Source organism: Acomys minous (assembly GCF_964271855.1).
Source record: "Acomys minous genome assembly, chromosome: 2".
NCBI classification, from domain to species: Eukaryota; Metazoa; Chordata; class Mammalia; order Rodentia; family Muridae; genus Acomys; species Acomys minous.
The window spans coordinates 44,403,714-44,547,892 of record NC_140484.1 but is presented as its reverse complement, the minus strand read 5'-3'; the positions used below and the strand labels follow the sequence as shown (position 1 = coordinate 44,547,892).

Sequence of the window (144,179 nt, the reverse complement as noted above, 5' to 3'; positions counted from 1 at the left end):
TGGTGAGATGGAGGACACTGGTGAGATGGAGAACACTGGTGAGATGGAGAACACAGGTGAGATGGAGAACACAGGTGAGATGGAGAACACTGGTGAGATGGAGAACACAGGTGAGATGGAGAACACTGGTGGGATGGAGAACACTGGTGAGATGGAGAACACAGGTGGGATGGAGAACACTGGTGAGATGGAGAACACTGGTGAGATGGAGAACACAGGTGAGATGGAGAACACTGGTGGGATGGAGAACACTGGTGAGATGGAGAACACAGGTGGGATGGAGAACACTGGTGAGATGGAGAACACTGGTGAGATGGAGAACACTGGTGAGATGGAGAACACAGGTGAGATGGAGAACACTGGTGGGGTGGAGAACACTGGTGAGATGGAGAACACAGGTGAGATGGAGAACACTGGTGAGATGGAGAACACTGGTGAGATGGAGAACACTGGTGAGATGGAGAACACTGGTGGGATGGAGAACACTGGTGGGATGGAGAACACTGGTGAGATGGAGAACACTGGTGAGATGGAGAACACTGGTGAGATGGAGAACACTGGTGAGCTGGAGAACACTGGTGAGATGGAGAACACTGGTGAGGTGGAGAACACTGGTGGGATGGAGAACACTGGTGGGATGGAGAACACTGGTGGGATGGAGAACACTGGTGGGATGGAGAACACTGGTGAGATGGAGAACACTGGTGGGATGGAGAACACTGGTGAGATGGAGAACACTGGTGAGATGGAGAACACTGGTGAGATGGAGAACACTGGTGAGATGGAGAACACAGGTGAGATGGAGAACACTGGTGAGATGGAGAACATAGATGAACTATGAAGACACATGTGATGTATAACCAAGGGGAGATGGAGAACATGGTAGGTGGCTAGCACAGGTAAATTAGGGAGGCTCTCTTAGCACACAATGCATTCAAACTCTTTATAAGTATTCCCTACCTGGCCAAATTCTAGTGCCTGCTATACTTGGAAATGGTAATGACTACAGGGTGAATTAATTTTACTGTGTCCATCTACATTTAACTCAATTGTCATATTAAGACACCTGAGCTGCTTCATCCCCTCCTCAGCAGCAGAGGCTTCAGCAGCACTTGAATTTGATAGTGTGGCACTATCAAATATATGCGAGGAAAGTAGCATGAAATACTTAGGGCTGTTTAATACAGGTTGGATGCCTAATAGACTGATAGCCTAAGAAAGATAATATGGTGTGCATCCTTCAAATTCAATATCAGAAAGCTAGGGAGAGCATTGAATTTGAAGAAAATTGGGAACACATTTCTGATGATGATTCAATATAATACAATTTTTTGATGTTAAAAAGTACAAAAGTGTAGCATCTGCCAAAGGCAATATTAATAAGTGACATTCAAATTAATACTAACTGTTCATTTTTATAGTTCAAAGATAAAAGTATTTTTAAAAGATTTATCTTATTCTCTCTCTCTCTCTCTCTCTCTCTCTCTCTCTCTCTCTCTCTCTCTCTCTCTCTGTATGTGTGTGTGTGTGTGTGCATGTGTACATGTGTGCAGGTGCCTACAGAGAACAGAAGAGGGCATCAGATCTCCTGGAGGAGCTGCAATTACAGGAGGCTGTGAGTCATTGCACATGGGTGTTGGAAACCAAACTCCAGTCCTTTGAAATAGCAGTAAGCATGTATAACTGATGAGCACCTTTCTCTAGTCCCCAAAGTAATTCTTAATTAGCTGTTCAATATTTTAGCCAAGATTTATAATCCCAGTGAAGTTGGACTAAATGTACCATTATTGGCCATTGGTGACTAAACAGAATCAGCCATGTATGAAATGACTCTAAGAGGGTACTTCTGGAATTTAGAAATTCTTCATGTATAACAAGATATTGCCTTTTGAGCATAGTATGTATATAAAAATAATAATTATCAAATTTACATGCTAACTAGAAAAGCATTGTTCAGAAAGAGTTTCTCAGTACTTTCAATGGGTTACTGCCTCAGGAGCTCAGGTCGATCATAACAAATGCATCAGTTGGATTGTCACTGGGGGCAGCAGAAAATTTTGACAACTTTCCTTATAGGTTGTGCTGTTGTGCTCAGTAATTGCTATTTCAGCTGGTGTTGCATGTAGTTGTGCTGTTCTCTCTCTCACACATACACCACACTGTTTAGTCATTCTCACAAGCTAAACAGGCATAGATGTTCCAGTGTATCCTATCTATTCACCCTCTTAGAATATAGTGTAATATATTTTTATCCTCAACTGGAAAAATAATTTACATTTCTTATGTGAGTTCTGTATTAGTTAAATGATCACACATGCCATGTTAAAAGTAAGCCATGAATATAATGGAGAAAGGAGGGGTGTTGGGGAGAAGGATGGAAGGTAAGGCAGAGAAGAGGGTGGAGGGAGCAACAACTACCGCTTAGGTAGGTTAGAAAAGGCACAAAGAAATCTACTGTTTTATAAGCTAAGCACACAAAAAATTTTACTTAAGTTTCCTCACTTAGGGGATAATGCCTCTCCCAGAACCCACGTGTTGTGAAATCAAAAGTCCAGTGCCAGAAGTAGGGCCCTTCTCCTTACATCATTTATCAGAGGTATCCTGTATCATCCCTAAAACAATACAGGCTAGAGCCAGGCAAGGCAGCCCATGTTTGTAATCCCAGCACTCCTAGGGAGGCAGAGGCAAGCAGATCTCCATGAGTTCGAAGCCAGCCTGGTCTACAATGCGAGTCCAGGACAGCCAAGACTACACAGAGAAACCTCGTCTCAAGAAACCCAAAACCCAGACCAAAAAACCAATACAGGGTATTGCCACTGTTCTTGGTTGCCCACCAGAACTCAATGATAAGACCCTATTGCTGAAGACACCACAAACACTGACCACAGGACATGAGAAAACAAGTTGTTACTTACCAGAAAGTTTTCTCCCTGATGGATAGCTCTGATAGGTACTATTCAGGTTACTGGGTTCGGGAGATGGGGGTGGGGGTGCGGGGGTGAGGTAGGAAAGTCATCAAAAGTCTTAGTCACAAAGTAGCCTGTGAACCAGAATGACAGCAATGTCCAGTTACCTCATTGAGTATAATAGCATGAATGTTATGGGGAGGTGGATAATGAACTGCCTTCTGATTAGATTTAAGTCCCAGTGTGTGTAGCAGAAAACACAAGCATGGCATAGAAAATCTGGACAAGAAAACACATGCATGGTACAGAAAGTCAGGCTCTGAACCCATGATTGGAAGCTCACAGGTCCCACCGGTGAATCTACTGCTATTATTTTGCTAAATAAACATACTACCAAACTGCCTTCCGAATTCGTAGCCCATAGGTTAATACAGCTCTCAGACCAAACCAGAGAACGTTTTGTGAGCTGTGGGTAATGGCTGATGTAGAACCTGGCCGCAGTGCAGAGAATAATCTCAGTGGAGTGCTCAGCCACAAATGGTACACCTGTATCATCTCAAAGGGGCGGGGACCAATCAAAAAAGAAGGGACAGAAGATTGTATGAGCCAGAGGTCTGGAGCTCTGGAGCTCTGGAGCAAAACTGTCTTCTGGATGTGACGTCACTACTGTAGCCATGAACTCATAGTATGCCTGATTCCCTGAACAATTTCTGTATGTACTAGTACAAGCCAGTTAAAATACTAGCATGAAATGGGGAGGAGCCTATAAGTCTCAACCCCTCAGAAGATTTAGGGACAGGAATGGCTTTTTGGGTAGAGAGTGGGCATTATCTTTAAAGCGATGGGTCACCATATTTGAGTGAATAGCCCTACACACTGTAAGCAGCACAAATTACATTTAGTGAGTTCTGAAAAGTGCAGCTGGGAGTGATAGGATACAAAATCAGAGGACAGTTTGGTACTATGCTTATCTAGCGAAATAATGGTGGGGCATTCCCCAGTGGGACTTGTAAGCTTCCAATCATGGGTTCTTGGCCATGTGTTTTCTGCTGTAGATTGGGCCTAAAATCCAATCAGGAAATTTTTAAATGAAATGTTAAAAGAATTAATAAAATTATTTTACTTTTAAAAACATGAAAAAGAAAACATGAAACAGCATTTAAAATTTATGGGTGACTTTTGCGGGGGAGAATGTAGCAAAAACTCACAGAAGCCCAGGCTTCAAACTGTCGGGTCATGGAATTGTACACAGACGAGGAGGCCATGGTTTCAACCTCAAGGGTAGCCCTGTGCATTACCCTGGAGTACAACTGCATCCTTGGCTAGAAATCATAGTAAGCAACAAAGCTGTGATGCTGCCCAAAGATGAGGTTTCTGTTCTGTTGTGAAACTGATGTGGCCATTGGGAATAATCACATAACAGGAACCTAGGCCAGCTATGTGCTAGCTCAGTGATTCAATTTGCATATTCCTAATTCAGAATGGAAACCTAAAATGCTAGCCTAAGGCATGGTTCCTTACAGAGCACCCTAGGGACTAAATGCAGACATCTTGTATTAGGAGACGGTAGCAACTTGAAAAACGGAGAAAGGCCAGTTTCTTCAACAAATAGTACTAGGGAAATTGGGCCTCTACACAGTAAAAGAGCTAAGTAGAGCCATATGGTACACCGCAGATAAAAAATTAACCTAAAATGGATCAAGACCAAGATGTAGCACCTAAAAGAAAACATCAGCATGCTGACAGCATTAAACTCCATGATGTCTTATGCTTGATATCCAAGGCACGGTGGCAACAGAAACAAATGGTTCCACACTAAAGCTAAAGAGATCTGCAGGTCAAAAGAAATGAGCAGAAGAGTAAAAACTTTAAGTGGCTAAAATGGTAAATTTAATGTTATGTGCTTTTATCATAATAAAAAATTCCTAGTATCAATGAAAATAAAATATTTTCACTTATATAGAAATCAAGATTTAAAAAACACAACCATTTTCATGAAAAAATAAAGCACTAGAATTAGCAACAGACTTCAAATCAGAGGGAATTGATAGTTTGCTATGTAATCATGAAGATGCCATCAGAACAAACTTGAGAGACAGAATTGGATAAAAGTAATAAAGGGGATTTAGGATCCAGTATATCTTTAAAGTTTGTGAGAGTGTGTGTTCTCTCTACACTTTGTGTTTTGTTGTTGTTGTTGTTTGTTTGTTTGTTTGAGACTGGACCTCTCCTGAATCCAGAGCTTACTCATTCCCCACACTGACTGACTAGTGAGCTCTAGGGACTGATCTGTCTCGCTCTCTCTGTAGCTCTGGGGTCACAGGCACTAGTACCATAAGCAGCTTTTTAATTGACTGCCATGAATCCAAATTCATGCCATAATGTTTGCTTGGCAAGTATTTTTACTTGCTGAGAAATCCCTACAGCCCCTTCCCTCCAACAAATTTCTAATGGGAGTCTAGCAATAGAGAATAGGAGTGAGGTAATATGAAGAAATGGGTGAATTTCAAGTATTGAAGAAAAATAAGTTCTAAGAAAATTGATAATGAATGTGTCTATATCTAGGTATAATATAATGAAAGCATTAAGTGTCTATAGTTAACAATGTTGATAAAAGATTTCCTACCAATGGATAGTTTAATAAAAGATTTCATATGATCAATAGAAATTGGAATTCCAGATTTAAATATGTTGAATAGAAAGAAAATTCCACTAGAATTCTATACCCAGATAAACTATCTATAAGTTATAAGAGCTAAAGTACATTGTAATAGCCATTCTGTTAAATAGTCTTCACTATTTATACATAATAGAAACAGTACATTTCAGCACACAGAATCAAATAGTTTATTTTTAGCTCTTTTACAGTAGTATATAGAATAGATGTAGGAAAATTCAAATTGAATAGACTATATAACATCCATATGTTTAGACTACATATTTATACTATATACTATCCTATGTTCATTTACTTTGCCACTATTATTGCTCATGCAAAGATCAGTTTTATAAATGTCATTTTCCCCATTTATAACAAAAATTCCTTCAAGCAGTATTAAGAAATTACAGTGCATGGAGCATACAGAACTTCAATAGGCATTTGTGAACTTTGCTTTTTAGGAACTGAAGCAGCATGTACTTTCATCATTAGCAAATGCCATATTTCTATCACCATACTCTAATCACAAGCTGATATTAACTATTTCATTTTTATCAACCAAACTAGTACAAAATTAATGTGTGCGTAGTTGTTAAAATTGTTATCATTATTTAAAAATAATGAACAGTAATTTTAATTTGCAATTCCCTAATTCGATATATTTTTGTATTTTTATAAGCACTTGAACATTTTTAAATGAAATAGAAATGAATATTTTCATATTCTTGTTGATATTCTCACTTTTCTACCAGTTGATTATTAATTTGGATGATTTTTAAGTATACTTCTGATGTTATATTCTTTGTTGAGATGCTTTGCATTGCAAATTTTAATTATAACTTTAATTATTGTTCAGTTTGATTGCTCCAGAAGTTTCAGTACTTCAAATGTGAGGCTGTGAAAATAGAATATGAACATTTTCAAAAGCAAAATTTGTTTGCATCACTAATGCAGGGGAATATAGATGTGTTGAGATGCAAACACTACAAATAGATTATAAAATAATTGGTCTATATTAAAAATATTTAACATCTACCAGAGGATGCACGTTGTAATGGATTTCATTTTATTGTGCACGTCTGTGAAAGTGACTTACAAGCAATTATTCTGCTGTTTGTTTAACCAAAGGAGCAGAAGACAGTTTGTTGATTAGATATCATGCGCCCACTCTAGTTGTATCATTCTTCAAAATAGCCATGATATTGGCTCAACCTGTGTGTCCATTTTTTATATATACTATAAAATAATACTATTCAATCTTGAACAATAAGGAAATCCTGTAATCTGCAGCCACATAGATGGAGGGTATCAGGTAAAGCAACGGAAGTCAGAGACAGAAGAGCAAAACGCTTATATATCCTATACGTTCCTCTTCTCCACTTCTAGAACATTCTGTTCCCCTACCACACATACTCCTCTACAGCAACTCTAGTCCTGTAAGATATTAATTCTTCTATTGTGATATATACCACAGATTGCGTTCTTATCAACAACACTGGATTCAGTTGCTATTGTTCCCAGTCACCACCAAAACCTGTTATCAGTTTTCAAAGTTTTGGATAAGCTGGAATAACTGTAAAATAATATTTTTCTAATTTCCGTGACTGATTCTGAGTCTGGCATCTTTTTATACATCGGTGGCAATGCCTATAGCCTAGTCTTTGAATTATCTAATGTTGCTTTTAGTCATTTTGTTATTTTTTTACTATGGATTTTTTTTCATTTCATCTTCTGACACAATTTAGAATTTTTGTAATACATTGTAGAATTTAATTTTTATGGTATCTTTGTAAAGCATTTCCCCAGGTTATAGCCTTAAATTTTTTTTTGAAAAATAGAGTCTACTGATAAATGGAAGTCTTAAAATTTAACATAGATAAAAATATTATTTCTTCTTTCTTATGGTTTGTATTTTTATGTCTCGATTATGGAATTTTTTCTCCTACTGGATGGTGTAAAGTTCTTCCCAGGACAGCAAGATGGCTCAGAGTGTAAAGGCACTTGTCGCCAAACCTGATTACCTGAGGTCAACCCTTCAGATCCAACTGATAGAGAGAATTGACTCCCTCAAATTATCCTCTGATCTCCCTGAGTGAACTCTGGCATGGACACACTTGCTAGGAATGCAATCATGTACATGTGCACACATGCGCATCATATTTCCATAAACCTGTGTATGTGTGTTCATGTGTGGGTGGACATGCATGTGTGTGTGCATGCACACAAATATAATAAAATTCTTTTTCAAATATGCACTTCTTGCACTACCAGCTCGGTTTCTCCATATCCTATGACTCAAGTATGGGGTATCTTTCAGTAATAGGGTCTTATTTTCAAGTTCTGGAAGGTAACCAAGATCAATGGCAATGGTTTGCAATGCTTGAGATTCTATAGAACCGTATTGGCCAATAATTCCAAAAGACATGATCTATCCATTGCACCAGGCTTCTTGTTAGCCTGTGGTGCCTTGTAGGGACATTGACTCTATTATAGGGTAATTCTATCTTAAGTCATTTTTATGTGTGTGTATGCATTTATTTTAGGAAGCTTCGACAGTGGTAAATTTCCCTGGCTTTTAAAAAAGGTCATTATACGTCAGTTATATCTCCTCTCCTCTGCCCTTCCATTCCTTAATTTCAGCTTCCTATTCTGTTATTACTCTTTACCATTTTATACTACTGCTGTCTTCTAACTTTCCTTCAATGAAAGCCATGCTTGTGCCCCTTGCTAAGTTCCTGACATCTATCTATAACCCAAGTGAAAAATACATGTCTAAAGATTCAGAGCTAACATCCATAAATGAGAGAATACGTAATCATCAGTGTTACCCAGCTGTAAAGAGTTAGAGCAACAGTAATGAATGACTGGCCTGGCAAGGCATGTCCACTAGTGCAGCTGTGGCTCTAGTGTAATCAACTACTGCTTGTTTGGCTTTAGGGCCCGATACACAGGGAAAATTCATACTTGACATCATCATCGGAGGCAAGAACCTGTGGCTAGAAAGATCATAGGTCCCAGGGGAGAAACTGCTACTATTATTGTGCTAAGTGAACATAGCGTAGTGTTAAGTCAACTCCTAACAATTTATTGTTATGCCCATACGTAATCTCAAAATTCATCAGGAAGCTTTTTGTTTTAGCAGATTATGGTTAAACAGGAGGCCACGACTGGTCAAAGTACAGAGACTAAGAGACTATGAAATGCTCAGACCTAAATGGGACATCTCTACAATACACCCTCATTCCACGGCTCAGAGATCATTTTGGAAAGGGAGCAGGGAAATTGTCAGAGGTAGAGATAGTGGATCATTACAAGGAAACAGTGGTTTTCTGTACACAGTAGGGCAGTTTCGCATAGGAATTCACAGCGCTTGTGACAGAATGCATAAGACCTGCCCGAGATTAAGCCAGACAAAGTCCCAGCATGGAGAAAGAAGGTGAGCATGAGGTTCCACCACTAGCTAAGGAGATATTGCCAACTGATAGCTACTGGAGGGGGAAAGCCACGTGTGGTCTTGGTATGTGGAACATGCTCCAGTGGGCTTTTCACATACCCAAAAGCAGATAGGCAGCACACATTAGCTCAATGGGTTTTAAAATAATGAGGACACAAAGTTGGCTGGGTAGGGAAGGGATTGGTCTGGGAGGAGTCGAGGGAGGGTGAAAAATTTGATCAAAATACATTGCATGAAATTCTCAAAGAATTAATAAAGAACATTAAAGTTAGTCCATGAAGAGAACAGTAGAGAAAAAATGTTTTTTTTCTCAGATGTTACTCTGGATGGTAGAAGGTAGAATGCCTCCCGGGGAATTTCTTGTATCTCTCTCTCTCTCTCTCTCTCTCTCTCTCTCTCTCAAGTCAAGCTAATGGAAGCATAATATCTACAAACACGATTTAGTCTTTTGGGTATACATGCCTGTGAGTTTTGGCAAATCACTGCATTTAGATAAACACCATCCTGATCAAGCCATGGAACAATTCCGTAGGATGAAACATCCCTGGTGCCATTTTGGGGTCAGATCTTCTTACTTCATTCAACTTCTGTTTCCCCTGCTGTTGCTGTTCTATAGCTTTAGGATTCCAAAGCCACCGGGATGGACTCACACAGTGTCACAGTCTTTAAGCAGCCAGGCTTCTTTCACTTACCTCGCGTGCATTGGAGATTCAGTCCTCATAACTGCCAAGTGACATCTCAGGATATAAATGTAGAAAGATTTGATAATCCAATAATAAACAAAAAGTGCATTATTATCATAAAAATATTCTTCTATTTAACTTTTTCTAACATTTCAACATTTCTCTAATCATATTTTGCTCTTCTAACCTTTGTTAAGGAACGAGGTACAGATGTGTTGGGATATGGAATCATTTTTATAGTATATTATCAGACACCACCTCCCCAAAACCACAAAGATTCTGACTGCAACTGCTGTTTTTTTTTTCCTGCTTCAAAAATGTCCTGTCATTCTTCTGCATTTGTGTTTACATACACAGTCAATTCAATTCTTGTTGGAATTTTAGTGCAGATTTCGCTGAAGTCATGAATTAATTTGGGAAATGTTGATATCTCTCCAATAGGAAATCTTATTATGTATAATCAGGCTATGTTGCTATTTTCATTTAGGTCCTGCTTGATGCATTCATTGTATGTTTTACAATTTTTCTTTTTTAAAGCTTTAACTTATTATAACTTATTCAGGTTACATTCTGAATGTTATCCCCTTTTTTGTGTCCTCCCATCCCCTCCCTCCCTTCCTTCTTCTGTCACCCTAGTCTCCTCCCCTAGACCTCTGATAAAAGGGGACCTCCTCTCCCACCATATGACCACAGCTTATCAGGCCTCATCCGGAAAGCCTGCTTACTCTTCCTCTGTGTGCCACTGAGTTTCTCCACCAAGGAGAAGTAATCAAATCAGGGACACCAGAGTTCATGTCAGAGGCAGTTCCTGCTCTGCCCACAAGCGTGGAGAATGAGCTGTCCATTGGCTAGATCTGAACAGGAGGTCTAGGTTTACTGCATGCACTATCTTAGGTTGGTGCAACAGTTTGTGCAGGCCCCCGTGGGTCCAGATCTACTGACCTTGATGGTCTCCTTGGAGGGCTCCTGAACCTTCTGGGTCCTTGCATCCCCCTATTCTTCCACACCACTCTCAGTGTTCCACCTGGAGCCCAGCAGCTTGTATATATATTTCATATGATTAACTCCTCAGTATTTGATATCTGATATCTGTTACCTTCTTTTAAAAAGTAACATATATAGGGGCATTAGGATGATTCGGTGGTAAAGCCACTTGCTATACAAGCCTAGTGATCTGAGTTTAACTTTTTGAACCCACAGTAGAAACAGGAAACATATTGCTTTAAACTCCCCCAACATATGGTGTGACAATGTCTATTGATCTTCTGCCTCTCTCTCACACACACAAATAATAGTAAAAAAAATAAACATAATATAAATAATATAAATTATTATTATTAAAATTATTTTGTTATATTGCTTGAAAATGTTTGGTTTTGATTCATAAACAACAATTTTATTAAGTTTCTTATTAATTAAAAATGTGTCTTAAATTATTTTATGTTTTCTAGATAGGAAATCCAGTTTTGTTTTAAATAATAAAAGCATTTTCCTTTACTTAAGTTGTGAACAATTTGTTTTTCTTCCTGAATATTGTGTAATAATCTCCTTTAAAATCACCACCATTATCAAGTTTTCAAGGGTCCTAACAGCTCAGCTGTTTTGAAATGTTTAACATTTTTCAGATATTACTGAGTTATAGGATTAGAATTTAATTATCTTCCCATTGGGATGTTGATGCTATTGATTTCAATGCTTTACTACTAAGAATGTGGGGGGCTGTTGATATATTAATCACTGACCAAATTTCTCAACAAGTTCTTGGGGATAAACTTTAACAGTACAATTTGCAGTGGCAAAGAGGCTCTGCTGAAGGCTCTCAGCACATCGCCACGTTCCTTTCTAGGAAGGTGAGTCCAGTTTGCTGACAGTCGGCACTGTATGAAAACATCCCTGCCACCACATCCTTCTCTGGACAGGGGGCATCCTTTATGCTCTTTCACTAATTTGACAGACAAAAATAGCATTTCACTTTTAATTTGCATTGATTTGATTGCTAGTGAGGTAGATCTTTTTCATGTAATATTTGTGGAGCTTTTGGTGTTTTCTGTCTTTTGACTCTAGATGAAAGTGTATCTCATCTGAAAAAGTTAAAAATCTATCTGTACTATGCTGCATTTTGGTATCTTTTTTCATAGCTCAATAGTTTTTATTCATATATTATTAAATATGTCAGTTATTTCTTTGATCAATTTCTCCCTTTGCTTTTATATGTGGTTAGAAAGGTTTCCATCCTCCCCCTGGGTCTTTATAGGGTATAATGGGGCTTGGCTGTACCAGGCAGTCACCGTCTGAGCTGGGGCTAAGTCAAGTAATCAGCTTTTCCTTTGAAAATGAAAATTCCAGGTTGTGGATTAATGTTCGTTTTATTTTATATTCACAAGGCTAGGCATAGTTTGTGGTACATAATAGCTACACAGGAAATAGTTCTTGAATAAATTGAATGCTGTGTGTTTTGATTTGAAATTTTCCTACCACCATAGCTTTCAATAAGTATAGAATAGAATTTCCCCCAGTTTGATAACTTGACAACTCTCGGTTATTACAGAAAGATAATACTTCTGACCATTAGCTGCCTTTAGAAGGCTCTAAACTTTCCACTGCATCAGCCTATGCTTCTCAGCCCTCAAGCATCCCTGGTCATCATTATCACTGTGCATTAAGTAGAACTTTGGGGTAGAGTCTGGGTCTTAGGATAGTAATTTCCTCTTTTGTGAAATGGTATTTCTATATTCGATGTGAAAATTCCATTTTTTCCCTTTGATTTTGACTTCTGCTCTTCATGCTCTAGGCAAGGGATAGAACTACTTGACTGAATTAGTTAAGTTGAGCTGACATATCCCGGCCCTTAAGATCATTACATCTGGCGGGCAAGCCTTATATTTTAAAATAGCTCAACTCTCACACCTCTTTACTTCAGCTTTCCTTTCCCATGGACCTAGAGACCCTTTCACTTGTGCTCCAAGAAATCGTAAGCCACTATATTAACAGCCCACAAAAGTGAAGGTTGCAAGGTGCTGACCATACACTGCTCTTGTGTTGATGGCTGTGTGCCCTCCCTCCCTCAGACCCATGCTTACTCAGGAAAGGAGAAAGTGTGATCCAAGGCAGTTACTTAGAAGAAGATACCAGCTGAGTCTGGTGGCACTCCCGGATTCACACTGGCAGGGGTATACATAGCACAGATGGCAGGAATTTTGGACTTTAGGGACAAAGCTCTTAATGGGCTGTTTTAAATTTTTTTTTCTTTGAGGACAGAAATAAAATCATATTAAGCCATATATTTTTTTATATACCATGTGTCTGGTCCCTGGAATTTAGTAAATACTCAGCAGCAAATTTGCAATGCGGTAAATTCAATACTGGCTTGTGGTCCGCCGAGGAAAGTTCTGCCTGGCAAGGCTGTTGCTACACACCTGCTCATCATTTTAGGAATGAGTTGGACGCCTTAATTTTATAAACGCTAACCCACACTTAATCAAAGAGACCATTTCACTCAATGTAATCACGGATTAAGTTTAATTTTTAAAAGTTATTCTCCTGAAAAACAATGCTGAGGAAGGAGACTAATGGAATCACTCTAAGGCATTAAAATGCACCAGCAGTTAATGTGCCTGGCAGGGCGTCTTCCAGTTCAATTATCTTACATTTCTCATTCTCTGTTTCTACTGTGGTAGCCTGCACAGGAACCTCTGACAGGCAAATGGAATTTGTGTGCTATTTTCTCACTTAGGAATAGGTGTGACCCCAAAGTAGTGTTTCCTGCTTTTATTTCTCATTCAGAGGACAAGATTAACACCCATATGTAATAAAACTATTGGGCTGTTTTAATGCTTTTCCTGTCATGCCTTCAGAACCCGCTAAAGTTGTCATCAGCTACAGTTTCGTTCCTTCAGTGTCTGTCCTTCAGGGTAATGTAAGACAGCCACTACACCAGGAGCCACCTCCTTCCTGTCCCTGCATCTGTGTTGCTGTCTATGGGACACTGACCTTCCATCTCAGGGCCAGCACTTTCCAGGTTTCTGACTCTGGTGGGACAGCAGGATCACATGGTAAATGCTTCATAGCTTCTGGCAAGTTGCACCGTCTTCTCCACTGGACCCCAGCTTACAAAGCTCCCACGTCACACCATGCTGCTGCACCAGCGGCTGCCATGTAGACACAGTCTGATTTGAGGATACAGATTCCTTGATTAACTAGGCTACTCCCAAAGACAAACATGATGTGGGTAAGTAGCAAAATGACATAACGGAAGACCCCATTGAGAAATGTGCACTTTAGTTATATATATTTTTTCTTTATATATTTCCCATTTTATTCATCTGTTCCTTCAGTGAAAATTATTATGTTTAAAGGCAGAAGCAAGTCCACTGACAGAAGCCACAAAGGCCCTAGTAAATCCAATAACTCCAGCTGAAAGATTCACAGTTTATATTTTTTCTGTGTGTATATACATGGCAAAAAATGAATGAACATTTATATCTATCCAAGAAGAGAGGAGAAAAATAATTATGTAGACAGAACTGTTCTCTTTGATGCAAAAATGCATCATTTTGCAAAGTTGGTTCATCAGTTCATGTCACACTCTTAAGTGCTTCATTGTAAAGAAAATGTTTTAAATATTTGACAGTAGGTACAAGAAATAAATGATTTCATATTTTTGAATCTTTTATTATTATTTTTAATAAAAGCTGTGGTTCTCGAGATATGGAGATATGTGACTATTTTTTATGGGGTGATATCTGTTATGGAGATAGCAATACTTATAAAAGGGATTAATACTTAAATTTTCTCTGACACCATATGTCTTACCCTTTTACAGAATTATAGCCAGAGCCTTTCCTAAGGAATGAGCTGCTTGCTCTCTGTGCTTCTCTTATGCCCACAGACTACACTTGGGCTTCTCTGAGGTGTTCTCACAGTCCTTCATAAATCACCTGCTCTTGTGCCCTGTGTATAAGGACATACATTCTGTGACTGTGCACCGTCACCCAATATGGCTAGTGTAGGACCACCAGCTGACAAAGGAAATGAAACACCATGAATCTTCAGGGCAGGACATACCTTGCTCAGATGGCAAGTCCACCCACTTATCATTTCAAAACTAGCCTTGAGCATCTTATTTTTCTGTAATAAGTTAAGGAACTACCACTTTTTATACAGCACTGAAGATTCTGCCGTGTGTATTCGGCCTCCATTTCCATCTTACACGTTTGGTGCTTGCTCTCCCTTTTCCTCAGGAACTCTGTGCTTTAGCTACACAGGGGATGCACTCACTTGACCTGTGCCAATGGTGTCTCAGCTGCAAGCAGGCTATTCTACGCTGTGTATAGTAATGCTGTGGTTGTTCACAGCAGACAAGCTTTCCTAGGTTCACTTTTCAGCTGGCTTCCGGTTAGGGTTAGCGAATAGAATATACTAGAAGGAGAAAAATAAGAGGGAAGCAAGGGAAGTAACTGCTTTCCCATTTCTGATTTCTGCCAACCTCACTCCAGGAAGAGAGGACAGGAAGACTCCACTTTCTGTATCCTCACAGCCCTGCACCCTTTAAGAGGCCCAAATGGTACCACTATATGAAGACTCTTCCCAAGCTCAAATTTTCTGATAATCCATTTGTTTGTATTTCTTTTCAAGGAAAGCATGTGCTAGTTGAAGGTTTATTTTGTATGTAGACCTGCTCAGGTACAGGTAATTCAGAAATTCCTTTGAGTTCAAGACAAGAAACAATTGCTTTGGTCTTATATCAGAGGAGTCTTGAATGAAGGAGATGCAAATGCTAAATACATTATAGTTACAAGTAGAGTGGTGAGTAGAAAACGCTCAGTATTTATACTGTCTGAGGTACTCCAAGCCTCAAGCATCACATATCATAACTTCAGATATCTACTTTCTGTAGTTTTTCTCTTTGATGTTGGCTACAGTTTAGATATAAACCATGCCCCCCAAAGAGGCTTGTATTCCTGTGCAGCTCAGAGGTAGGGCTTTGGGAAAGTGATTGAATAAGAAGATGCTGACCCAATCAATGACTATAATCTGTGCATAGATTCATTATTGAATGGACTGTATAGGACGGGCTTCTTTGTGCAGCTGGCAAAATATGTGAGAACCAAGTCAATCTAACATTGCATACCACTTTGGGATTGTGTGATGCAAGGCCAGCAAGGGGCCTTCAGAGAATGAGTAAGCGAAGCTCAGGGTTAACATAGACATACATACACCTTTCAAACAAATAAAACTGCCCAACCAGAGTTAGGGAAGCATAGGTAACCAAGGGCAAGGGAGTAGACTGCTGAGAACAATCCAAGAAGGGCTTTAGACTCAGTGAAAAGGACCGGAGTTACGAGAGAGCACCTCTGCCCTGTCTGGTCCTAGAAAACTTCCCTTCAGCCTACCCAGGGTGCTAGATAAGAAGAATGTGGCATTAATTAAATGTGAGACTTAGCTTTTAAGAAGAAGACTGAATCCTGAAGAAACAGAATAAGACTCTTCTAATACCCAAAAGAGATAAAAGGCTTTGGAATGGCAGGGAGATTTCATTAATAGAAGTGATAAGCCCATCAGGAATGTGGGTTTGAAGGAACAAAATTGGATTCTAATTACTGGATAAAGTAAGACTATCTCTGTACACCTAGGACTAAATGTTCTGGGCAGTCCAGTTATACACACCCATACTAGAAGGTGATAGTGTGTGTGTATGGAGAGAGAGAGAGAGAGAGAGAGAGAGAGAGAGAGAGAGAGAGAGAGAGAGAGAGAGAGAGAGAGAGAGCTATCAGATCCCATTATGCCAGAGAAAGTTTCAGAATGAACTACAGGCATTGCTGACTAGAAAATTCTGAACACAGAGAACTTGGCAAGAGTTTCATTTCTTCTTTGTGACATTTAATCATCTTATAGCAATGTTCTTTCTCTTTTTCTTTCTTTCTTTCTTTCTTTTTTCTTCTCATTTGATCTTGCATCTTGATGGCAATTTTCAGTAGTTCTGCTATCTCCTCATATGTATATTACTTTATGATAATATTAAAACAGAGATATATTTATTAGTATTATAAGATGTCAGATTTTCTGAAAATTATTGCCAATCTTTTGCAAGGTGGAGCAGGTTATAAATACACACAATTCTACCTTTTTATTTCTATATAAATCATCTACATTGTCTCAGCCACCACTTTCCTCATGTTTCAAAAATAAGTGACAATCATATTGGAAATTTAAAAGTTCTTAGAGTTAAGGAAAGGAAGGTAAAAAGTTAAAACTGCCATTCAAAGATGACATGTTGTTATTGTCATTTTTGTTAAATCATATCGGACAGGGATCAAGGGATGGACACAGGGGGACAGATGAGCTTTACCACCATTTCCCAGGTCCAGTGAAAAGAATTAAATCTGAAGAAGCTCATCTTTCTTTAATGTTTCAATATGTAAATTACATCCAATTGTACCAACACGGGTTTGAGGTGACAGATAAAGCTTTGAACTGAATGGTCAACACTGGAAGAGCGAGGCCAAGAGCACAGGATTCAGTCTTCGCCTCTTCTACCAGAACAACTCTTATAAACATTGATGATTGAGCAGAAGCCCTGGGAGGCTGTTTTAATAGAAAACGGACCAGGTTCAGCTGAAAGGTAACTGATGTTGTCTTGCTGTGGTCTCTCTCTACATGAGAGGATTCTGGATATTGTTTAAGTCCATGAACTAAATCGGGGGGGGGGCGGGGAATAAAAAATGAACTGGCATGTCTCTTTTTGCTCTTCAATGCTTTCGAAAGGCTTTGACTTGGAGCTCTTGGCTGCTACCCAGCCTTTGGGCAGGAAAACTGGACCCCAGACTGTTCTTTAAGCATGTGGGTTAGAAGAAGGACATTTTAAAAAAACATTGTATTAATTTATTCATATTACATCTCAATTGTTATCCCATCCCTTGTATCCTCCCATTCCTCCCTCCCTCCTGCTTTCCCCCTACTCCCCTCCCCTATGACTGTGACTGAGGGGGACCTCCTCCCCCTGTATATGCTCATAGGGTATCAAGTCTCTTCTTGGTAGCCTGCTATCCTTCCTCTGAGTGCCACCAGGCCTCCCCATCCAGGGGACATGGTCAAATATGGGGCACCAGAGTTCATGTGAAAGTCAGACCCCACTCTCCACTCAACTGTGGAGAATGTCCTGTCCATTGGCTAGATCTGGGTAGGAGTTCGTATTGTCCTTGGCTGGTGCCGTAGTTGGAGCAGGACCTCTGGGCCCAAATCTGCCTGTTATAATGTTCTTCTTGTAGGTTTCTAGGACCCTCTGGATCTTTCTATTTCCCCATTCTCCTATGCAGAAGAAGGACATTTTAGCAGTAGGCAGAAGAACTGCAAGCAGCAGTGCTGAGAGAGCTAGCTGGCACAGAACATGCAGTGCAAATGGGTTTCTATCAATTTTATATACACACAAGAAACTTTCAGGAAACAAAATTGTAAATGCTGCCACCCAAATCCAAGACAAATAAAAAAATTCCAAACTTAATTGAATATAAGACACATTGATTGATCCATTTACATTAGTTCCTGAATATTTCTTTCGGGCCTGGGATTAATATGGAAGTAGCTCAGGCCTCTAACCTTAGCACTTGGAGGCCAGCCTGGGATAGTCATGTTTAGGAAGAGGAAATAAGAAGGAAGAGACGGGGAGGATACTGAGGCAGAGATCTCTTAAGGTTGTGAAAGACACTGGATGGAGAACTATTCTTAAATACCACGGAAAAGCTCCCTGATGGGTTTCTTGGGGCCCGTGGCCTTCATTCTTCTCCATGGACACTCCCTTTGGCCCATATACCATGTAGTCTCAGCACACTCATTCTTCCCTCTTCTGCACTCATAACGATTTTTCAAGAAGGCAAGTTAAACATTGTGTAATATTAAACCGAGGACACTCAGTGGCTTTCTCTCCTTATCCCCACATACATTTTATTAAAAACTCTCAGCTTTGGTCCCAGATTGCTTTTCTCGAATCCCGTGTATGTCAGACGTGCATCGGAGTGTCTCTGGTTCCACCTCAGTCTTCCCACCTGAGCTCCACTTTCAGAGTTTGGAACACATCCTATCTGGTCTCACGCTCAGCTGTCTGTCACACTCTGACTCTGTGGCCTTGAAATGTCCTTCCTCTTCCATGTGCTGCTGGTTGGTTCCACTGACCTCTACAGTGAGCTGTCTTTGTGGCCACTTTGTTGTTCTTTGTATTTTGTCAAATGTGTTGACAAGGTAAGTTGTGTGACTGGGATGTGCCTTTCCACCTCCTTCTCAGAGGCTGGGTGTGACTCAAACAAGAGGGCAGGTCCCTTTCATGCTAAGCTTTGTCTTTAAGATTTGGAATAGCAAAGATGACTGAAAGTAAACTGGTTTGGGGTTTTGAAAGAATTTGAGTTGCTCTGCATTAAAAAGAATCAGAGAAGCCTGCTTTGCTTTTCTGTATTTGCTGAACAATTGCTATACCACCCTTGGTGTAAGTACCTTGGTGTGTTGACTTGGCTTTGAAAGTGGCACTCTCTTGGTGGTATCATTTATCTCCATTTTGTAAAAATGGAATGATATTGTCCACAAAGTTTTGTAAATAATAACTTGTATAGTTGGGACACATTCTTGAGAACCATGGGGACAACAGAAACAGCAAAGGAGACAGGCAAAGTGAAAGCCATCTTTGGAAGCCATACAGCACGTAGGTGGGGAAAAATGGAGATATGATGATAACAGTGGCTATTTGAGAAGAATTCCTAATTTTTAGTCGAGTTCATTTGTAATAATGGGACTTCCAAGATGGTGGTGCCTAGTGTGTACTGAGCCTAGGAAGCAGAGGAGCGGAGGCTGAAAAACCAACCGAAGGGAAGGAGTTGGGGGGATCAGAACCAGACCCCCCATCATGGCTGGAAGAACCGTGGGTTCAGGAGTCACAAGCTTTGAGAACCCTGCACTCTCCAAATACTCAAGCTGAGAGCAGGCCGCCTGGGGAACAGAGGATCAGTGGAGCAATATCAAGTTTGGAGAGCTTAGTTGGGCATGGGCCACAACTCACATTAGATGCTATTCTGAAGAGACCTGTGGGACACCCAAGCAGCTTTGGGCTGAGATCTCTCTCTGCCTGCCTGCTTGCTTACTAGCCTGGCCCAACTGGGACACAGAGATCTAACAAGCAAAGTTGGGCATGGGCCACAATCCACATTAGCTGCCAGCCCGAGAACGCCTGTGGGTCACCTGAGCAGCTTTGGCTTGGACTTTTCTCCTCCAACCCACTGCTTACCAGCCTGGCCCATCTGGGACACAGAGATCTCAATGGCAAAGGTGAGTTGGGCGTGGGCCACAAGCAGCATTAGCTGCTATCCAGAAGAGGCCTGTGAAATACCTGAGCAGCTCAGGGCTTCGATCTCTCTCTACCTACTGCTTACTGACCTGGTCCATCTGGATCACAGAAACTGAACCAGCAGAGGTGAGTCGGGCTCCGGCCACAACACACATTATCCACCATACCAAGGAGGCCTAAGGAGCACCTGAGTAGCTTTCAGCTTGCCGCTCTCTCAGTCTGCTCCTTTCCTGTCTGACAAAACTGAGACACAGGAAACCCAGCAGAACTGAGCTGGATACAGGTTCCAACATCCATTGTCCACCATCCTGAGAAGACCTCTGGGGGTGTTCTAGCAAATAGCCTTCAGCTTAGAGTTCTCTCTGCCAGCTCTTGACCTGCCTGGCCCAACAGGGACACACAGACAGCGACTCCATTAGCGACACCTCCAGGCCTGCTAATACCAGAGACAAGCAGATGGCTAGAGGCCAGTGCAAGAAGACAAGCAACAAAACTCAGAGCTATATGATGCCACCAGAAACCAGCAAGCCCTGGAGATATGAACACCCATGAAGCACAAGAAGATTTTAAATCTGAGATGATGAAAATGACAGAAGCCTTGAGGGAGGAAAAGAAATATCTCAAAGAAATACAGGAAAACCACATTCAAACAGATGAAGGAATTGAATAGATCCTATAAAGAATTACAGGAAAATTCATTTGTAATATTAACCCTGGCTCTAGGATCACATGTAGGTAGGAAGGTAGAGTTGGAGAAACTTGTTCATGTCATAGCTTGGGGGACAGTAAAGGTGTAAGGCAACATCCATCCAGAGAAAGCTCCCCAAACAAGGCAACAGAGGGAAGGCCAAGGAGAAGGAAGCATGAGTTGGGGATTACAAGGATTCTTTTAGAAACTGTTTATGTCCAGAGCCATGGTTCTCAATATTCCTATTGCTGTGACCCTTTAAGATAGTTCTTCATGTGTGGTGACCTCAAACCATGAAATGACAGTAATTTTGCTTTGGCGTTTTAATGTAAATATTTCTGGAGATAAAGGTTTGCAAAGGGGGTTGTGACCCACAGGTTGAGAACAGCTGGTCTAGAGGCTGGTGGGGAAGGAAAGAACACTAGACACAAATTATTATCATTTCATCTACAGGGAGAGGAGGTCCCCCTCAGTCACAGTCATAGGGGAGGGGAGTAGGGGAAAAGCAGGAGGGAGGGAGGAATGGGAAGATACAAGGGATGGGATAACAGTTGAGATGTAATATGAATAAAATAATAAAATATTTTTTAAAATGTCCTTCTTCTAACCCACATGCTTAAAGAACAATCTTGTACAGTGAAAATGTGATGGGAAACAGAAATGACACAGCCTGAAATTACACCAAAAAGGTCCCTAAACAAATAATTCATCAGAGGAAAGTGTTGAGAGGTAGGCATGAAATAAAAGCAGAAGTTGCCTGGAGAATTCTTACCCTCTCTGGAAGAACATTAGGTGTTTGAAGATACAGAAGACCAGATTCAGAGGATTCTTAAACGGCAGAATGACCCCAGTGGAACTCTAGCATGAACTGACTTCATTTCCACCTTCCCATGAGATTATGAAGACCTTATAAAATGGAGATGACATTCATGAATATGCTTTTAAAAACATCAGAACATAGTGCTCACCTGTGTTTCAATTCTATATAAAATAATAACACGAAACTGATTACTCTTGGTAAAAACGTGAGGATTAAATACTGCAGAAGGCATGACGTGCTGGTGTTTTACCCTGGAAGCCTAACTGTATCGGTCCCCACTGTCTATAACCCCATGTGATAACTACAAGTAGGTGACGGGCATTCTGGAGATACTGCAGCTCATTCTTAGCTCTCTACTTGCTCCCTTTTGGACTTAAGGTGTATTATAGAATTACTGTAGGCCAACAAGCCTCCATCTGCAAATGAGGGCTCAGATTTGCCAGCTGTCTCCTAACCTCCCTGTGAGAAATCGAGGTTTAATAAGATAATGAACATTATTCTCTCCTTATGCACTACTCACCCTTGGTCCCCATGATCTTCAAAAGACTCTCAATAGGCATAAATGCAGTCAGAACAGAAACCTTGCAAGGCTCTGCCAGCAACTATTCATCACCCATTAATATTTATAACCATTCATTAATGTTTTCTATTAGCAGTTGTAGAGCTAACCAAGAATATTATGCCACCAGGCAGGGGCAGTGACAGGTGGATAATGGGATGTGGTGGCTTGCCTTCAGTGCTCACTGCTTGTTTGTGCAAAGCTGATCATCTCTCTTGCTACTTCTTTCTCTGCCATCAAATCTAATCACCGAATCTGCATAAAGGCATCGGGAAAGCACCCAAATATCCAGGGTACGTGTGAGGAATTGTATTTTTAAGAGAGGATTGGAAGAAGAGGGATATGGTTAAAAGTGATGAAATCACGCGGGCCTTCAGAATGGCGGTGTGGAGAATGGTGGTGACACAATGGCAGCTCCAGCTCCCGAGGTCCTGAGTCTGGCCAATGCTGTGAGAGGAGAACACATCTGAAGTCTATGTTTTCCTCTGCTGGACAAAACTCTAAGGTGCATGGCAGTGACACGAGAACACTCCAAACAGCACACAATTCAAATCAGAAGGGGAGGGTGATCATGATTAGGCCGGCTGTGCGTGCTTTACCATCTGGCTCAGAGCAGCACCATGACTTCAGCCAGTTTACCAAACCTGTGTGCCATAATCTCCTTGTCTGTAGACAAGGAGTGGACAATGGAGTGGACAATGATTCCTATCATGTGGCTTTATGAGGAATTAAAAAAAAAAAGCAGTATAAGCCAAGTACTAAAATATGTCCCTGATGCACAGAGAGGGATAATGACAGTAACTATGGTTACAATAAATGGTGATACATTATTAATTGAAAACCCTGCCATTGAGACAATATGAACAATGGCGGGTCAGAAGATGAAGTCAGTTTCATCTCACTGAAAAGCGGGGATGTGTCTAAGCTGGATATGACCCATGGATGACCTTTAGAAAGGCCAAGTGCATTTGGTGGAGCCCCAGGGAATGGCGACCAGAGTTGGAGACACAGAGCAGCATGGGTAAGCTTGACTTTGTGAACAAAACATCGCCCTCAGATGCCAGACCAAAGAACTGTGAGTTTTCAGTGTCAGAATTTAGTGCTTTAGAAAGGTGGATCTGAAGAACATGTAGAAGGAAGCAATCTTGGCAGCAAACAAAATGAAGAGAAACTCAAAGTAATAATGAGAAAGAAATTGTGGATCCCAAGGACCCCACAAATCTGCACATGCATTAAGTGGGACCTCTTAGTAGGAGTTCTACCCAAGAGCTCACTGGAAGAGAAAATGCTGACTCCCTCCTCGATTGGGGAGCTGATGGTGTGGGACCTTAGGGGAAGACCATGGAGGTGACAGCATAAGACTTTAGGGGCCAACTGACTTAGTGGAAGGGCTGGCAGCATGTCTGTAGCCTGTATGCATGTTTGATCATGGTAGCAACAGCACCTACACTACTTGGCATCTCATGTAGCCTTCCAAAGCCATGGTGCCTGCCTTTCCCATCACCTCAGCTTGTGTGTTTGCAGCTTGCCATTTCTTGCTTGCTATTCTAAATATTCAGCCATCAACCTTTAGGGTGAAATTAGAAGCACTTTAATTTCCTCATAACACCTAAATTAAGGTAAGAGTTCTAAATACTTTATTAATAATGTACACTTTAATTAATAGAAATTACTTTTCCTGCATGTATTATTAAAGGAGGTGTTCCAACATGCCGTTTTATGTTTTCCAATTTACTTGCTTAGAAAGCTGCCTGGTGTTTCAGCATCTTACCTCAGACTTCTCTCCTCAGCTCTGCCAACTCTTCATTTGGGGGAGGTCTGTGGAACACTTGGAATTTGAGGAAAAGCGTCACTCGATTCCTTATCTGCTTCCTGTGAAATGATCTCTTTTTGATCCCAATTCTTTCATATATATGACTGACATGGAATAATCTGAGGCCAATTTTTTGCCTTCCAAGTGTCCATTCTTTACGTTTTTAGCCAATAATTCTACATTTCTGAATTAGAGGAAAGAAACTGCAACTCTTTGCCTCAAATTTGAGTTTCAAAAGACTGGTACGGTGCCTGCTGCCTTTTCTTTTCCCCTGTGGAAAGCAATAGAGTTCAACACTCCTCAGGCAGATAATCTTGATCTGAGAAAGGAGGTGACAGTTACCTGCAGCAGGTAGACATTAGAGTGACTTAAAATCAAGGGCTTTCTGGCTAGAACATCAAGTTCAAAATCTTACCTAGGACTTCCCAAGAGCAGATGAAGGCACAGAGAGTACTGTTTTCTGTCTCTAGTTTTCCCAGCAATGAATGGGGTAGATAGACCAGCTATGGACTTTGGGGGCACTTTATGGTCAAAATATGTGACAAATTTGGGTCAAAGCCAGAAGCAAGATATGGCAAGATTATATCAATGCCACTTGTCATTCTGCCACTCAGCTCAAAAGACCAGGCCATGAGGTTCACAACAAAGACATGGAGTACCTAAAAGACTTTTCCCCAAATAATTTCATATGTAGTCCACACCAAACGCATGCAGAGAGCCTAGCAAAATGAGACCCTGTTTTCTAAGGAGAGGTGAGAAAGAACTAAGCAAAGTGGAACCTCTATGGCTTTCTGTCTTACAAGGTTCAGAGATAAAACACTACACTGAGCCAACTTGTGTTTTATTACAGCCAATCTAGCTTTCAAGAGTAATTAACCCCAAACTATGGAACATCTGTACTGTCGAGGTCTCCGCAGCCCTCTACATGACACCCTAAGATGATTCCTCTTTCCCCTCTTCCCCATCCAGCCAGGTGGCAGAAGGAAAAGTGACACTTGGCTCTAACCGTCCTTACATTTCTTGGTGATGAGAGGGATGTCACAAATCAGAGTGACTGTATGTCCTCACTTCTTCCTCAGACAATTCATAGAGGCTTCTCTGTATCCCCTCACCTCTCCCTCTCAGAAAAAATGCTCTGAATTCTGGGGGGCAATGTTGGCAGGCGTTTGCTAGTAGCACGGTCTGAAGATGGATTTCTCTCTGGGGACTGGAGGCCATCAGTGCAATTTGTTTCTGTCTTGATGCTCAGTAATGGATGTGCCCTTGTGGCTCACCAGGCTCTCTTAACACTTGTGGCCCTGGATATGAAGAGTTAAGCAGTCCACTCCTCTGTAGAGATGTAGCTACCTTGACATTCAGAGGCACAGTTCCCAACCTAATCCTTTCTAAATCAGATTAGTCCATCCCTTTGCTGACAGTTCACTGACTAGTGCATTCCTCAAAGAGAATCTCATCTGAGATGCAGAGCACTTGCTGCAGTTTTATAGTATCAGAGTAGTAATTCATGCCCTGCGCAATAAAAAAACTCATTAAATGTAGAACCTCGCTCTTGCTTTGTACTTAGACCTCCCAGCAGTTTAACTTATGCATAATGAGTCCAAATGCGTTAAGGGATAATATAAAAATTATCTACTATTCTTTCATTTCTAAAATTGTGCATTTGTTTCCCCTTCACTACATGGGCAACATAACTAGGAAACAATATATTACCCTAATTACATGTTATTTATTAGAAAGGAAGCAAATAAGTCATTTGGAGACAAATCCCCATAGTTATTCATGGAGCTGCTTTTGATGACAAAGATAGAGTAAAGCCAGCAGTCTTTCATTATATTTATGACTCACTCTTTGTTCTAATGAACAATAACAGGCCTTACCAAAATAATGGCCTACCTTTAAGTTGTAGGGGATGCTATATAGGCCATATTTATGAAGGGCAAGTCAGGGCTTTGCTTGTCCTTTGTGTCTTTGCTTTCCATTGAAGGAAGAGGAGAGAGACAAACAGAAGTAGCTGGGTGATTTTAATAAGCACAATGGGAGAGAGTTAGCATATTTAAAAGACTCCTGAAGCCTTCAGCAGCAATTCACTCAGGAAAGAAAACGAACACTTCTTTTCCCAGGAGTCCTGAGATGAATCTCCATTCCTTTTCCTTATTGCTGATATATATATGTCCACAAATATAAATACCTGAAAACTGGAAGCGGCCAGTAAAAAGTTTCTAAGCTCTTCAATATTATGTGTTATTTACATCACAAACTGGGGCACAAAGAAAATACAAACAAACAGATAAACAAAAAAACTAAGACAGGTTTTTGCTGTGTGGTGGAGAAAAAAAAAAACCCTGATTTTTAAAAATCCCAACCTGAGGGAACACAGGCTCTGTCAATGTGAGGAGAGTGAGGATGAGCGGAGAGAATATCTGCAGAGAAAACTTGTAAAAAATGGTAGAAAGCCAACTTTCTCCATGTCTTTTCCTCATATCTCAGCTCCTCTGCATCGCGGAGAGAAGAACCTGTCCAGCCCAGGAGCATGGGGAAGCGTTTCACCTGTTGTCTCAAGAAAGCTGTGCAAAGCTGTGGTGGTTGCAGGCCGGAAAATTGTATTTATTCTTCTTTTAAGATAGTTGAGCCAATGCACCCACACTTAGAAATGCTGCTTCATGAGTAAGATAAGGACAGTATTGGATTAAAGCATAAATAAGAAAAAAGTGTAGAGACATTTAGGAGGGAAAGAAGCTCTTCATCCTCCCCCTCCTGTACCTCCAAAAATAAAAAAGAAGAAATAAATGAACCGGGACCTTCTCTTTTTTAATCAGCAATTTCCTTTCAGATGGTTTTGGTTCCAGGATTTGATGAGCTCCATTTCAGAGGTATTTGTGCTCTGCAGGAATGGTGAAGCAGGATTGTCCATCCAAGACCGTAGCTGGTGTGCTAACATTAGTTCCCCTCCACAAATAGGACATCAGCTGGGCAAACCAGCAACCAAGCGCATTTCTCATTATGCCAGGTTGTGAATAGGTTATCCTGGAGGGAGGTGTGTGCAAGGATCGAATGGAGTCTGGAGAGGACAAGGTAAGGGCATAAATAGTTTTAGGATAAAACTCTACTGAAAAATTCACTTGTCCATCCCTACAAGTTTTTCACCAGGATCACGTAAAAAACAAAACAAAACAAAACAAAACAAAACCACAAAAACTTGTTTGTTCATATGTATTTTGCAAAACCTTTCTATAAACTGAATTAAGGAGAAAGCACTTTGAAAGCCCTTCTAAAAGGGTCAATCCTGCTAAATCTTTTCCATGTTGTTCCTTTCTGGTCCCCAGGTGACATTTTAGAGTCCTCTGGAATGAGCTACACATACTGAAGGAGACTGTATTACCCCAGAGGCTTGGAATTCCTACTTACCCCTTTGTACTAAAAGAAATTATTTACAGTGCTATCACCTTAAGTTTCAAAGATTTTCTGCTATGAATAACAAACACAATTACTGTAACTATAACCAGAGGTCAACTTCCTACTTATGTCTCCTAGAAATATGTCTCTCCTCTGTAATGGTTACTGGGCGTTACCCTATATTCCTCAAGTTTGGCTGAGAACTGCTTTATGAAGGAGCGTTCCCAACAATGCAAATTTCAAAGAGATCAGGAACCTTCTATCTTTCAGAATAACCAGGCCAGAACCAGAAGACTGGTCCACATAGTCCAGAGATGCAAAAAGACTTTGATCCTGGATGCTTTCTCTTTGTTTTCCTCCCATTTTGACTTTTGAGCACTGGAAATCGTCAATTTGTGGTGGAGAATCCAGATAACGCTCTTGCTTTGTCTTGCGCTTTTCTTGGGAGGCTCCAAGGAGTGCTGATCTCAGCAGCTAATGCAAAGGAGGGACATAGCATTGCAAGAGCCCTGAACTCAGGGATTGCTTGAGAGCCTTGTTTGCCTCCGGCCTGGCTGGAGGAGTCTATCCATTGGATAGTCTGCTCCTAGCACCTAGGTTGTAGGCAAAGACTTTTCTTTGGAGCTAAAGTTAGATTGCCTGACCATTTTGAGTTTCATTTCTTATTGTACCATCAAGTCTAATTGAGATTTTTCAATGTCGGAGGATTATCACATAGAAAAGACTTTAATTTTTTGGTTTGTGGGAAAATAAGTCAGATTTTAATTGGGATAAGTTTATCAGTCAGATTTAGGATGAGGGTCTATAACCAAATGCCTAACAGGGTCAGATAGAGAGAAAGAAGAATATAATAAAGCATTTACGTATTCATTAGATTTAATTTTAGAAATCACAACAACTGAAGGAAAGGGAGTGAGGACTAATAGGGATCACTACTCTAAGGAGAGCAGGTGCAGGAGGGACTGGGGCTAATGAAGACCACATAGTCCATCCAATGGGGCATCTAGCTTCAGCCCTGACCATCTGTTAGCCTGTGCAAACAGAGTCCCTGTGCTGGAACTTCTTGTCTAGTATTTTATCAAGAAATAAAAATTCACTTTTCCGTATGAAATCACCTACATGTTCCTGGGACTGGAGTTGTGTTTTAGACTCGTCAAGGTCTCATCATGGCAACCATGTATTTACCATCCCCGACTGTCATTAACCCATGTTATTGAGCCAGAGGCCTCGTATTTATTTCTCTTTCATACCACAATTGTCTTCAGTCATAAAAGAAAGAAAGAAAGAAAGAAAGAAAGAAAGAAAGAAAGAAAGAAAAAAGAAAAATAGAAACTAACTCATAACGGTTTCTCCAATTTTACTGTGTAACATTCTAAAACAGAGGTTCCCAACATGTGGGTTGCAACCCCTTTGGTGGTTGCGTATCAAGAGTTTACATTATGATTGATAATAGAAGAATAATTATAGTTATGAAGTAGTGATGAAGTAATCTCATGATTGGTGGTCACCACATGAGGAACTGTATTAATGGGTCACAGCATTAGGAGGGTTGAAAACCACTGTTCTAGAACATTAAAAATTTATGCTAGGCATGGTGGCACACACCTTTAATCCCATCACTCAGAAGACAAAGGCAGGCAAATATTAGTGAGTTGGAGGCAAGTGTGGTTTACATAGTGCGTTCTAGGATAGCCAGGGATATATAGAAAGGCAATATCTCAAAAACAAAACAACAATATCAAAAATATGCACATAGTCCTCTAGATAGCATAGGACCTCATTTACTTTACCTACTCAAATTCTATGTTTATTTTAGTTGCATGGCCATTCCCTACACCTTGCTAATGCCACAACTTGCAGTTTTAGAGATTCTATTGTCTGTCTATATTCCGAATTTCTAGTACATTCTCTTTAATAATCAGAAACAACATCAAACTTATCAGAATAATTAATGCACTGGTTGTCTTTACTAAATGACCTGGCTAGTTTTGTGATAACTTGACACAAGCTAAGGTCATCTGAAAAGAGGGCACCTCAATTAAGAAAATTGCCTTCATAAGATGAGCTATAGGCTGGTAAGCCTGTAGGGCATTTTCTTAATTAGCAATTGATGGGAGAGGGCCAGGACTGGAAGTGATACCCTAGACAGATTGTCCTGGGTTCTATAAGAAAGTAGGTTGCGTAAGCCACGAATAGCAATCTTATGAGCAGCAGTCTATCAAGGCCTCTGTATCAGCTCCTGCCTCTGGATTCCATGCCTTGACTACCTTTGATGGCAAACTGTGTTATAGAAATGTAAGCAAAACAAACTCTTTTATTCCCAAGTTACTCTTTGGTCATGGTGTTTCACCATAGCAGTAGAAAACCTAAGACACTAAGATTGGATACGATTGGAATCATTTTATTGTGTTATGCCCTCATCTCCCTGACCCACTCAACCATTCTACACTGTTTAAAAGACATCCTGGCAAATCCAGTTTAGTACTTCCTTATACTGGCTGGTTTTATGTCAGCTTGACACAAGATAGAGTCGTATGGGAAGAGGAAACCTCAGCTAGGAATATTCCCTTAGCATACCTTACCATTGGCCCATGAGCAAGCCTGTGGAGCACTTTCTGTTTGGTAATTGATGGGAGAGATCCAGCTCAGTGTAGGCAGTGCCACACCTGGGCAAATGATCCTGAGATATATAACAAATTATATTGATCAGGCTATGAGGAACAAGCCAATAAACAGCATCCTTCAATGTCTTCTACTTCACTTCCTGTTCCATGTCCCTGCCATGAGTTCCTGCTCTGACTTCTGTTCATTATGGACTACAATTATAAGATGAGATAAACCCTTTCCTTCCCAAGCTATTTTTGGTCATGATGTTTTATCATAGCGATAGAAACCCCAACCAAATCAGAAATTGGTACCAGGTTTGTAGGATATTGTTGTGACAGAGCTGGCCATGTTTTTGATAGGACTATGGAATGTTGGGTTAGAATTAGTGAGTTACTGTAGGAACTTATAAAATAAAACTAAGAGCAGTGCAGATGATGGCAACCTGGCTTGTGACAATTCAGAGGGAACCATAGACTCTACTGGGGCCATTTGAGTGATGTTTTGTGTTCAGAATATGTGGCTCTGCTTAGCTGGGGCTGAAAAATAGGCTGTGATTAAGAAGAGACCAGTATCACTGAAGTGAAAGCCTTCCCTTATGGGATAATTGGTGCTGGTTAGCTGAAGCTGAGAAATTAGTGGTGATTAAGAAGAGACAAACATAATGGAGGCAAGTTCTTCTGGAAGTGTTTCTGCAGAGTCAGTACACAGGAGCTGTGGTCCAGTGGGGCCAAGCCTGAACTTGGTAATGTGTCAGGGTCCCCCTGTTGTGGCCCTGGCTTTGGAGGCATGAAGGGATCATGGAGAACAGCTGAGACCTGGCACAGCAAAAGACCAGGAGAGACTACTGGTGACCTTACAGCCTCAATTGTAACAATAGTCTCAGAACTGAAGGGACCAGGGAGAGAATCTGACACTTGGTAGGGTCAGAGACCATGAAGAGAAGCCAGGAAAGGCTATTGGTGAAGATGCCCAAGCATTCTGGAGATTTTAGTGCCACGGGATGATTTTCCAGGATAGCAACTGATGCAGAGTGGAGTTGGGCTAGCCTGAGTTCACAAGACAAGTTGTATTCTGTCAATGGCAGAGCTGGAGAGATGAAAGCCAGAAGATTATGAGTGAGTTCAAGGTGTCCAGCATTGAGCTTTTAACATTGTTGGACTTTGTTTTTATTTGAGTTCATTGTAACTGTGTCCTGGCTCTTCCTTTTTGAAATAAGAAATTATGTAACTTATTGTATATTTTATAGGAGATCACAGTTAAGGAACTCTAATATTTTCAAAAGAGTCATTTCATAGAGATTTGAGGTACTTCAGCCAAACTTTGAGCTTTAAAAGAGACTTGGGATGATTTAAAGAGGTCAAACTTTTAAAGTGTTAGAATTTTGAAAGACTGTGGGGACTTTTAAAAGTTAGAGTGTTTTATAGTGTGATATTAATATTATTGTGCCATCTGGGGGACAAATGAGAAAGAAAAGATTGTAGTTGAATAGTGATGTCTTTGTATTCAAGTTGACAAGGGTTCAATTTCTCTAGCAAGTTTTTTTTTAAACTTGCCACCAACTGGAGTCGTCTGAGAGATGAGAACCTCAACTAAGAAAATGCTTCAGTGAGACTGTCCTGTAGGCAAACATGTGCGGCATTTTCTTCATTGGGATTGATATGGGAGGACCTAGCTCACAGAGGGTGGTACTATCACTTAGTAGTGATGCTGCGGTGTATAAGAAAACAAACTGAACAAGGCAGGGGGAGCAAACCAGTAAACAGCATTCCCCTCATGCAGTAAACATCTTGACTTTAGGTTGGGTCAAGCACTGGTTGGACATCCCCTCAGTCTCAACTCTATCTTTATTCTTGCATATCTTGTAGGCAGGGTAAATATTGGGTCAAAAGTTTTGTGGGAGGGTTGGTATTCCCTTGCCTCCACTAGGAGTCTTGCCTAGTTAGAGGGTAGCCTTTTCAGTCTTCATGACTCTTGCTACTAGAAATCTCAGCTAGAGTCACCCCTATATCCTCCCGGAAGCCTACCCTGACTTAGGTAGCCAACTTGTCACAGAGATGCCTCCGCCCATAATTTCTCTTCTCTCTGCACCCCTGGCTCTCCCTAGGTCTGATTTCCACCCTCATTGTTCTCAGTGCTTCCTCTCCTACCTTGTTCCCTCTCTTCAACCACTTCCCCTGCCTATTCTATTTCCCCTTCTGAATGGGATTTAAGCATCCTCCCTTAGGCCCTCCTTGTTACTTATCTTCTTTGGGTCTGTACATTGCACTATGCTTATCCTGTACTATATGGCTAAAATCCTCTTATAATTGTGTCCATATCATATGTGTCTTTCTGAATCTGGGTTACTTCAGTCAGATGATTGTTTCTAGTTCCACCCATTTGCCTGCAAATTTCATGATTTCCTTGATTTTAATAGCTGAGTAGTATTCCATTGTGTAAATGTACCACAGTTTCTTTATCTATTCTTCAGTTGAAGGACATTTAGGTTGTTTCCAGTTTTTGGCTATTAGGATTAAAGCTTCTGTGAACATAGTTGAACAAGTGTCCTTGTTGTATAATAGAGCAACTTTTGAGAATATTCCCAGGAGTGGTATAGCCAACCCCTGACTCTATTAAGGATACTCTGCTGTGCTTACAGGTGGAAGCCTACCATAGCTGTCCTCTGAGAGGCTCCTCCTAGCATCAGACTGAAACACATACTGAGGCTCACAACCAAACATTGGGCAAAGCATAGTTAGTCTTGTGAAAAAAGTGGAGGGAAGGCTAGAAGGACCTGGAGGGGACAGGTGTTCCACAAGAAGACCAACAGAGCCAACTAATCAAGGCTTAGAGGGACATGTGGAGACGGAAGCACCAACCAAGGACCAGGCATAAACTGGACCTAGGCCCTTTATACAGATGTAGCTGAAGGGCAGCTCAGGCTTCATGTGGGTCCCCTAGTAAGGGGAATGGAACTATCTCAGACATGGATTCTGTTGCCTGATTTTTGGTGACTTACCCCTGGCAAGGCTGCCTAGTCAGGCCACAGGGGAAAAGGACCCATTAAGTCCTGATGTGACTTAATGAGCTGGAGTGGGTTGTTGTTGTTGGGGGCTCCCCTTTTCTGAAAAGAAGGGGAAAGAGGACAGGGGAAAGAGGGATAGAGGGTCGGACCTGGAGGAAAGGGGGAGGGGCCTGTGATCAGGATGCAGAGTGAATAAATAAATAAATTAATTAAAAAGAAAACAAACAAAAAACCCCGACAACAACAAACAGCTCCTCTGCTTCAATGCCTGACTCCAGGTCTCTTCCCTCACTTCCTTTGATGATAGTCTGTGCATGGAAGTACAAGTGAAATAAACCTTTTTCTCCCCAAGTTGCTTTTGTTTACAATGTTTTTTATCACAGCAATAGAAACCTCACAAACTCCTCTGTGTCCGAAACCAGCAACTGGCATCTGATTTAACAGAAGAAAAATACACAATTGACTGTAATTGCCTCACTTGAAACCTGTGACTTTAGACCTTTAGTGCTTTTTTGGTTGGTTGGTTGGTTGGTGTTTAGTTTTTAGAGACTGGTTTTCTCTGTGTAGCCTTTGCTGTCCTGGACTCACCTTGTAGGCCAGGCTGGCCTCGTACTCATAGAGACCCACCTGTCTCTGGCTCCTGAGTGGTAGCATCAGAGGCGTGCACCACTGCACCCAGCTCTTTAGTGCATTCTTAATGTTGACATTCCAATAAATATATTCTTCCAGTCTTTATTCCTCGAACCATCAACACACATCTCCTTCATTCATAGGTGGTTTCTTGGACAAATACAATCAGCAGAAAAAAGCTTGCACTTTCTGGACCAACTATCTGTCCCCTCCCATTCATCTGTACCTCTGCAATATTCTTCCCCTATAGATGGATTGCTACTGTTCCAGCCCCCAGCTCTGAATTCGGCCTCCTCTCCTCTACTTGAGGACAGCTTCCTATAATTTCTCACTTCCATTCTGCAATCTTGTTTTTACTGGATCCCTCCTGCTAACACATAAATATGGTATGAATAATTCACGCAAGTATCCACTCTCTGAATTTGCTCCAACGTAGTCCTTCACTGACTGGCCTGTTTCTCCACTTTTTACACAAGGAAATTTCATTAAAAGCTTTCTATATTGGCGCTTTCCATTTTCTCAATTCTTGTTCTATTTTGAACTCAACTGAATTGGATTTTCTTCAACATATGTTTATGAGACCAATGGTTCTCTACGTTCCAAGCTATGTCTTAGGACTTGGAAGGGATGAGATATTATAACTATGCTGCACTTAATATTATATTCCTAGTATTATTTCAGCTTACTTTTAACCCCATGAAATAAATAGGGAGGCATTAATATTTCCTTCACACAAATGACAATGAGACTTAGGAAGATTAAATAATGCAGTCAAACTCATTTTGGCCGCGGTGACTGTACCAACGGAAAACGGTTACTAGAAAGATGAAATGAAGAAAACATAGACTGAAGATTATAACCAAGGTCATTATAACTTAGTATTTTAATTAGAAAAAGCCTGAAAATGTGATGGTTTCCATAAGTGACTGGAGGGGCTAGCTTATTGTTTTACAGCCCCAGAAGTGTCTAGCACTGGATTTTGGACCTAAGCATCCTGTTCTTTGGTTAGTGTTCTGCCTCACAGACTTTGCTAAGGTTTAAAAAATCATCCTGAAGTGAGTCCAAGAAGCACACATATCATATTCTTGCCCACACTGGAGAATATCAGTGTTAATACAGAGATCCTACCACACTGGTGCAGCCCGGGGTCTTAGGAAGCAGTCTCCAGATTCACATGTTAAACAGCTTCATCCATGTCATTATTTCATAACCTTAATCCTGATGATCCTTGTATTTGCAAGAGTGGATAAACATACTCAAAACACCCTGTAATGCACACTTTCATCCTTGAAAGGAAGATGTCATCTGCTTTGACTCTTGTTAATGGAGAGAGAGAGGGGGAGAGGGAGAGAGAGAGAGGGAGGGAGGGAGGGAGAGAGGGAGGAATCCAGCTTTCTTTCTCTGATAAACTCTCAGAGCCCCACTCACATTTGTTTTCTTTAGCAGTGGAGCATCTGCTCTGGGTTAGGTATGGTAGTGGGACTAACTGAACAGCCAGCACCCAGTCAATCATTCTGGAAACACGCTCTGGATATGCCAGGGATGGGAGAAGTTCATTTGCTGCTGCCTCTCAGAAAAGGGGCACATCTGGGTCAGGATGAGAACATCTGGGGAGCAATTGGCAGGCTTGCTTTGTGATGAATGGGATGGAGCAGAGGCCAAACAGGAACATATCTTTGCAAGTGATTTATATGTGTGGACACACAAATGCTTCTGGTCTGAACATATTCCCGGGCCTGTGTCCCTTGAACCCTCTAGAAGCTTTGAGGGGGTCACAGAGTCATTCTTGATGCCACATTCCTGGACGTCTGACTCGCTTATTACTGACACTGTCTCTCTCTGCCCAAACTTGATAAATAATGAAGACATCCTCTTATCTATAGGCTCACAATATGAATTGCTCTCACAATTTTAGCTTGGGTAAAACATTGATGTAGGAAAAATATAAGGTCATGAAATTTTTATATATGTCAAAAAGCTATATCTTTCATAATATAAAAGAAAAATATTTACAAACAAGCAGAAAAACGTTCAAACCAGTGCCACTCTAATTTTTTTGCCAGCTGGAAAAAATGAAATGTAAGGGATAATTTCTCCTATCATTTCCTGTGCATCCATAACATTGCCTAAGCTGAGTGAAAATCTCAAGGGTTTTATCTCATAGGCTTTTATACTCCTATCAAGCCTATTTTGGAATTGCATCTAGCACAGAAAGTACTTGATGATTAATTAATTGGTAGAGCTAATTGATTGCTTGAGTGGTTACTTTATTTTCATTGCTCTTGTGGTATGGTCACAATATTTTAAAAACTTAATAATTCTAGACAAGATTCAGTTCTAAAGAATTCCATTCTCTTAAATGTCCTAGATGTTCCAAGCTGGGGCTGTTTCTCCCCTGCCTACACATGCTTCCCCAGGCAAAGAGAAACTCAATCAAGCTCTGCACTGAGCTCAATAGTTTGCTTGAGCTTCTAAGTAGACTCCTGTGTCTCTTCATAGGTCTTGTATGACTTTTCCTAGGACTATGTGAACAAATGGTTATGCAAATCTGGTCCTTGACAAAGGCGTAGCTGCTGGAACTACAGTCTACCAAGTCCCTGCCACCAGGTTCTGCTTTACACTGCAGGCCTGCATCTATCAGAATAACACATCATTTCTTTTTCATTTGTTTTGTTTCTTTTATTTTTCTGAGACTATAATTATACCATACTTGACTTCTCTTTCATCTCTCCATGTTTGCTTTCAAATCCATGGCCTCCTTTCTCATCAACTGCTGTTACATGCATATATGAGAAGATATATATATATATATATATATATATATATATATATATATATATATATATATATCCTAAATAGTACATGCTCAGTCTGTACAATGCTATCTGCATGTATGAATTTAGGGCTGACCACCTGGTATTGAGCTGCCAATTGGCATGTTCTTACTGGGGTAAACTGACTCTTCCACTCTTAGTTTCTTGCTTTTCTGTTTTTTTTTTTTTTTTTTTTTTTTTTTTTTTTTATTGTGTGTAGGATTGTGGATTCATGCTTTCTCCCTGTCCATTTTGGGCTGTCTACTGTTGTTGTCCTTGTTCAACTCATGTTTAGGCATTCATGTTGGTGAGACTTTATTGGGGTAGCTTCTGAGATTACTAGGAGACAATCTCTCGACAGATTTCCTGATCTTCTGGATCTTATAATATTTTTGCTTCTTCTTTCATAATGTTTTCTAAGCTTTTAGTACCAAGGCTGAAGCACTAATATACTTCTATATTAGCCTTTTTAAATATACAGATTATAATGCCTATAATTCTTAATTTTGTACAAATTGTCTCTAGGCTGAGTGAACTTCTTGGAGTTGTATAAAATGAAACCATTTAATGACTGCTTTAGGCCAACAGTTTGTCAATGGGCTCCGAACCAGACAAAGCCCTGTGTCAGGATGTAGCTTCCATGTAAAATCTTTGCCAGGTCATGCAATTGATCCATCATGAACAATGTTTTCATAACTAATCAAAGTGATGCACAGAGTCTAAAAGACACCCTAGAGCACAGCACAGGCCTGAAGGATGATACAGCAAAGCCTACTCTCCTATAGAAGACTGGCTTCTTTTTTGAAGAATAGTTCTTGTCTCATTACTCATTTTGACACAATCTGTATACATTCCCATATGACAAAAAGTCTCTTGGGTAAGAGGATGCTGGGTATTGTCTGAGGGTTACACCTCCTGCAAACCCATCAAATTATAAGTGTGTCATCATCTTCCATAGAGTAGACCAGCTTCAAGCCGGCCTCAGAGGTGTCTCTGAAACACACAAGGAATGGGAGTTTGGAGGATGAACAGCATATCTTATAGTTGTTTTACTTCTTCTGAAGAAGACATGGTGAAAATATGGACTTCTATTGACTTGTAAATATAATGTAATCAATTGGCTAGATGGTCAGTAATTTAGAAGGACTAAGATCCTAAGAACGCTTGAGGAAGAGGTTTGGAAGGAACTCTCAGAATAAACACAATGTTTGAGGATTATGTGTCCTATGAATGGATTCACAAAGGACAGTCACTACAGAGGAGGCTCTCACTAACCAGCTGGTCACGGTGACCTGCTCTGGGGTTATTGGCCAGCCTTCTAGCTTCGCTACCCTTCACCTATTCTTGCTCAGTGGGCTCTAGGATGAATAAATCATGGAGCTTCTTCATAAGCTCAAAATTATATTTTCTTTCAGCACATCAGAGTTTTCTAATTGGTAGCTAATTAGTCATGGGACCAGTAGCATCTTTGCCTGAGAAGAATAAGCTTGCCGCCTGATATCAAGGTGGCATAGAATTTCCTACATCATGAACAGTTCTTAGATTTTTCCAGAACGTACTTTGGGTTGCTTTCCCTGCTTGCAGTATTCTGCTGCCACCACTACATGGATTTTATTTACTGTCATAGTATTCTACATTGTACTGTACTCTGTCTGACTGGGGACTCATTTTCAGTGAGATACTGCAGCAATCAGCTATGCTGTGGATGCTAGGCTGGTTTTACCCCATATCCTGTCATCCAAAATACTTGGGCCTAAGAAATATCAGAATGTATATTGAAGACTGTGGAATAGCATTGGCTGAGAAAAGGTGGGCAGAGGGTTGTTTCATGGATAAAGTACCACAGGGTGGAGTCTTCTGAAGCACGCTGTATTCGGCCTTGTTTTCTCTCATAACTGAAATACACAGACCAATGATCAAGAGATGAAAGGAATTGCTTTCTGTAATTCATTAGTGATACAGGGTTTCTCTTTACTGAAAATCTTGGGTTTCTACCTTAGAAGTTGTTTTCTATGGAAGGGTGAATCCTTCTACCAGATGATACCAGGGTATCACTGACCTGGAACCAAGAAATGGCAACTGGCCATGCAGTGTTTCTCATGCCATTGAACCAACAGAGATGGGTCACTAGAAGGGCTGGGGAGAATTAGTTTCTGATTACTTATTTGTATCTATGGACGACTGAGTCGGCTTGACTTGAGGCCATTCAGTGGAATTAATCCCAAACGCAGCAAAATATATCCATGGAAAACAACAGAATTCAGTGCCAGCAAGACTATAATCAGCTTACCCCTTTCTAATGAAGGTTCGAGTCATCTTCTAGGTAAAGAAAAAACAAACGATATCTAGACACTAAAGCCCGTAGGCTATGTTAATGTCAGTCTACATGTTAAGTATGAAGAACATTTAATTTGCTCATAACCTTAAAAATCAGTATGAGAGAACAATATTTGCTCTTTGCCTTTGCCCTTTTGGAGGATTTCTTGAGCAACCTTAGGGGTGAACACAAGGTCACTGACCCAGATTGAGGAGACGTTAGACATTATCCTAGACGACTGATCTCAGGGAGGGTAAAAGGAACTCTGTTTTAATCATGTAGAATCTTCTGGGTTTCTGACTCAGAAAGGACACAGGTCTAAACCTTGTGGACATTAAAATCATTGCCTCGCTCACTGGCAATTGCAGGCAGGATGAACTCAGTTCATTGGACTTCTTCCTCTTATAGACTTTCTTGTGGGTAAGACAGAAGGAAGAACATACATCCAATTGACGTGAAGGATTGGACACCGGGGAGGGAAGAGAGATGAACAGATCTATGCAGATCTTATCACAACAAGAAATGTCACTTTATCTCTCTCCCCCAGTCTTCTGAGAAATGGTGGTTTACAATTCTCTACATTACAGAGCAGAAATCAGAGTTTCAAAAAGTTTAGGGTTTTTTTTTTTTTTTTGCCTGAACTGCCACCACTTGAAGTGGGCAAGAAGTTCCAAATATAAATCTGTCCCAGTATATGGAAATGTCCAGATGCCCATAGAATAGTCTCAAAATAGAGAATGGGTTATTACCTTGAAAAATAGTAAGTAATTCAATTTTTAGTTTAATTACTTATTAGTAGAGCAATTAAAGGATTTTTTTTGTCTTGAATGTAATGTAAATCACTCACAATTTTAAAAGAAAATTGTCCATATACATAGTAGCATGCTCACTTATGTGGGCTGGTCTATGGCATCTGAATTTTTAAAAAAGGACAAAAAAAAAAAAAAGAATGTCAAGTTTCCTAATCAGAGGTAAATAAAACAGACATTTGAATGCATCTTAGAGACATCCAGGGCAACCTTATTCTGAGTTTCTAAATGAAATACATATGATGTCACCGAGATAGTTTCCCAAAAGATGATTGGGTTTTTTTTCTCATGTTAATTTTTGGAATATAGCATATTATGGGTATATGGGTTTTTATTAGTCTTTCAAATAGCTAAGTAGAAGAAAAAGGTTAAGCCGAACACTTGCAAAAAAAACCCTTAATACCTGCTGCAGAAGCGTAGCTTTTAGACAATTCCATTAGAAAAATCATGGTGTGACAGCACAGGACAAGCTGCATGCAGCTCGGCTACTTGCTAGCTGTGTGACCTGGGGCAACTTAACCTTTTGAGACTTGAGTGTTCCCATCTGTGAAGCCTTGCTAACAGAGCCTCCTCAGAGCAACCTTTGTGAGATTTCATCAAAAATACAAGCCACAGCGCAGTGCCAGGTGAATAGTAGGTACTTCATAAATGCCAGGTTTCTCCCATCATTGTGTCCTGTGCACAGGAACTTACACACGCATCCCACAGGCTCCAGCAGGAGATCTGACTGCTTTTCAAGATGTCTGCTGCCCTTGGAGCTTCTAATATTTTCATTTCTAAAATAAGTCCAAAAGATAAGAAACAATTCCGCCATCTTAATAAAGTTACTTTGTATATGAGGCTGACCACTTCCCTTTAAAAGAGACCATCAGCCAAGGAATGAAAGGCTCTGATATCCCCACCACACCATGGATGCTTCAGAGCAGGACAGAGGCTCTAACAAACGGACAGTGTTTATATACTGTGAAATCCTTGGGCAGTCCTCATTGTGGGGTGCTTGGAGACCAGTGGGGCTACTGAGATGGCAGGTAAAAATCAGAAATGTTCATCAAAACATTCCAAAAGTGCCCTCTAGCAAAAATATTTTTCTTCTCCTTTTTTTAAAGGCAGTTTTGTCATATTGAAAAATATTGTGATGGGCTATCACAAGTTTTAAAAGCCACCCTCACTGGGTGTGGTAGCACATGCCTTTAATCCAGGACTTGGGAGACAGAGGCAGGTGGATTGCTATGAGTTCAAGGCCATCCTGGTCTACAAAGCAAGTCCAGGATAGCCAAGGTTATATAGAGAAACCCTGTCTCAAAAAACTAAAAAAAACAAAAACAAAAACAAAAACAAAAACAAACAAACAAAAAATAAAAAGCCACCGTCAAAGCTAGGGATTTAAGATAATAAAGATCATTTGGTATATGATTCTGGGGATCAGCAGTTTGGGCCAAGCCTTCCTATCTCAGGTGTCTGCAGTTAGCTGCAGGGTTGATAGTTAAGCACCTGGCTGAGGGCTGCCTCATAATATTTGCTAGAGTAGAGTTACAGTTCCGGTGGGTTCCCAACAATCATGTGCTAGATGCTTAGTCCCCAACACGCTGCTATTGAAAGGTGGTAGACGTTTTAGCAGGCAGGATCTAGTGCAATGTAGTTAAGTGGATCACTGGGAGCTCTGCACTAAGAAAGGACTAGCTAACGATCCTCTGTGGTCCTGGTTAGTCACCATGGAAACACATTATTATAAAAACAGTGAGTCTGGCCCTTGCATCTCTCTTAGTTCCCACTTTGCCCTTCTCTTGACTACTGTCCCCTCACAATGCTTTCTGTCATGTTGCTATGTAGCCAGAAAGTCTTCTCAAAGGCTGACAGGAACTGGTTTTGGATGTTCTGCTTCCATAACTGTGATCTAAATAATTCTGATATGTTATATAATCTGATATTTTATTATAGCAACAAAAATGGATCAATACAGCCTATGATCCTTCAACAAGATGTCTAGGGCCATGTTTACATGGAAGTCAAATAAGGAAGACAGCTGTACACACACACACACACACACACACACAGAGAGAGAGAGAGAGAGAGAGAGAGAGAGAGAGAGAGAGAGAGAGAGAGAGACAGCAGACAGACAGACAGACAGACAGAGACAGACAGACAGACAGACAGAGACAGAGACAGAAAAAGAGATATGACACAAATATACACACACATACATGCACAGAGACAGAGAGAGAGAGACATAGAAAGAGAGATAGACACATACGCACACACACACACACACACACACACACACACACACACACACACACACTGAGTGACATGGGACGTGGGAGACATGGGACACTTGCATTAGTAGGTGATGCAAGCACAAGTTAAGTTCAGATTCAAGGTGAAGGGAAAGAGGCATTGCCTCTTCATAAGACAAGTGTACCGTAGTACTCAGTGATTTAGCATAGAGATGGACGAAGGATTATAGTGGGTTTTGCAATCTACCACACCCTGGGAGTTCCAAATTGCAAGCTGGTTGGGAGCCAATGGAGTGAGTGAAATGGGAGGTGAGACTCTGCGTCAGATGCAAATGTACCGGGCAATAGAAACCGACAGCCTGAGCCTTTGATGGCTTTTTAAAGCATTCCTTCCTCTCTGTGCTTTAAGGTGATTTTGTCATTTTGGCAAACATTGGAAAGACGTCTGCACGAGAGATGTGTTGAGGAAGGAACACTTCCAGGGCTGGTGTTATTGCATGGACAGTGGCCAGACCACCTCACTCTTTCCAACCACCTTAGTCATCTTTGCTGACCGTTATAGGATTCCTGCAGCCACAGCAATCAGAATCGATCATGGGAAAGGGTGGCTCGCGTGGCTTGGCTGGGGTGCAGCCCAGCTGGCCTCAATCATGCCTCTTAAATGTTTCCTCTCAAGCTTTTAAGGGCCTAAGAGAGCTGAGTGCACAGGAATCCAAACAAGCCGTAAGACTGGCTTGTTCAGAATTGGCTCCAGACCATGAAGAGAGGAAACAAAAGATAAGGGTAAGTATAATGACCCGCTTGAAACAGCATTTAGGAGACTTTTTCTTTTCCCTGTACAGATGGCTCAGACTCCAAGTGCTCCTTTCTTCAAGCATTGTGACACTGCCCCCTTAGGGGTGAGGACCTTGTGGCTCAGCCTGCTTTGTGCCAACCTAAGCTACAAAGTACAGACTGTTGACTCGAAAAAGCTACTATTCATAGACATTTTATCCATCAGTGTTTTTTTTTTTAATCTGTGGTCAATCAAAGAAAGAAAATGCCTTGGATTTTACTCACAGGAACTTAAAGAAAGGGAAAGAATATGAGGCTTTCTTTTTTTTTACCTTTGTGTTCTTAAAGGTTTTCATTTCTTGTTTTATTCCTTTTTGACCCAGACAAACACTTAAATGTGGCATTTCTCATCCTTAGCATCTTTGTTTCTCACCTCCTCCTTTTCTTCCTGCTAATACAGAGAAAAATGCACTCAGTCTAGAGCTATGTTAGAGGGCATAGGTGCCAGCGTCTGTATATTGTTGCTAAATACGAATTATTTTGTCTCTTGGGCTCCTTTGAGAGCTGCCAGAAAGGTGCAAGGGCAAACTGCAGGATGGCACTGCCCTCTGCCTTCTGGGTCCAAGGTGAAGGGCTGTTACAGCCTCCTGGATGATGCTAGGTGGCTTAAAGAAATGCCATTGGACTACTCTCAGGCGATCGATTGGGTTATTAGGGTTTCGGTTTTCCAATACTTGGCTCTTTACAATCCAATTCTATAAAGATTTATGTAGCACCAGGGAATGGTGGGAGGTGCAGCACATTCGGGTTTGAAGCTGTCAGTCAAGAGATGAGGCCAAATGGAGCCTTTGAAGTGCTGGCACCTCTCAGCTAAAGTACTTCCAGGAAGAGAAAGGTCTGCTGAATGTCATCTCTCTAGGACTGATGTAAATGGGACTCCAGCACACAGATGTGCATTCAGCACTTGCTATGTACTGGGTTCTGAGCGTGTTACAGATGTGGACCTGATGTCTCTCCAGCACACAGACGTTAGCCTTTCTGTTTTGTAGATGGAGATTCTGAGCAAGGAACAGTTTAGATTAGGCAATGCACATCTTAGAATACTCAGAGGCTCCAGTGTCCACATTTGTAACCACTATTCAGTGCTACCCTCTCACGACATTCGAGGACTCATCTGGGCTAACAAACCTCTCCATACCCCTCTGGGTTATCACTCTTTGAGAGCATAACGGCAGGAAGAGAAGGGTAGGATAGGGGATGTGGTCGTCTTTCCTAGAGGTCGTGCTCTGCTGCTGATGCTAGCTCATTCCATAACCAGAACAGTACAGCAGCTGTCAGTTGCTCTTGTCCATTTAGACACTCAGAGGTTAATGACTTCATACAACACATGGCTGGTAAGATGCAACGCTGAAATGCACGTTTCCCTTCCCGTGAGTCCACGGCCCTGGATTCCCTCCACATTCTTCCTCTTTTCCGTTTTAGCTGGGGAACCTCCCGTCAGCTTCCAAGACTAAGAATTCACTTTCTGTCTTCCAATCTGAAGTCACTCAAGTTCTAGACACTCTTTCTAGTCCACCCTAGTTTGCACTCAGGGGGACATGGATGATGTGAAGTTGTGTGGAACTCACTAGCCTCCATCAAAGGTTACAAATCACATTAGTTTCATAAATGTTTAGTGTCATAAAAGACAAGCGTAGAGACCTACTCGCAAAGTGTGTACTGTGCTCGGAGCTTTTCTCTTAGAACCGCCAGCATGAGCCACTGCGTAGCTGACCCAGTCCCCGGCAGGAGCTGTCCTTCGGTTCTTCTGTTTCTATGACAGTTTGGGCAGTAACAAATGGAGCCCCCAACCGGTATCTCAGGACTAAGTCACACAAGCTGAGGTCAGGCTGACAGAACATCAGAACACTGCGTCCCCTGGAATGCCACCCACAACCTAACCTCAAGTAAAGGATCCTTTGCTGGAGGTCCTGGAGCTTGGCAGAGTCCATTACCACCTCTGGGATGATGCCAGGAAAGGCCTGTGACAGAGACAAACAGAGAAGAACTCAGAGGACATTTGTGTCCTTGGGGAAACCAGTGGGCCCTCTTAAGGACTTTTCTTACCAGATCAGGCTTCTGTCAAGTCTAGAATTAATGTCATAAATTAATGTTTTAAATCCCTTAATAAACAAAGAGCAATAAAACACACCAAGAAACATGCAAACAAACAAACAATTAAACAAACCCATCCTTTTTTTATCCATTCAGCATTTTGCAGCCTTGTGTCTTTTTAGAGATGTTGATTTTATGTCCCTTCTCACCTAGAAAACACAGAGGGCACACACCATCATCTCCCTTTACAGACAGGGAATTCCTAAAACTCAAGGAGATCAAGTGACTTGCTTAAGGTCACATAGCCAGCAGAGGATGAAGCCAGCCTTCATCCACATTTCTCCCTTAATGCAGCAATCTCTCTCAGATCATTTAATCCTTTGTTACATGACATGTACAGCCATTATGGAATTACAGTGAAGTTACAGTTTGACTGTTTAACACCTTTGGGTTACTATAAAACACAAAGGAGTGATAATTGCTTGCTGCTTTATACTCTTACTACATGCTATCCACACTGGAAATGCTTTAGCATAACAGTTGTGCAGCAGGGCACCAGAATTATCTACCATGATCCAGGTATTATTTGCCCTATTTTATTGTTATATAATTTGTGATTTAATAGGAAGTAAAATGAATCTTGATATGTATCTACTATGTAAACAGAACCAGAATAAAAAAATCCCTACTATAAACCATTTCTTGTATGCTTGCTTTTCCTTCCTTCCTTCCTTCCTTCCTTCCTTCCTTCCTTCCTTCTTTCCTTCCTTCTTTTCTTCTTCCTTTCTTTCTGTCTTTCTCTTTCTTTCCTTCTTTCTGAGATAGGGTCTCATTATATAGCCCTGGCTGCCTGGAATTCACAGAAATCCACCTGCTTCTGTACCCACCCCCAAAGTACTGGGATTAAATATATGTACCGTCTAACCATTCATTGCCTTTGAGCCAACTTTTCTTGTGCTTATAACTTAGTTTTGGTGAAAAACAGGAGAAATACATAATTTGATATGGTAAGACCTGTCACTAGTTGGTTTTTATGTATCTCTCTTGCTAGTGGTAAGAATTTACACTTGATTTGGATTTGTTTCACAAAATAGATTCCAGTGATTGCATTTTCACAATGCTAATTACTTTACAAAGCATCTTCTATATGAATACAGTTGAAGTGTAATAAAGAACCATAATAGTAATTATCATAACATATTGGACATCTGTGGAAATGATGGGCTTTTAGTTCAGCTCAGAGTCAGGTATGACATTTGTATGGGGGCACAGTAAGGGATGTGGAGATTTTACAGCCTTCCTTGTGTCTAGCTCACAGCCCCTGCTGACACCTGAGGCATCTGAAATGTATAGAAGCCATGATTTACTTGTCCTTTCAGGCTGCTAATAAGAAGTGCCATAAAATGGGTGATCGGTAAACCATAGATACTACTTCTCGTGGTTCTAGAGGCCAGGATGTTCGAGGTCAGGAGGCGTCTATGTTCAGCATCTCGTGAGGATCATTTTCTTGGTCATAGATGGCACTTTCTATCACCATCTCATAAGGAGGAGCCAGTTCCCTGGGTTCCTCTCATGAGGGTGCTAATCACAGTGGTGAAGACTCTGTCCTCATTTCAGAAAAGACTTGCATCCTAACACCATCTTTAGGTATAGATTTCAGTGCAATTTTTAGAGGAGGTAAACAGCACAGTTTGAGTCAGCTGTCCATACTTTAAGAGCTTATATCTTATAATAGGCGATAGGGTTCATACTTTAAGGGAGTCAACATCTTAAGGGGGCATACTACACCATATGATGTTAAGATATTTTTCAGGATAGCATTAGAAGTCATGCAGCTTCCTAGGGGAGGAGCCCAGGCTCTGATTTGTCTTCTACTTCTTATCACCTCTAAACAACTGTCACCATTCCAACTCATTCTGGAACTAGATGCTGACACCTATATTCACATGACAGATCCCAAGGTCCTGTGCAGCCTTTCTGGATAGTCTTCTAGCATTTTATGCTTCAAATTCCTACATTTTTTTTTTCTTGAAAGCCTCCACCCAAGTGTAAAATGTCAAGAGTTTATGGACACATGAACCATGTCCTTGGTGTGTTCTATACTGATAATTTTCCAAAACAGTGACCTGGCTCCTAATCTTTGCTTCTTTCACTTTATTCCGCATTTTACCATTCTACACCATCATTTTCAGAAATCACATCCTAAATATACCTCTTGTACAACCTGTGCACAGGGCATGGAGAATGGGTCAAAGCTAGGATGACCTCCCTAATAACCCATGCTTTAGCTTTAGTGGTCTCATTAATCCTATCACTAGTTACAGCTATCTGTGACAGTGAATAGTGTCAACTTGAAATCACCTAGGAGACAAGCCTCTAGACAAGCATGCAGAGGATTGTCTTGATTAGGATAATTGTGACAACTCATCCTAAATGTGGGCCCTACCTTTCCATCTCTTGGGTGCAGGACTGCATAAACAGGAGAAAGCCAGCTGAGCGTGACCACTCATCTCTCTCTGCTTCTCTACTCTGAACACAGCGTGACCAACTGCCTCAAGCTCCTGTCACCATGACCTCACCATTCTGCACTTTAGCATTGAACTGTAAACCAAAATAAACACTTTTTTCCCCCCAAGTTGCTTTGATCAGGAATATTGTCACAGTCCGGAGGAAAGCAGCTAACACGCTGTGCCTTCTATTTGCCTTCCTATATGACTGATTTTTCTCAAGTAAAAATCTATGTTTGGCAATCTCAGACTTCACTCTTACCTTGGGCCGGGAGAGGCCCTCCATAACCATCTGTGACGCTCTGTAGCTGGCCCAGTTAACATTTGCCTCACCCGATCTGGGCTCCAGCCTTCCTGAACCACCCATTGTACTCTTTTTCTTCTGTACTTTGACACACAATATCTTGCCTGTTTAGAAGACTGTCTCTTTCTGCTTCTCTCCAAGCCTTTCTTTCTGTCTCTGTGGTCTAACCTTCACTAGTCTTTCAGGTCTCCAGTTAGATGTTACTCCACTGACAAGAGCAGACCTCCTGTAACACTTGTATCAGCACTGAAGTCCCACAATGTTTCATGAGACCTTCTAACTACTCCTCCAGGTTCTATGGCTAGTCACAACTTTAGCTCATTAATTTGTCTTTTATTGGGGGCCTGAAAAGATGGCCCAGAGATTAAAAGCACTTCTTGCTCTCACAGAGGAACCTAGTTTGGTTCCTGGCACCCATATGGCAGTTCACAACCATCTGCAACTCTACTTCCAGAGGATCTGATGCACTCTGTCTGGCCTCCTTGGGCACTGCACACACAGGCTACATAGACATACCTGTAGGCAAAATACCATGTTCACACACACACACAAAAAAAAAAAAAAAAAGAAAGAAAGAAAGAAAGAAAGAGAGAAAGAAAAAAAAGAAAAGAAAATCTAAAAAAATTTAGATAATTGTGTGTTGGAAAAAAATTCTTTTAGGGTTTGAATCCCAATTTCCCCCCCTACAGGCTCATATTTTAAGCAGTCATTTCCCTCTGGTAAAGCTATGTTGAGAGGTTTAATAACCTTTAGGAGATGTGGGACTAATTGGGAGAATTAGGTTGGAGGGCAGGCCTTGGAAGGTTGAGGTTGACCCCTGTTTCCTTCTTTTCTCTTTGTTTCCTGGTCTGTTGTGACGTGGGAAGCTTCTACCACATGCTATTGCTTCCTTGCTTCCATGGACTGAGTTTTGCCATGCTTCCCATGGAGACATGGTGTACCAAAATCCCCCTAACATCATGAGCTGAAATAAATCGGCTTCGGTCATTTCTAATTTATAGCATCTTTGCAAGCTGGTGTGTGCCACCTGCCTTTTATATTGTTTAATCAAATAGTTTTTGCTGAGGGGCAACTAGTGAATTCTGTGACTTCCTCCCCTTCTCCTCACTGCCTGCAATCTTGTATTCTCACCTGTTTAAACACTTGGCCAACCCTATGGTTTGTCAAGTACCCTTGATATTCAGATAGTCTAATTTCTGTTTTTATCAAAGTCCAACCAAATGTAAGCCAAGCTTCAACTTCTCATTCAAAAATCCCCTGTCCTTCCCCCAACTTCAGGCTGTACCCAGGCTCTGGAAAGAGCTGTGAGGAAGGGACACCCAGTGTGTTGCTCTGTTGGCACTTCTTTCTCTGGGGGGCTAAATCAACAAGCAATAAGGGGCAGACCTCAGTGGCATTTGGCAGGGCTAATGTTTATGCTTCTCAGTTGTTGAGTACCTGTTAAGGCATGTGCTCAAATTCCGAGTAGAAGAGCTTAAAGAATTCTTTACGGCTTTATCCCTGATGCTCCTTCACCTCTGACTGTGATTCCGCTATCCCTCTGCCAAATCTCCCCTTACATTTCTGTCCCTCCCCCTTTGCCGTAGGAATTTTAACCCTGCCCACCCCACCCCATCCTCATAACTGGGTAGCTTCATTCAGCAAGCAACCTTTGGAGAGGTCCAAACTCTTCACATCTGTGGGACCCTAGGCCACAGTATAAACAAAACCTCAAAAACTTAAATAGTCAGGCCCATTTGAAAGTCTAAGTCAAGTGAAAATGGTTTAATAAGACATATTGTATTCTCTGCCCTTAAAACCAGTGCCTTCATGATAACCTAGAAGGCCAGACAGGATCCAGTTTGGAACTCTCATACTCCTTAGAATTCCAGCTGGAATTCTGCTTGTCTCCTGTCCTTGGTTACCACGAAAGGGTCTTGTGAATAGGTCTGTGTCCTTCTCATCTGCTAGTAAAAGGATGGCGCTTGGCTCTTGAGTATCACTGGCTTACTCGTGGTGGGGTTGACCCTTAGAAACCAGTTTTACTTTGGCCTCTTGGGACTTGAGTTTGGGAGTCAATAGTTAATCGCTTAGCTCATAGTTTGAAAACGGATGTGGCATCTAAGGGAGCATGACTTTAGGGTGGACATGTCTCAGTGGTCTCATGAGCTGTTTCCATGACAGAAGCGTGACCAGAGGAAGGACCAAAGGACCTGAGAGACTAAGGTCTAAATCGGGACTCCCTCATGCCTTCGCCTAAGGTGCTACCTACCGTTCTTGAGCGTGGACAATTCATGCCCACATGCCTCTCTAGCCGTCATTCAACCTATGAAGAAACTCACACATTATTTTCTGCTCGAGCCTGAAGGGGTTGGAAGCTCCTAGTTTCTGATTGCTGTGTGGCTAGGCTTCTTGATAAGAGACCTGCCTTGCTTCAATCTTGGCAGCTCATATTTCCCTAAGTGCACCTTGAGGAGAGCCATTCCGACTCCTGAAAATAACAACCTGTTTTCACCGCTCTGTCTTCTGTACTTTGAACTGTGCTTGGAACGCGAGAGGGACAGTCTGAATTTGTTGAGTGACTGGAGCAGCAGAAAGCAGCCTGTTCTCCCCCTCCTGGGGAATTTACTAAGACAACAGTGTTCTTCTGATGCCCATGCCTGCCCAGCACTCTGATTATTCTCCTCAATGCATCCCTAGGCTCTCATTTGTGGTGATGAGCTATGAGTCACCAAGCCATTTAAGCCACCCTTTAGCTCTGCTTGGATGAGCAGTGGGAGGTACCAGTCACTTCCTTGGGCTTTAAATGGAATCTTAAGGCAACAGGAAAAGCTCCATTTAACAAATTCTGTGTGATTTGCCTGGTTCATGTCATTTTAGCTGCAGAGGGTAGATTTGAACCCAGCTTTAACTGCTTTCACAAGACACGCACTCTCACTAGACCAGGCTGCACTGGGAACCATGGTAACAAGTCAGGCAGGGTGCCTGCCTTGGGAGCCTGCATCAGCGCTGTGCAAATCTCTCTGCAGCCTGGGGCAGTCTGATTGTTGACTGCCCAGATCAAATCACTGCCATGGTGACACACAACCGTTTCAGCATCTCATTTGGCGGCTGCTTTATGTTCACTGTCAGATGCTGGACTCGGGGGAGTTGGGGAAGCGCCCCCAGCTTGTTTGAAAGTTCAGTCAGTGGCTGCACAGATGAGTTGGGACTGTTTCTGTGATCAGCTGTTCTGTGATTTGTACAATTAGAACAGCTTTCTTGCCGGGAGCCTTTGAAGAGCAATTACAAAAACAAATAGCAGCCACAGTAGCAGAAGTCGTAGCAGCAGAAAGAAAAAAAAAAGAGAGAGAGAAAGAAAGATAGACAGAAGCACCACACAAGGCAGATGCCCCTCCTCCACCCTGCCAGGACCACAGACATCTTTTTGCGGAAATGTTTAATTTTTCATGCCAAGCCTCAAAGGGTCAACCTTATCAGGAAAAATAGCAGTTAGCTTCCTATGTAATTACCACGATACATTGTAACACATTATTCTGTAGTTCTTCAGAAATGAATAACCAGAAGGATCCTTTCTCTGGAAATCTCCTATTAACATTTGGACAACCAGTTTAACCGAGGCAGCAGTGCTGTGACAAGTTTGGTATGGCTATGGCCGATTGGAATGGCGTGGGGGCAGCCCAGTTGTGATCTGTCTTTCCTGGCTGCTAGTCCTTTAAACACCAGCCTTTCCCCTGTGCTCTGTTCCTGACAGTATCTTTTCTAACACAAACAATTTCCATTCCTTTTTTTGTTTGTTTTTGTTTTTAGAGCTTGATACCTTTTTGTGGGGCACGTGGACCGTGCCACCAGAGGACCTGGCGTAACTGGTATGGAACTGGAGAGGTGGAGCATGTCCAAACCCCAGAAATCTCAAACTTGAGATTTAAAATCTCATCCTGAGATGGCAGGAGTGGGAACACTCCCTTCCTGGTTTTGTGCCCGCCTCTGAGCACATAGCACAGCGACCCCCAAGGTGTCATGGGGTAGCCAGCACCCAGCCTTCTTCCCCATGTAAATAGAGCATCTCTAGCATCTTAGTCCCAGCCAATGAAATGCATTCAGCTAGGGAGCCCCTCCCCACTCTCCAAGGTTCATAGAGCGATTCTTCACCCCAGAAAAAAAGGTGCACATAAGGTGTTTCACTGAATATTGTCTAAGAGTTGATACTTCATCCTGGGAGAAGGTCGTACGCACATCATGTCCCAAGTCTCTCCTCTCCCCGCATCCTCATACCCACCCACCCCCATCCCCGGACTGGAAGAGCCCACTGGTTCTGGACTCTGTTCCCTTTCTCCTGACTGGGTGTTGTTCATCAGTGTCTGTCCCTTGGGAACATGGAACCACCACACCTTATTATCCAACTATGCCTGAGTGAAAACATTCTAGAAACTAGTAATCATCCCCAAACACCAGTGGGGTGCAATACAATTTACAATATAAGAAAATTGGTCATTCTTACTTTGTAGATAAAAGAATAGAAGGGGGTAAGGGGCCGAGCCACAAAACTAACAGGAAAACACAGGTCGAGACTCTTTTCAGACCATGTTCTTTCAGATCATTTCATAATTCTCTAGTTCTCTTGATACAGTGTCTTATCTAACGCTTACTCTCATAGAGAAACACGCGCTGACACATAGGAGACATGCATATGGTAGAAAAATAAAACCAGGAAGGGGGGGAAAAAGCAGAATGAAATCACCTAGAATCACAGGCAGTACAAACATCTGTTAATATTTTGATATCTGTTCCTGACTCTACATTTATTTTTTTAATTTTATTTTATTAATTTATTCATATTACACCTCAATGGTTATCCCATCCCTTGTATCCTCCCTTTCCTCCCTCCTTCCCATTTTCCCCTTACTCCCCTCCCATATGACTGTGACTGAGGGGGACCTCCTCCCCCTGTATATGCTCATAGGGTATCAAGTCTCTTCTTGGTAGCCTGCTATCCTTCCTCTGAGTGCCGCCAGGTCTCCCCATTCAGAGGACGTGGTCAAATATGAGGCACCAGAATACGTGTAAAAGCCTGACTCTACATTTAAATAATGCTAAAAGTGGCATCATATAAGAAAGACTGTTGAGAAAATTCTTTAAATTTTTTTTTACAGTTTCTTACCTTATTTATATGATGTGTTTTTAGTGTTTTTCATTTTTTGTCCTTATTCCTTTCTCATTCATTTCCCTCTGACTCTGGTCAGAACTGCTCTCAACAGGTCCCCTCCTACTTCTCTGTCTCTGTCTTGTTTCCGTCTCTGTCCTGTCTCTCTCTTTGTCTCTTTGTGTGTGTGTCCTGCAAACAACATGAAAAACCAAGTTTAAAAGCTTTTCTTTCTTGAAGAAAGACTGTTTTAATTTAAGTTAATTGTTTTTATATTTACTTTGTGGGGGTGTTTTTGTGCCACAGCATCTGTGCGGAGGTCAAGAGGTCAAGACAACTTGGAGGAGTCAGTTCTCTCCCTCCACCATATATGGGTCCTGGGGATCAAACTCAGACTATCGGGCTTTGCTTGCTTGTGTCTTTACCTGCTGGATCATCCTGCAGGTCCCCAAAAGATTGTTGTTTCACTTGATTTTTGATGTTTTCTTTTGTTGACATTTTCTTCATGTTTATGCGTACAGAAACTTCTAGATATACTTGGCTTATGAAGTTCAAAGAATGAATAAAGCTAAGCGTCGGAGCAAAACCACGTTGATGCTAATCTCAACAGAAAGCCTTAGAAGAATCCTTATGGTGTTCCTGTGGGTTCCTAAGTCCCCCAAAGATGCACTTTTCAAAAGATGCGTGTTGTTAAATTATCAGTATTGTCTAATAATTGCCCCATATTGGGCGCCACTTCTTGTTGTTATTATTTTACCAGTATTGCCTAGTAATGTTTATTATCAGGCCTATAATTATTATTATACCGGCATAACCTGCTAGCACTCAATCAAGACACAGACACCTCTTATATTTTAAAATAGCCTTAGTTAACCTGGGGCAGGGCAGATATTAATCTTCTAAACTACTTCCCATAGTAGGGCTGGTATCCATGCCATCTGCTTCTAATAATTTCTATCAAGCAACCTCCCATCCATAATACCAAATACTGGCTAATGTTCTTCTTCTGGGCCAAATCCTCCATCCACACCGGCCATGTGCTTCTCTTCCATCTAACCTATGGCAGCCTTCTTTTCCTCCCTTCTCCTCTGGTCTCTCCTCTTCCCAAGATTCTATCTCCCCATCCCCAGAGACCTTAGCCATGCCTAGCTCATTTGCCCTGCCCAGGTTCAACAACCTTTTATTAATTAGCATCAACATACATCAGACCAATAGGTGTGCCCAGAGGGCTCCTGGCCTTGTGGGCTACATTGCCCTTTGTCATCAGATTGGATATGTTTGTAGTCATTGACACCTTTCTCTGTAGACCCTTGCTGTTTTTCTGGTTATTTACTTAAGGTGAGCATTGTTGAACCACACTGTAGTGCTGGAATTAGACACTCTTGATTCCAGATGTATTTGGCTAGGAGGAATAATGGTCAGAGCATGGGTTCATTTCAGAGCTCCAGTAGCTAAGATACTTTCTGTTTCTTCAGGCAGGCTACCATTATGGTCACTTTTGGTGTTTCCATTATTAGAGCCACTTTCCTTTAGATTAAATGTTTATTATCCAAAAACAACATTTACTTGGCACAGAAAGCCTCTCTCTGAGATTTCATTTTAAAGCAAGAAAATCCCTGTGTGCTCTTCATATTGTTCTTTGGAACATTTGTGACTCATAGTGGGAAGCAATGTAGAAGCATTACCAAAGCAGGTGCTGGCACTGCTTGCCTGGGTTTGATGCTGGCTTAGCCAATCCCTGTTGAGATCAACCTCAGCCCCGTTACTTAATGCTTCCATGCTTCCAAGTTTCCATCTATGTAATGGACATAATAATAATGCCTAATGTAACACAACTGTGAAGGTTCAATAAAAAAAAATCCTAACATATTGCCCTGCACAGGGATGTTTGCTCAATAAATGTTACTTCTTATTATCTTTCTAAATAGATGACAGTTTCTCAGTTGATAGGCATGCCTTATAGTGGGGGCTGTTGGTGATCTGTCTCACTTAGCACACAGTGTCAGTTGCATGTAACCAACTCCTCAGGGTGAGCACTGGCCACTTTCCGCCTGGGGACTTCCTTGATTGCTACTGTTTCCTCACAACTCACACAGAGACACAATGCTGCCTGTGTTTTCTGTTTTATGCTTGACAATGGCAAGTGGTAGATGAATTTCTCATCTTCCTTGTCATCCAGAGAGGTCAAGTCTGAGCTAAGTTCTTCAACCCACTCCAGAAGTCATCAGCATAACTGAGGTTGGGTTCTCCTGGTAATCTGCTTGTGACACTCTAAGGCATGGCATTTCCCACTCATTATCTCATTTCGCCTCTTCTTCCCCAATTGGAGAGCCAAGAAAAGACCTCCTGATACAACCTAGTATGACTAAGCAAAGGCAGGGATACCATTCTTTGTCTATGCCATGGTGAAAAGAAATCAACAACAGATCCCACATTGATCTTCTTGTTTACTAGTCAGTATTTATTTAATAGCCTGCACGTGGTACTCTCTTGCTTATGGAATTAGGTTCACTAACAAGCACCAGAAAATCTTGGGACTCACGTCAGAAAGAAGAGCATTTCTCTTGGTAATCATCTGTCTACTTTTGATTGAAGAATGGGTCTCTAAGGACAGATTCTAAGTCAGGAGCTTTATTGTTCCTTCCTGGGGGGACAGGCAGCTGAGGGAGTGTAGCAGCCAAGCTTGAGACCTTCTTCTTGTGTGACAAAGAGAACAACCACTCCTGGTCTTCTGACACCAATTCTTTCTGAATTTTTGGTTTGTGTTAACTTGACTCTGTTTCAATTGTGAACAGTTCATTGCTTCCCAGAAGCTACTCTCACCAGTGGCCTACCAACAAGCTGTCCATCCATCCCCTTTAATACATGACCCAAGTTTACCATAGCACTTTAGAGAACTAATTTAAATGATAAAATAGACCACAGCACCTGCCCTTGGTTTCCATAAGGCACAAAGAAAGCTCCATTTCCTGGGATCAGCAATCATTCCAAGCTTTAGTCTCTTCTTCAACGTGGCTTTGCTCATTTGCTTCCTCAAGCAAACACTGATCCAGAATCATGTGAAGAGGTTTTATTTCCAGATATGTAAAATTAATTTTCATATTTCTCTTGGTTCCGGCCTATCTGTACATATCTGTCTTCATTAACCACTTTATTTCCACATCTGAACCGTTGCTGTCCCACAGCTGGAAGACAAAGATTGGAGTGTGAGTTGGCAAAAATGCAAAATGGAGCTTGATGGAATTTGACCTGCAGGTCTTGGGTGAACCTTGCTGTGCCCTTTACAGATGTTAAAATAGCACCCAAGCAACACAGTTGAGGAGACATTCATTTCCATTATGAATAATTAAGGAAAATAATAAAAAAAAATACTACTCTAGTGGGAGATATTTAGGTGTTTTTGAATGTACTATGTCAAATTTAATAAGTTTTGCATAAACTAGAGGGGGGTTTTAAACTTGCATGAAAGGGCCTGAAAAGCACCATGCTTGGGGTGACCCTTCTCAGCTCCGTTCTGCTGAGGGTCCGAGACATTCTCTAATTAAGCTGGGCTCTACCACCTTCATCCTGTGTCTTGCCAGTTGCTCCCTCCTCAAACTGGCCCTAGGTACCAGCCTCTCAAGCGTGTTTTTGCTGCTGTCTACCTGCGTCCAGTGGCAGGCTCATCATTTAGTTAGTGTCTGCAAGGCTGTCTTCTATGGGGACATTCTTGTGTTCATCTCTGTTAGACACGAGCTCATTTTCCCCTTTCCTTTTTTAATTAAACTACAAGTTTGGCCTTGTTGCCCCAGGCTTTGCATTGTGCTGTGTCAGAAAGCAGGGCCAGGAGACACAGAATACAAAGCTGGAGCATTGTCCTGAGCCCACAGGAGGGAATAACAGTACACAGCAGAGGAATGTGTGAGGTGTGTGTCACACTTCTGCAGAGCTCTTTGGTTCTGTATTCACTCTGCGGTTCCCTTCCCAGCCCACCCCCTTCTTAAAGCAAATGAATTAATTTGTAAAGAATTTCTATGTACTACTTCTATATAAATAAAGACTGCTGTTCTTGGTTAAAAAAAAAAAAAGAAGCAAGGATGAGTAAGCAGGCAGTGCAACTCTCTTCTGGAAGTGCTACAAAGCCCTGTGCCTACCACTCAGACTGGTTGCTAAGCCCCTGGACCACTTCATAGCTCACTAGAAGGCAGAATCCAGGGCCCCACTCTCACCTTTTACCATCGAAGCCTGTAGTTTTGTAACAGCCCCCAGGTAATTCTAATGTGTACTCATACCTAGGAAACTGCATGGCTCTCAAAGTGGCCTCTACCCTTGGCAAGCTCTAGGCTCTAAGAATCCTGGAGCCAGTCTCTAACGATGGAATGAGATAGCATTTTAGCTGGCCTTGGGCCAGAACGACTTTCAGCAAACTGGGTTGCTGCATTTTGCTTATTTACTTAGGTGGCATGCTACAACGAGAAAGTGCTGCCCAGTTTTATATTGCATTAGGCTCATGCATCAATATGGTGACTGTACAACCTATTTCTGTTGCATTACCCAAATATTAGAAAAAGGGTGTCTATTTAGTTAGTAGTGTTGGAGCCCGAGAATCTGTGTCCATTACTTTTCTGGCTTGGGACAAAGTAGGTGGCAGACACTGCCTATGGGGAAGGACATATTTTGGCTCGTGGTTTTAGAGAACTCAGTCCATGGTTGCTTGACTTCATGTGAGTGGGCAGGCAGAACTGTATGGCAGCAGGAATACGTGGCTGAGGGGCTTCTTCACCTCTCAGCAGACAGGGAGTAGAGGCTGAGGAAAGACTGGGGATGAATAACAACCCCGGAGTCACACCTTGAGTGAACTACTTCATCCAGTGATGCTGTACCTCCGGAAGCTTTCACAGCCTCCCACAATACAGCCACCAGCTGGGCATCAAGCATGCAATCCATGGTCTTCTTGGGGACATTCTCATATTCAAGCCATACTAAGTCTAGGCATAAATTGCCTCACCCATTTGGCCTAGGGAGGGCTCTATCATGGTCACACTGTTATACAAATGGTTAGAGCACCGCAACACATCTGGTATAAGAAAGTTTATTTAGGAGAGAGGAAAAGGAGAGGAGTTAGGGGGAGGCAGATGATTAGACATGTAGGCAGGCATGCAGACAGACAGACAGGGACAGAGCCATAGACAACGACAGAGAGGGAAAATGTGAGGACACAGGGAAAGCAGAGACTGAGAAAGATTGAGAGACTGAGAGAGCAAGCAGGAGTAATGGGTGGGCCCTTATATCCTGCACACCTAGCACAAGTGATGACACGGGACGTTGTCAGGCCACTGACAGCCCCTGAGGACAGGCCAGTTGAATCACCTTCAGACCAACACACACCATGGTATAAGGAAATGTATTGGGGGTGGGTAGGAGAGAAATAAATCATGCAAGAGAATTTATGATCAGGGCCCTTCTTTTATAATGACCCATGCGCACTGAGATGAATTTGCTTTGTGATGCCAGCACTAATCCCTTCTGAGGTTAGTGGGCAATAGCCACACCACCTCCCAGGAGACCCTCTTCTCCAAGGTTCTCCACCTTCTGTCTCTGTCACACTAGGGACGACGCACATGGACTCTTAGAGAATCCCACTCATGATATCAGCCATGGCACTGGCCACCTATTATCTTCCCTGGATTTTCTTCCTTTTAGCGCCAAAATTTTCTCCCCCCCAGAAGCCCAGCAAAGCTTCGAAAACTGGGGCTGTTTGGCAGTCTGACCTGTAATCATGAACTGAAAACACTTAATTGTCTGAAACTATGGATGCTATTTCGTTGGAAGTGGAGATGTAAGCTCCCAAGTTTTGTTATTTTCTTTTACGTCCGAGTACATGAATTATGAAAAGCAGTTTAATGATATTGTTTCAACACCTATTTCTTAGATCGCGGTTGCAAATGATTCTAAGAAATGAGGCAGGTGTTTCTGCATGGTCCAGTGGATAGAATGAGGAAAACTGTCTTCCCACATTACTGTACAGATGATATACCCACTGGCTTCTATTTTCAAATGAACAATATGCTCAGTCACATAGTTGATGGGATTCCATCTGGCCTGTCTCTGACATCCAGAACTGAAATGAAGGGATGTAGGGTTTCTAGATTCAGGGGGTGGGGGAGACCTTTCTGTGTTTCATGAAGTCATTGCAAGAGGTGTGTGTGGTTCAAACCTGCTGTCCCTGCAAGCAATCTGCAGCTTATACTCAACCTAGAAAAGTACTCTTTGTGTGGGTTTGTGTGGAAACAAACAAAATGCCAGATGGGTCTTGATTCTATGCCCACCCACCACCACCTTAATATAGGGTCAAGAGTCTCATTTGTAGAGTTCTTCCCTTCTGTATTGTCAAAAATGAATCCCTACCCAATAATCTTGGGTCTGGTTCTCATTTTCTTACAGCTTAACATAGTCCTGGGTTCTAGTGAAGTTAACATTTAAACATTCTTGGCTTATATGCACTAACATGGCTACCAAGAACATGAGACCACTAGAAAACTCACCAAGATTTGAAGGAATACAGTGTAGTTTACTATTTTAATATGATCAAAATATTGTTAGTGGAAGCCTAGGATCTTGTAGGCTATTAAATATCTGCTTGTTTAGTTTCCAAGACATGCCTAGGAAGCTGGCAAACATTAATGCTTGGATCCTACATGGCTTAGTTTGATTCAATTAATCTAAGGTGAAGCATAGATGTAAAAATTTTAAATGCTTTCCCATTGTTTCTGGTGTGTTCCAGGCTTATATATAATAATCTACATTCTTTTATATTCTTTAACTAATGTAGTCTTATTTGTTTGTACCTTTATTGCTTTGCGTGCTGATTTCTGCTTATTATTTTTATATGAATTCATTGATTTATTGGTCCATTTATTTATTTATCCCTCTTGTTTGTTTCAAATATTTTGCCATAAAACTTACAGTGAGAGGAAGAAAACCCTTGAGGCAATTTTTTGGGTTCTTGTATTTTTTTAGAGTATCCGATTCAATGATAGTCTGTCCTAGTAAACTATTATCAGATAATTCCCTATGCCTAATCATGAACCTGGAAAGAACATTTTACTCCTTTGTCTTTGACCTTTTGTATACCTGAGGAGTATATAATTTTTAGATACCATAAACATTTGCTAAACAATTAAGAAGGCTTGAAAGAAAATTTACTTCTGAATATAGGCTTCTTAATTCTCCATTCAGATCCCCTAAATGTATGGTTCAATTACCAGCACTTAAAGATGTCATTAAACACAAAGTAATTCATGCTATTTGTAATCATATGGGCAATCCCAAATGCTGTGAGAGAAAATTTATTCATCAGTAACAACTCTATCATTTTGAAATCTCTGATCTTCTTAGATCAAAATATTATGCTTACAAATCTACATGAATTTTTAGAGTTGTCAAGGAAGGACTGAGGCCCACCCCATCTTCCTGTAAGGCAGACGTGATGGCTCTGTGTTCCTGACATGTGCCTTTAGTATGAGTTAGTCACCAAGCACGCAGAGATGGTCCTACTCAGAGTTCCTCTTTCCTAGATTGTTGCTGGAGGCAACAGAACTTTTGTACCGAGTTCTAGGGGATGTGGATATGCGCTGTATCTTGGAGGGCAGATTAAACAAGGCCCTAGAATGCAGAGTTCATCCTGTGTCAGTAGTGGAAAATCATGAAGTCTGGGCCTCATTTTCCCCCGCTGTGGAAAGATGAATTGATACCTTATAAGCACAAATATCTTTGAGAACGATGATTTTCAGAGACACAGTGAGTATTTATGTGGCTGCCAAGCTATACAATCTTGAATCATTTGAATATACTAAATTGCCTTTTACTGTTTGTCCACAGTTGCCCTGTTTAGCTTTTGGGACTAGAAGAATATACAAGAGGGGACCTGGGTCTAGAAGGTAGCTACACTGGAGCAGACAGGGCAGTCCAGAGCAGGAAAGACTCCTCCTTACTTTTCTATGCTCTTCGTTCTCCGTACAAGCTCTGTAAGCTGCCATTCAGCAGTTGCAGGAAGAGATATATCATCAGAAGGAGCGGAGCCAAATATTTGATTTGGTTGATTATGCTGCAGGTGTCTCATCAGACCTGCAGTACCTAGATTCCTCATTACTTTTCCTCAACCTAGTGCCTCTTGCAGAAGCACAACGCAGGGCCAGAATCATGAGGGGTGGCTGTCATAAATGAGACCCCGGACAGCTGATGGCAAGTGCTATCTGGAGAAGCTGAAGCCAGAAAAACTAGAGATGATGAAATCAAAGGGCAAAAGGAGAAAGGGCCTATCAAACAGCGAGCGGTGCATCGTTGCTGGTAACATAAGCCTTTCTGATGTCACCTTGCTTGGTGCAAAAGAAAACAACTTCCATCCATATAGTTGAGCCAGGAGGGGCTGTTCACAATCACAAATGTCCTCAGCTAGGTGCTTCTATGCCAGCCAGCACAGTGGTCTCACAGGTTGTTAGTCCTTGGCACATGAAGGGGTTGACAAAGGTATCTGAGCTACACCCATCTATTCCAATCACAGTGCATGTCCAGGTCTGTTTTGACATTGCAGCATCAAACCGTAGTCATGCTTACTATTTCTCAGTTTCACATCAGAGTGACAAGAATTTGCTGTCTTGATTTGGCAAAACAGGGGAGGATAAGTAGTATGGGGGGGGGTAAGGACACTTAGACCTTCGACCTCAAGATTGCAAGCCTGGGTCTTTCCCAACTCTGATACCTTTCTTCACTCAAGGTACAAGAGGATCTTCCCCTCTCATTTCAGTATGTGGCTTATATGGAATCACAGTGAACAGATTCATCAATGCCACAGCACATTCATTCTCTTTCCAGTACCTGGGTCGGCAGATCGCCCTAGTCCTTCTAGAATACAAAACATCTGTGAATGAACACAGTGTCTGCCACTGTTTAGAACAAATAGTTAAAACACATCCATAAGCCTGACTATGTTCAGTTCTGTAGCTTTAGCACAGATTCATCTCTGAGATTCAGAGGCATATGTCTAAATATTGGATTTCCTATACAGCCAAAGAAACCAAGCTGCAAGAGATCTTTCCCCTTCGTCAATGTCTTCGCTCCCTGTCTGCACCCAGTACTGCCCACCAGTGTCTCAACATGGAAGCTGGCCCCAGCCACATTCTTTTCCCCAGTGCTTCCTCTGGGTCCTGCTCTCTACTCTAGGGAAGGTTGTAAGTGTGAGTCTGTCTACACCTACTGGATATGTAGATATCTTGGGTTCTGGGGCATGGTATTCAATATCTAATAATATATGCTCACCCCAGGGAAAGAGAGAGATCCCTTTTAAATATGCTATCCACAGTTTTTTGTTTGTTTTGGGCTCTGCAAATTATACAATTGTCCTTGCTAACCAGTTATAGAACTCCAATGATTCTGTTTCCTGCATATTCCTTAAAGCCATAAACAGTTCTTAGGTCTGTTTCCCTCTGTTCTTTTTGACAAAAAACTAATCCTAAAACCGCGTTAATTCACCAAAACAACAGCCCATTACTGGCTCCTCATCTCCTCTGTCTAGGCACTGGTTCAAGCATTCTGGTTGCAGGCCTTAGTCATTTTAAGGGACCGGCCTTGTGCGGTCACTCCCATTCTGTTTCTGTGCAGAGAACTCTCTCACTATTGAAATGAACATCAAGCTCAAAGTTGAACAGAGTTCTTTGTAAGTTGTTTACTGCCTGTGGTCGTTAGTTTTATACACCGACTTCCCCGGGACTCTGGTTCTCAAATGCTTGATCAAATATAAGTCTAGCTATTGCTATGATGGTATTTTTTAAAAGATGGGGCTAATGGTTAAGTCAGTGGACTCGAGCAAAACAGATTCTCCTCTAGAAAGAGGTCGAATGTGACCTCTTAAGGAGGAAAAACTCCAAGGTAAACCAAGAAAGACAGATTCTCTTTGGTCTGCCTGGGTCTTTAGCCTGTTGGTCATGCCTGCTGTGTTTGAGATCATATAAACCAATCCCTTAAAAAGCTCCACATCTCACTGTCTTACACACACACACCTACAGACACACACACAGAGGTAGGGGTTGTGTTTTCCCAGAGCACCTCCAATGAGGACACTGGCTCTTCACACACACACACACACACACACACACACACACACACACACACAGAGAGAGAGAGAGAGAGAGAGAGAGAGAGAGAGAGAGAGAGAGAGACAGAGACAGAGACAGAGACACAGAGACAGAGACAGAGACAGACAGAGACAGAGACAGAGAGAGAGAGAAACAGAGACACAGAGACAGAGACACAGAGAGAGACAGAGACAAAGAGACAGAGACAGAAAGACAGAGAGACAGAGAGGCATTCACACCTACAGATTTGTTCTGTTTCCCCAGAGAACCTGAATGAAAACACTGCCTCTCCATTCTTTCACAACTCCTACGGTTTCCCTCTAGCCATTTTGGGTGATCTTAAGTTCGTGTCTCTCCCACCATGGGACAACTGTCATTTTTTTTGTAAATGAATGGGATACTCACCTCCGTTATTCTCCTGTGTATTATTTGCCTCCCAATCTGGGCTACAAACACCTTTCAGTTTTTTTTAACCAACCATCACTTTATTTCCTATCCCTGCACTCTCTCTTTCTAGTTTTCTCCTATCTCTCTCTCTCTCTCTCTCTCTCTCTCTCTCTCTCTCTCTCTCTCTCTCTCTCCTCTCTTTCTCTGTCCTGGAGATCAAACCTATAGCCTTGCACATTGTAGGCATGTGTTCTCTCACTGAGCTACACACCCAGTCCAGTTTAACCTTTTCCTAAGTACTACATTTGACCATTTTCTTGACTACTTCCTTCAGTGGATTCTAACTTCATACAGGTTGGGACCATGTCTGTTTTTTATTTCCTTTTTATTTTTATGGCCAATCAGACAATACTTGCCTCAGAAAAGTAATTCTGAGATGACAGAGCAAATTGAGTCAATAGTCAGTCAAAGCCATAGCCTTGTAGGGTCAGAATAATAAAATTCATACATGTGACACTAATATGTTCTCAGCCTTCATAGCTCATAGACAGTTTTTATTTTATCTTTTGTTTTGAAGAGATAATGTGTCAGTCTCAATAGAGTTGACATATATTTCAACTGGGTAAATAAAATAGTAACCTAGGTGAGATGGTGAACTCCTATAATTCAGCACTCAGAAGGCTGAGGCAGGTGGATTGGTGTAAATTTGAGGCTAATCTCAGTTGCATAGCATTTCTAGACCTGGAGTACAGGCCTAGACTCTGAAACTCTGTGCCAAAACAAAAACAGAACAAAACAACAACAGTAAAACCAAGTAAGTAAAAACTAAAAGAAAGATAATTGCTTTATCTCCTCTGAGATTTGAGGGTGGACGAGATGCAATAATATAGAGAGGCCGGTGAGAGATCTCACCTAGGGGTGAGAATGGGATCTCTAGCTTCATGCATGCTGCTGTGAACCAACAGAAAGTCAAGAGCAAACAACGGCCATCATTTCTGGAAGAAGAAAGGCATTAACATCAGACAAGGTGTATCCAAAGCTTGGTCCTTAGTTCTGTGGTACACCCTCAGCAAGGGCAGGATGCCACCCACTATTTCTTCATAAAAGAGGCCTCCCTGCAGATGGAACCAGAGCAACCAGCCAGGCACAGTTGTTCCAGACGTTTCTACAAGATTCCCAAATGTGACGCACAGCACGATGCAGAAAGACTTCCGCTCTGAGGGAGGGACTCTTTCTCAGGAGTTGTTCTCGTGCCCTGAAGCCATTTCCAAGGCACTTTTCTTCCATTTATTGTTGAACTTGAGTCTGGTATAGAAAGATAGCATCCTTCTGAAACTTGGTTTTGAGCATGAGGAAGTGGGTTTCTGGCATTCTCACAACACAGCTCTGCAGGTGATCCTGCCTAGGGCTTAGACAGAATGGTGGGATCCCTGGGGTGGGCAGCAAGCCACCTGACCATCAGTGGCAAAGACTTTCTTTCTTCTCCTCCTCCTCCTCCTCCTCTTCCTCAGGCCCTGTGGTTTTGTGTCTGCCCAATTTGCTCCGTGTAATGAGTGGGTTTCCTAGTTCTGTGGATGGAGTTGCAGAGGCAATCACCCCCTCCATGAGACACAAACCTCTCTCCCCACCCATTCGTCACCCCACAGGCTGCCTGGCAGAGGCAGGGGGCAGGAGGCACATTGTAATAAATTCTATCCACCGCTGAGCTGAGGGATAGCAGATGGATAGGTTTCCTCACACAATTTCCACTTCACTTGGTTTGGGTATAAAATAGCAGAAGGGTAGTTTCTTCTTGTGCAATTTTCAAACAGATAAAACCAGAAGGAGGGTGTATTAGGCTGGGAGGAGGAGGCAGGACTCGACTGTCCTTTAGAGAGAGCCAAATGAACAGGAAGCCCCGTGAAAGATTTAGGCTTTTTTTTTTCCCCTGCTAGATCGGCGGTCGTTGCCCTTCCATCCAAATCTGCCTGCTCATCCCCACCAGGCATGGCAAAGGAAATGGTCTCAAGGAGGCCAGACAGTCTGTTGTTCATGTTGTTGCAGTGTTATGGTGATTGCTGTACAAATTCTCAGGGTGAAAAAAGGTATAATGACAGATTGTGCGATTACGCCCGTACTTATAATTAAGCTGTTACAATACAGACAAGCGCCTGCTCTCTAATGTCACCAACAGAAACCTCTCTGCTTGGGGAGGCAAGTGACTCACTCTGGCAATTAGAAGGAGTTCCCTACAGGACTTCGTTTCCAAGCCTTATGAGCGCTTCAGTTAGGAAGATGTATAGCTTGCTTGAATTACAGGGAAAAGCAGAGAGCCAGGAGCAGCCACCTGATCTCCAGGTACAAGATGCTGCTGGTTAGAGAAGGAATTATTACCATCACAAATTACCTCTTTGCAGTACACAAAGGACTCAAGGATCCTGCTTCTGCAAGGCGCTTTATCATGAGGTTTATATTCTGCTCTGTGGTGTGCATGGGCTCAGTGGTTTCCATTCTTAGGCAGGGAGAAAAGGGGAGAGAGAAAGCACAACAGAGCAACACAGCGATTTGGTGTCTGATTGGGACCTGGCCACTTGGCAACACAGCCACTTACTCTAGCTGTCACTGGCCTAGCAGAAAAATGGATTGTTTTTGCCTGAGAAATCCTCACCGCCCCCTCCCCCCCCACCTGAAAGGGTTGTGTTGGGCCTTCCCATGAACATTAATGCAATTACCACTTTCTCATCAAAGACAACCAAACTTTGTTCCTCTCTCTTCCCTCCCTCCCTCCCTTTCTACCTTCCTCCCTTCTCTCTTTTGTCTTGTTTTTGTTTCCACTGGTGGGCAAACATCACACGTAAGAAGCTCCTCTTCCTCCCTGCACATGTATTGTGGACTTCTAATCAGGCAATCTTTACGGCCATCGATGTAAAGCCTCTTTAGAAATGGAAGTATCCCTCTGTGCGGCAGGCAAGAGCATCACTGCTTTCCCTGCCATGGATGAACCTGAGATTTCGTTACTTCCATACAGAGGCTGCACACTCAGGCTTGCTGCTTCCTAATCTGCAACTTCAGGTACTACTTATCCACCTCCAGAGAGCATCTTGAAGAGTAATTAGTTAATGGTTGTGAAGTGTCTTGAAGACTAGAGGCGCAATACAAGTGGTAGGAATTAATACCGGTGTCTAGTGCAAATGATCCCTGGATGCCAGTGCTTGAAAGCATACCTCAAATTCTTTTCATAAGGAGGCAGAAGATACAATTAAAACCAAGGATACGTTTTAAGATGACCGTTTGATTGATGATTGAAAACAAGTGATCTGTATCCGGTCAGGTCTGGCTTATGTCACATACCTGTCTTAGGATTGTTGGGCTAGGGATTTAGACCTTACAGGTATGCTGGATACTCCCATTGTCTCACATGACAAGAGATAGCACTCTGTTGTCTTCCCCAGGAAATTTGTAGTGAAAGACTTAGAGCATGGGGGGAGGGAGCTAATGAACATATATCAAAGTGAGAGGCAACGGGCATCTTTAAGCCATTGTTTTCCTAAGCTCATGGAGAGAACATTTGAAAAAAGCTCTGTCCAGCATCCTTCTCTTATGGCCATTCTCTTTTGGAAGGACCGCCTCTCCAACCTTCAGTTTAGTTTGGGGAGGGGTGGTCTTTGACCCTCATCTAACCTAATTAATGAGTTCTGCTTCCTTGACCAAACAAGTCTGTGCAGGTATGGCTATAGGACAAGTAGCTAATTGAGCAAATCCCCAGCATTTAACTTAGAAGCTGATACCAGTAAGGTTCAAGGCACAGGTCAAACTTGTGTCATGTGGAGGAACATTGCATTGGTGTTGGGGGTAACTCATCATGATAGACTGAAAAAATAAAAAAGAACAAGAATAAATTAATAAAGGGAAAAAAAGTAAAAAAAAAGAAAAAAAAAGAAAAAAAAAAGAAAAGAAAAGAAAAGAAAAAAGTACAGAATCCGGAAGACGACTTACTTAAGCCCTGACGTGTGTCAGGTCCAGCCTTCTAATCACACAAGCCAGTGCTTTCCTACCTGACACACATTCACACAATAGTCAAGGTAGGGCTTTGATTGCTGGCAAGTTATAGCTTGCCTCTGAATAGTGAGGTCTGCAGAATATTACTGGCAGGGAAAAAAAAGATAATTATAACTACACATTGATTGAAGGGAGAAGAGATTATTGGGACTGGGCCGCATCTGGGGACTAATATAATGGCCTAGGTAAGACATAATAAAAGCCCTATTCCAGCCCTGGTATAGTTCTCACCAACATTTTACCTGGAAGTACACTTTCAAAGTGAATATGTCTAAAGCTGAAGTGTTGGCTCCTTTGAGCTATTTCCCCCTAGTACCTCCCCTGTGAAACCCTGAGCCCATGAATCTGCTATTCCTTCACCGAGTCCTCACTGTTCTCCCACTGTCTGCAGGCCCTAGGAAAATTCCACAGCTAGGATACAGTTCCGTATCCACAACTCAGCGGTGCAATCGGGGTAATACTGGCGTGTATTTCCTGCATACCAAGTCTTGTTAAAAAGACTCATGATAATTAATTTAGAATTTTCAGAGATGAAAACAATCATAGATACCTAGAAAACAGAATTACAGAAAGACGAAAACCTGCACAAGTGCATCCAATCTACTTTCCCAAAGTCTAAGATCATGATAGCTTATCCAGCTAGGGAGAATGACGTGATAAAGGAAGGGTGCAGGGTCTGGGAAAAGGAATGGTGAGGCAGTCAACAGAACACAAAATTCATAAAGATCTTTGCGGAGAATATGGTTGGAAGAGTTTATTTGTCCATAACTATTATAGAGGGCCTTTCTTGTCAGACATGAGTTGGGGCTTGTCTCGGAGCAAAAGGATCGGTGACACCTGGCTTTCAGGTAGGAAAGAGATTAAACTACACAAAGATCGAAGGGAAAAGCGATATTCTGGATTGGGCTGCCTTTGGGGGCTAGTATAATGGTCTAGATAAGACATAATGAAAAGCTTCAATTGCTTGCCAAACACGGTACACAGAGCGTTAACAAGAGGCTGCCAGAGAATGGGGAAGTTATTCTGAGATTAGATTGCATCGGTTTTAGAAATAGGAAAGATGTTGGAATGAGGGAAGTTCATGGTTTGTAGTGTCCAAAGGGAAGAGGTTACATTAAACAGAACCAGGAAATGCAGCTGGGGTAATAATGCAGCTTTGTCTTCTTTACTCCTGCGGGTTTCCCTCCCTGTGTGATGATGGGTTAGCACTGACCAAGGGACAGAGAGCTGCTGCCTGAGGTCTGTGACTGGGAGTGAGCCAGAGCTGTGCACTTGCTGTTCTCGAGTTTGGGGCTAGTAATGAGAGGTACGAAACTCGTGAGCATTGCTGGTGATCAGCCTTGCTGCTGGCTCCATCGGAAAACACGCTTCCTGCTCTATTTCTCCTTCATCTTCTCCTAGTCCTGGGCGAAGAGCAAATGCAGCTCCACAGAGATGGGCATCAGTTTCCGCTGCAGATGACTTGGGGCAGCCACTGTAGCAGGGAAAGGGATCTGGTTCTATCCCAGTTATCCTTTCCCATGGACTTATCCATCTTTCCTTTTCAAATGTCAGTCCAGCTGACCTCAGCCTTAGGTTCAACACAAGATACAGAGAGCAAACAGTTTATCCGACTCTGCCAGTCCCAGCCTCTGTGTAAAATTGCGTCCTTGTGCTCCGCCCTTTATTCTACACACATATGTGGTGTTTATATTTCTGAACTTCAGCTGATTGAGTGGAGTCAGGACATGAGACTACTTTCCTCCATTGTGGAACATGAGATGTTGGTAGAAACGTATGTCTCGGGCAGTTGGAATAATCTACGTGGTTTATGAGAAGGTAGTCAGGACTAAAGAAAGAAACCAGTTCCCCACACAGGATAATCTGGGCAGAAGCCCATGAAGTTGGGGAGATGGAATACAGAAGAGAGAAGAGCAACCATGAGACTTTGGACAGTGTCTATGTTGCCAGACAGGAGAAAAACAAGACTAACTTACCATTGACACAAGGTCAGATGGGACCATGAAGAAAGCATGTGGCTAAAATCCGTATGTAAAGTCTGAGGTGACTGTGCAAAGTTATAGCATCAAGCATAGATGCTTCTCTTTCTCTGTCGCTGCACTTAGAATTGTGGAGAAAGCCGTGCACGTCATCCAGTGCAGCCCTTATTTCACAGGTGAGAGAACAGGGGTCCACGAGGGCTTCCTTCAGTGCACAGAGCTAGTTTGATGAAGAACCAGCAAGAAGGTCCAGGTCCCTTGCCTTATATTTGACTGATCCTGCCTCATCCCTATTGTTCCTCCTGTTTATGAGGCTACTGGAATCAATGAGACAATATTGAAAAATATCGAGTCTCTGGGAGAAAAGATTTAATGATAATGCTGACATAAATTCTAAGATTACCTTCTCTCTGAGGGGTTCAAAGCACTTTACATATATCATTCTTTCTCAAAAGAGCCGTGCATGACAGCAAGGTAACAAATACTTTTATTATTCTGCCATTACAGAGAAACTGAGTCACTGTGAAGTAACTTGATTCATGCAGTAACTACAATGCCTTTTGAAGGCAGGTGCAGTTTGCATGCCTTTGACAATGAGGTTACCTGAGCATCATGTAAATTTCCACACTTGACAGATAGTTTTTGAAATGAAAGCCGCCCTGCCCTATCTCTCTGCAATTACAGCATTAACCGAATAACTCACAGAACCTCTTTCCTTTCCTGTTGTATGCATAATTCGTGGGCAATCTTCATATTTTTACAGAATGTCAAATGCTGAGAACCTAGAGGGTTGTGCAAGAGAAGGTCTTAAGTTACGTGTTATCAGGGGGCTCTTTTCCTGGGATCTTCGGGAGTGGGGAAAGGGGTGGATGCGCTGTGCCCTGGTGCTTCCACGCTAGCCTCGGAATGTTGTCAAAGCAGCCGCTAATGGGATGAGTTTCATCTCCCCCACAGTGATCTGGATTTTGGCTATGTGTTTACTCATCCATGATGGTGCACTAACATGTACTGAACAAGGAGCTAGGGAGCCAAGGAAGCAAGTGGAGGGGGTTGCGGGGGTGGGGGTGGGAGGAAAGGAGACCCTGGCTATTAAATTGGGGGGGGGGGGTAAATGGACTATGATAGTTGCTGATCCTGAAGGGCCACATCCATTTCTCTTGAGTAGCATTTACATGCATCACTGTGTAGAAAAAGGTCTCGGAGGGCTCAGGCTGTCATGACAAAGCACCACAGGCCGTGCGGCTTGTAAGCAGTAGAAATTTCTCACCGTTCTGGAGCCTGCAAGTCTGGGAGTGGAGTGAGAGGCCCGTTTCTGGCATTGCAGACTGCCAAACTTCTAATTGTGCTCACATAGTGAAAAGAGGCCTGGAGAGCTCTCTGGGGCTCTTTTGTAAAGAGCAATAATCCCATTCATGAGGTTCCCACCCCCATGACCCAATTGCCTTCCACAGGCCCTGTTTTCTACCACAACCACCTAAGGAGTTAAAACTTCAAATTACAAGTTCGAGGGCTTTAGTGACATTAAACACTGACAAGGAGGTTAGAAGAAATTGCATCTGCTAACTTCCTACCACATGTCAGGTACCTGGAATATTTACCAGGGATTGTGTACAACAAGACACAGAGAATTTTCCTTCCTTAGTTTTCTTTCGTGCATCTATTATCTAATGCCCTGATTACCTGCTTATCTGTGTAGCTACCTTGCAGAAAGCAGCTTACAAAACGCAAGCATCCAGTAAGAAACACACACAGAGAGCATCAGTTGAGAGGCGTGGAGGCGTGGACACAAAGGCAATCCCTGTCTCTCTGCAAGAGCTTCCTCCTACCCAGCACAGACTGCAAGCCCATAACAAAGGCAGGCCACCCCTTGGTGACTATCAATATCCTTTCTGGCTCACAGGCCATCCCTGCTGTTACACATCCCCACCCACAGCACAGCCAAGGAGCTTCTCTGTTCCAGGACATTAGGAAGGAGGAAAGGATGTACCCACCCCAGTCTGGTCCCATCATCCTCTGTCCCATCTTTTGTGTCTGGGGTTCATACTGCCTTTTGTCATTCCTGCCAGTGGAGTTTTCAAAAGCAAGGATCCAACTTCCTTTTGGCCACTCAGAGAGTGTACAGTATATTTGATGTCTGGGACATCAAACAAATGCTTGTGCTCAGAGTGCAGAAATAATCCCAGACAAAAGACAACTGTGGCTATGCAGAGAATACCAAAGAGACCGGGTCAGGAAATTACCAGGCAAGTCAAAGAAGAGGCTGTTCCACAAACTCAGTTCACCCCTGAGAACAGAGGGGAGCTTGCTGACTGTACCCACAGCTGATGGATGATACTAGCTCCTCAGGCCTGAGCTGGACCCATCACCTTTCTTTCAGACAGAGCCTGTAATAGTCTGGGAAATCCGGGAGTGGCCAGATAATGGTGCACCCCAAAGAAGAGTCTGTCCCCTCCCCCCTCCATCCGCCCTCCATCCCCCCTCCATCCTACCCCCCCACGCCCCACAGCTTTGTGCAGACCAGCCAAGGCTGTGTGCTGTGAGGAGGAGAGTTACAGCTCTCTACCCCGTCCTTTCTGATCCTGTGGCTTCTCCAGGGGCCTGCGAGCAGACAGGAAACTAGAGCATTTCCTGTTCAGCACCTGCCTCTCTCTTTTCCACTTTCTCTGTTGGCCCGTCCTCCTCCTCCGGGCCTAAGAGTTAAGGGGTGAATTAATTGGAAGAAGGGGGAAGGAAAAGTCAGGACCTGAGAACTGCAAATCAAAGGAGCCTGTCTCCCCCAGAGGGCTCAGAGGGAACCCTGCTCACAATAGCAGTTCAAGTTCACCTTGTGTGAAGGGAAAGCGGTATTTTAATGGCACCGTAGGAAGAGGGGAGGAGACGGAAAGAAGGATAGAAAATCAAAAGAGAGAGAGGGAGAGAGGAGAGAAGCGCAAATCCAAATGTCGATGTGTAGACACAGTGAGGAGAGCCTGCTGGCTGACAGGGTGATTTATTGGATTCTTCCACTTAATCACTGCCGGCCTGTGGCCAAACGGATCTCCAGCAAAGCTGAAAGGCAGCCGAGGGAAACAGGCTCATAAGCATAAAGCCGCATAATGGTGTTCAATGAAGTGTGAGACTTTTAGTTCAGTCTCGCTGAGCCGGCCGCACCGCCGGAATGTCAAAGAGGGATTGTGGGTGGAAAAATTATGGATTTAAACTGCTAGCTGTAAATGAGGTCAATATGTCTGGTTCATAAACAGTCCGAGCCTATTCCAAGAATGCAGTGAGGGGGAAAATTAGCGTGAAGCCAACACTGTAGACAAACCTCATTGAGATATAATTGCAGCTATAAATACAAGCGAAAAGCTTACCGAGTGCAATAAAATACAGACACGCTTTTTTATTTCCTCTTCTTCTTCCTTCTTTGAATCCATACATTTGTTAAGGCCGCGCATCTCTAATGCGCCTTTCATCTCCCCCTCCCTCTCCTAGTGACACCCAGTGTTGCAATTAATTGAGTGTTCTTGATTTCTCATTCCATTTTATTCAGGCGAGATTGGAAAAAATCAAAGAGCACATCTAAAGCATTTTCTCCCCCTTTGCCTCTCTATTTGAATCAGGTTGAAATGTATGTGAGAGAAGGGGGGGAAAAAGCAGTGCTTATTTTTTTTCATGAAGAGGAAAGAGCCAAGTAAAAAGGCTTTTTAAAGTAATACATCTGTGAGGTCATTTGAATCTCAGCTTAATGAAGGAATCAAAGACATCTATAGGGTCTTATGGTGGGGATTCCTGGGGAGGGGGGCACACTTTGGCCTCATGAGACAGTGACTCAAAATTAATATGTATATATTTTTTCACGTTCTCTTTTTTCTTTTCAAACTCCAGAGAATCTCATTACTTTGTTTTGCACTTGAGCTCAGAGGACAGAGGACAGACATTAGCAAACTTACTTTGCCTGGTTTAAAAGCCGATACAGTAATAAATTGAAGTCTAATAGCTCTGGTCAGGCTGTCTTTCCCCTAAACCAATTGATTTAAATGGCAGTAATTTGGCCAGCGAGGCTAGTCCTGTTTAAATTAAACCCATTAATATAATAGCTCAAGTCCTGAATGAAATCCATCTGCAGGGAAGGCTCCACCGGTCAGTAGTTTCATAACTGTGAGGGGATGTCCTAGAACGCCCACAGTCCAGCAAACAGGAATTACACATTACAGACAAGCCCCGTGTGTGTGTGTGTGTGTGTGTGTGTGTGTGTGTGTGTATGTGGGGCTAATAGTAAGAACACATACATTCAAGTGAGAAACTGGCCTGATGATTTGAAGGGAAATGACCTTGGTTATTAACAATGAAAGGTTAATTGTGTTAATAGCAGCAAGCAGAGTTCCTGTGGGAAAAGCCCGAAGCATCCATCTTGCTCCCATCCCATCTCACAAAGGAGATGTTTTTCCTTTTTAATTGTTCCTATTAAGCATCATAGACCACCCAAAAAAGCAGTGTTTTTTTTTTTTCAGTGTGAAATACTGGCCTTTGCAGCTAAGGGGTCTGCGTGGTGTAAGTGTCATTATTGGATGTCAGAATAATGTCTGTGCTATGTATACGCTTGGTTCAAAAGCTTGCCCTTTGCAGGTTTATGTTAAGGTGCCCACACCAGAGGAATTTGGTTTGAAAGTCAGGAATGCAGCCGCGCCCGGTGTTCTCATCCCGGAGTCTTAGTGTTTAAACTCGAGCAAATTATCTGCCATCTGTTCAAAAGGAAGAGTGCTCCTTAAACAGACCGCTGAAGGGCCTGAACTAGGGAGCTGTGCAATTGTGGAGATTTAACAATTCATGCATATTTGAAGGATGTCACTCAAGTAACATGAATGTCCATTGGTGGCCACAGGAAACGCTTTCTGTTAGTGCAGTAGGAAGTGCTACAGGTGTGACCACAAGACTGAGGCTAGGGATGCAGGGTGCGGGGCACTGGCGGTAAATCATCACTTTGCCACACACCTTCTGTCTATCAGGTTGTCTAAAGTGTTGGGCAGTCATGAACACCTTATTTGAGTTTATTTCATAGCTAAAAAGAAATTTAAAAAATTGAACTGCTTCTCTGCACTCCTCTCTGGCTGTCATTGGTGTCAATGAGAAGAAAGAGAAATGAACTTGGTCTCTACAGCATCAAGCATAGCTACATGGCAGCCGCTCTCGTAGTGGTAGCAATTAGGCTCATTAAGACAGAAACGTATAGGAGTAATTACATCACTTTATCATATGCATTACGCCATTGGCATTTTATTCATCCATAACTGTGAGAAAAGTTTGCGTAGTTGCACCCAGTGGCTAGTTTCCATGCTCGGGGCCTTGTGATAGGGTCTTTTACGTGTTCTGTTTAATTTATTCCTCATGCATCCCTGTGGGTCGAGTGCATATTCTCCTTTTTGATATTATAAGGGAAGAAACTAAAATTTTCCTCGGCATAAGTTCAGAATGTTCTTTGAAGACATGTGATGTTCTCCTTCCCCAAATTGCCTCCAGATTTCTTTCTTTCTTTCTTTCTTTTTTTAAAATTTTTATTGTTGCTGCTGTTTTTGGTTTTGTTGTTTTGTTTGGTTGGCTTTGTTTTGTTTTTTGTTTTTTGAGACAGGGTTTCTCTGTGTTATCCCGGGATGTCCTGGAACTCACTCTGCAGATCAGGCTGACGTCGAACTCTGCCTGCCTCTCTGCTCCTAAGTGCTGGGATTAAAGGTGTGCGCCACCACTGTCCAGACGCCTCCAGATTTCTTTACCTATTTGTACTTCATTTAGACTAGGAGATCAAACTGATGAAAATATATCACATTAGTGCATTTTAATCATTATAATAAAATATCTCAAGTAGTTACTTTTATAAAGAAAAGAGGTTAGTCAGGTGGTGGTGGTGCACGCCTTTAATCCCAGCACTTAGGAGGCAGAGGCAGGCAGATCTCTGAGTTTGAGGCTATCCTGCTCTATAGAAGGAGTTCCAACACAGACAACGCTACACAGAGAAACCCGATCTGAAAAAACCACCACCACCACCAACAACAACAACAAAAGAAGAAGAAAGATCATGATCAGGTCAGGAAACAAGAGGCTCGGCATTGATTCCGAAGTTGAGTGTGCTCCTAGAATCAACCACTGGAAGAGCTCAAGGACCCAGCCAGAATAATCTTAGTCTCTTTCGAGAGCATGCCCTGATGAGCTGCGGATCCTCTGGGCTTCCAACTTCTTAATGGTCCTCACATGCAGGTAATTAAACACATTAAATAGAGGCAAATCCTATTTTAACAGATATTTGACATATGGATCAAATCTAATGCAAACGTAGCATGAACCAAGCAATGAAGTTGACCCTCAAAGATTTGTCAGTTCTTCAAGTTTTCTTGAGTTCATTATCAACTTTGAGATACAAAAAACAAACAAACAAAAAAAAAACAAAACAAAAAACAACAACAACAAACTTTACATTTTCCAAAGAAAAATGGCTTATAGGAGACATTCTCTTAATAGAGGCTCAATTCCATTTGTGGCCAGGGTCACCTATATCGCCATATTGTCCTCAGAGATGAAACCCTGCAATCTCACTTTTCCTGTCTGCCAGTGCTGCCCAGCCTTCAGAATGTGTAGGTGCCAGAAGAAATGGACTGCTTTGGGGACACTGTGAGGTTGCCATTCCCTTTGCGTTTTCCCACTGGTGAGCTGGCGTCATCAGCCCTTGCTCCTGAGAGCAAAGAGGAGAGTACAACTTCCAGAACTCTGAGTCTAACTACAGTTCTCAGTGAACTGTACAGGGTCAAGGCATACTAATCAAAAGAGAGTCAACAGTGACAAGAAAACAGAAATACCCAAACTCTAGCAAAATAGAGTCATTTTTCCACATTATTAACTCTGCTCCTAAGTGTACTGCCTGCGGCTCCATGCGCTACTTCTAGTCAGTCGTGGAATCGTAGACCACTTGAAGAAGAATTGAGCCTGAGCCCTTGATTTCACATGGAGGTAGGGGGTCGGGGGAGGCTGGCAGGGTCACCAATGAGAACGTGGGAATCCTGGGAACAGATGGGGATGGAGGTTTCATAACGCTCAGGCCTACGCCCCTCCCTGACTCTACCACTCAGTGGACCTCACAAAAGCACTACTGAAATCATCTCTAGAATTTGGGCAACACAGATCCTGCCTTAGCTAGTTACCATTCCTCTCTAAGAGAGACTAAAGAATGCCAGAAATCTACATTATTGACATATTGGATGAGTCCAGGAGGTAAATGAAATAAGCATTTTAATCTATATCCTACTGGTAATAAATAGGAGAAATGACATGCTCAGAGTTACAGAGGTAAGATCCTCTACAGACTGGACATGTTCATTACTATGCAAATATTTATTTAGTGGCTAACGTATCTCAAAGACTGTCTCCAGGATTGGCTACCGTTAGGCTCTTTGGTGAGTGTTTGTTGCTGGAGAAGGCTAGAGGGTAAGGCAATGCCACACACACACATGTAATGTGTGAGGAATAGACCACGCTGTGAAGACACTGAAGCAATGACTAAGCTGAAGCATGGCAAATCACGGTACTCGTGCACAGGTACCAGGATGACCTTTCAGGTGAGGTGGCATTTAGATAGATGTGAGTATTTTAGAAAGACTAAAGAGCAAGTGATCCCTCCACCCCCGCCCCCACCCTAAGCATGCGGTGCTTGTTTGTCTAAGGTTTCAGAGTTGAGTTCGGTAATATAAGTCCTGCATTTGCTCACAATTCACAATACTAAGCAGTCAGATGAGTGAACAACCTCTGGACATCTGTACAGGATCCCAGATAAATCAGCAGATCGAAGGGAGAAGCCAGATAGAGAATACTCTTCTCTCCCTACCAACAAGTGGTTCCTGGGAAAGAGAAATAATGGCAGAAATAAACTCACACATCCAATGAGTGATGGACTCTCACAGGGGAAAGAAGGCCCCGTGTTCCCCTCTTCCCTTCTCTCTGAAGACAGCTCACTATGAGAGATCTTCCTATCATAAGCTTTTCTCATGGATTTGCTAAGGAAGGAGACAGTCCCAGGGTTCAAAGTAACATCAAGTCTTAGTTCACAGCTAGGCCTTTGGCCACTGCCAAGAGTTAAGCCACGCCACCAATGTGTCGGAGAGAAATGTCGTTCAAAGGGCCATAGAAGTCTAGAATGTTTCACAAAGCTCAGAGCCAGTTCCCGCTGTCTACAAACCACCTCTGTGCAGGGAGCCACTGACTTCAGGAATCTCTGACCTGCTTTATTTTTTCATTTACTAACCTGAAACACCACCAAAGCCAAAAAGCAGTGAAGGGAAGAACATGCAGGATGGCTGAAATAGCAGATACACTTGGTCTTGGATTGGCTTTCCTTGTCAAGAGAACAGAAGTAGATAAATAAGTTTATGCCCACCAGCGAGACATTCCTCATGGGTTTGCTATGTCTTACTTTAAATGTCAAACACAGGGGCTATAGTCGATACTGTAAATATTTGCTTACTGAAGGAGATGAGCCCACATGTGCCTGTCAATAAATGATGGCTTAATTGGCAGGAGTCTTACGTCCTCAGTTTTTATTGAAATGAGAACACTTACTGTGAACCCCTACCACCTGGGCATAGTTATTTATTTATTCATTTGTTCTTGTATTTGTTGTTTTTGTTTGTTTTTAGCTTTTTTAAGAAATAGGCTCTCACAGGGTAGCTCTAGCTGGTCTGAAACTCTTCACGTAAACCAGGCTGGCCTGGAATTCTCAGAGATTGTCTTGCCTCTGCCATCCTGAGTGTTGGGATTAAAGGGGGGGGTGGTGCCATCACACCCCTTTGACTTTTTGACTTAATGGCTCAGGCCTACCACATCTGAACGCTGAGATTGCGGGTTCAAGCTGCCACGCTCAGCTCTGAGCAGATGGTATGAGTATAGTATGGTGTTGTTATCTGTGTGCACAGTATTGTCTGTCAAACCTCTAGAGCTTACCCATCCTGAATAACTGAGACGCGCACATGCCGATGAGCCCTCCTCCTCCTTTTGCGGTGCCTTGCCTACCCAACAACTCCGTTCTTCCTGCGTTTTCCTGATGCTCTAGTGCGAATGTGTTTTGTCTCCAGTGCAACAGTGCTGGGGGGTGGGGGTTGTTTGGGGGCTGTTTAGGCCACAAGGACAAACCTCATAATGGATTAAAGCTGCTGGGCAAACTGCTCGGTGGAGGCGTGGCCATACGATCCCTCTCTGTCCTCTGCCAGGGGAAGGAACCGCCCTATGGAGGAAGCTGTAATCAAGGCTCTGTCTTGGAAACAGCCGTTGGCACAATGATGTTCGGATTTTGGAATACTTAGCCTCTAGAATTGTGAAAGGTAAATCTTGATTTTGTTTTTAAGAATAAGTTATCTAGACTGTGGTATTCTGGCATGACAATCCAAAGGTGCTGGCTACACAGTACCAGGCTCTTAGGAGCTCCTTTATTAACCAAACCACCCTAAAAACATAAACTGCATCTCCAGTTGCAGACTTTGTTTTGAAGCCTCCCTTGTGCATCACATTCTCTCTGATAGAGAAATTGATCAGGAGAGAGAATGTATCGGCTAGCAAGCCTCTGCTAGAGCCTGTGCTTATACCCAAGACTACTCACTTAGGCCACCGAGATTCCTTAAGCTACTGGCTGAACGCCTCACCCACACCTCTTCACACACGTTTTGTTATTGTTGTTTCTGCTTCATATACAGAGGCTGGTTGTGTCTTGCACCCTGGTTCTGTGTGCTCTCGTGATATGGACAGGGACTCTCCTGGGTTTCTCTCTTTCTTCCTTTCCTTTCACCTACCGGCCACACTTTGTTCATCTCCCTCCTAATTAGGTTGCTTTCTCACTAGTCTAACAAATACTTTTTATATACTTAGATGAGAGTGGCATTGCTTTTTTGTGAACATTTTACATTTATGAAAACACCTCCACTCATTTTCTTTAAATTAGTGCCATGGAGTCATTTTTTTCTTAAAGCATCACACTTTTTAGAATACTTTCAGATTTACAAAGTGTGTTAGTTATGTGCCTGTTGCTGTGATAAAAATACCCTTTGAAGACACCTTAAAGAAAGAAAGTTTATGTTGTCTCACAGCTCAAGGGTAGCACCAGCTTAAGGCAGCTGCTTGCATTGTATTAAGTTGTTTTCTAGTTTTTATGCCGTGCAGGAAGGACCTCAGCCAGGGAGGGAATGGTGCCACTCACTGTTAGGGTGGATGCTCACACCTCAATTAACCTAGCTGAGAGAATCCTTCATATGCATGTCCAGAGGTTTACCTAATCAGAATAACCCCTCACTGCTGTGCCTGCCTTGAGGCTCATCTTCTGTCTTCTTGGTAATTCCAGGTCCTTTCAAGTTGACAAGCAACACAAACCATCACACAGAGGAACTAAGTGTGCTGTTCAAAGAATTCCCTTTCTAGCAGGTTGATTTTTCTCTGTCAATTAAAGAATTAAAAAGATAGGAAACAGCTTAGAGGATCATGGAAATGAAACATTTATTGGCAAGCATTATAGACTTCCTGGGTAGAGACTGAGCCCAGAGCTGAGTGACCTCTCACTCTAAAGGTGTCTGGGTTTTCATTAGTACCTCCCTCCTGCTGACTTGCTCTTCTCCTATTGGACCTAAGGAATTGATACGTCCTTTCTAAGTACATGCACTGGGAACCCTGCTTCTGTTCACAAGCATGGGAATAGCTGTAAAGGGCATATGGGTATGGAAGCCATTTGTTGATTGGGGTTAGGGTGAGCCCCCCCCCCAACCTTCTTCCTTTTAAGTGTATTAGAGAAAGAGAAACTCACTGCTGACTAGGGGCCCTGTGGCCTCACTTGCTTACAGATTCCCTCCCAGCAATCTGCATTAATATGTTGCAAGGTTTATCATCAATGAACAAATGTTGATAAGCTGTTATGAAAGCTCGTAGTTCGTTTTAGGGTTGGTTCAACCTTTGGATGAGACGCTGAGGTTTAGCATAGGTCTCTGATGACAGGTAGACAGTTTTTCTGCTCTGTAATAATCTGTGCTCCATCTATGAAGTCATCCCCTCACATTCTAAAGCCTTAGTAATCATTTAGCATTTTATGCTCCTCATACTTTTGTGTTTCCCAGAATTCCACATATTTAGAGCCTACAGTACATAGCCTGTTTCATACCTGCTTTGTCTGCTTAGCAATAGGCACCAAGTTCTACTACGCCTTCAGTGGACTGACAAGTCTTCCCTTCCTCCCCGCCCCAACAGTATTCCAGAATACTGAATGTGTGTACCAAAGCTTGTTCACCCATTCACTTTCTGGAGTACATTGACTACTTTCATTTCATTTGTGTGTTGGTATGTGTATAGTTTTGTGCTTCTTTTGGATCATAAATATTTACTTTATTATTCAAGGTTGCATTAAGTCATTTTCAAGAAAGTGTATGACATGCTTTGAGCATTCTCCTCCTATTATCTTCCCTTTCTCACCCATCCCCCTTCTCAGTTGCTCTTTTAGGCAGTCTCACTTATACCTTCATGCCTTCTGTAATGCATAACTTTGTAGACTAGGAGCCACAAAAGAGAGAAAGCTTGCACCATGTCTAAGATTGATGTCATTTAATATGATTATCTCCAGTTATACCTATTTTCCAAAACAACACAGCCTCATTCTTCTTTATGGGTTAACAAAATCCCACTGTATATATAAACCAGATTTTCTTTATCCATATCTGTGTTGATGGACACCTACATCATTTCTGTAATTTAGCTATTGTGATCAATGATGCAGTTAACATTGGTATGCAGTATCTCTATGAAGCATGCACTTAGAATCTTTTGGGTAAAAATAAGGTGTATAGCTGCCTCATATGATAGTTCTATGTTTTTAGTTCTGTGGGGACCTTCCATCTTGATGTCCCTAGTGGCAAGATCAGCTCACTTCCCACCAGCAGTGAAGAAGGGTTTCCAGTTGCCCACATCCTCACCAAAAGTTGTAGTCGTTAGTTTTCTTAAGAACTGACATTCTGGCAGAGGTGAGGTACTATCTCCACGTGCTTTTCATTTGCATTTCTCTGACAACTAGTGTCCTGACTAGTTTTATGTCACCTTGATACAAGCTAGTTATAAAAATAAAAAGAGGCAACCTCAATGGAGAAGTTGCCTCCATACGCTGTAAGGCACTTTCTTAAGGAGTGATTAATAGGGGAGGGTCTGGTCCATGGCAGGTAATGCTACCCCTGAGATGGTGGTCCTGAGTTTTATAAGAAAGCAGGTTGAGCAAGCCATGAGGAGCAAGCCAGTAAGCAGCACCCTTCCGTGGCCTCTGCATCAATGTCTGCCTCCAGGTTCCTGCCCTACCTGAGTTTCTGTCTGGGCAACCTTCCATAATGAACCACGTTATGGAAGTGAAAGCCGAATAAACCCTTTTCTCCCTAATTTTCTTTCGTCACAGTGTCTCATCATAGCAACTGTAAGCCTAACTAAGACAACGTCTCATGTGTTGTTTAATTATTTTAGCTTAATATTTTAGAAACTGTGTACTTATTTCATTAGTCCATTAATTGCCTGTTGTTTGTTTATGTGTGCACTTTTTTTGTTGTATATTCTGAGATGAATTCTGTCATGTAAAAAATTTAGCAAAGACATTTTTCAGTCTGTAGGCAGACTCTTTACTCAGTTAACTGTGTCCTTTGCCATGGGGAATTTTGTTAATTTCATGAAATCCCATTGTCAATGTTAGTTCTATTTCCTGAGTGATTGGGGTCCTATTCATAAAGTCCTTGCCCATATCAATATATTGAAGTATTTTCTCCAGTTTCTCCTTTACCAGTTTTTAGAGCTTCAGGTTTTACGTTAGCTGATTTGAAATTTGTTTTTGATGAGTTTGAGAGATAAGGACTTAAATTCATTATTCTATGGATACCCAGTGTGCCCTGAAGCACTATGTGTTAAGGAGGCTATCTTTTATTCGATTTATACTTCTGACAACTTTGTCGAAAGTCCAGTGTAAGTTTATATTTGTGCCCTCTCTTTGCTTTCATTGTTCTACAAGTTTGCTTTTGTATCATGACATGCAGTTCTTGTTCCTATGGTTTTTTAGTACAACTTGAAGCTACGTGTGGTGGCTGCATTGTTCTTTTTACTAAAAACAGCCCTGGGTGTTCAGAATCTTCTGTGCTTCCATGTGAATTTTCAGAACTTTCCCCCTGTCTCGGTGAAGAATGACCATTGGAATTTTGATGGGGATTGCTTGTTTTGAAGCGTGTAGGTTGCTTTTTGTACTCTAGCTCTTTTCTTTTTGTTCCTCCAACCCATGATCATGAGAGGTCCTTCTCTTTTGTTGTATGTTCTTCAATTCTTTGTTGCTTTAAAGTTTTCACTGTAAGTATTTTAGTTCCTTGGCTGTGCTTATTTATTTCTAGGCATTTAATTCTATTTTATTGAGGTACTTACTAATGAGATTGTTTCCATGATTTTTTTTCCGCAGTATGTGGCTATTGATATGTAAGAAGGCCATGAGCAGTGCTGAAAGTGCTTATAAGATCCACAACTTTTCTAGTGGAGTCTTTAGGCTCCCTTATAACACCTGTAGGGAAGGATGCAATGACTTTATTTCCCATTTGTATTCTCTTTATCTCCTTCTCTTTTCCTATTTTTGTAGCCAAGACTTCAAGGACTATATTGTATAGTCGTGGACACCCTTGCCTTGTCCCTGATCTTTGTGAAAATGCTTTTCATTTTTCTCCATTTGTTAAAATGTGATATTTGCTATAGGTTTTGTCATATTTATAATTTAGGATAGTATGTTTTCTTCTTTTCCTAGTTTCTTCAGTGAATTTTTTTATCATGAAAAGAATACTAGATTTTATTTTAAAAATTTGCATCTATTAAGATGGTCATGTAATATATGTCCTGGAGTCCATTTATGTGACTTATGTATTAATTTGAATACAATGAGCCATCCTTGAATCTGGTAAGAAGTTACTTGATCATGACAAGTAATATTTTTTATATACTCATAAATTCTGTTTGTGTTTTAATGAAAAATTTCGCATCTATATTTATCAGAGAGATTGATATATAATTTTCATATTTTTTTGGTTTCAGGGTAATGGTGGCCTTACAGAATGACCATGGCAGTGGTTTTTCACTTTCGGTTTTAGGGAACAATTTGTTAAACATTAGTGTTAGTTTCTTTCAGTAGTGAACCCATCTGGGTCTAGACTTGTTTTAGTTGGGAGAGTTTGTTGTTGTGACTTGTTATAGAACATATCAGTAGTTTCACTCATCTAGTGTTAATTTTTGTTTGTCTAGACGGTCATCCATTTCTTTTAGAGTTTTCTAACTTAGTATAAGTTTTTAAGATCTGTCTGAATGATTTTCTGAGTTTCTTGGTATCTGTTGTTTCACTCATCACAGCTAATTTTGTTAGTTTGAGTCTTCTTTCTTAGTTTGGCTAAGGGTTTGCCAATATTGTTTATCTTTTCCAGGAATCAACTTTGTTTCATTGATTGTAGTTTAAAAAATTTCCATATTATCACTTTTTGCTTTGACATAAAATAATCTTTATTATTTGTTTATTTACTCTGTCTATGTGGATGCCATCATGCACATGAAGCAATTGTAGGACAACTTGCGGAACTTGGTTCTCTCCTTCTACTATGTGATCCTAGGAATTAGATGCAGGTGTAAGGCATGATAGCCAAGCTGGACACAGTAGTCTATGCTTGTAATCCCAGTACTCAGGGAGGCAGAGGCAGGTGGATCTCTATGTGTTCAAGGCCAGCCTGTTCTAGAAAGTACTACAAGGCCAGCCAAGGCTACAGAGAGAAACCCTATCTGGAAAACACCAACATAAAAAACAACAACAACAAAAAAAATTAAATCCCCCAAACCAAAAGACATGGCAGCCATATTTGATGAGCCATATTTGTTGATGAATATTAATAATTAATATTCAGTCACATATTTAGTAAAATATTATGTATTTATTAGTCAATAATTTCTCCCAGATCACCACACATTGAGACTATGATTCATTCAAAATTAAGCAGAGAGGTGAAGATAATAACTAACCTATTATCCAGCTATCAATTTATCTTCCTCCCATCCAAGGCCCCAGGTCCTTGCGTTATCATCTTCTCTGGAATCTGTCCATTCTTCTCCTGTCCTGTACCTTCTCCTGCTGTCCCCAACCTCTGACCTTGTAACTTCAAAACCCCACCCTCTTCTCTTCTGCCAAATCAAAAGCGTAGCATTTTTTAAAAAATTAACCAGTGAACTTTAAGTTAGGTGGAGCAAGATTTACACAAAGACAATTTGCCCCCTCTGAGCAGGAGCTAGGTCTTGGGGCCGAGTAATAGCATTAAAATACATAGCACCAGACCCAACCCCCACACACCTCACCCGACTTCCGTGCTGATCCTGATTATGCCCTTTCTTTTACTGAGTTTAAATTTGGCTCACCCTTTTCTACAAGCCCTAAGATGCATCATTAAGCTATTTATTTGGATGTTCTGACCATAGTACAGGCACTTAAAACTATGAAATGCCCTCTTAGTACTATTATCTTGGTATTTTAGTGATGGTTTCTATTACTGTGAAGTGACACTATGGCCATGGCAACTCCTATAATGGAAACATTTAAATGGGGCTTGTGATTACAACTGTGGAACTTTGGTTTCTTTAAAAAAAAAAAAACACAGAAGAGGGCATCAGATCTTATTGTCGATGGTTATGAGTCATCATGTAGTTGCTGGGAATTGAACTCAGGGCCTTTGGAAGAAGAGCCAGTGTGCTTAACCCCTGAGCCATCTCTCTGATGAGTAAGCATACATGCAAGCAGAATAACGGTATAAATAAATAAATCCTAAAAGAACCACAGAAATATTATAAAAAATGTTTTGTGTTAAGCGGAAGGGTGGGAATATAGAGCTGCCTCAGAGCTGCTGTTATTTGCCTTGTGCTCGAGCAGAGGTGTGGTTTTACCAGCTACAGATAGTTTCTGCGATTGTGTGACGTTTAGAAATCTGAGAGAGAGTGGTGTGTGTGTGTCCTAATATATGATATATTTAAGAGAAAGTTCCACATATTGCTGAGAAGAATGTGTATTCTATAGTATTTGGATGGGATAGTCTATAGGCATTTGTTAGATCCATTTGACTGATTATGTCATTTAACTCATGTTTCTCTGTTTAATTTCTATCATGATGACTACTCATGTTAGTTTTTATCAAATTGACCCATTGAGTCTCATGGGAAGAAGGACCCTCAAGTGAGAAATTGCCTCCATCAGACTAGCCTGTAGGCATGTCTGTGGGGGAATTTTCTTGATACAAGATTGACGTGAGGAGGCCTTGCCCACTGTGGGAGATGCCACGCCTGGGCAAGAGGTCTGGTTTGTATAAGAAAGAAAGCTGAGCAAGTCATTGAGTGAAAGTCAATAATAAGCTTTCATCTGTGATTTCTGCTTCAGTACCTGCCTCTAGGTTCCAGTTTCATTTCCTTCCTTGACTTCCTTCAATAATGATTGAAAAGTGTAAGATGAAATAAACCTGTTCATTCTCAAGTTGCTTTTAGTCACTGTTTTACCACAGTGACAGAGAAGCAAACCAGGACATTATCCTATCTCTCGGTGGAGAGTGGGGTATTCAAATTATCCACTATTACTTTGTTGGGATTTATTTGTGTCTTTAGATTTGTGTATAAGATCAATAGTATTTGTTTTATAAAATTCAGGTATGCTAGTGTTCTGTGTACATGTGTTTAGAATAGGAATCTTCTCTTGATAAAGTGTCCCCTTATTCAGCATGTTCTCTCTCTCTCTCTCTCTCTCTCTCTCTCTCTCTCTCTCTCTTTCTCCCTTCCCTCTCATCAAGTGATGAAATGTTATTTCTGCAGATGAGAAAGCAGTGCCTGGACTCATAAGTCCTAGGCAACCATTTCTCTTCCCCTGGCCCATTTATGGTACAATCTGGGATGGTGTCCTTCCTGGAATAGGTGGAGGCTTTCTGATGAGCTGATTTTACCCATAATTCACTCTGGTACAATTAAATCCATTTAGTTTAGAAATATATCTAAAGCTGTAGCTACGTATAAAGTTGAGAAACTTACTAGGGGAAAGAGCAGTGACACTTTTTGTATATGTTCTTGGGAAGCAAGGGGACTTCTCTGGGGTAGTTAGAACCTGTTAAGACTGACTTTGTTGTTTTTCCAGGAATCCCATCCTTCCTCTTGACCCTTCATCTTGACTGTATCATACCCAGATGTTTGCCATATTCTTTATCTTCTTCAGTGTTCCCAACCTTCTCATTTTACCTCAAACATTCATTATTAACCCTAACATTTATTTTTACTTTAACTTATGATCTCAAGGATTTGGGGCTTAATTCAAAGGGCAGACACATCACTTGCTCTGCCTACTTACAGTTGAATGATGCATCACCTGTATGGATTCCTCCCCAGGTCGATGCTGGGGAAAATGGGCTGTAAGGGATCCAGGGCTTCTTTCTCTTTTTTAATACTATTCTCTAGTGTGGCTTGTATGTGTTTGTCTTTAGTTCACAGCATACTCCGGTTTAGTGGTCTTGAATTCCTCTGGTATATTGTCATCAAGGGATGACACGTGGTTTTGCTGGGTATAATGATCTGACTTGAGAATTGTCTAACGGTGCCAGGTATGTCCTGATCCATTCTACCCTGGCTTTTAAGGTTTCTGTTGAGAAATGTGCTGTAATTCTGATGATCTCCTCTTCATGTGTGGTTTGGCTCTTCTCTGTTAACCTTTTGGGATAATTTCTGTTTTCTATGTTTAGTGTTTTAGCTATGGAACTACATGGACAAATTAGTTCTGGTCTTGTATGTTTGGTTTCTCTTTGCCTCCTGAATGTCTACTTTTAGGGACTTTCTGCTATGGTTCTACTGGATGCCTTGCTTATGCTGTGAGCCTGAAACTTTCTATATTCTGTTCCTATAATCCTAAACTTGGTATTCCCATAGTCTCCGATGGAACTTGCATGTTGTGTGCATATTTTTATTATTTTTTCTTTATAGATACTTGAATAGTCTAATTCACCTTTTCTATGTCCCATCCCCTACATTCTTTCTTATTCCATTCATTCTATTGCAAGGCTTTCCATAGATATGTATTATTATTAATGTTTACTTATTCAGTTTTTCATTTTACTTTTTCAGCATTTCTCTTAATTGAATTCCTAATTTATATCCCATACTATTTTATTTTATCCAGCTGCTAATTTATATTCTCTTTGAATTCATTTAAGAGTTTATTTGTGTCTTCTTTGATTGCACTAATCATTCTTATAATTATTCTCTTAAACTCTTTATATGGGAAGTTCATCTTATTCATCCTTATCGTAGACTTGGAATTTTCAAGGCGGATGTCATACTGTCTGGAATTTACATGCTACTTATAGTACTACATTGAGACATCCATCTTAGTAACTTTCACAGACTAAAAATTTAAAACAACAGCTGTGCCCTTTCAATTAAAGTATTTGAAATTTTCAAGAAGGGCAAGCTTGTGGTAAAATTATGTGAAGTTCAGTATTTAAACCTCAGCCCAAGTGCTCAGGGCACCTGGCAAAACCCCTAAATCTCTCCAATAGTAGAATATTAACTGCAGAAGCAACCACAGCTTCTGGGGAAACCACTCTGCAAATTTTATGCTAGCTACTTAAAAACAGTGTTATTGTTGTTTTTAACTTTAAAGATTGTTGGAGGATCAATGAGCGAGGGTCATAGGGTGCTTTCTTAGTTACTTTTTATAACTATGATGAAACCATGACAATGACAACTTATAGAACAAGGAGTTTAGTTCGGGAATATGGCAGCTGGCAGGCAGACATGGTGTGGAGCTGTAGCAGTGAGCTCACATCTTTATCAGTAAGTAGGAGACAGATAGCTAACAGGAGTGGTGTGAACTTTTGAAACTTCAAAGTTGGGCCCAGGAGCACACCTACTCCAACAAGGCCATATCTTCTAATCCTCCTCAATTCCACCAACTGGTAAGGAAGTTTTGAAATATATGAGCCTTGGCAAGTGCTAATTAAGACGTTAATTACTAAGAGTAGGGATGGAGGGGTGAGAGCCAGTGAACAGGGATTAAATTTAGATCAATGGAAGAAAAATCCAAGTAGGAAGAAAATGTTAGGAATGTATTAAGTTCCACAGGTTTAGAAATTATTACAATTTTAGGAGAAAAATTTTAGAGGGAAAGAACTTAAAACTCATCTCATCAAGGAAGAAATACTGAATGATATTTTATATATATGTGTATGTGTGTGTGTGTGTGTGTGTGTGTGTGTGTGTGTGTGTGTGTGTGTAGTATTTTATTACATTTTGTCCTTGAATTTTTATTTAAATTTCATTTTCATTTTTTGATAGTCATATTTAAGACATCAAAAACAGAGATGGAGAAAAAGAATTATCTATGCTGTGGATAGAGAGAAAAATGGAGAATGCTCAACAGTAGACTGAGGGAGACACCTACAGCACAGTAATATTCACCCTGAAGCAAGACCATACCGGACATTTCTCTAAGAACTTCTTCCTTTAGGATGTTGCATGCAGCAAACTGCCCGAATCAGGGAGGTGGCATTTGCAATTCCAGTTTAAAGCTATTAAACTAGATTTGGATATGCATTGATCCTACTGACATTTAGACTAATCCTCTTTGCGAATGAGTTTCTGGGACAACTGTGCTGAGCTTAGCACTGTAGTTCTAAGTTGCCTCCTTCATACTCTATTGAGTCCAGAAGTGTTTGATGCAGAAAGGAGGGACTCCTTTGCCATCAAGATTTCAAAAGACCCATTAAACAGCAAACTAGAAATTCAGGAAAAGCAACCGCAATTGTAGCAGCCAGAACTCAGAACCTGCATGCATTCTCTGGAATGTTTCTTGCTGCTAGAAATGTCTTGAAGTGAAGCAATGAACAGCCAAGTGATGAAAAGCAATGCAAAAGTGCTGGATCTTTGTTATTTAGACTATTTATAGTCTCCTACGGTCCATACAAGGTGTTTTGCAACTGGCAAAGACCATTCCCCCAAATGAGGCAGTTCCCTTCCTATCAGACAAACTCCACGCACCCTCTCACAAGTGTGTTTCACATCTCACACTTAGGATCAAACAAAAAACATGTTTACATACACTACAAGCCTGCCACACGGGCATAGAATTTTGCTTTAGTTTCCTAGTTGTTCTCTGCCTGTGGTTCCTAGGCACTGCTGCCATTCTTCCCTCTGGCTGCTTTTGGATGCCACTGTGTATACATACAGATGTGTGAGCCACTATCTTACTGATCTCAGCAGACCTTGTGCTGTGTGTGTCTTCAGCTCTTGGATGTCACCGCCAGCTATTAATCTAGTCCATGGTGGCCCAACTGACTGTTTATGCAGCACAACTTCCTTATGGTTTCTACTGACTCTCTGAAATCACTTGTTGCTTTGGGCACAAGGGAACTTCTGGTCCATAGGCATTCCTCCCTGCACCATTAAGGAGATACAACCTGATTTGATAAGTTCACTAATAATTATTGTCTCTGGACTATGTATTCTTAGGGTCCATACATGTATAGTATTATCTATATAGTCAATATGCCAATGTAAGTGTTGCTGTGACATACTTCACAAGACTCTCTTTGTATCATTGGACATTGGTACCCCTGTTTCAAGGAATGAACCTGTATGTTGCAAAGTATCTGTCACCTTGTGTCAGGTGCCACAATCATCTTTTCATTTCTTTATGGCTCTGTTTGGAAATGGCAAAATTTATAAAATATTCTTGAGAGAAAAATGTGTATGTATGTACTGATGCTTTGATTAGATGGTACGAAATTGAGCCCCAGGGACTAGTTCACTCACTCTCCATTTAGCTACAGATGGAAAATGTCAAGGTCCATTTCAAGGATTTTTGTACTAGATAGTTTTCAGGGTTGTACAATGGTGGAAATTACAAAAAGACATATCTCATGATTCACACGATTCGGGTGACTGGGTATAGGAGCTGACTCCCCCATGTGTAAGTCGCATGTGTTTATGTCCCTTGGCTCTCTGTCTTCTCTCTGGAAAGTGCCATTGTGGCAGTTATGTGAGCCCATGATCCCTGGAATACCTCTCTTCCAGCGAAGATGAACAGCTTCCTGCCATTCATTCCATTACATTGCAGGAAGCAAATCCTTTAATATTTTCCAGTCCTTAGTTGGTCCATGGAATAAATGCTAGCTGTACTCTGGGGCAGAGGTTCACACTTTGCAGCATCAGTTTTATTATAAGAGTGTAGCATAGTAGGCGGGGAATGTGTATTTAATTCTGAATAATTTGAAATAATACACTTAGCATGACCTTCAGGAGGAAACTGGGTTCTATTGAAATATGTATAGGTGTCTTTGTCTAGTGAGAAAACAGAAGACTGATACATTGCACTGTCAAGTGTAATATTTATGCCTTTTTCAAGGAACTTGTTTGCAGAGTAAATATACTTGTAGTTTTAGCTAGCTGCTCAGTCATTAATGCAGCTGAAGAAAAAAGGATTATTACAAGCTAGTTTCTATTCCTTGCTATTATGCTCAAAACTATTAATTTTGTGAGATTACATACATTTATTTATGCTGTGATATTTTCTCTGTGTACTTTTTACATCAAGATGTCCCCCTTCCCTACTTCTGTGAATCTCCTTTTTTCATTTGGTAGAACAGAAATATTGTAGATTTTATGCCTTTGTCTTTCATTTAAGAGTATCTAAGCATTTATTTTCTTTGATATGATAGCTAATTTTTGAGACATTTCTAGCATAACCTAATGGAGCCTCTTTCTAGTTTAAAAGTAGAAAAAAAAGATTATTTTATTTTTATTGTACTGTTCATTGACTTTTTTCTTGTTTTCTCCCCTAGCTTTATCAAGATACAATTGACACACAGAACACTGTATACTTAAAGTATACAGCTATACATATATACATACATTTATATATAAATACACATAATACACACACACATATTGGAATGTTCATAGTGTGCAACCATCACCAACATTTCTGTCTCTTGGCTTTATGATGATCACTATCCTGAGTGGTCAAAAATATTTGTTGGCCATTGTTATGTCTTGGGAGTATACCATTTAGATGTCTGTTTGGTCTCTGATGTCTATTCATAACCTTTGTCTGTCTTTTAAGAAAAGTTTTTTTGCTTGATTTTTGAGTAGTTTAGTTCCTTAGCTACCTTAGGCATTTGCTCCTTCCTGATGTTGGTTGCCTTGTTATTTTGTTGACTGTTTATTTTACTCTGCAGGAGTCTTAGTTCAATTCACCTCCATTTATTTATATATTTTTAAATTTCTGCTTATGATTTAAGGGTTGTGTCCATGAAACCATTGCCAAGATGAATTTCTTTAGCCTTCCTTATGTTTACTCCCAGGAATCATGCAATTTCAGGTCTGAGCATTTAAGTCTATGGTCTAATTTCAGTTGAGTTTTCTTTATGAGATAAGGTAAGCGTCCACCTTAGATTTTAACATTTGTTAAAAAGATTTATCTACTTGTGTATTCTTGGTAACTTGCCAAATATAAGTTGATAGAATCTGTGTTTCAAGACTGGAAATCTTAGTTGAGTACCTAGCGACAACAATGTTTGCTTGTAAAAGAAGCATTGAGTTGTTTTGTTAGTTTCATATTTATTTTCTTTAGTCCTTCTGTTTTGTTTTGTTTATTATTCACTCATTTATTTGTTTGTTTTTTTGAGAGAGGTCCTCACTATAGACTGGCCTTGGATTTATAATCTTCCTGTTTTAGCCTCCTAGAGCTGGGATTAGAAATTTGCAGTACCACATCTGCCATGTTTTCTTTCTAATGCCCCCAAAGAAAGGCTTGCTCTGTTAGTTAAGGGTTCAACTTACCATCCTCTTTGGGAACAAGACTACTCTTAAAGAAGATATGCATATTTTCAAACTTTGTTTCTTGTTAAATGTTGAAGAAGTTTTAGGGTCCATTATGTAAAAATTCATGCCCAGTGGATAAATGTGTAAAGAGATAAAAATTTAAGGTTGCATTTCCATGTGCCTGTGAGATCTCAATTTTAATATAAATATATTGAGAATAAAGAAAGATGAAACATGCAAAGAAAATCAAGTGTTGAAGGAACAAAACTTGCACATCTTCAGAAGAATTTAGGAGTGATAAACAGATGGGACAGTGGGTAACATGCAGCAGTGCAAACATGAAGACCTAGGTTCGGGTTTCCAGCACCCACATAAAATACTAAATAGAGCAGCATGCATTTGCAATCCAAGAGCAAAGGAAGTGGAGGAGGTAGGGAGGTCCTGAGTGCTAGGGTCAGTGGTGAGACCTTGTCTCAAAAACTAGGGTAGGGAGAGAGATAAAGATATCCCAAATTGATCCTCTGAGCACTACATGCCATCTATGCACACATGCACATGCCATACATGTATATAGAATACACAGAACATGATGTGACATGACAATAACAACAGAGCTTGGGCATTATTGGAAGTAAAGGGACTTGAATAAGAAGCATTAGTCAGACATCATTTAAATAACACCCCAGAGGCAACTGCCAAAGTCACTTATTCACACTTTGATTTCATTCTTATTCCTATAATCTTTCTCTGGATTCAATAAGGGAAATAGACCAACTTGGCACAATATGACACCATCATAAAGAGTGATCAGTTTCGATGGGAGTTAGAGACAAAAAAAAAAATGCCTCCTTTTGGGAACACCTGGGATGCAGAAGGCAACACTTATGCTAAGTCATAGACGTGAAGACTATAGCAAATATTCTAGCAATAAGCCAATAGGATAATAATAAATGGCCTGCGGGCAAATCTCAACATCATGTGGGCTACAGAGCAAGGCATGACCTCCAAATGTCCCCAGGCCATGTTATTAGCTAAAAACAAGACAGGAGCCTACCATTCAACCATTCCTCCTCACAACACTTCACCTTCTTCAAGGGCAGACTCTTCCTTGTCTGTGTGGTGACAATCAAGGCTGATTGTCCTGGATTGCTTATACTGTGGAGCTTAATTTCCCTTTTGATCTGTTAACCATTCTAAATGTGCTGGAGTCTGTGATTAGTTTTGCTGAGGAGCTTTTTCTGTTGAGGAACGTGGGTGGCTCTTCACCCTGCTTTTCTGGGAGTCTTATGCTGATTTAATAAGAACTCTGGTTACAGGAAATTTGTGAAGACAAAGAGATGCAAAGCTAATATTGTGTTAGTATTTATTACCTTCTGAGCGTATCTGAAACATGAAAGGACTCCTACCTACGAGATCAGAAAGGACAAAGGAATGGCCAAGTGTGCTCAGGTACGGAGTCTGCCCTTCACTCTCCCCGCTTCTGATGGAAACGGAAAGAAGGATGAGCAGGAAAGGCTGTTTTCCATCTCCCTGTCTCACCCAGGACGCCTATGCCATCATCTTCTCATGGGTGAATGAATCCTGCATGCCAAATACTTGTTGACATTTCCACAGCAAGGATAGCACTTCCAATTATTGGGTTCTGAAAAAAAGGATTTGAGCAGGGGCACAGTGGAGTTCTATAGATTTATTGAAAACAGAAATGTGCATCTGAAAAGAATCTGAAGAAAGGGCCGAGGTAGGAAAAGAGATGCCGAGCATGTGTCCCCGAGTCTTCTGCTTTCTTGTCTACAGAATGAAAACGGACTTGATTTCTCTCAGTCCCTTGCCCATGTTTGAAAGCCTCAAGTGGCAGTCGTATGTGAACAGTGGTGTGTGAGATGAAGTGAGGGTCTGGGGCATTCTCATCTGTGAAACTGTGAAGCTGTTAATGGCCACGTGCTCTGCCTTTGTCTCTAAAAAACAACAGCATCAATGAAGCAGAGTTTAGAGATGGGCAATGATGCACAGCATTAAGAGAGAAACTCAGCTTGCCAAGTCACTTCTTGGAAGCATATTGGGACATATGACATCCTCCTGATAAAAGGGCCCAAGAGCAGAAGTCAGCTGGAAGATCTCTGTCTGCTTCTCCCAGTGAAAATGGAAGATCAGGGGATGTCACCTTTTCTCTTCTCATCTTTAAACAAGTGTAGGGACTGTGCTATCATCTTGTGAATATTAAGGTAAAACCATACTTTGTCAGATCTACCGAGAAGCCAGAGACCGCCAGAATTACCATCTGTCAGAAAATAAATATATATCGGTTTAAGCCACTGGTTTAAAAAAACCTGTTCCGTTAGTGTCTTGATGGACAGTAAATAGATACTCCCTGTAAGCTGCAATTAACCTACCTAGGAAAGAAGGGCTCATCTAGAAGGTCATATGCTTACCCTTCAACACTGTGTGCACTATAATGTATCAGGTCACCCAACCTATCACTTTATAGGTCCAGATGTAAGGAAGACAGAGAAGATCTGAAAGTATCTATGCTAAGTTCATGTTGATTGTATGGTCAAGAATAACTCAGAGTATAGGATGCCACAGGGATGTTTGGGCAAAACCCGAGGCCAAAGGTATCTGATAGAGAATCAGCTGTCTTTTCCTGCAGTCAAGTTTTGGAGTTCTCACTTTTTTCATAAGAATATGTGGCAATGAAATTATCTTCCTACGAAAGAAGAAAAATATATTGTATATTCAATAATCATTTTCCAAAAGAGTTTTGAGTCAAGGAGCTTGTAGGTAACCATAGACTTCTAGGTTTTCATGCATCGTATACAAAAGTCCTTTTTTTTTATCTCATGGCTAAGGAAGAATTTTCTTTAAGACCTCTTTATGTTTAAAGTATGAAATAAATATATTTGTGAGCTATAATATGTTACTCTGGAATGTGTATACATTATACAATTTATGAATGGAGCTAATTAACATCACTTCACAGCTGTGTCCTGTTAGACAAGTAAGAATACATCCAGTTGATTTCTTAGCAATTTTGAAGAATTCTAGCCTTTGGTGTTGATCATAATGATTACATTGAGATAGTTTTTGTTTTGCTTGGGATTGAATCCGGGACCTCACATATGCTAAAGAGGCACTCTATCGCTAACACATATCTCTAGCTCTCCTGACCAATACAACTGGAATTGTACACGCTTTTACCAGTGACTTCCTAATACCCACTCTCTTCTCGCCACTTGTAACCACTGTTCTCTCTATGACTGTAATGCTTTTAAACAATGAATATCATCCTGCAGCTGAAGAGATGGCCTACCTTTACAAGTCAAGCTTGCCGTGTATATTACAAGTTGCTAAAGGCCTATCTTAAAGTTTCTTTTTCTGCATAGAAGGAATGACAAAAGTATACTATGCTACCGCTAAGGCATTTATATCCACCTTCTGCCTGCCTCCAGGAACAAGCATATACATCTGGTGTGTTGTATACCACACACACACACACACACACACACACACACACACACACACACTACATAATCGCTATCTCATCAGTTTAATTTGATCATAGTAATACTGATGTGCAAACCAAAAAGGAGCTCCCCTATAAAACACACCGGGCAGCGGTTGGTTCCTTGTCCATGATGCGAGTCTACAGTGACTTTGCCTGTGCAGGGAGGCCTTATCTTCGTCCAGGCTAGGGTAACAGAAAGCTACATCCGAGTGCACAGTTGCACGGTGTGGGAGAAGCAGTACCTCCATACTTAGAAGTGCCCCACAGCTCACACGTATACTCTGGCTTTCCCGGCACACAGCTGCTCACTGGGAAACCTTGATGTATGGACTATCAATACTCAGTGTGTTCAGAGAGATCCCCAAGCGGGACCCCCCTACTGGAAGAAATACTAGATAAGATCCAGCACACGATACATTTCAATTAAAACGGAAGGGAACTGCTGCCTCACAGAGTGCGGCGCAAGGCTACACGATGTGTCACGAATATAAAAATTGAAGGCGAACGTATATTAGACAGTAGTTTTCTAGGTTTGTACTAGAACAGGCAGTGGTGTCCCCTCTTCTGCCTTCAAATCTAGGTGAAATCAGGTTAAAAGATTTGACTGGTTGGTCAGGACAAAAGAAGAGTTAGTCTTGGTGGATGGAGAGCAGACTGGAAGGAAGGGGAAAAGACACCGTTCTTACCCTGGTGACATTCAGGTGGCGTGGTGAGTGTTATTATAGGCTGGACCTTCTGAGCGCGTGGTAGTGCTCTATGAGTACAGCTCAAAACTTAGAACTCAGCTAGACTCTTCCTGTGGGGATCTGAAACTTGATTGGACGCCTGTGCCTTGTAGTTTACACCACCTGTTTGAGTTCCTGCCATTGACCGCTCAGGTCCAGTTGCTGGGGTCTGAGGTCCTCTGTCAGTCTTCTACCGGAGCTAGAATCTATTTGGTTCTGTCCGTCTTCTTTTAAAAATATGGAATTTTCAAGGAAAGAGAAATTTACAAAAAACCATTTTTTGTCCAAGAAAAGCAAGCAGAATGTCATAATGAAAGAATGTTTTAAAAATATGAAACTGAAAAGATGTAGAATACAAGACCCTTTTTCTTTGTGGTGTTAAAATTAATACAGTCTGACCTCCACCTGGGAGTAATAACTGCAGTGTCTTTGGACTTGACCTTCTAATCACCAACCTCCACCAAGTGTGTAAATTTTCAGGTGCCCTTGTTGGAGGGTGCTCTTGGACTGCTTGCCTGAGGAGTCCCTGAAGACCTGTTTCAGAGTTGCATGCCACTTTGGGTATCTTTGTCAAGCTCCAGCTGAGGGACTTTCATTGCTAATGTGGGTTGTCAGATTGGAAACTCAGTTGCCATAATGCTTACCTCAGGGAACAAGATACTGGCAGCATGCACCTGTGATCTTAATGGACGCTTATCTACCCAAACTGTTAATTTTTCCCCAATAAATTAACGATATAAATGAAAGGAAATTCAAGCTAAGGTTATATCTTTGTGTAGCTCATTCATAACTCACAGTATAAAAATGACCTTAGCCAGGCATGGTGGAGGATGCCTTAAATCCCAGCCCTGGGGGAAGCAGAGGAAGGCGGATATTTGTGAATTCGAGGCCAGTCTGGTCTACCAAATGAGTCCAGAACAGCCAGGGCTGCACAGAGAAACCCTGTCTCTACAAACAAACAAACAAACAAACAAACTCATTTTTGTTTCCTTTTAAGTTCGGAAGTGTAAGATACCATTGGTTGATTGAGTTTGAGAAAGAAAAAAAAATAAATTTAGCCTAGTAGACAGCTTGCCCCTGGACTACTCTTCTTCTTTTTCTTTCCCCTTTTCACTTCTGCTTTGCTGTATTACAAAGGTCTGAGGGGTCACCCTGGCTTTGCCACATTGTCACCTTGATCAGTGTGTCTCGTCTCTTTTTGGTAGTTTGGTAGGTTTGAGACAGAGTTTCTCTGTGTAACAGCCCTGCTGGTCTGGAACTCGATTCATAAACCAGGCTGACCTCAAACTCATAGAAATCCACCTGCTTCTTCCTTGCAAGTACCAGGATGACAGGTGTGCACTTAGTACCTAGTACCTAGGATAACTAGGCCAGCCTTCTCCCTTGGCCCCCCTGACTGCCTTCCTGACTCTCAGTTGTTCTCTCAGCTCCTTCCTCTACCTGCGTCTGTCATTTTGGGTCTAAAGCCAAGGACTAACTCTGCTCCTGGGATAATGAGTTTTTAATTGGTTAAGTTGTTGGTATAATGATGCTGTGACCCTCATATTGGGAGTCGTATCAATCAAAACCTGGGCCTATCAGTATCAAGCACAAACAGATTCTTAAGCTTCTGTTTCTCCCTCACAAAAGAGAAAAATTCAACTTGCCGTTCTTTAAGAGGCAGCTTCTGGGTTTTTCAGGTGCTTTTCCTCCAAGGTCTCAGCTCTGTACATTTTTACTTTAAAATGGCTTTTAAGAAAGGACTATAACCTGGGCGTGGTGACGCATGCCTTGAATCCCAGCACTCGGGAGGCAGAGGCAGGTGGATCACTGTGAGTTCGAGGCCAGCCTGGTCTACAAAGAAAGCCCAAGATAGGCAAGGTTACTCAGTGAAACCTTGTCTCAAACACACACACACACACACACACACACACACACACACACACACACACACACACAAGAAAGGACTATAAAGCACCAAATAGCAAACACAATAGTTGCTGGAATTGACATGATAAGATGTTGGGAGTGTTGGGAGTAAATTCTTTTTGGAAAATTTTCAATATACTTTCTAAATCAGCAGCTCCCCTTCCCTCCCCCTCTAGACAAGAAAGTCCGCAGTTTGCAGGAACACACTGGTTTAATAAAATTGCCCTTCTTCCTTCTACTAAAAGTTTACCTGCGAGAGCCCCGAACATAATAAAATCAGATTATGAAGGCAATCATATTTACTTGTAATAAATCAAATCTTGCAGACATCAGTTAAGTCTCCCTACTGCACTGGGACAATATCACGCGTGCATACATCAATACCTGAGGTGTCAGAAATATATTTCATAAGTTCAGAAAAATTGCGCAGACACGTGCAGTACCATTATGAGCAGCGCATTTGCAATGTGAACACTATGATGTATAAAGTGGCTTTGTTCGTACATTTAATAAGCACCACGTGTCAAGCCCACAACATAATGGAATTTGCTGGTGATTTCTTACCATTAAATGTAGGTTATTGTTTTTCAGGAGAAAAAAAAATCTTTCCCATGCTTTGCTATCATTACCCATTTCTAAGCGCCCAGCCTCCTTCTGCATAGCAGCAACCTCTCTAAATTATCGAGTAAATAAATAAATAAATCTAGGCCTACCACTGTGATATTAAATTAGGTTGGACAAAAATAACTATTGGTCTCACTCTTTGTCTGGGATTGGTGGCTATGAAAAGCTATGCTTTATATTCTCAAGCCATCTTTTATAATTACAGAAGTCTGAACATTCACTGTCTTCCACAGAAAGGTCTCAAAACAATATGGCATTTTCAGGCTAGCTTCATCAAACCTGCATGGCTCTTTTCTCCAACCCAATAGCTCAGATACCTAGCTTATATATTAGAGGTACACAGTAGAACTTGAGTCGAAGGAATTAATTAATTTTGCAGCAGCGATTTAGGTGAATTTTCACTGGTGTGTATCTGTGTTTCAGTTATGTTTTTATAATTTTGTAGGTTTATTATAAGGATGAATATATACCCTCTGTTGAGAATATCTAAGAAAGTGGTTGGGGGTGATAAAAATCAGTGAAGAATATTCTTTACTTCCTTTTCTTTTTTGAGTTTTTTTTTTTAATGTCAGGCATGAAAGTGTACATTTGCAATCTGAGCACTACAGGTGTTGGGTTTGAGACCAGCTTGGATGGAAGAATGAAAGCCTGTCTTGCAAAATAAAAAGTGTATTCTCCACAACCTGGGTTCATGAGTTCTCACTGCGCTATTATGAAGTTCCTGTTCTCTCTGTAGAGAGGAAATGGTTGGGAAAACTGTAGAGACATGGAGGGCAATAGGAAAGCAGATGGACAGGATGGTGGTACAGTGTCTGGTGTCAGACACATTTGCATTCATATGTACCCAGTGATGCTGGCATGTGGGATGCCCCAGTGTCCTACCCATCAGGCAAGTTCCTAGTGCTGTCTTCACTGCAAATGTTTCAAGATTTCCCATGATTTTCTTTCGCATGCTTTCCCACCCTATTCCACACTCTTCTACCTGGACTATCCTCTTCTCTTACCTCACTTTTATTGACCTGCACCTTAGGTGTCTTATTCGATTTTAGAACTTAACAAGAATCTCTAATTATGTGAGGTTTACAAAACAAAGGGATAAGACAGCTACAACACACAAAGGTTCTGTCTGATGATGTGTGGTGCATGCTCAGGGGAGCACATGAAGACAGGTGTGACTCGTGAAAGGAGACAGCGTGGGGCTGATGGACAGGGTTTGAGCATGAGCTGCTAGGAGGAAAATATACAGACAGAGAGGGAAAGAGGGAGCAGAGAGCTTTATCATTTCCAGAAGAAGGAAATTCATGACTGTTGAATTTTGCTGTTGAAATTCTGCCCAAAGAAAAATTTTAAGCACTGCCCTAAAGAAGCCCAGAATGTGTACTTATTTCAGAATATTTTTAATTTTCCCTTACTTGATATTTTTGGAAATCTGCAACCCCATTCACAACTTTCTTAAAAAGATGCTATTTCTAAACTGCCCATGCTGGATCTCCAGTGCTGGTTGGTTATCAGTAAGAGTGTAACCTTACAGTCTAGCTTCTGGTCAGAGCATAGACTCTGCAGCATCCTTCTCTCCACCACTGTAGCCTGGAGACACTGCCTGGGTGTCTAGGAGTCTCTGGCAGACAACCCTGACAGTCCTCGTGCCGTATCTCTTATGGGAAATACTTTCACAAAGGGTGCGTTGGTGATGTTGGCATGGCATATCCTCCTCCCTACTCCTTTCTCTGCTTCCTGCCTGAAAGTGAGAGAGCCTGGCTGCAGGCTCCTCCTGTGAACCCCACAATCTACAATAATGCCCTCCCATTTCTGCCACAGGGGTTCTCCAGAGACACTGACATGCTATATGTCTGTGGCACTGGGCCTAAACCTTCACTATTCTATTGCTACTCTGACTTTCTGTAGTGTTGTTAATAACTTGCCTTCACTGTGCTTGGACCCGACATTGGTAAGTCAGCCTTGTTTATCTCTTCTTTACTGGGAAGGGCCAGATCCCAAATTGAGAGCCCTTTCTTCTTTCGTAGTTAGGTAGTTAGGAGGATGAATATTCATTCATTAGTAACTGCTTCTTGCTGGACTGCGCTATTGAAAATTCAAGAAGACAGTCTTTCCTACTACTGTCCTGATGGCAAAGCTCTCCGGGGTAGAATGGAGGATTACAAATGTTGTTTGTCTGATAGTTAAGTGGGAACAAGAGACAGTTTCTGCAATGAATCTCTCAGATACCCCCCCCCCTTTTTTTTTCAGTCCAGCGGAGGAATAGAGATCTCAGTGTCTTTTTCTGGATTGGTCCGAGGCTCTGTTGAAGTAGCAGCTCCATATATCCTAGGTGAGTATAAACAAATTTTGTTAAGATTTTTAGGAGATAAAGTCCAATAGCAGGGCCAGGAGGAACACCAGCAAGAGCCCTGCCAAGGGACAGCGACCCATTTCTGAACTGCAGACCCTTCCCAAGATCAGACAGCCCGACTGGGCAGTTAGTGTGACTGCAGGTTGTTTTTGGCAGCTCTGATCAGCACTGATATGAAGAGGCATAACCTCTCATTTCCTGTATCTAAGCCTCTGTTTTACCACACTTTGCAATTTAAGATACACGAATACAAACGTTTTTAAGATGAGTGTTGACTGCTAGCACATCTTTTCAAAAATACGTTTCTCAAGGTCTTTATCTTAGCCAAGTCTAGGAATCAACTCTAAAAATTTGAAACTAAAGTTCAAAAGCCATAGAAAGGCAGGCAGTTTATAGACGATCCCATGGGTTTCTTTACGTGTGAAATGTAATTCTTTTTTATCGTGTATGTGAGACAATACCATATCTGTGCCTTTTGGTTTAAAGGACAATAGCCTAGGTAAAATACATATTCCGTGATTAACTTCTAGTGCTGCAAAGGGAAACAGGTGGCTACACAGATAGAAGGAGAAGGCAGTGGTAGCTACATTTCTTAAGTTGCCTTGTGGACTCAAAGTTTTTAATAGAGGAAATTTCTAAAAACTCATTATAATTAGACTTAAATGGTTGGCAAGATCAGGCAGCAGACAGTCCTTAGCAAGCTTGGGGGCTCATGAGGATGGACTCCTTCCTCAGGATCAACTTTGGACCTCAGCTCCCACTTATCATGTGAATAAGTGTCCTGGCTTTGTTGAGGGCCATTAAGGGCTACTTCCTCCTGACCAAAATAATTGAATCTGAGCTCTGCATCTGGCCTTAGGTACAGACGTGACATTCTGATCTGCCCCAGAGATCAGAATATTTTATGCTTTTATTGTCTCTATTAATTGTTAATTTAACTGGGACTGTCAGTTATCTGACCAGAATACCATCCCTCAAGAGAGACGATTCAGTAGAAGACATGCTAAAGAGATGGGAGAAATAATTACCCTTTAATGATACACTGTCATATACCTTCAGAAACCCCTCCTTCTGGGCATCTACTTACAGATCTTCAGGTCAAAGCCTGGCCACTCATCTGAATTCTAAGTCAGAAGTCTAACTTTTCATTTTCCTCTCTCTGGCTCTCCTTTGGATACCAAGAAAAATTGTACAAGTGCTTGCTCTCACACTCCAGACATCCTTACTCTTTCTCTAAAGGACCAAAACAAAACAAAACCCTACTCCTGGAGCTGTTTGCCAACCTCCATCTCTGAATCTTCCTTCTTTTGGGGACCTTAACTCAAAAGGCCTATCTCTCTTCGTCTTATCCAGCTCCAATCTCCCAGTGGCTGCCAAGGTTTACAGCATGTCTGCTCTGTTCTTTTCTCTCAAACTCTAATAGAAATGGTCCTCAAGCTTTCGTCTGAGTCCAGTTTAAACTATTTTATCAACAAGATTAAAAATCCCAGGTGAAAGCTAAGAGAGGACCAACATAGCTTCTGTTCTTATCACATAACAAGCTTGGAGTCACCTTCCTCTGAGGTCTTTCAGCCACACAGACCCTGAGAACCGCTGCAAAGATTATCTCTCTTGTTATGGGCTGGAAATTCAATAGAGAGAAGTTTTGAGTAGTTAAGAGACAAAGTTACATTTCAAATTTAGCTCTATGTGTTCTGATTGTTCTTGATCAATTAATACAGCTTCCAATAAGATAACTAATAAAACTCCTTGCCAATAAGATAACGAATAAAGGGAATGCAGGATTTCTGTTGTTTCCATTTTCACAAAATTCAATGGAATAGAACCTCAAGATCTTATACTTTTGATGGCCCCAAATCCTTTCTTTGTAGGCAAGCAATAAGTAAACACCACAAAGGAAATTTTAGAGGCAGATCATTTAGTTAGCTTGTTGAATGAACGGTGGTCTAAATGCTCATGGACTTCATGGTTTATCTGATAAAATCATCAGCCTCGAGGTGATGGTATTGAAGATATAGAGCATTAAGAGGTGATGAAGTCATGGATTGGAGCACTTGTGAATTGCATTAGTGTTCTAAAAGAAATGTGTTAGCATTATAAAGATGTCTGTATTAGTTGCTTTTCTATCACTGTGACAAAACACCATGACCAAGATAACCAATGAAAGAAAAAGAAAGCATTTAATTTGCCCTGTGGTTTCAAAGGGTTAGAGTCCATGATGGTGGACCAACAGCTTGGCAGCAGGAACAGATGGAGAGCTCACATCTGATCTGCACGTAGGAGGCCAAGAGCGAACACTAGGAATGGCACTTCACTGGCATGGTCATGGTCAGGGTCAGGCAGCATCTGTCTCTTGTCCCCCTGGGTCCTTTCAGTTTCTTTGGTTCATATTCCAGGTAAGGGACTGACTTGATAATGAAGTGGATCTTCTCTTCCATGACCTTCACAAGCAAGCAAGAGTCAACATGGTTCAGTGCAGATCAGTGCCTTTACAGCTCATGCTTCTTGTCCAGCTTTTTCTTGCTCACCACACAGGAGAGAGCATGGTGAATTATCCACCCAGGAAGGCATGGTGACGCCTTACTCTGGTGCTTCAGAATGTTACTTCATACAGGTCTTCACCTCAGCTGATTGGTTAAGATAAAGTTTAATGCCTTTATAAACAGGGAACATCTGAACATGTACACAGTGGTGGCACGGGGAGGAAGGTAGAGAACCAGAGAGGTCAACAGCTGTTGAAAGACACCGGAAGCAAGGTGGCGTGCCACTTGTTCCCTGCAGTCCTCAGAAAGAAACAGCTCTTCTGCAGCCCTTGACTTTGGACTCAGCTCAAAGCCTCCCAGACTGTGCGATGTATGTCAGGGCAACCTGTGGACTTGAAGCTTCAGTGCCAGAGTCAAGGACAAGAGCTTTTCAGAGATTCCTTCATCAGCGTCTACATTCAACTGCAATCAAGTCTCCGGCACAGCTCTTCAATGGTTCTGCCTCTCCAAGCCCTAGAAGATAGAAGATGGAAAGAAAAAAAAAATTAAAAGGAGCCACATACAATTGCAGCATAGGGAACTTCTGGGTAATAGATTGAACCTGAATCTCATTGCAAAGACCTTGTGGCCCAGAGCAAAGGTCTTTTCCCCTCTCTTCCCTTTGGCTATAGTGTGCTTCTGTTAATACACTATCAGCAAAGGCCTATTTTCACTGCTTAAAGGTATTTTTTTAAAAACCAAAGTCAACAAAAAGAATCCTAAGGAAGTGCCCTTTCAAAGAAGTTGAATACAGATGAATATTGTTTCACATATTGTTTAATATTGCAACTTTATTAGAAAAAGAATCAAGTTATGAAGATGCACTTTATGAAAGAAAACGCTCCCAGAGTCCTTCTGGTTAGGAGTGAGCACAGTTAACTCTTTTTTTCAACACACTCAGGCCCAGCAGTTGATCAGTTGGAAGGGAGGAAGGCAAAGAAAAGTACTCAGGTGTAAATCCCCATATTAAGATCTTCTTTCCTCAAGGAAAATAGCAAATATCCATTGAGGCTTAATTCCCTGGCACCTTTATTAAGATAATTATACTTGTTTTTTTTCCCCTGAAAATTCAAAACCATTTTGGAGCCATGCTGAGAAACACCTAATTGTTACTAAACCATACAATTTAAGACTAAGAATATACTTTAAGGTACTTTTTTTTCCCCCAATGAACAAGTATATTTGTATCTCAAAAATCTACTTTTTAATTACTGCATGTTTTAATGCAGAATTTGGTAGATTATCATCATCTGGTGTCTAATCCTCTCTTTTAAGATGGACATATGTCAAAGGTCAAATGTTCATAAGGCTATCTGTGAGGCGGGGGACACCATCTGCAGTGCATTTTGTTTGGGAAAGCAAAGTTTCAGGTCATCTCTAGGGCACTGCTGTGTTGTCCTTGATTAGGTCATCAGTTCAGCTGTAAATGTGTACACCTACAATCTCACCCAGATTTGTGAGGTTAATATCTTTTCCAAGGTGGAACATGAGAGAAAAAAAAATCTCCTCCGCACAGGCTCACAACACCTGGTGATGTTAAGCTGCTTCTGGCATTACCTCCTCACCTGATACCACATGACTTATTTATATTAACATGGGTAGCTTTGATGTAGAATATTCATCATTTTGTCAAATTCCATTTCCCCTCTTTATCCGGTTCTACATGCTGCAACCAACATAATTATCTGGTACATCCATTTAAACACATGACAAGCCTCCTGTAAAGAGATCCCCACAGAAGGGATGTTTTTTCTTTTTAATAGTCTTCTCTCTTTCAGTGTCTTTTAAAAATGTTAAGATAGGGGGTAAAAGATTACTAAGCTACTTTCTCCAAGAGATCTTTGATAGAGTAGCAGTAATTGGATTATTTTAACTTCCTGATGCAAATTAACTTATTTGCTTGGATAGTCAAAATAGTGAGCTTAAGGCTAGCTGCAGGGGGTTGCATAATTATGGTTGTTAAGAATAAAATATTTCTGGTTAAGGAAATCACAGCCCTCTTTTTTTTTTTTTTCCACAGAGAGGAAGCAGGAAAGGGGAATTGTGGGCACATCCATCAGAGAGCTGGTAAGCGGAGTCAGCTGTTTACCTCAGGAACTGGAGAGAGGTGGGGTGGGGTGGGGTGGGGTGGGGTGGGTGTGGGTGAGCAGGCTCAAGGAATGGTAGCTGAGGGACAGGGTTCATGTCTGAGCAAGCCGGCAGGTACCAAAGCGACAAAGTTGTACCTCTGTGAACCCTCAAGCTACAGTGTTTGAACCAAGTGATGAATTTCTCTACTTTACACAGCACTCTGCTTGCAGATAGGACAGAACTACCAGAAGGTAAAATTAGGAAAAGATACACACACAGCTAAGTATGTACACACATTTTGCTGCATGATGGTTCTTTAACTTGTTTGCTTGGTTTTTGCTTTTTACCCCAAATAAACAATTAAAAGTCCCCATTTCTATAGCTATAAAATTGGCAGCCTAAGTGGGAGGGGGGTTGTTAATTCGCTATTTTCCCAACTTAGTTTTCAGACACAGACCAACAGGTTCCTGCAGAAATCTTTCCTGGAAGCTGGGCCTGGAGGCTCGTGCTTATAATCCCAGCACTTGGGAAATGGAGGCATAATGATCAGAAAGAAAAGGCCAAGTGAATCTACATAGTGAGAGACTCTGTCACAGACTAAAAGCTGAATGAAAGCAATCTTTCTTGCAGCCTTAGAGCTGGCCTCCATGCAGCTGTGGTGAGAACAGAGCCCTGGAAGCTGCTGGCTCCTCCTGTCCCCAAGCCCCTTCCATTTCCACACCCCAGGGCAGCCTCTCAGAGCTCATTGCCTGGGGCAGCAAATAGCATCCAGCGGGATTTCTGTCATACTCACCTCTTCTCTCCCATCAGTCTGACTTCCTGGAATAAGGCATCCGCTTTGAGCCTTTCCCTGTAAACTGTTTTCCCATTGCTTTCATCTCTCACTTTGGTTATGCTCAGAATTTCCTTTTCTTTTGCTTTTGCCTCTTTTCAACCACTATTAAAACTACCCCAGTGCCACAGTAGCACACCAGCTCTCCTTTGCTAATCTAATTTCTCTGGGACTTCTGTGATTTAGAGTACAGGCCCACAACTTGGGAGAATCCTCTCCGCATCAACTTCCATCAGCCTGTGATATTCTTACATACTGTGATTTTTCAGGCTACTCTCCTGGGTATACCTGGATGTGTTATGACCCCAGTTCCTTGTTTATGAAATGAAATAAATAATAGCCAATACATTAATAGTCTACTCAATTAAAACGGTTTTCCCTATTACTTCAATCATCACCGTTAATAAATTGAATAATTGATCACGCACTGTATCTGATTTACTGCACAGAGACCAGGCACCTGACTGGGAGCCACAGACTGGTAGAACTAGAGAACACTAGGTGAGTGGGGTCCCGCACAGGGCAGACCACTGGTTGGCCTGGCCCCTGGTCAAGCAACAGCCCACGGAGGTCCTGAACCCACTCTCCAGACACCAGAACGAAACCCACCTGCAGACTGCCGCCAGCCTATAAAGTGTGTGGGACAGTGGAACACCAGAGCTCCTGGCCTGGGAAAGTCTTAGGGAAATGGATGAATCTGTCTGCCCTCTCTATTCTGGTCCCCACCCCTACCCCCACTTCATGCCAGTCTGTGTAGGGCCCCATGGCCACGGGGAATCCCAGGCAGCTGGGACCACCTTGCCCAGCCATAGCGTGCTCCACCCATGGTTTGAACAGGTCCAGCAAGCCAATAACTAAAATCAAATTAAATGGAGAGATATTCAAGGAAATTCCTTTAAAATCGGGGACCAGGCAAGGCTGCCCACTTTTTCCATATCTCTTCAATAGAGTTATTGAAGTTCTAGCCAGAGCAATAAGACAATAAAAGGAGATCAAGGGGATCCAAATGGGAAAGGAGGAAGTCAAATTATACCTATTTGCAGATGATATGATAGTGTGCATAAGTGACCCCCAAAATTCCACCAGAGAACTACTACGGCTGATAAACACCTTCAGCAAATTGGCTGGATAGAAAATTAACTTTAAAAAAGTCAGTAGCCTTCCTATATACAAAGGACAAATGTGCAGAGGAAGAAATTAGGGAAACTACACCCTTCACAATAGCCACAAGCAATATAATATATCTAGGAGTAACTCTAATCAAGCAAGTGAAGGACTTGTTTGAAAAAAACCTTCAAATCTTTGAAGAAAGAGACTGAAGATGACATCAGAAGATGGAAGGATCTCCCTTGTTCATGGATCAGGAGAATTAACATAGTAAAAACGGCCATCTACCAAAAGCAACTTATAGATTCAATGCAATCTCTATCAAAATACCTACACATTTTTTTAAATACACTGAAAAATCAATTCTCAACTTTATATGGAAAAAAATAAAAAACCCAGAACTGCTAAAACAATCCTGTACAATAAAAGATCCTCTGGAGGAATCTCCATACCTGATCTCAAGCTGTACTATAGAGCAACAGTAATAAAAACAGCATAGTACTGGCCCTGCAATAGGCTGGTGGATCAATGGAATTGAATCGAAGACCCAGAAATTAATTCACACACCTATGATCACTTGACTTTTGACAAAGAAGCCAAATCTATTCAATGGAAAAAGCATAGCATCTTTCACAAATGATGCTGGTCTAACTGTATGTCTATATGTAGAAAAATGCAATTATATCCATATTTGTCACCATGCACAAAACTCAGGTCCAAGTGGATTAAAGACCTCAACATAAAACCAGAGATACTAAATCAGTTAGAAGAAAAGGTGGGTAAGAGCCTGGAACACATTGACATAGGAGAAAACTTCCTGAACAGAACACCAACAACCCAGGCCTTAACATCAACAATCAATAAATGGGACCTCACGAGGCTGAGAAGCTTCTGTAAGGCAGGAGACACTGTCAACAGAACAAAGCAACAGGCCACAGACTGGCATAAGATCTTCACCAACCCTACATCTGACAAAAGTCTAATATCCAAAATATATAAAGAACTCAAAAAATTAAACTCCACCAAACCCAAAAACCGAATTGAGAAATGGAGCTCAGAACTAAACAGAAAATTCTCAACAGAAGAATATCAAATGGCTGAGAAACACTTAAAGAAATGCTCAATGTCTTTAGTCATCAGAGAAATGCAAATCAAAATGTCTCTGAGATTCTATCTTAAACCCATCAGAATGGCTAAGATCAAAAACTCAAGTGACACCACATGCTGGCGAGGATGTGGAGAAAGGGGAATACTCCTTCATTGCTGGTGGAAATGCAAAGTTGTACAATTACTTCGAAAATTTATCTGGTGATTTCTCAGAAAACTGGGAATAAGGCTTCCTTAAGACCCAGCTAGTCCACTCCTTGAAATATACTCAGAAGATGCACCAGCACACAACAAGGACATATGCTCAACAATGTTCATAGCAGCCTTATTCATAATAGCCAGAACCTGGAAACAACCTAAGTGACCTTCAGTAGAAGAATGGATAAAGAAACTGTGGTACATTTACACCATGGAATACTACTCAGCTATTAAAAACAAGGAAATCCCAAAATTTGTGGACAAATGGATGGAACTAGAAATGATCATACTGAGTGAGTTAACCCAGAAGCAGAAAGACTCACATGGTTTATACTCACTTAAAATTGCATACTAGCTCAAGAGGTATGTTGCTTGAAATTCTTCACTTACCAGGAGATTGGGATAGATGTGAGTACATCCTATTGGGACTTCAGGTGAGAGAAGTTTGGGAGAATGGGGAAATAGAAGGATCCAGAGGGTCCTAGAAACCTACAAGAACATCATGACAGAAGGATCTGGGCCCAGGGGTTCTGCACAAACTACTGCACCAACCAAGGACAATACATGCAGTAAACATTGAATCCCTACCCAGATCTAGCCAATGGACAGGACATTCTCCACAGTTGAGTGAAGAGTGGGGACTGACTCTGACATGAACTCTGGTGCCCCATGTTTGACCACTTCTCCTTGGTGGGGAGGCCTGGCGGCACTCAGAGAAAGGATAAGCAGGCTACCAAGATGAGACTTGATAAACTGTGTGTTGGGATAATCTGATGAATTTTGATGTTAATTACTGCTTGTTGTCTGACCCACCTTTTGTTTAATAAAAAGCCATCCCACCTGGGCAGGGCAGGAGATATGTGGGGCTAGGAGAGAGAGAAGAATTCTGGGAAGAAAAAGGACTGCCACCAGGAGAAGAAGACCTGAAGTGAAGAGGGAAAGGCCACCATGGGTTAGCTGGAGGGGAAGCATGGCCGGCGTGGATGGAGAATCCAGCCCAGATGAAGAACATGAGCAAGTATATGGGATTATGGATGGGAGGTAGCTTGATAGAAGTTATTAGAAGCAGATGGCATGGGATTGAGATAGGGATCCCATGCCTGAGGCCCTACTATGGAAGATAGTTTAGAGGATTAATATCTGCCCTGCCCCAGGTTAGCTAAGGCTATTTTAAAATATAACAAGTATCTGTGTCTTAATTGATTGCTAGCCGAGCCTACAGATAATACATGTAATTTTAAAACAGTAGCTGTGACCCTACAATGGGGGAGGAGGTCCCCCTCAGTCACAGACATAGGGGAGGGGAATAGAAGGAAAGCAGGAGGAAGGGAGGAATGGGAGGATACAAGGGATGGGATAACAATTGAGATGTAATCTAAATAAAGTAATTAAATTTTCAAAAAGGTTCAGCAAAAAAAAAAAGAAAGAAATTGAATAATTACAATGAAAAATTGTTAGTATATGTATGTTGCAGATTTATATTTTCTTTTTTTTTTTTTAAGATTTGTTTATTTGTTATTATGTATCCAGTGCTCTGCCTGCGTGTACATCTACAGGTCAGAAGAGGGCATCAGATCACTTTATAGATGGCTGTGAGCCACCATGTGGTTGCTGGGAATTGAACTCAGGACCTTGGGAAGAGCAGTCAGTTCTCTTAACCTCTGAGCCATCTCTCCAGCCCCAGATTTATATTTTCAACTTATTTTTGGATCACACACATACATGCACACACAGTTTTAAATGTCTTGCAGCTTTTCAAGGCTCAAAACCACTGGCAGCTTTTACTTTCTTTCCCTTACTTTTGATTTCTGTCTCTGGCAGATGGCCATTACCCCCTGTGAACTTCTTTTGGTTTTTCCCTCCATATTGCTAAATGACAGGCTCATTTCATTGTGATATTTCCTTTATTTTTTTTCTATACTGTGTGCGTGCCACTGTATGCATGCAGACATCAGAATTTGCAGGAGTTAGTTTTCTCCTTCCACCATGTGAGTTCTAGGAATTAAGATCAGGTCTTGAGGTTTGGCAGCAATTACCTTTCCCCACACAGCTCCTAGCCAACCCAGTTTTGTATTTTCCCACTCCTTACTTGCCATATTCAGAATCCAGAAGAGTGCATCTTCCCTACAACCTGCTAATACAATGACATCACAGTTCCTACAGTGACTTGGTTACGGCTCTGCAAGTATTGCTCGTGGCTGAGCTTTGTAACACAACGAACTGAGTTTTAGATGAAGTCTTTGCATTTTGCAGGAGTTAGTCACCGCACCATCTCTTTATTGTCCCAGTTTTCTGAGTACTTATCTTCCGCCTTCAGTTTTGCCTCAGAGAAACCAATTACCATATTGACTTCTAATGTTTTCTGCCACATTTTGAGTCCTTCCACTTTGCCATATTTGGCAATTATTCTTTTTGTTTGCTTGTTTGTTTTTGGTGTCAATTGTTCTTTAGCCATCAATAATGAAATTCCATACTATCAGTGAACTTACTGTTAATGTGAAGAGTATCCTAAAATTTGTGCATACGTATTTTTTTTTTACTGAACATTCCTTCTCTTACACTTTTTTGTTTCTCTGGATGTTTTATTATTTACGTTTGAATCCTTTGACACACTGTTTGATATAGCTGAGCTTCCATTTCCCATTTCAGTTTTTAATTTGTTTAATTTTTTTTCCACTTTCTGGTTGTAGAAACATCCCAGAGTCACCCTATCTTTCAAAAATTAATGACTATTAGTTAAGCATATCCATGTTTAATTTTTGATAGTTTTCTTTATAAAGATAGTTATGACCATTGCTTTTTTTTGGATAAATAACTGGCATAACGTTTATTATTTTGATACTTATGCTAATGCTCCTAAAAATTTCCATGTCTATTATAATACAATTATGCTCCTACATGAGTGTCCTGGTTTCTTTTTTTTTTTTTCTGCATTTTTTTCTTTCCTTCCTTCATGACTCATGTGAGGTTTTTGATCTCTTGGGGATTCTTTCTTTCTCCTTGGTTGCTTTCATCACTCCTTTCCGGCTTCCTAAAATTTCTGCTAACCGTTGTATTACCCACTGGTAGTCGAGGCAGTAAATTTTGTTTAGAAAGTCTATGTTGTGGTAAGAGTGTCTCAGATATTCTAGAGGCATTACATTAAAAAATTATTATTTTATGCCTACGGGTTGTTTTGCCTGCGTGTGTATCTGTACAGCTCATGCAGTCAACTCCGCTGAACTGGAGTTGGAGAGTTTGAAAGCAGGTGTGTGTGTGTGTGTGTGTGTGTGTGTGTGTGTGTGTGTGTGTGTGTGTGTGTGTGAGAATCTCGGGTCCTCTGGAAGAGCAGCCCGGGTTCTAATCTCTGAGCCACACCTCCAGTCCCACAATTCTTTAGGGCTCCCAATTGCTCTTTTTCAGTCTGGTGGAGTTGCTCTAAGAAGAGTCTGGAAGTCTTCTTAGGAGTCTTAGGTTGGCTGCCACCCTTCTCTGTGCTAGCGGAGGTACAAGGATAGTCAGTCAGTCGCTCTCCTCTTCTTGACAGTCACCTACTCTCTTGTTCCTCCTGTGCCTGGCGTCCCCAAGTCTCTGTTTCCACTTGAGCATTCCCAAAGCACAGACCTCTTACCCTTAAACCTTTACCTGGTTTAGTGGGAGGGATTTAAGTTGGATTAGCTTTGTAGTTAGCCTAGGGCAAAATAAAAATATCCCCTACTTGTTCAAAACTAAGAATTTCAAGATGACGGCCACAGAGGATTGAGCCACATGCAGAAGCACGGTGCGGATGGGGCGGAGCCGGGAGCGGGGGTGGGGGTGGGGTGGGACTCCTGTATGTGGAGCTTTATGTAGGTTGTATGTCAGCGAATACATTCATAGAATAAGGTGTCCACTGTTTATTAACGAATGACAATGAAATCTCTATTTTGCTTCTCTATTGGCACTTCCGGTTTCCCAGAGGAACCAGCCCTTTTGCTGGCTGCTTGCCTCTTCTTCGGAAAGCTTTTCTCCACAGTCCTTAGCTTCTGGCATCAGGGAGTCTGAGAAATGGTGACGTCATTCATGTTACCATCCCTCCTCTGCTCACCTGGAGCTTCGTCTTATCTTGATGTGTCTGTGTTCTTTCATCTTCTGGCTTTGTGGAAGAAAGTTGAGACAAACGTTTGCTTTACTCATATCTCCTATATTCAATAAGAAACACAAAATTTAATTTTGTTTCTCACTAAATTTTTTCTGCTGATTTTTGTTACAGATTTATACTTTCTAAAGGTAGAGTCTTTATTAGCTTAATAAATTATCTGAAAACACATTTAACAGAAATGGTTAAAAAGCAGTAATAAAGGTGTTCCCTAATAATTACTGACATATGAAATCAATTGTATTTTAAAAATGTGATTTCTCTATTAAATATATATTATCTTATTTAATCATTAAACAGTCAATGGATGTTTCCTATGGACCTGGTAGTACTTTGAATATTTGATTCTATAACATATTTATTATAAATGTAACTGGATTTGTTATTTTTTTTTTTTTTAGCTACACAGAGGGATCATAGAGGAAATCAGATCTGACTGATTCACTGTAAAACTGAAGAAAGGGAAGCCCTGAGGGACCCTCTATACTCCAAGCTTGTGGTGTCTTCAGTCTTGTCGTTAATTGCCTTGTATCCATACATTGATCCCTGCACAGGAGTGGCTATTCTAGATGCTTTAAAAACAAATCATGATGGAAGCTATGAACTATGATGACATAGTTACTTACATTGAGTATAAATGTAAATTGCTGATGCAGTGAAGTGTGTGACAGTGGACACGCTCTACAATCCCTGGTTGCTAGGCAAATGCTCTGCCTCTAACCTATAATCCCAACCCAACGTTTGTATTCTAAATAATAATAAAAAAAATACCTAACATTATTGAGAAAAGTATAAAAAGTCAAATGGAAGGTGTCTGCTGCCACTTCTGGACAACAGACAACCGTTCTCCAGTCAGTCTTTGGGGACATCAGTGGTGCTCTGAATTTGGCCATGGCTGAGCTGTGGAGAGAAGCTTTAATCAAAAGTCAGATCAGGCAGGAAGCAGCTGAAAACGCAGCAGGCAACTTTTATCTGGGTCCTCAGATGCTCTTTTGACAATAGTCGAAATATTCTGTCCATAGGAAAAAAAATTAGGACTCCTGGAAGCAAAATGCAGTGAATAATTTTCAGAGTCATCTCCTGCCCTTTTGCACCCTCTGCCATGCTAACCAACTACAAAATTAGTGTTGAGTGAACTCTCTTTATGGCTCCAGGAACTGAACTAAGTGCTTCACTTTCCTACATTTGTTCTTTTGGAATGTAACAGTGATTCACTTGCAGATAGATGCTTATAGATATAGGATCTAAAGGCTCAAGTGGACGGGAAGAAATCAACACATATACAGGAAGCCACATTTTTACACACACCTTTCCTCCATTCCAAAGACTAGTTCCGGTCACATATGCAAAGATTGTATGCACTGTGAGGCAGTTTCTCTGCTGCACATGTAATTGTTGGTTTTCTTTCTAATTTTATTGACAGCTCACACTGACTACTTTGAAAGAGTGGGATGAGGAATTAATATTATTAATAAAGGTGTTATAAAACAGGAGTATGGGAAACATCAGAACTCCACATACTGATAGTCATAGCGCATTTTGAATGCAGTGATTTATATCTGACCTCTGATAGCAGGTCATAAGCATGAAACGAGGAAGCATCGGGTTTAACACAGCATGTAATGAAAAGTCCATCACAGGCCAGTCTTAACTTCCCCCATGGAACTGTTTCCCCAAATAAAATAAACAAGCACCCTTGTAAGAGAACTTCACTACACAAAATCCTGAATTCCTACAACAGAATACAGCATTATCCCCTCAAAAGCCTCATATTCATAAGGCTCAACTACTAGGAAAGAAGAACAAAGATAAACATGGAGACTCTTTGTCTATTTAAATATACAGGACATTTTCAGAAGATGGAAAGCGTCTTGCTTGAGGAAGAGGACTATCAGGAGGCGGTGTTATCTAGAAGTTACAGAGAAGCTTAACCTACCTCAACAACATGGCTGTCCAAACAAGACCTGACTAAGGACGGCAACAGTAGACATTCTGGTTGGCATACTTTTTTTTTTTTTTGCTACTTTATTGGGTTCTTACATCTACCACACTTCCAACTCTTCCTACACCCTAATCCTTTCAACATCCCAACACTAGGTAGAAGAGAAAGGAAGTTAGAGGGAAGAGGATGAGAAGACCTCTTTAGACTACTTCCTGCTGATTGGGGGCATCAGGTTCCTAGGAACAAGTCCAATCTTTGTTCCAGCAATCCAGCAACCCAGCAATAGCAAATGTAGCGGCAAGGACCAGCAGCAGCAGCAGCAGCAGCAGCAGCAGCAGCAGCAGGGGCAACAGCATGGGAGAACAGTAGCTACCACAGGCCCTTGTGGGACTCTCCCATCTGTACCATCTCCAGAGTCCCCAGAATTAAACTGTCTGCAGCTGGCAAAAAAAAAAAAATCACACCCCTCCTAGAGCAAGAAGCAATCACAATTAACAGCTGTGGATGAACTGAAATAGCCCCATATCCCACCCCCATAACACAACTGGATTGTTGAAGAAACCAAAATTCTCACTATACATTCTAACATGGGAGAGGGAAAGCTCATAGGGCCCTACCATTAAACAAAGGACTAAGGAATGCTGAGAGTTCGACAAGATAGTCTTCCCCAGAGATTTGGTTATCCAATACCAAGTGGTCAGCCCTGAAATCATGTACGTACAAGTGACGCTAAGTGGAATGGAGAGGTTCTATTTATGCATCATATATTTATATGACAATAGTTAAATAATAAAAAGCTAGAGGTCATGGATTTGAGAGAGAGCTGGGGTGGGTTACTAGGGATAGGGAGTATATAGTAGGGATTGAGGGGAGGAAGGAAATTAAGAAATTATGTAATTATATTTTAATTTCAAAAAATTTTTAATTTAGCTTGCTTGAGGAAGAGGAGTAGCAGGAACGGAGGGAGAAGAGGAGAATGGGAATAAATATGACCAAAATACATTATGTGCTTGTATAAAAATGCCACTGAAACCCGTCGTTAGGTATAGCTAATATATGCTAACAAAACATTTTTAAAGATCCCAGTTTTGACAGCTGGTGGCTCTTCCTGCAATCCTAGCACTGGGGAAGCAGGAGCAAAATGATCAGTGCACACTTCAGGCCAGCCTTGGCTACCTAGTGAGCACCAGATCAGCCTGGGATGCAATAAGGAGACCCTGTGTCAAAAATAAAATAAAAATAAAAATTTTAAACTATTATTTTTTTTCTTAGTAGTTCTCTAGTGAGAAGCCCAAGGACCCCCAAAACAGCAGTACTTATAGAATTCACCAAAGGAACTATGGGAATGTGAGACTGTTGTGAAAAAAAAAATTCAGTAAGTGGGGCTGGCATCAGGTGGGTCTATTTCCTTTAGTTGACCAGCAGGGCATGCTCTTGGTTAGAAAAAAAAAACTGGTTATGAGGTGACCTTGTAGTATGTTTACATTTTTTTACTTAGTGATTCATTTTTCTTCACTAACCACAGGATTAATATGTGGACTTAGAGCAAAGAAAGAAATGTGTGGAGCCAGCGAGATTACTCATGGGCTCGAAGGCACTGGCCTGCTTGATGACCTTAGTAAGACCCTGAGAACCCACATGGGAGAAGTAGAGAACCAACTCCCCAAAAGTTTCCTCCGGCTTCAGTTTACCTGCATGGCTCTCAGCCAGCACACAAATAAGAAAGTCAAAATAACGTATTGTTCATTGAAAAGCATGTGGATGATGGATAGCATTTACACAGGAGAAGGAAGGATTATGGGAAGGGAGGAAGACAGAGCAAGACTGTGTTGACCGGCATCAGGATATGCATATAACTAAGGCTGTGGCCAAGTGAACTCCAGAAAGACAGAGCATAGTAAAGGCAAGAGAAAAAATATTCTGTGTCTTTAAAGGCAACCAGCTGCTTCCAGAGCTAGTCATTGCGTACGCTGGGTACATATGTTCCTTAAACCAGGTAAAGTATAGTTCAAGATTTAAAAACCAACCTATGAGAAGTTAGCAAACCTCTAGCAGGCTCTCTGGTGTTCCTGGCAGGAGAGTAAAATCTTGGACTCTTCCCTGTTAATTCCTGACATCTGAGCAGAAGAGTTCAGAGGTCTGGATCCTGGGCCAGGACTCATTGTCTGAAAACTCACTTGCACTAGGATAAAGTGGATTGCTCAGGAGGATGTTGCATACATCAGGCTGTGTCCATGCTTAGGTACCTTGAGTTTAGGGAACCTTAGTCCCATATGATTTGCAGTAGGTAAACCTACCTACCCTTTGCTCCAGAGGAGACACCATCTGTCTTTCAAGGTTGTTAGTATCCCAGCATTCTTGAAAAGACAGCCTGGGACCAAAATATGCGAAGAACATTAGAGAATATGGTCCTCTGAAAACATCAGAAGTACATTCTACTAAATAGGTTGAGCCTGGATCAGCTAATCTTCAAAGAGAACCTGGACCAGAATTTGTTAGTCGGCCAACTTTTCTTTCCTATGTGAAATGCAGGCAGGTGCTGGTCAAGATAGAAAAGGCCCTGCTGTACCTTCAAATGTATGCTTCATATGGCTTAAGAATTGGTAACTCTCAGCTACACAAATCATTTTGATCTTTCTGATTGCATTTGCTGTATTTATGTATCCAATAAATATGGCTATGTGAAAATTATAATGCCAAATGTTTGCAAGCGCTTGGAGATTACCTGACTTTGAAATGGGTCCGGTATGGGCTATGGCTGGGACTCTCAACCTAAGTGTGTTTTATCTTAGGAGTCAGGTACCTGTTGCTGTTGGAAGTGCTTCTATTCACCACAGAACATATGACATTATCCCCAGCTTTTTCCTGGAGCAGCATACCTTCCTCAGTTTAGACAATAAAAATCTCTCCAGACATCAGCAAATGTCTCCAGGGGATGAGACAGTGGACACAGAAATGAAAGAAAATGTTTCAATGGTCAGGCTCTCCTCCCCTGACATTGACTGTGACACACTATGGATACTGACACATCCTTTCTAGGCATGGGGAATTTTTGACAGCAACTAAAAATTCTGATATTTTAATACAGAAAAGCAATTGGTTTAAAAATTATCTGCACATGTATGTTTTCACCAGCCTTTTCCTAGACTAGAGCTATAAAGGCTAGACATTTGAAAGGTTTCATAATTTCTGGGTTGGAAATATGGGACACAGGAACACAAATTTTCACCTATGTGCACATCTGGAATGTGGCACTTTGAACTTCCGCTCAATATGAAAGAAGGGAGTGGCAGACTCTGGAAATGTTCCAAGGAGCCTGAAACAATGGGAAGAAGGATAAAAATGAAACTTTTGACTAGAGCTTGGCACATGTTCACCCTGAGGGCTCTCAGCATCCCTTCTTCATATCATCTGCTCAAGGGAGCAACTGCATCAGGTTATTAGAATATGTATCATAACAGTGCTAGGGACTTCCCTGCTATGTCCTGCTTCTCCTAGAAAAAAAATCAAATTCACAAGAGGAAGATATGTTATTTTTGCTCTTTTATCAACCATATGCACCATTGGATGTTTGGTTTACCTTTATTAGATGTGCTATCCGCAGAAAATAAACATTTTTATAATTCTAGCAGCTTTAAAGAATATTACTGATTACTTTTATATACTAGAAAATCAATATCTCTAAGTCAATTCCCTAAAAATAATACTTTTTCTAAAGACATCTTTAATAACAATACTATATTTATGGAAATGGAGTGATAAAATTATTCTTATGATGAAATTCTCATTTCTGTTGAAAAATATCTGGTGTCAAATGTACTAGGAGTATAGTAATTGAAAATTACAGTTATTTTATCATATTAATGGCAACAATTATATAGTAATTAAAAATAACTTTTTTTTTCATTATAAAAATAATCCCGAGTTACTGAAAGGGAGAACAACAGCATGCTACAACTGAAAGCTGAAAAGAAAGTGCGGATGGAAATCAAACACCCACCTGTCATTCATACCTGGCCATTTATTCCAGGAATTATTCCTCTGTCTTGGAATCCTTGAAGTCCAGTTTTTACAAAACTGACTCCCCAAGGTGTGAGAAGCTAGTGAGAGCAAAGTCTAGCAGTTTAAAAGTTAGATGCTTGGGAAATATTTCAGGGTGTTAGGCTGAGTAAAGAAGTCTACCGTCTTCATCATGCCAAAGAAGCTAAACTTCACAACAGGTCTTCACTTGCCAGCGTGAGTACTCTGCAGCTCCATGGCAAAAAATGGTTGCTGAAAGCCTTACTCCTCACACTCTGAATTCCTCACAGAAGTAGGGTCTGAAGCCCAGGGCGCTTGCCCATCCTCTCTGTTTCTATGTGCCCTGCACTTTCTCCTTTCTTGGGTCATCTCATATTTACTCTCAAACTTGCTCAGGAAACAATTTGTATATTTTTGAATGTTTAAAAAAAAACAGTTTTTGAGACAGGGTTTCTCTGTATAGCCTTAGCTATCCTGGAACTCACTCTGTATATGAGGCTGGCCTTGAACTCAGAGATCTGCCTGCCTCTGCCTCCCAAGTGTTGGGATTAAAGATGTGCACAACCCCCATCTGGCTTAATCTGTTAATTCTTAATTTAAGATTGAGTTGAATCTATATGTGGGGCATGTGACAATCCCTTGTCATGGAAATGACAAGTGTCAGCTGTCAGATGGAGGGTGCCCGTTCATGAGAAATCTCATTTCTGGCCTTTACAACCACAAGGTACAGATGGTCTAAACTTTTTTCTTAAACATAAAGGAAGATTAACACCAACTACAATGATGTCTATGTCAAACCCTCTTGTACTTTGCTGCAGCCCAGGAAGTATTTTAGACTTATTGATGTTATACCTTAGCCATGGAGTTGAATAAAAGAATGTGTACTCATGAAAGGAAGGGAGTTGGATCACCCCAAAGGATGCTTGGGCACATAGACAGGTGATATGGTAAGTTTTCAGCCGCGTTAGCTAGCTTCTGCGCTTCACCCAGTCTCCCCTTTCAGCCTAACAAGAAGTTCTCAAAGACATCATGCAAACTTTATGCAATGTCAAAGGAACTGGGCTGGACAAGGAATGGGTGTTCACTCTGTTAGATCTGGAAAACTGAACATATTTCCTACTTCCTAAACTGAGGCACAGCTGGTCACTGTGTAGAAGGAATGGATCAAAGCATCATCTGCAAGCCACACCTTAAGTGAGTTTGGTCCATACAGTGCAACCCTAAGGCAATTTTATTGGCTTTCTCATTGTCTCCCTAACTCTACTGTCTCAGGTTAGTTCTTGATCTCAGATGAAGATCATCAACTCCTGAGTGACACAGTGCACTCTAGTATTTTCCTGTCATTAGTCTCCGTTGAGAAAGCACAACATCTGCCTTGATTTAAAGCTTACACTCTGTAACTAGAAACCCTCTCCCTCATTAGGCCTGCTCCATACTGGCAGAGTTAGCAGAGTGAGGGAGAAAGGACAGTTTTTCCTTCTCCTCCTGCCTAGTGTTTCTAAGTTGCTTACCAGTGTTGAGTCCTGGGAAGAAAGTGTGGAAAGTCAGGAGTGAGACCTAATGTGTACTGCCATTTCATCCAGGGGCAGTATTTATTGGGCGTCAAGGACTTTCCCTCTGTTGGAAGGTTTTATGAGCTCTTCAGTGGACATCTGCTATTAAAACTCACACTGAAGCTTGGTGCCCCCTGTGACTGTACAGAGCTGGTAAGATCTCGACTTGGTGGTTCCGTCATTAGGAAGAAGTCAAACATTTCTATGACAATGAATTCTTGCTGCCAGGATTGGAATGATTGTGAGGAGATAATGTTATAAAGAAAGTCTGGCCCCTCCCTCAGTGCCTCAAGTCCCCTTCCATGTAACCCCTCCTTCTTTCTGCTTCTGTGCCATATGCAGAACACCATGGGGCCTCGCCAGAAGCCAAGAGGATGCCTCCTTGATCTTAGGCTGGCAAAACCATGAGGTGAAATACTTTTTTTCTTTTATAACACACCCAACCTCATGCATTTTTCATAGAAGCACAATATGGGTGTCCCTCTCCCTACTGGCATCATTCTTCTCATTGTTAGTGATATCTTACCTAAAATTTACTTAATGAGAAAGAATACATATACACTCTGGTTTAGTCCTCTTGTGGATGGAAAGCGAATGATTGGCCCAGTGCGATCTACTGATGTCCAGTGACTCTCTTACTCAGACTTAAGATGCTCCATAGCAGCCCTCATCAGCAAAGGAAAGAGCCACTGCTTTCTAGCCTTGGGCAGCTACAGAAGTGTGACTCAAGTGAGTCCACAGTGGCCTTGCTCTTTGACTCAATACCAGCCACTAAGACTATTATTTATGCTTTGCTCACTGGACATGGCATTTTCCTCTCTAACTTAATCTAATTAATTGCCCACTGTTGGGCTTATGTAGCTGTGGATAGAACTGTCCTCAATAAGTCTACAGATGACCATTCTACCACCTTCTTTCCCAAGCCCTGTCAATGGAGATTGGTGGAAGTTGGTGGGAGCAGGGTATTCAACACCTGAGATCTTCTGTGGCTAACTCTGTAGGCTTTAGCTTCTTTTATTCTATATAGCTGTTCTGTGGTCCCAAGCTTCAAACTCTGGGAAGACCTTCTTCTGTTTCCTTCCAATTACAGCATTCTCAGTGACACATTTCATTTCTCAGTCTTGAGCTAGACTGTATGCTAGAGAAGCCATCCACAAGATTGAAGGCAATTCTTTTTTTCCTCACAATCATGAAGTTCTATACATATACAGCTTAGAAGATTAACAAAATCATTTTTTGATCTTGAATTTTCATTGGTTATTCTTTGAGACTATAAATAAAATGATGCTCAGAGATTGTAATTAAGGCCAGAAATTCACTAGGAAATGCCATTTCAATATGGTTACCATATTAAAGAACTTTAAAGTGCTGTTCACATCATAGTCCATTCAGCATGGCCTTATGTAGCAGACTTGTATGGGGTATGGGCTATTCCTATATGACCTGTCAGTGTGTGTGTGTGTGTGTGTGTGTGTGTGTGTGTGTGTGTGTGTGCACGTGTGTGTGTGTGTGGTATAGAGCAACAGGAAAGAAATTTACAACAATCACACAGTACATGGTTTATGTGTGCTATTTTGACTAAGAATAGGCTTTGAGGAAGAACATAGAGTAAACGTCTGTTTTATCACAATAAGCTTCTGTGTTATGTTCACTGATAAGTCCTGAGTCCTTAGACCAATGTCAGATTCAGAACAGGCTTGAATTGAATTGAATTGAATAAATTAACCATTTATGTTTCATTCTCCTTTACAACAAAGAGCCAAAAGTGACATCTCTCAGTTCTCATGTGAGACTAAATTTTATCTTATTCTAACAATGGGAAATGCACTTTTACTATGATTCCTGTGACCCACTAAGTGTGCCATCTATAATCCTAGAGGCTTTCATCACAATTACTTAGTTTTATTTTCTCAGTAACCGTGCAAAAGAAGTATGGTTGTTCATGTTTTTATAGATTAAAGAGACAATGGAAATGAGACTTAACTAAGATAACATGAAATATAGTAAAAAGAGAATCTAAATATTAGCCTTTTGAAATGCCTAAGCATTTATCTATTGAAACATGTGTTTCAAGTTTCATATACGTTCTGTGTTACATTATTTATTTTTTTGTGTAGTAGAAAGATAAACTGTATTTTGTCCTTAAATTCTTTTCCTATCATTTCTCCACTCAGCCAGAATCCATTTTAATTTAGACCAGTTCTACCCCAGATCTCCAGTTTCTACAGCTATATCGAAAATGTGGGTTTTAAGTGGCACAGTGAAGGGATTTGGAGGTATTGATAGGAGCATCATTTTTATTTATTTATTTATTTATTATTTATTTATTTATTTAGAGCATCATTTTTAACTCACAAGTGTACTTGGTTGACAGAATACACTAAGATCTAATATTAGTTGAGGGAATCCTATTAATTATAGAAGCAACTGGCAGATGCTTGAGGCTTTCCTAAGGTCAAGGTAACTTGAAGTCCTGTTTCTATATCACAAGTTCTAACACCTGTAAGAAGGTATTAGTTGGTTGGTTACACTGAAAATCCAAACTCCAGTGAGGAATAAATAGCTGCTCGAGCAGAAGGTGACGATGCAAGTATGATTTTAAATATGATCACCATGTGCTTCAAATGTAAGTTTTCAAAGGCTTTAGAGTTGTTTGACATATTATGTAAAGATGGGTAAAATGAGAAATGCAGTTTTTTTTCTAAAATTCTAAGATTGTATTGCTTAGGGTAAAATGGGCAAAGAATGGCTATATATTTTAACTTTTCTGATTATGAAGAGGTAAGGAGATGAATTTGCACATTGAATTTTAACTGGAATGTCTGTACTGTGAAAAGGATTCCTTGATACATGAGAGGAATTTAGAAGTGCCAGCCACACTGGCTCTGCACTTTTTTAAAGTCACGTACTGCCTTGGAGTTTTTGCTTTACTTACCTGCCTCCTATTGTCAAATGTATATTCAGTGGCAATATACATGAGCAAGTGCAAGGCAGTGACACAGTTGGAATGAATTGTTTTCTTAAGAACTCTCATTTCACATCTACTGAAGCCATGCTTTAACCACACTGTCTGCACCCTGCTTCTGATCTATGGTGGCCCTCCAAATTGTGTTCTGTCTCTAAGTGCTAGCAAGCTGTAATTGATAATCTTTCTCCAAACTAAATCAAAGGGTATAAGTTGTGCTCCACAACAGAAAGACTAAGCTGTGCACCCAGGACTTGTGAGGCAGCTTCCTGATCTACCCTACAAGCTCCAGGCCAAGCAGGAATACACGATAAGATCTGTACCAAGAAAAGAAAAGAATAGAGAAAGGCTACTCATGCTTGCATTTTATTATCACAAAAGCCATGGTTCTCCTTTCTCTTTCCATGGGAAGGTGACTGGGAGGATGGGTTTGTGTTTTAGTGGGTGAAGAAGCCTAGGCTCTCTGAGGTTTTCCTTAAAGACTGGGCAGCTGAGTGTGAAAGTATACCTTTACCTCGGGATGAACTGGACAGTCCATGCCTGCCTTCGCCGCTGCCAGGCTCAGCACTGTGTGGCTGGAGATGCGTTCTCTGCCCTACTGCAGGGAGCCATTTTCTGGAGTGAAGAACTACCTCCCATAAAACAGAAGACTTGTATTTACAGCAAGCCCAAGAAAACCCAGTTTGCTCCTTGGAATTCTGAAGATATTTTGGAATTCTGAAGGTCTTTAATGATACTATTAATTTTCTTTTAAAAGAAAATGAAAGAACCCTCTAATTTGTTATTTTTGATGTTCCCTAGTAGGACAATGAATGAGAAAATATATAAAACCTTTTAACTCACAGAGATCTCCTCAGGGAAAGCTACATCCACAGATGTCATAATTAGCTTTATTTCACACCAATTTGATCTCTCTCTCTCTCTCTCTCTCTCTCTCTCTCTCTCTCTTTCTCTCTCTCTCTCTGTCTTTGAAGGGAGAAAGACTGTTTTCTCCCAAAAGGACCTCCTGTTTGAAACGTTCCCAGGTTTTAACAAAATACTCATAAGTGAACAATAGCCAACTAATTATTCCAGTCCAGATTGCATTAAAATATACATAAAATATAGATTATTAGTTACACAAAGGGGAATTTGCCAGATTGCTTCTTCAACCCCCCCATGTCATAAAAATGTCCTTTCATTAATCAAAATATCACCTGAATGAAGTCATCATGTTTAGCCTGATTGCATTTCCCACATATATGTGCAGCTGCATTGGCCTCTCATAAATGTCATTTGATTATGAGAAAATAAACAGGGAGGGACTCAGAGGGAGTCAGTCCGGGGCCTGCTTGTTTACCTGCGGCAGCTTTCTTAGCTGAAGAACAAATGTCATGCAAATGGTGCACCAGCAATGAGCTGCCAATCACTCTGGCCTGGCATTCATGATGATTTGCTCAATCATTTAAAGAGACATGCTTTACTAAATGAAAAAATATCAGCGGCGAGGGCCTGTGTTTAAACATGGGCCTGAGTTATTATCCCAGTAGGCTGGAATGAAATGAAGACATCTTCCAATTAAAGCTTGCAGATGAACCCAGACAAACCCCCCTTTTTTTTTCATAAAGACAAGCAGATTATGATTGGGAAGGAACAGCGACAGAGGCTTTCATTACACGCTGATTATGGTGATAAAATTCCCAGTGCTGTGTGTCTGCGGGCCCAACTTCACATTTGAAGGTTTTTAATATAATTTCCTTAGGGTGAAATGCTGAAGATTTATTAAACTTTATGAAGGGCTTACAGATCCAATTTAAGAGGACATATCACAGGGCAAAACTGACAGATGATAAAATACATTCCAACTATAAGAAGGAGGGAGAAAAAAGCAAAAAGAAAGTTGAGCCGTGAAACTGTTTTTAAACATTTTTTGTTGTTGGCAGTGTTCAATGAAATCAATCATCCCCCCCCCCCCCCCCCCCCCCGCCCAAGTGTTACAGCCTTGTTGCTCCTCTAAAGTTTCTTCATGCTTTTTACAGGTTGGTTTTCCACCCGCGGATGGGATGCTTAGAGAGTTCACCTAATTTAATCCTAAATAATTAAATAAATAAAAGTACCCAAATAATCTTGAAGCTGTTGGTTCACAGGAACACTCAACATTTGGAGTTCGCCTGAGATGAGCCATGTAATTCTCCTTTTCCCAGCATGCCACCGTGTCCTAACACACTGCCCTGATCTGTTTCCTCCTGCCATTTTCATCATGTAAGACAAGTTGAACAACTTTAATTGGCTCATTTTTTATTCAAAAGATCCAAAGAATTTGCAGAGTTGCCTTTGGTTTTATCATGGCTCCTTGAACTTGTGCTCCAGGAATGAATTCAGGTAAGGTGTTCGTAGGAAAGCAGAGACCCATTATTCCTTTGCCAGTGAAGAAAGCTTTCTGGGCTATGTAACTCCCAAGCTTTGCTCATCCCTAAATGAAGGGTACAGGTAAGAAAGCAGCTACAGAGCCAGGCAGGCTGAATTGGCAAGCCACTGTGGCGCACGCATGTCTTTAATCCCACTACTCAGAGGCAGAGGCAAGTGGATCTCTGTGAATTCAATGTCAGCCGTCTCTACAAAGTGAATTCCAGGCCAATTGAGATGTAGTAAGACCATGCCTTAAAGAAACAAACCAACAAAAATCTGGGACTGGAAAAATGGCTCAGGCAGTAAAAGCTTCATGCACCACTAAAAGGTTCATAACCAAAAAGGACAGGAAAGCTACCACAGAACACTCACTTTGTCTGTTGCCTTCATCTATGAGTCCCTGGTCTGGGAAATGTGCATATTGGCTTTGTAAGAATGGTAAGAGAATTTATGAAATAAATATACTGTGAAATGCTTCACTGAAGAAATAAAATATATTTCTTTTTGCTGAGCAGTGAAGCATCAGTAACATGGATATATATATATATGATTTCCAGTTTCCCAGCTCTGTTATTCTTCTGTATTAATTACATAACCACATATTAATAATAAGATAGAGGTGTGAAGAAGGCAGATATTTCTTATTACCTACATTATTATTAAGAGATATATTTACAACGCAACTACTCATGGACTCATAATAGGTTCTGAAAGCAAATTAATTCAGCTAATAATAATAATTTAATATAAATTAGTATTTCACTTAATATTCACATATTCTCTATAACCATGAATGAAGAGAGATATGCAGCACTGCATCTGCAGCTCATTCTTTTCATAACTGGATACTTCACACAGAAGAGGTTCTGCTTTTTGTTTTGTGTGGGTGTTTGTTTGTATTTATGCCCTTGCTGCTGCCACACACTTTCTGTTAAGGACTGTGACCCTGGCTCTTCTTATTTCCTTACTTACCTTTAATACACTAGAACATATATTGCAAACAATCATCTGCTTAAGAATCTGAATGGTTTCAGTCCACTTAGGCTGCCATAAAAAAAATGCCTTTTCTGAATGGGTCACAAACAACAGAAATACCATGATTTCAGAGGTGGAGGCTGAGGTGAAGGAACTGGAAGATGTGGCATTTGGAGAGGACCTATTTCCTCATCCATAGATGACATCATCTTGCTATGCCCTCTCATGGAGGCTGGGGCAAAAGAACTCTGGGTTTCTTCCATAAGAGTAATCTCATGCATGAGGGATGTGTGCTAATCACCACTCCAAAGATGTCATGGAGGGGAAGTTAGAAGTTAACTATCCTTTCACATGGGAGGAATCTCACCTTGATCTTTAGAATTATTCTAACAGGCTTAGACAAGGGTCCGACACTGGGTTTCACCTAACATTTCTAGCTTGTTTGATTGAACCCACATGGTTTGAGATTTGATTAAAAAACAAAAACAAAAACAAAAACAAAGCCACTGAACACAAAATGAAACCAAGCCACCAGCAGCACCAGCACCAGCACCACCAAAACCAATGGCAAACTGAGGAAAAGCTGGTACAGTTCACAGGACAGCAGACCGAGCCTGTGGCCTAGAAACAGAGAGCCATAAAGAGTCACAGTGGAAGTGGAGGGCCTGAACCTGGCTGCTTCTCTATGCTTATAAGGGGATCCAACTTGTTCCTGAATACAGATCACCTGGGAAGTCCCATTGACCAGACTGCCATCATCGTCATTTGGCCTCTTCTAACCATGTGCACTTTAATGTAATCACATGCCTCTTTGATAGTCTACAATTTTAAAGGTTATATTTAAATTTATTTGCTGCCACATTTAACTTTAGTGATCATCTTGACATACCCGAGATGAGAGAACCTCAACTGAGGAATTTTCTCCACTGGAATAGCTTACATGCATGTGTGTAGGACAATTTCTCGATTAGCAATTGATATAGGAGGGCCCAGTCCACTGTGGGTGGTACCATTCCTAGGCAGGTGGGCCTGGGCTATATACGAAAGGTAACAGAGCAAGCCAGGGAAGCAAGCCAATAATCAATATCCTCCTATAGTTTCTGCTTTGATCTCTTGCTCTGAGTCCCTGCCTTGGCTTCCCTTGATGATGAAGGGAAGCCAAGGCTTTATCTTGTTAGCTAACTAAGCCCTTTACTCTTCCCCACAAAAGATAAGCAATAACCCATACATCAATTCATTTTTCTAATCCTGCTGCCTGTTTGAACTGGAGACTAAACGACAGCTAAGTCTTACTTTAGTGATACTCCCAGGACAGTGCACGGGGATAGAATCATTTCAGGTAGCTAGTGAACTGGTTGAAAAGTTCCCTGAAGGAAGAGATGGGGCATCATCTTCTCCCCTCCACAAAGCAGAGTGTGGAGTGCATCTACCTGCAACTTCTCTTCAGCTGCAAGGATATCCAGGTCTGCCTTTGGTCTCTTTATTGGCGAGTGAATCATAGCCTTCTCCCTTCCCAGTGGCCCAAAGGCATGAAGATAACAGTGTTTTCAGAAGTAAAGAAGAATGCATAGAGAGGCAGTGTTTAGTTTATAACACTACACACTAGGGCTGTGAACCTTTTTAAAGCGTTGGCTGGTGGAACTGAAAGAAATTTCACTGAGCATTTGAATGAATGTCCCACGTTGTAGGGAAATACACTGGCTTTCTCAGGTCATGGGCAAAACTGGAGGAAAGGGCAGGAAAAAGGTGAAAGAGAAATTAAAAATGGACAATAAAGGAAGTATTCTATAGAGCAAAGGTGCAATCTTTGGGGAATTGTAAAGTGGCATTTAAATTCCAGGAGTGAGGAATGAAATAGAATTGAAGATGACATTGAGAATTAGGAAAGTACCAAGTGCAGTCTTTTGCCATACGTCTAAAAGTCCAGATGGATTTTCAGAGACTTAATTCAAATGCATCCTCAGTGAAACCTACTTTGTACAAGGTATTCTTCCATACTCTGAATCAAGATAAGTTTATAATGGTTCTTGCTTAGACTGGAATTAAAATCATGAAGAAAAAGTTAGTAATGGAATAGTTTATACATCAGAAGGTTAACACTGAGTGTTGGTTTGGGATATATTTGCTTGTTTTTAGTTTTTTCAAACTTATGTGCTGGATCAATGAATATGAGGAAAGGGGTAAAGGAGAGAGAGAGAGAGAGAGAGAGAGAGAGAGAGAGAGAGAGAGAGAGAGAGAGAGAGAGAGAGAGAGAAGAACTCAGAGGTTGAAGGAACCACATTGGGGACTTAATCTATGATGGAGGCAGAGGAAGAGCGGTAATGGACAGGAGGGGACACTGAAGGCTGAGAATGGGTGAGGATGGGAAAGCCTAGGAGATTCATGTTTATACGCCTTGCTGGAAGTCATACATTTGGAATTCAAAATGGCCTCTGGTTCATTTAATTGGTAGATACCAGCTTCTACTACAGGAGAGATGTCAGTCTGTGTGATGTGAACGAACACGATGGGCTCCAGATGGTATTCTCCCAAGGAGCACGAGCCTGCAGGCAAAGTTAAGTATTGTACAAAATGCAATGTGGATGATTTTGTTAGGGGTAAAAAGTCAAGTTCTCTGGTCTCTGATGGAGAGAAGGGTTTATTTCTTTAGTGGGAAAGCAGCAATGAGAGAGGACTTGGGGGGAAACAGGAACCAGTAGACAGGGACCACAGAGAAAAGCTAATAGACTGAAATATTAATATGAGCATTAGAAAAATGACAAAAAGATATTTTCTTCCCCTCCCTTCCCCCTTCCCTCTCCTCCCCTGCTCTTCCCTCCCCTCCCGGTCCCCCTTTCTCCTCTTCCTTCCTTCCTCTTTCCCTCTCTTTTGCCACCTTCCTGTTTATATACAGAAGTCCCTTCCCCTATGGTCCTAATCTTTAACCTACATATCATCTCCTATGGATATTAGAGTTACATAAAACATATATATGTTTTCCGTAAATTCAGAAAAAAACACCAGAGAAATACTATGAGATACAAATAAAACCGTGCAGGGTTGGTCCTCAGGATGAAGCCATGAAGGACATGGTCCCTTACCCATTATTTTGTGCTTCATTTGACTTGGTTCCAAACAGCATGCACATGTCAGAGTGTCCTTTGCTATAAGATGTATGCTTTGTTTCCTTCTGAAATCCATGCCAGGGACAAAACATCATTTTTGATACTTTAGTATTCCCAGAAACCGATCCATTTTGAACACCTGAGACCTAAGCTAGTCCTGATTTGAACTTCAGAACCTTGGGAACACATTACTTATAAAATATGATGGTAATGGTTTTGGTTGTTTTGTTTCCAAGACAAGTTTTCAAATTTTTCTAGCGAGCCTAAATGTTGAGCCATTATCTACAGCTGAATAAATTTGGGGAAAAATGCCTTTTAAAAGACAGAAAGAAAACATCTCTTCTCCTTTTTGGATCAGAAGTCTCCTGATAGACCAGTTGTGTGCCTGCACTTGAGAAGGAGGAGGCATCTAGTTTTGGTGGGAGTTATCTGTAAGGTAATAATAGTAACGGTTTGTAGTCATCCAGGAGGAAGAATCTGAAGCTGCTAGTTTTTGCACACACTATGCAATCATCAAAAAACACCTGTACTTGGACTAGAGGAAGGTTTGCCATGCCTCTGAGCTTCATTTGGAGGGATGCTTTGCTGGTTCCCATGGGTCTGAGGCATAGCTCCTTGTCAATAATATATATATATATATATATATATATATATATATATATATATATATATATATATATATATATATATATATATATGTTTTATTAATTTATTCATATTACATCTAAATTGTTATCCCATCCCTTGGATCCTCCCATTCCTCCCTCCCTCCCATTTTCAGCTTACTCCCCTCCCCTATGATTGTGAATGAGAGGGACCCTCTCCCCCTGTATATGCTCATAGGGTATCAAGTCTCATCTTGGTAGCCTGCTGTCCTTCCTCTGAGTGACACCAGGCCTCCCCATCCAGGGGACATGGTCAAATATGGGGCACCAGAGTTCTTGTGAAAGTCAGACCCCACTCTCTACTCAACTGTGGAGAATGTCCTGTCCATTGGCTAGATCTGGGTAGGAGTTGTCAATAATATCTTTTAACTCTGGATTTCATCCACTTCTTACATATTCACATAAGAATACTTTTGCTCCTCATACTAAGGAAAAGGCTTAGTATTAAGCAGTATTTTTTATTAAATACTTTTTATTTTTACATATATTTATATTATTACACATATATACAATAAACTACCTATAGCAAGAAGAACCATGACACAATCAGGAATTATTTAATTATTACATTCTTAGTGTTTTGGCTATTTGTATTTGGAAGCTTTGAAGAAAACATCTTTCCTATCTTTGTGCATCTAAAATTCTGAATGTAAATCAATATCTATCATATCTCCACATTATCCACTTAAAACATGTCTATACCTAAAGTCATCTTAACTCCTAAATATCTAAGCTTAATTGTAAAACTAAACTATCTGAGTAAACCAGGAGTGCAGGTTAGTAGCTTCCCAAATGAGAAGATGACAGAGATAGTTTGCTATCTAAAATGGTCACCCAAAACTCTCTATAACATTGGAGTATCATCTTCAGCCTCCAGTACTAATATATCTGACAGACATATTTGTGAGGCAGGAACTACTGAGGACTTGCCTACCCTGTCTTGGCAGAGTTTGGCCATCTATTCTGCCTGCATCCATGCTTGCCCTTTTTAGGCAGAATTCTGTCTATGGCAGAAATGAAGAAATTTTGCCCAGTGGCTTGTTTGCCACATTTGAAGCCATCTTCATAAGGAAGTTCTTTGATGCTCATCATCCTCTTTGCGGTGGCTGGGTGTTACCAGGATCTAACCTGTCTCATTGTCAGTGAATCTTTGAAATAATAAAACCATTTTAAAATGTCATATTCTTTTATGTCTCTGAGGTTTTTGAAGACCTCATCTAACTATTTTACCTTATCTTTCTATAGAATCATATCTATCTAATGCACCTAAGATGTATATTCTTGTGATAAAAATAGGCTAGTAATTGATATGACCATTATTTGGTCAACTAATAATTAACCTGTATAAGTTATTTATCCTAAACAGCCTGCAATAGCACTTTCAAAGTATTGGAAATAAGCCTTATATTATAATTGGGTTATATGGGGACAATACCTCATATTAGAGTAGAAATATATATAATGTTTGTGAAGAATAATCTTACATTTGAATTCTACACCAATGTATCTAAAGTTAAACTTACTTTGCATCTATATACAAACTTCTATACTAGTGAATTAAAAATAACCTTGTGAGTGACAATTGAGGCATTAAGGTGAGGAGTAGATTCACTAATCTACTTTTTGTTCTATCTTCCCCATATATTTTTATATCTCCCTTCTTTCTTTTCAACCCCTATCTCTAAACCTTAGAGTGGAAGATAAAGGAAAAGAGAGACATCCCTAAGTCCAATGTTGTTTTCTTTCTAAATAAGACTAATAATAACTTATAACCAACTCTCATTCAAAATAACCCCCTGTAGCCCAAGAAAGCAACCAAAAACCTACAGTAACCCTCCACCCTCTCCCCATCTCTCACTTAAAAGAAATGGGGTGTCTTTCTTTTAAGGCTTATTCTGGCTGATTTGAGATGATTAATACCTCTGTAGGGGCCAAAATAAAATTGTGAGAATGGCTAAACAAGCAAGGAATAGCATTTGTGGTCCAGTTTCTAAATATTGAGAAATTCCAGACTTAATGAAGTAGTATTTTCTTATTCACCTGTAGTTTGAAAGGTCTTTCAAGATACACAGGAAAGTCTCAGAAGAAAATTAGACATAAGTGCCAACTGCCAGCACATTCAAGGTGGTACTCTTTGGGGATGGCCTAGCATTTGGAGTTGTATCCTACACTCTCAGTAGTAATTTCTGAAATTCAAGGGGGTGATTTTTCACTGCTTGTTTTCATCCTGAAAGCATACCATCCAAGCTTTCCTCCTCTTTTTAGAGGTATTGACATAATGCCTTCATTTATAATGTGGGTGAGAAACATACCATACAACCATCCTGTTTCTAGTGCAGAGGTTACAGTATTATTCATGTCTGTTGATAACCCACTCTTAACCAGTCTATCCATGCTGTCCCATAATGCTTCCTTACCCAGGAGGCTAGAAAACACTGTTAACTGCTTGGCCTGAGGCATAGTGTTTGTTATGCAACATCACATACTCCTAAGGAGATGTGGACAAATGTTTACTCACCCCAGAAAGGGAATTGATGACAGAGTAGGTAGCACCCGAAGGCCAACTTGGTGAACCAATGAGCTTTATTGGAGTTATTTACATTGGAATATGAGTGATAGGTTACTTACAGTAGTGGAAATGACCCAGGGACAGTTGCATCACCAAAGCCACTCAAGCATGGGTGACAGCTCACAAAAGCTAGAAACTTGAAGCACACTATACAACCTGCAGGCAGCTCAACAAGTTGGAGAGTGCCCTTTCTTGGTGCTTCAGTTGGTCTGAGCCTCTATCCAGACAGCTCAGCTGGTCTCTGCTTCCTCCAAGCTGTTTGACTAGTCTCTCATATGCAGACTCTAGCCTATAATATATGTATGTATGTTGCAAGTGTACATGTGGGTACAGTATGACATTTTAGAAATGAGAACAAGAAAGGCTAAGTACTAGGAGGCAAGGAAGAACTGGATGTAGCTAATGGGCATCAGTTATGAAAGATAATATAAAGCTAATTGTTTTTCTAGTTCCAACTTGCTTTTAAATTTTTTGGCTTTTGATGGTAGATAAATACATAAAAAATATTCCATAGTGAAGTATAAAATACGATGTAAGTCTCCACAACTTCCATTCTGAACAGCTACTCTAAATGTACAAAAGCTCATTGAGGTGTATAGTCTTAGTGTCTCATGATTTCAGGGTGCATTAAAAATTGCAATATTTTAATAATAAAGAGTAATTTTTAAAAATCCAACAAAACTGAAACACCCCCCCATGACCATGTTCACACCACTTTAGATGCAGAATGTCAAAACTGTTTCCAAGGCCTAGGAGGAATGTACCACTATTTAGGTAACCAGATCAGACAAAACTGCAAAATTGAAAGAAAAAAAAAGTTGCCAAAATTGGAAATTATGTATTCCTCTCCTGAGTCCTTATTCCTGAAGAAACTATCATCTTGATCTCAACCCAGGCTCTTTCAACTTTCATTTTTCTTTACTCACCTTGGCCAACTTATCTACCTCACATTAGTCCATGACTGACTTCCCTCTGTACTTAGTATCTCTTGTTCTGTGTTATTACATACTGATTATTGAGATTGGGGCTCTCTCTTCATGTATCAGATGCTACTGCACGGGTAATATATTCTTTGAACAATGTGACATTTTTAAACCAATAAAGTATAAATGGAAGCACAGAGTCACAGAACCCCGGAACTAAAATGAGCCTTGGAATCTGTGCGATTGAATTAAAACCTTTAACAAATGATGACCCTGAATCCTAGGGAAGTGAGAACGACACCTAAGCTTTCTATAGAATGGAAAGTGAAAGATTCAAGGCCCCATGTCCATGGATTCTGTGGGCAAGTCCAGCTGTGTGCTTTCCTGTTGTACACAGTGTTCTTCTATTGCTCCAAGACTCCAAGACATGCTAAGGATATCAATATGTCATCATATTAGTTTAGTTGTGAGATCTGATAAGCCAAGGAGGAATCAATATTAAAATAACCCTTATGTTATTGGAAACTCAACTATAGAGAACTTAAGATTTAAGTCTTTGCTTCATAAGATACTTCCTATAGCATTTTCAGACAAGGTAAGGGATTATAACAAGTTGAAAATTTCAGGCAATTACATTTCTTACACTAGCCAGTTATTACCCTGTAACTGACTAACGGCTTAGCAATTTGCTAAAGAAGACATTCTTGCTTCACTTGGAGAGTAACGAAACACACAGATGAATTATCAGTGTCCAGTTGGTTAGATACAGGACAGAAGAAAGATATAAAGAACTGTTGCATACATTGGCTTATACCCTGCTCTTTGCCCGCTAGTTCACTTCTCCCACCCTTTTCTCTGCCCTCTTTTCATTGATAGTTGCTTGAGGAAGGGAGAGCGGACGACTTCTAAGGAAATTCAACTGCAACTGTGAGGTTCTTTTGACCCATGGCTTCTTGGTTGGACCCAGCTAATTTGGAAGCCTTACCTTGCAGGTGAACACAGAGCAACAGAAGACAGTGGTGGGTATCCTAGCCTGTCACTTTATTCTCCTTCAGTGATGCAGTTCCAGCGGTGCTGCCATGCCTCAAACACAACTTCCGTGAAATAAAACAGTCATTTCAATCCTCTAAAATATTTTCCTCCTCTTGCCTCTTATGTCTCAAGATAATAATAGCACCTCCTGGCGTTGGCTGTGTCCGATCCCATAAAGGTCCTCCTAATAATGATCAGTGAATAATTCCTTTACAGTCTCTAATTTGTCTCCTTACATTTTTATTAGGACAAGTTTTCTTTGCCTGCCCTGGGCCCTCACTGAGATAGCCTATATGGGGTCAGTCATAGTAGTCTGAATTCACCATTTGTCTGCTCTGCTGCAGTAGCAGAGCCATCATTATAAAGGACAGGATCAATTCTTGGTCATTTTGTATCACATGGATCCACTAATGCCTGAGAAATGCAGCAAGCCTGAGCAGGAGATTGACTCTCAGCTCCCAGTGATCACTGAATATGCAAAAGATCATTAGTGACAGGAGGAGGAAGGAGCAAGTGCTATACTTAGTTCATGTCAATCAACTCTAACATTTCCTCCAGAGTTACAGAACGTGGCTAAGGACGACTGTTTATGTAGAATCTGATCATATCCCACGAACAAGAGCATGGCCAATTTGGTTGAGAAGTTGCTGGGCAAGGCACTATTTTAAAAAGTAGCTCACCTTGCTTGAAAAACAGCTCTTGTTCTGATTGGTTGTCAATGTAACACGACCTGGAGACCTGGGAAGAGGGACCCTCAACGAAGATGCTGCCTCTGTCAGATTGGTCTGTAGGCATGTCTGTGGGGGCGTTTCCTGGATTCATGATTAATGTGGAAAAATACAACCCAGTGTGGGCAGTGCCACCCCTGGGCATGGGGTCCTGGCTGATATAAGAAAGATGGCTGACTATGGGCAGGAGAACAAACCCATAAGCAGCAGTTCTCTTTGGCCTCTGCTTTAATTCCTATGCATACATTACTGGATGATAGATGTAAAGCACATGATGAAATAGACCCTTTCCTCCCTGAGTTGCTTTGGGTCAGTGTTTTATGTCAGCCACATAGCCAAACGAGGCCAGCATGATTAGTGGGTCGGCTTTCAGCTCTTTCAATTTTCCTCCAGAAAAGACTTTTTCTTCCCATGTTTGTTATTGCTTGAATCTAAAATGTTGCCAATAGGGACGTTTCAGAACTACTGGCCCTCAGCTAGTGTCATTAATTTTTGGAGTTTCTTGTTGGGGCTCTCCAAGAGGAACAACCAACAGCTTTAGGACTTGGGAATGTGGCCCACCAGAGAGCACAACCACGATGGGATGGATGTGCTTCAGCGAGCCAGAGCCCTGAGGACAATGCGCTCTGAGGACTTCATGCTGTTGTGAGGTTTCCACTCAACTTTTTGCCCTCTAGTCCCCCCTAATCTATGAGTTGTATAAAAAATTGTAAGAGGGCTTCCAGTCCTTCACTGGGCAGTATCATTGGCACACACAATAATAATGACTGATCTTTTTCAAGCATTGTTGCTGGAGTAGATTAATATTTCAGTCAGCACCCTTGGAAAAACTTAGAGATGTAGATTGTTAGCAATGACCACCACACTTAGGAAGATCTGAGAGATGTAGAATGTTAGTAAACTTAGGTTAAGATGTTTTTGTTAGTAGCTCTGATGTAGAAAATCTTAGGGATCAATTTGAAGTTCAGAAAGGCACACTTTTAATAGTTGGGCTAGGGACTTTTTTAAAAAAAAAGTTAAGATACAAGGTAGCCCAACTAGCACTGGCTGACATGACTCTTGCTAAAGCTAGCTGGTGATCCAAGTGATGACTACTTTCTTGTACCCATTTTTGCCTTCAGCTTCCTGATATGATTTAATGTATATATATATATATATATATATATATATATATATATATATATATGTGTGTGTGTGTGTGTGTGTGTGTGTGTGTGTGTGTGTGTGTGTGTGAAATATATGTGAAGTAGGCTGGAGCTTTGATCCAATCACCAAATGTGTGTGTGTATGTATGTATGTATGTATGTGTAAATTTGTTGAAGCTTATTGAAGCTTGCTTCATCTACCAAAATGTGTATATGTGTGTGTATTATTTTCCTCCCTTTTAAAAAATAATTTGTTTTTCATGTATATAGTACTCTGACTTCACACAAGAGCCAGGAAAGGACATCAGATCCCATTATAGATGGTTGTGAGCCACCATGTGGTTGCTGGGAATTGAACTCAGGACCTTTGGAAGAGTGGTCAGTGCTCTTAGCCTCTGAGCCATCTCTCCAGGCAGGTAGTGGGGCTTTGTGAACCTCACTTGCTTGCCTGTAGAACAGATGCCTTCACCTAGCCTTTTGACGATGAAATAAAAGCTACGGAGAACACTTTGCGCTCTTGTGTAAATTTGGTGTACTATTAAAGAAAACACAAATCCATCAGGAAGAACCATGAACTCTTCCCCAGCCCAATGCACAATGGCACAGACTGACAGTACTGCTTGGGAAGATCTTCCCTAGACAGCGATAGAGCTTCCTCCCTCAATCCCCCTGCATCCCAGCATCACAAGTTAGGCTGCTTTAGAGTACATTTTCCTTCCTTTCCGCCTTCCCTCTAGAGTACATGGAGGGGACAGGTCTATGGTTCTTTGCCGCTTGTCTCCATCTGACACTGCTCACAGGGCTGTACTCTCCCAGTCAAAGCTTGCTCTTGCTCCCAGCTTATTAGCCGTCTCACAGAGACCCCTTCTACAGCACAGCATCAAAAATGTTCTCCTAAAGGTCAGGCACACCGTGCCTGTGGTTAACTCACTCCGGTCCATAATCAATTCTCTTCCCAAGAATGGCAGGTAAGTTAGTTTTTGGGAGGGAGACCTCCTCATGCTTGTTGTGCTAAAACATTTCTTTGTACTTTAAAGAGGTTTTTATAATGATGAGTGTTTAGGCATCTATCAAGCTATTTTAAGCCCATTGTTTCTCTGATTACCATCATCCCTTCTCTTCCTCTCTTAGCTAGAGTGACCAGGTACACTACATTTTATCCCCTGGGTTCACATTTTCACCTGAAAGTATTGAGGTGCCCATTGTCAAATGTTATGCATTCCCACTTTTGCCCTATTGAATACAGCTGTGATTTCTCAGAAAGAATAAAACGAACTTTCACAATGGAGGCTTCTCTGGTCTACTTTCTTGTCTCTGACAATTACTTATTTTAATTTTGTGTGTATCAACTAGTATACACATTTTAAAGTTTCTTTCCTTTCTTCTTCTTTTCAGAGCCGGTTTCTTAGAGCAAAATTAGATACAGAAAGTCTTAACTGAGACACTTTGGAGAGGGCTCTGCACAAATACTTGTAAGTATTTGGTTAAAATGTAGTCACTTAGCCTTTGGGTGGTATAGGGTTAAACCACAGCTTCTCTGCAGTTGTGTCAGTCACTTGACATCCCTGATATAGTTTGCTGAGCTTTAGGGTTGCAGTGTTTGGCTTCATCTCCCTATGCCCCTGTCATTACCATACCACTAGGCCAGCAGCATTTGTGTGTCTAGAAGTGAAATGAACTAGCTTCATTATTCTGTGGTTCTGTTCTTTCATTCATTTTTTTCTAAACCTCCTATTGTGCAATATAACTCTAATGTTATATTACAACCATCCTCACTATACCTCGACACACACTTGTAATTCCAACCAAGTAAAAGATAACTTTCTAGAGCCTCCTCGTGGAACTTGGACCACAATTTTTATAAAATGGGGGGAAAATCGCTCTTAGCAAAGAGGTAGGAAAGAGGAGCTCTTTCCTTCGAAAGGACTTTTGAGTAGTTTTAATAACAAACCATTCTGAGCCATTGCTATTGTATCTGAGAGGTACCAGCGTCCCTCACTTCTGCCATCTGAGCTTGAACAGTGTCACTCGAATTCAATCAAGTACAGCCCTTCGGTTACTTTTATCTCAGGGTCAGCTTCTAATTGCGGGTATTGTAGCCAAGCGTCTTGCCAACCCCTGGTGCTCTGCGGTCGTTAGCTTCCCTGTAAAGGTAAAAAGCAGAGCCACTCCCTGGCAGAACAGAAAGCTAGTATACAGGCAAGAAAGGGCCGAAGGTAGGCACCCTGGTTGTCTACATGTTTAATTTTTACCCCATTGTTTCTATAGGTAAACAGCTCTTCAGAACCCATTTTAGGTATTGTAATCCTAGAAAATAGAAGCCAGTATGAAGATGTTGTAATTATTTATAATAAGATATGGCATCTCCCCCTTTATGAATAAAACCCAGCTAGCGTTCTTGCTGTGCTTAATGCCAATAGAACGTAGATGATATTCTCTTGAATGTTAGAAACTAGGCTGGGAAGCCAGAGTTGAATGAATGTTGATGCCCAGATTAGGATCTCTCAAATTTAATCCTGCAATGCGCATACCTCATAGTGGGGGTATGTGCCCAGTGATTAGAACTACCTTTCACCCAGGTGAAGGCAACTAGATTGTATTGGGTTCTCACCTGTCTTCAGGTGGGCAGGAATGAGGTCCTAGGCAGGAACACCATATGCACTGCTTAAATAAAGTACAACCGTTTTAAGGACTGAAGATTGGTGCAAGTGCACCAAGGAGCCTGTCCCCTTTCTGGTCCATGAAGACATCTTTTTTGCTCCCTGGGGCAGAGCTGCACTATGCCTGCAGCTCAGGAGGCTTTACATCATGTCTTTAATCACTCTCCTTGAACCCTAGTATGGAAATTCGTAATTCTCTGTATGAGTCAGGATCACGGGAAGGCATTTTTTTTTTCTGAGCATTTAATGAAATGACAGCATACAAAGAAGTGAGCAGAGAGGCCATGCCCTTGTGCTAGTGCTGATGAGAGGCCATTGCCCATCGCAGAATCAGCATTAGAGCAAAGAGTATGTCCCAAGGGAGCATTAAGGACCATCGCATCACTGAGGTCAAGAACTGAGCGTGCCCCCCCCCCTCTTCCAGACTGAGAAAAGCTAGGGAAAAAACAAACCTCTCCCAGGTTCACCCTCAGGTATTCTTCAGTGGCTCTCACTGGCTGAAACCAGCTGCCAGCGGAGGCATGTCGGCCCCTGGTGACGCAAGCTTCCGGCCAGGGAGTAGTGCTAGAGGGTGAGGGGGCTGAAGAGACACGACACCCGCATGTTCTCCTCACATAACCCTGCCTCTGCATTTTTCACTAAACTCTTGGCTCTCCTTGATTTTCAACTCTGGGCCTTATGTCTCAGTTTCCCTGCATCTCAGGATTTCCTGGCTCTGCTCGCTTATGTGCCATAGCATGGTGCGATTGGCACGGAAGGTCGGCTCCATATGTGGCCGGTGGCAGAGCCTCCCACCCACCCTGCACGGCTTTGTTCAACATCTAGGGTGTGCAGAGCACTCGCTCACGCCAGCGTCCTCACCTGTGTGGGTGTTGTAGACTCAACTGCCTTCCGGAACAGGAAACCTTTTCGACACCAATATTTTGAAGTCACGCTTTGAGGCTGCAAATCTGTCACTGTTATATCCTTTCACACCGCACCGTTTATATTTTGAGTGTTGCGTAGTAAATTGTAATTGCCACCAACTAAAATAGATATAGGAAATAGGAAGTGTGGGCATTTCTCATAATTTCCCATTCTCGTTGAATCTTCCCCTCAGTGTGACTGCAGTAACAGCTCTTGCGTAAAACACCAAGGAACGTGTTGGCCTGAACCGAACAAAACTGCATAGTCTCAGCAAACTGCATTAAGCTGATAGTTTCAGGCCTAGCCGATTTACTTTCCACAGGAATTCTGAAGAAGCCTACTGAGAATACATCTACTTGTCAATGCCCAGTTGACTAATTTAAGCTCCTGAGAGTGTGGTCCCTGGAAATGCATGGATGGATGAGGAATAGAACTTTACATTGCTGTCACCTCTTTATGGGGAGCCAGGGGAAAGCTCAGATCTCAGAGTTAAGACCCATGGTGCTGCTATTGACATAGCTCTGGGTGCATTTGTATACTCTGGACACAGGGAAACTCCAGCACGAAGGTAGGATTTTCTCTGGCTTCCGCTAAACACTGCACTGACATGTGAGCTTCATGAGCAGCCATGCTGCTGTGGACAAAGCATCTGTGTGCACCCCGTTACCCCCATGATCTCCACCTTAAAATGTCAAGCCCAAGGCTCCAGGAGATGGGACCCTTTGGAGAGACCACAAATGAATGGAATTGGTTTTTCTTATGAAAGAGACTGAAAAAAAAAAAGAGACCCTTCAACACTTCTGCATGTGAGGAAAAGCCAGCCCTCACCAGACACAGATTGCCTTGACATGCAGCTTCCAGAACTATATCAGCCACCCAATTTAGGCTATGTCGTCATAGCTGCCTGATAGGCAAAGACTGGCACCTTCGGTGTACTTCCCTTCGCTTTAGTTATTGTCATTATTCCATTTTCTTGTGGTCAATCTTCAAAATGCTATTGATTTTACTTCCAAAATACATTTAAGTCGACCCCTTCCTCTACTCTTAGTGTCCACCAGCGGATCTAGATGGGCTTGCTTCCTGACTGGCCCAGGCAGTGCTCTATCCTACCACTCCTCGTCAGTTTCTTCTCCACACGGCATCTTGAATAACCTTTTAGAAAGATGAATCTATTTATCATAACTTTTTATTTTGAAAAAAGTAAAACATAAAGAAAAATTTTCGGAATAACAGAATGATCAACCATGTAGCTTTCACTTGTCTTCGTTATTCAACTCAATCAGCTTCTCAGGCTCTTGGGATCTTATTGCTCTCCTATCACTCTAATCTATGAGCATTTCTCTGAAGACCTGTTCAAGTCAAACTTATGCTTTTAAGTTAGAGACTCCTTTTGCACTTCTTTTTCAATGCTAGAATGCATATAGCCACACACATTGTATACCATACAGTTGCTGAACGAGGGAATCGATGTATATCATCATTACCCCTTGATTGAGTTTATGTACTCATAAATTTCAAAGAAATTTACACAAGAAGGCCAAATAAGTGTGGCATAGATATGAAGTTTTATACCACACTTAAGCTTCCCTCTGTCCCTGAGAATCAGTTGCACATTTTCTCACATCTGTGTGTGGCCCTGAGGTCAGTTCTGGCTGACGTCACGTGGGAACGCTCTGTGTTTTGCTTTCTGGATCTACTTATAACCATTGGCCATGCAATGCTTCACCATCTTCTCCTTGCCAGTTTAAAGCTCACCAGGGCTTGTCATAGCTGCAGTGTAGAAAGTTGTGGAGTCTTGAGTCATGACAAGGAAAAAAGCTACCTGACAGACTATTATAAAGATATAAAGTTTTCTCATGTGAATTTGCCGTCCATTCATATAGGCAGAACACCCCTAATCCAAAACCTCAAGATATTCTAAAATCCAGAGTTCTCAATACCAACACGATGCTGTGTATGGGCAATTCTCTCTGACCTCATGTGAAAGGCCACGGTGTGGCCAAAAGGTCTCAAGACTCAATGGCTGCAGTGCTGCCTCTGACATAGTTTGAAGGTGCATGTGTCTTCTCTGCCTATGAGGACACTACAGCATGCCAGTATGATCTTTTCTGGCTGGTTAAGCATTGCAATGACATTGAGATCCACGCTCAACACTGGTGCTGCAGACAGAAATGATCATTTTCTCCTTAAAGACACCTCAGGCTATGTGCTCATGGTACCCACTAGACACAAATGAATCTTGTGTATATAGAATTGGATTTCATCCCTAAGACATCTTACTATGTATATGTGTAAGTATTCTAAAATCCTTTTTTAAAATTGATATCACAAACACCCCTTTTCCATGCTCTGCATTGCTTCAGGAATTGGCCTGACTTGGGCAGGGTGGCAGAATTGGGGAAAGGTCAAATATACAGGCCCATGTACAGAAAGGCTGGGATGGAGTAGTCTGGACTCTCTGATAGAGAAGCCATAGCCATTGCCCTCCTCCAAGTTCAGTGTGCTTATTAGATACAGTTCAACAGGGAGGCAGGGTTATTGCATATTGCATGGAAAGGGAGACAGGTTTAGCTAGTCTTGGTAGGAATAATCTCTGTAAGAGGAGTCTTCAGGCCATAAACATCCAAGGGACAAAACTATAGTGATCATTTTTTATACACAATGTCAACATTTATACTCAAACCCAGGGAAAACTTTGATATCTCTCTGAGCCTCCCCAGTGGGAAGCCAGGTCATTCCCATGGGACCAAGGCATTGGTTTTTAGCATGGCTTCACCCATGTCAACAATCCATACTCCCTTAAGATTTCATTTGCTCCCTACACTTCTTGTCCCAAGCCTTTTCTGATACTGTATATCTAAAATATAATCTAGGACTGGTCTTAGTGATACAGAGAGTGATTCAGAAAATTAAGAGAATAATTGAGAAAATAAAATTAAGATTTGTGTTCAGCAGCTCTTCATTACCATACAGATGCCCGAGGAAACCAATACATGAAGAGAAATGGTTGATTTGAGCTATAATTTTGGGATTTCATTTCCTGGCTGGTTATTATCTGCTTCGTGGTGCCATCAAGGGCACTTTCCTAATGTCAGGACACCTTGGAGACAAAGGCTTTTAGACCTGTGCCTTTTGGTGAATCCAAATCTTAACTATGACTGTAGTGTCAAAAATGCATTAATCATTGGGAAGAGGAAATGGTTGTGTTTGCGCAGAAACTAGGAGACACTGGAGGGGGAGATTGGGTATATATGATTGAAATACGTTGCATGCATGTATGAAAGTTTGAAAGTCTCAAAGAATAAATAAAAGATATCTTTAAAAATCACTATTTGTATTGCTTCTCCATTCCCCCAGCCTTAACTGAATAGAATTATGCTGAGAATGATTGAAGAAGGACACTGACTCCAGTAAAAACAAGGTCACCCTTTATCCTGGGAAAGGTAGAAATGTGGTCCCCTTACCTTTCTGGAATGGCATAACAGACCCCATCTTTTCTGAGCTTCTACACCCTACATCTGGGGGAACTCCTGCATGATTTAAGTTATGATCCATCTAAGACTTTCTTTTTGCCTGTAGTGTATTTTACAATGCTACATGGGTAGCATCATTAATAGAACACAAGCTATCTAGTGTCTGTTTG

At 41.3% G+C, this 144,179-nt stretch overlaps 1 long non-coding RNA gene across 1 annotated transcript; it reads left to right on the top strand.

The window, feature by feature from the left end:
- The first annotated feature begins 60,167 nt into the window (after positions 1 to 60,167).
- LOC311592067 lies at positions 60,168 to 106,786 on the top strand. The gene is made up of 5 exons (XR_014777280.1): positions 60,168 to 60,296; positions 100,477 to 100,606; positions 100,911 to 100,987; positions 105,551 to 105,597; positions 106,043 to 106,786. It is a non-coding gene; the product is annotated as an uncharacterized lncRNA (long non-coding RNA).
- Positions 106,787 to 144,179: the final 37,393 nt, after the last annotated feature.